Here is a 144,179-nt window from a genome sequence, read left to right as displayed (position 1 = left end):
GAGAAATTTTATGTTTACTTTGTAAAAATGCCACCTAGTGGAACTCACTGGCATGTACCTTGTATGGAGTATTGAGTGGCATGATCAAAGTAAGTTTAGTCAGGACACAATGGATTTTTCTGTTTTTGTGAAACTTATATTAGCCAATATTAAAAACTAATTAAATCCATTGTTCAAGAATAAGTAAATTAGTTACAAACACAAGTTCCATGCGTTGTGAAGATCATGTCTGTTCAGAGACATATTACATTTATTTTGTAAGAATGCCACGGTGTAGAACTCACAGGCTAGTACCTAGTACTGTGATTTTAGGGGCAAATTAGTCAAAGTACATTTATACAAGTACGCTGAATTTTTCTCATTTCATGAAATGTTTATTAGCCAATATGAAAAACATGTGAAATCTATTGTTCCCTAAGTAAAGTAAATCAGTAGCAAGCACAAAAACTTTCAGGTGTTCTGAAAATCACATTCAAAGAAATGTTACATTTATTTTTAACAATGCTGCAGAGGGGAACTCATTGGTGTGCACCTTGTACTGTGTTTCCAGTGGCAAATTAGTCAAAGTACATTTAGTCTGGATACAAAGAATTTTTCTGTTTTCATAAAATGTATATTAGCCAATATGAAAAACTAATGAAATCTATTTTTTTCCAAGTAAAGAAAATCTGTGAAAAAGAACTAGTTTTATGGGTTGTGAAGATCAGGACTGTTCAGAGAAATGTTACTTTTACTTTGTAACAAGCCACAAAGTTGAGTTAACTGGCATGTATCTTGTACTGTGTTCTGAGTGACAAATTAGTCAAAGTATGTTTACCTCGGATACCAGGAATCTGTTTTATGAAATATATATTAGCCAATATAAAAAATTATTGAAATCCATTGTTCTCCAAGTAAAGTAAATCAGTACCAAAAAAAAAAAAAAACCCAAGTTTCATGTTTTGTGAAGATCATGTCTGTTCAGAGAAATGTTACGTTTACATTGTAACAATGCTACAGAGTAGAAATCATTGGCATGTACCTTGTACTGTGTTTTGAGTGGCAAATTTGTCAAAGTACTTTTACTGGATACAATGAATTTTTCTGTTTTTATGATTTGTACATTAGCCAATATGAAAAACTAATGAAATCAATTGTTCACCTACTAAAAAATCAGTTTCAAACACAACATGTTTCATTAGTTGTGAAGATCACATATGTTCAGAGAAATGTTATGTTTACTTTGAAACCATGCCACTAATTGGAAATCACTAGCATGTACCTTGAACTGCATTTTGAGTGACATATTAGTCAAAGTATGTTTAGTCTAGATAAAACAAATTGTTCAGTTTTTATGAAATGTTTATTAGCCAAAATAAAAAAATAAAATCCCGTGTTCCCCAAGTAAAATAAATCACTTGCAAATACAAGTTTCATATGTAGTGAAAATTATGTCTGTTCAAATATATATTATACTTTGAAACACTGCCACAGAGAGGAACTCACAGGATTGTACCTTGTACTGTATTTTGAGTGGCAAATTAATCAAAGTATGTTTAGTTCCTATACAACAAATTTTTCTATTTTTGTGAAATGTATATTAACCAACAGGAAAAACTAATGAAACCCATTGTTCTCAAAATAAATCAGTTGCAAACACACCTAGTTTCATGAGTTGTGAAGATCACGTTTGTTCCGAGAAATGTTATGTTAACTTTGTAACAATGGCACAGAGTGGATCTCACAGCATAGTACCTAGTACTGTGTTTTCAGGGGCAAATTAGTCAAAGAACGTTTAGTTCATGTACAACTAATTTTTCTGTTTTTGTGAAATGTATATTAGCCAATATAGAAAACTAATGAAAATCATTGTTTCTCAAGTAAATTAAATCAGTTGCAAAGACAAACAGTTTCATCCATTGTGAATATCACAACTGTTCAGATAAATGTTACGTTTATTTTGTAAAATGCCGCTGAGTGGAACTCACTAGCATGTACCTTGTACTGAGTTTTGAGTGGCAAATTATTCAAAATATGTTTAGTCCAGATAGAACAATTTTTTCTGTTTTTTGTGACATGTATATTAGCCAATATAAAAAACGAATTAAATCCACTGTCCCACAAGTAAAGTAAATCTATTTCAAACACAACTAGTTTCATGTGTTGTGAAGTTCACATCTGTTTAGAGAAATGTTATGTTTAATTTCTTACGATGCCACAGAGTGAAACTCACTTGCATGTACCTTGTAGAGTGTTTCGAGTGGCATATTAGTCAAAGTACATGTAGTTCGGATACAATAATCTTTCTGTTTTCATGAATGTTTCTTAGCCAATATAAAAAATATTGAAATCTATTGTTCCCCGAGTAAAGCAAACCAGTTGCAAACACAAGTAGTTTCCTGTGTTGTGAACATCAAGTCTGCTCAGATTAATGTTACATTTACTTTGACACGACGCCAACTAGTGGAGCTGACTGACATGAACCTTGTACTGTGTTTTGAGTGGCATATTAGTCAAAAAATGTTAAGTCTGGATACAACAACTTTTTCTGTTTTCGTGATATGCATATTAGCCAATATGGTAAAGTTATGAAATCTTTTGTTCCCCAAGTAAAGCAAATCAGTTGCAAAGACAAACATTTCATCCATTGTGAATATTACATCTGTTTAGAGAAATGTTATGTTTATTTTGTAAAATGCAACAGAGGGGAACTCATTGGTATGTACCTTGTACTGTGTTTTGAGTAGCAAATTAGTCAAAGTACATTTTGTCCAGATAAATTAAATTTTCTGTTTTCCTGAAACATATATTAGTCAACATGAAAAACTAATAAAATCCATTTTTTCCAAGTAAAGTTGCAAACACAACTAGTTTCATGCATTTTGAAGATAATGTCATTTCAGAGAACTATTAGGTTTACTTTGAAACAATGACACAAAGTGGAACTCACTAGCCTTGCCTTGTACTGTGTTTTGAGTGGAAAATTAGTTAAAGTACATTTAGTCTGGATACATCAATTTTTGTTTTCATGAAATATATATTAGCCAATATGAGAAACTAATGAAATTCATTGTTCCCTATATAAAGTAAATCAGTTGGCTACATAACTAGTTTCATGCATTGTGAAGATCATGTCTGGTCAGAGAAATGTTACATTTTCTTTGTAACACCACCACCTAGTGGAATTCACTGGTTTAAACCTTGTACTCTGACTGGCAATTTAGTCAAAGTGCGTTTAACCTGATACAACAAATTTTTCTATTTTTATGACTTGTACATTAGCCAATATGAAAACTAATGAAATCCATTGTTCCCCAAGGAAAGTAAATCAGTTGCAAACACAGCTAGTTTCAGGCGTTGTGACAATCACATCTGTTCAGATAAATGTTTACTTTATAAAACTGCCTTAAAGTGGAACTCACAGACATGTACCTTGTACTGAATATTGAGTGGCAAATTAGTCAAAGCACATTTAGTCCACATACAACAAATATTTCTATTTTTCTTTTTTGTGAAATGTATATTAGGCAATGTGAAAAACTATTGAAACCCATTGTTACCCAAATAAAGTAAATCAGTTGCAAACACAAGTAGTTTCATGTGTTGGGAAGATAACGTGTTTTCAGATATATGTTACATTACTTTGAAATAATGCCAACTAGTGGAACTGACTGGTATGTACCTTGTACTATGTTTTGAGTGACATATTAGTCAAAGTATGTTTAGATGGAATACAACAAATTTTTGTGTTTTTGTGAAAGGTTTAGTATTCAATATGAAAAACTAAAAAAAATCCAAAGTAAAGTAAATTATTTGCATACACAGTAGTTTCATGAGTTGTAAAGATCACATCTGTTCAGGAAAAAGTTCTGTATAATTTTTAACAATGCCACAGAGGGGATCTCACTGCCATGTGCCTTGTACTATATTTGAGTGGCAAATGAATCAAAGTATATTTAATCTGGATAAAACATTTTTGTGTTTTTACTAAATGTATATTAGCCAATATAAAAAAACTTATGAAATCCTTTGTTCCCCAAATAAAGTAAATCAGTTTTAAAAAAAGTATGTTTAGTTCAGCCACAAAAAAAGTTCTGTTTCCATGAACTGTATGTTAAGACAATATGAAAAACTAATGACACCCATTGATCTCAAGTAAAGTAATACAGTGGCGAACAAACTCGTCCAATGCGTGGTGAAGATAACGTTCATGAGCCAAATGTTCTGTTCCCTTCATAACAAAATGCGTACTTACAGGCTGAGATTTAAAGGATAATTATACAAATTGGAAACCAAAGAAAGACGCTGCTGCTTGGGAGCACGGAGTACAACGCATGGCCGTGCCTATTGCACTGTTACTGCTGGAAACTGAATAAAATGTTTCCTTTGGCTACAATGAATGGTTCTGTTTCCATGAATTTTATATTAAGTAGTAAGAAAAACTTATGATATCCATAGATTCCCCAAGTAAAGTACCCCTAATCCTAACCCTAACCACTATTCCTAATCCTAAACCTAACGCTATCCCCATACCACTAATCCCTAACTCTAACCCTAATCATAACTGTAAACCCTAACCCTAGCACTAACCCCTAACCTTAACTCTAAACCTAACCTCCATAACTCTAACTCCTAACAATAACCCTAATGAAGAAGACACCCTAAACCCTAACCCAAAATATAACCATAACCTAACCCTAACCCAAACCTACCCAAACCCTAAACCTGACCCTAACCCAAATGCCAACCAAACCCTAATCCTAACCTAACCCTAATCATAATCCAAAACCTAATTTTTACCCTTACCCCAAACCTAACCCTAACATGAACCCTAACATAACCCTAACCCTAATTTTAACCCTAAAACTAACATAACCCTTACCTTAACCTAATTCCTAATCCTAACATAAAGATGATCCTAACCCTAACACTAAGCCTAACTCTAACCATAACCTTAACCCGAACCCTAATGTAACCCTAACCCTAATCTTAGCCCTTACCCAAACCTAACCATATCCCTATCCCTAACCCTAATCCTAACCTTAACCCTAATTCCTAAACAAACCCTAACCCTAACCTTAAATTCTAATCCTAATGTAACCCTAATCCTAACCCTAACCTTCACCCTTAGTATAATCCTAACACTAACCCTAACATAACACCAACTCAAACATAATCCTAAGCCTAACCCTAAACTTAAGCTTAACCCAAATCCTTAACCATAACTTTCTTTTAACCCTAACCCTAACCCCAACCCTAACCTAACCCTATCCCTAACCCTAATCCTAACCTTAACATTTCTCTTAAATGACTTGATCTTCACAATGCATTTAACCAGGTTTTTGTTTTGTTTTGTTTTGTTTTTGAACCTGATTGGCTTTACTAGGGAAACTACTAATTTCATAAGTTTTTCATGTTGACTCATATATATTTCTCAAAAACAGAACAATTCATTATTTCCAAATAATATGTACTTTAACTAAGACAGTAAACAAAACACAGTGCAATGTGTAAACCAGTGTGCTTCACTCTGTGCAAATCAAGAGCAGAAAGTTGCTTTTGTTTCCAATGTGTAGAATTAGTTTTAAACAACTGAGCCGGTAAATATGTGTTATTATGAAGTAAGCAGTACATTTCTCCCAAAAGACACGATCTTCACAATGCATTAAACTAATTTTCTTTGCAACTAATTTACTTTACTTGGAGGAACAATGGATTTCATTAATTTTTCTTATTGGATAATATACATTTCATGAATAAAAAAACCAATATGTTGTATCATAACGAAATGTATTTAACTAAGACACAACACACAACACAGTATAATGTGCATGCCCATGTTTTCCACTCTGTATAAATAAGCAGCAAAATGTTTCTTTCATTTCACATGTGTTGAATTAGCTTTAAACAACTCAGCAGGTAAACGTGCTTTATTACAAAGTAAATGAAACATTTCTTTCCACAGATATGATCTTCACAACCCATTCAACTAGTTTTTTTTGCAACTGATTTACTTTACTAGGGGAACAATGGGTTTTATTAGGTTTTTATATTGGCTAAAATACACGATTTTCTTTACTTTGGGAACAATGGGTGTTATTAGTTTTTTATATTTGCTCATACACATTTCACAAAAACAACACAATGTGTTGTAGCTGATAGAAAGGTACTTTTACTAAGATGGTACACAAAACACAGTACAATGTGAGTGCCTGTGTGTTCCATTCTGTGCCAGTAACCAGCAGAATGTTTCTTTGGTTTCACATATTAAAGTTAGCTTTAAACAACTTATTCCTTAAAGTTGCATTATTATGAATTAAACAAGAATATTTTCCTCAACAGACATGATCTTCACAATGCATTACACATACTTTGTTTGCAACTAATTTATTTTAATTCAGGAACAATGGATATCTGTAGTTTTTCATATTGGCTCAGACACATTTCACGAAAACAGAACAATTCAGTGTAGCTGAGTGAAATGTACTTTAACACAGCACATGTTCAAGCCTGTGTATTCCTCCGTGTCAATAATGAGCAGAATGCTTCTTCCATTGCCAATATGTATAATACGCTTTAAACAACTCTAACTGGTAAAGATACCTTATTAAGAACATTTCTCTTAGTAGATGTGATTTTCAAAACACATTAAACTAATTTCCTGTGCAGCTGATTTAGTTTACTTTGGGAACAGTAGATGTTATTAGGTTTTATATTGGCTCATACACATTTTACAGAAAACAGAACAATTCTTTGTAGGTGAGCAAAACACACTTCAGCTAAGATGCTACAGAAAGCACAGTACAGTGTGCATGCCGATGTGTTCCTCTCTCTTCCGCTAAGCAGAAGAAGGTTTTTTTCATTACCAATGTGTAGATTTAGCTTTAAAAAACTAAGCCAGTAAAGATGAGTTTTGAGAAGTAAACAAGAATATTTATCTCAGTAGATGTGATCTTCAAAACACATTAAACTAATTTTGTTTGCAACTGATTTATTTTACTTTGGGAATAATTGATGTCATTAATTTTTTAATAGCTCATACATGTTTCACAGAAAACAGAACAATTCATTGTAGCTGAACAAAACGCACTTCAGCTAAGATGCTACAGAAAACACAGTATAGTGTGCATGCTGATGTGTTCCACTCTGTGCCAATAACCAGCAGAATGTTTCTTTTGTTACCAATGTGTAAAGTTAGCTTTAAGCAACTCAAAAGATGCTTATTAAAGATGTAATGGTGAATGGTACAAAAGATGGGCTAAAATCACAAGTCACACTGCCTCCTGTCTTCTTTTTGTAAATTTATTCCATATTCACCTTAGACTGCATTGGGTTAATCCTATGCACACAAGTGACTCTTTTTTTTTTTTTTTTTTTTTTTTTTTTTTTTTTTTTTTTTTTTTTTTTTTTGTATCCCCTACCTTCTACCACTCTTGGTGTGCCTGGGGAAAGCAAGGTGCTTTTCCTTTTATTCTAGTAGTAGATTCTTATATTGTTGAGTGTAGATTGACTTCAAGATAAAGTAGCCTTTTTCAATATGCTCAGTATTAAATAGTAGAATGTTTCCAATACTGTAATATGATAGTGACTTCACTGACTTACTTGAGAAAAAATTATAAATCTAAGTCACACGGGAAGTATAAGTTGCTGATGCCATCACTCAGACAGAATATTGTAATTCTCCAGGTGCCTGGAAAATACTCTGGAAAGCTGAGATGTGTAAGCTTGACTGTGACTCACTTTCACATTATACAGAGGGTGTCTCAACAGCCAGAGCGTACAGACTGAAAGGTAGACCATGCCTAAGATAACGGAGAAGATAGGACAACTTGGAGTGGACAGGCACTTGTAGCTGTTAAGGTCAGTAGGCAACTCCCTGGCAATAAAACATCTGCCTGGGAGCTGGAGCAGATACAGGTGCTTCTTGAAAGAGGTGGCTGGCTGTTTACCACCCATGTTCACTACCCAGTCATACCACTTGTTCCCGTGGTTTCTGAAGTCACTGCACGAGCCCTACTCTCAGAGTATGCTCTGCAGCAGAGAAGCTCATGGCAAGCCTGTGCACTCCCTCTCGTCTCCTTCTGTCGACACAGGACAGGTTTATGGAGGAAACTCTTCTATCTATTCACTGGGGCTGGTGAACTCCGGAGCTCTAGAGTTCATTGGGGACCATGTTTTAAATTTATACCTTCATTTTAATGTATATTTTTAAAAAACATAAGCCCATGGGTCAACTTAGGCACCAAGTCCTGTTGTGAAATCTCTGTCACTGCACACAAGGTTGGTGATGTTTACAGTCAACCACTCTTTCCTCAACTGGGGTCTTCCTTGGATGTACGTGGAAACTTCTCAGACCCCAAGGCACCTCACATACAACTGTGCACATCTACCTTTCTGAAATTTCAGTAGTAGCTTGCCTTTTGTTCGGGAGAAACACGTGAGAAAAAAACCCCATAGGAACTACGTGCTGCTTTGTCCAGCAGGCCTTTTGCCTCTACAAATAAGAACTGTGTGTCTGGTCTACATCCTTTCACATTTTAATGACAGGAAGTTGAGGGGGCATGGCATGATGTTTAAGTCTGGCAACTACAAAAAAGTACCTCATCCTGCAAACGTGTGTATACTCGGATTAATTTTCACATGCAACTTTTGCTGATGATGCTATGACTATGAGTTTGTTATGGAAGTATTAGGAATAGACTACCACCACACACAGGGAAGCATTATCCCCAGTGATGTTTCTCTGACTAAGAGCAAATGACACAGGACAGTGTACAGTGCAGCCAGGAGGACTAAATGAAGACAGTGCATTCCTTACCACTGCAATGTCATGAGGGGGGGTTGTGCATTTGAGCAAAAACCATAGCCATGAACTAAACCTGCAAGTCCTACACAGGCAGAGTACAGAAGTGTGCTTTTGGCTTCATGGAGTAGCTATAGAAAAAATTGTGGACTTTGGCAGCTTAGACACTTCTAATGTGTCGTCAGCCACTTGACTTGGCCTCCCTGGGTCTGTCTCATCATCTACAGGGTACAGATGAAAATGTAATCTCTCTGTCACTGAGAAGCACATTGGCAAGTTGGAATGTGTATCTGCAGACATTACTTTCAGGAGGCTTTCAATTATGAGAATTTTATTCATGTTTCTCTAGCATGAGCATAACATCTGAATCCTTAATAAGAAATATTACCCATCAGTGTTTGCATTGTGAGGCTCTATTGCTGTTCTCTCTGAGTTAGTTATACCTCAGTTTATATCTCTCCTTCATAGCTGTATATAAGTAATATGTGTATAGTCCTACTTAGAGTCAACTGGGACTTGTGTTAGATTGTGTTTACTTGCAGTTCCCTCTATCTGGAACATTCTTGGTTACTATGTGTATTTATATACCTACTATGTGTATTTATATGTTCTGCTCAGCTCTCACCATGCATTCCTTAACTGTCCTAGGACTCACTCTGTAGACCAGGCTGTCCTAGAACTCACTGTGTAGACCGGGCTGTCTTAGAACTCACTGTGTAGACCAGGCTGTCCTAGAACTCACTGTGTAGACTAGGCTGTCCTAGAACTTGCTGCGTAGACCAAGCTGGCCTCAGAGTTGTGATATCCTGACTCTGTTGGTCTCCTGGGTGCTGGAATCAACTATGTGCCAACACGCCCTGCTTTCTCTTCCTTTGCTACCTTGAAGAACTCTGCTGGATAAGGCAGTGCCCTAGTATTGATTATACTTCAAAGCCCCTAAGGACACCTGGCACTATGCTGAAAAGCCATTTGTCTGGGTGACTCTCTCTTCTCCAGCTATAAATCCAACAAAGCAAGGACTTTGCTCCTTCTCTGTTCAAGTCATTCAGTTAATGTTTCTCAACTGAGTGAAAGACAGACACAGAGGACTTTCTAGACTAGTCTGCTATCACAGGATCTATTAATGGCTGAGGGCTCCTATGACAGCCAAGATCCACATCACAGACTGTTCCCAATCTGCGGAGTGTAAGATACAACACAGTAAGCCCTTGGCCTCTTGACTTTATACTATGCTCATATTGAATTATGTAGTATCAAAAGATTACAAATCAGGGGTCCCCTGAATTATCCTAGAAGTAATTGGAAGTCCTAAAGATGTGTCAGAGTGATGTGTTTAATACCCACAGGCAGAAGGACTCAGGGTCAGCATTGGAGGAGGGCCCCAGCAACATTGACTCTGCAGGAGACCCTTTATTTTGCTAATCTGCATTATGTTGTCTGCTTTGTAGTAACTAGTGTGTAGCATTCTGCTGCTATTTGAAGTTACCATGTCAAGGGACTGTGAGGTAGAAAAAAGCCTTTACTATCAGGTGGAGCTGGACAAAATGCCCGAGGATAAAAAGAATCTGGCCGTTTGACTTTACCTCTCTCTTCTAAACTTCCATTTTCCCCTCTTAATATCTAGTAGCTGTTTATTTGCCTTTTACTTAAAACCTGGGTTCATGCAGAAAACTCTGAAATGCATTTGCCCACCTTGAGTTTGGGTTTTACTTTCTAAACCTATATTCTGTCCTGGCAAAGTCCTAGATATATCCGTTGTCTCGTCATAGAGGTTTTAGGTTTGAATAAAACTTTGCATAATTATATCAGTTTATACTAGATGACCATGTCAGTTCTCTAAGGAAGATTTCTAATACGGTGAAACTAATTTACCTTTCTTTAATTACTTTTGTTTCAGGCCATATTGTCACTTTAGTGTTTCTTTATCTGGGGCAGTTTTTTTTATAAGATACTAGCATGTCAACCAGACAAAAAAGCTTGGTGATTTGTGTGTGTGTGTGTGTGTGTGTGTGTATTTGTAAATTTTTTGGGGGAAAGAGTATAGAAGGATGTCTTTTCAAATAGATAAAACTAAAACTTCAAAAGTAACCCCTTTCTCATTCATGAGCACTTGGTGGCTCAGGTACAGTTTTTGTTTTTTGTTTTTAATGACAAATGAACAGGAGAGGTTGGGAGGAGTAAATAAAGATTTCCCAGAGAACTTATGCACTTGAAGCAGACTCAGGGAGAAGGGGTAAGAACAACAGTTGCTGATGCCATGGTAACACTGAGTGAAGTGTGTGCTGGATGCTGAGCACACAAAGATACTTAGATAATGTGTGGAAAGAGGGACAATAAAGCATCTATTAACAGTGATAAGAGGAGGAAATACCTGTAGGTTTTACAAATCTCAATTCTTTGAAAGCATCATTTTACACTTCACCAACTCAGTATAAGACTTGAGACTTGTCCCTTCCAGTCATTTTATTAACATCATGGCTTTGAAGAGATGGAGTAAACAGTGGAGCTCCAGAGAGAGCTTGCAGAAAACAGACCAGAGGTATGAGACACCAATGATGTAAATTCTGTATTCAATAGAGTGCTTGTTACTTTCTAACACGCATTACCCACAAGACTATATCCGTACACACATCTGTGCAAAGAAAAATTTCCGTAAAGCCTCAAGACGTTAACAAAAACAAAACATTGTACAGCATGCATTACTAGTGACAAATCAGTAAATTCAAACAATAGGAGAGCTCCCTTCCCCCAGATTAACACCACAGAAATTTTGCAACACTTACCTGAAAAACATCAAAGAGGAAATAAATGTTGAATTACAGATTATCTCAAAACAGGCCAGATTGAGAAGCATGTGAAGAAGTTCTAAGACACCAAAGTAGTATTTGGCTATGATATTAAAGTCATATTTTTATGTGTGTGTAAGGAAACAAGAGAGAAATAGGAGCTTAGTATTTGATCTTTAAATTCTTCCAGAAAACTGACAAGAATCTGAAAAGGATTCTGAAACGCATAGAAACAGTCAGCACATAGAGCAAAGCTGTGTCAGAAAAGCAGGATGGGAATTTGGGGTCTAAATGAAGTCTCTGTCTTCTGCTAAAACACAGCTTAGTAAAGATGATCTTAAAGATCCAGGACACCTGAACAATACCTAAGAAATCTGCCCACTTTCCCTTTAAGGTAGTTTCTTGGCAGAGTTACAAGTAAACATTAAAAAATAGTTAACTTGAACTTATAAAAATGTTTTTGCAGCGGTTGGGCATGTTGGCACTCACCTTGAATTTCAGAATTTAAAAGGCAGAGGCAAGCGATTCTCTGAGTTCAAGGCCAGCCTTGTCTATGTAGTGAGTTCCAGACCAGACAGCACTACATAGTGAGGCCCTGTATCTAAACACAAATAAAACATCTTTTGCAGCAGCAGAAGAGCGAGGGTGCAGCATCTTCATGGAAAAAGCCCATGGAACTGTAGCCAGGACTTACTGGGCCAGAGCTTGCAAGAGAAGCAGCTGGTCGAGGAAGATTGGATACAGGGGTATTGGAGTAGCAACTACTACATTCAAGCTTTTAAGTTTAAAAGTCTTAAGGTACAGTTAGCAGAACTATTTAAAACAATGTTATGTAAGAACAGTGTTCTCTGGATGTTTTATCATCTACTAATTGTGTTAGTTAAGGGGAAAACAGTGTGATCCTCTTGAGAAACTTTGAAAGACAGTTTGGAAAGACTAAAACTTCATTCTCAACATTCTTGGACACTTCCAAGTTTCACAATCCTGATTCAATTGTGTTTACTTATTCTTTGCACGATCTAGGTAGCCAGCCCTGTCCTGTGTGTGTAGCAAAAAGTATGGCACTGCTACAGGAGACCTTTGAGGGGGGCAGGAGGGAGTAAGAAACAACCAGGCTTGGTTTGGGAAGACTGTACATCTGTGCTATCCAGCGGTGCGGGCAGCGTTAGGTGGGGTGTCTGTGTTCTTGATATGTTGCTGATTAGGAGGTTGTCTCCTTCAGTTTTGTTGTTAATTTTGTTTATTTTTTTGTTTTGTGTTTTATAATGTTAAGGGACATCTTGTCTCCAATCCTAATGTGTGATTCTCTCTCTGGGTCTTAGTCCATCAAAGTCAATTAGAGGTACTGGAAGTGTGTGCTCCAGTATCATTCACAGTCTGAAGTAGTGTGGTTTTAGATCATTTCAGTCTTTTTCTCTAGGCCTTATGCTAGTATAGGTTTCCTAAAAGTTGAAATGAAGAAAATGGTCCAAGGACTGAGACTTGGTTATCTAGGGCTCTGTTGCCCAACCCTAACCTTATTGGATTTCCCGTCTCTGAAACTAAGGTGCCCACAGAGGTCAGCAGGTAACACTGAAAGGGAAATTAGGTGAGTCCAGTGAGCCTCCCCTGAGACACTCATGTAGGAAAAGTACAGGGGAGTTGGGCTCCCTGTCTGTCTTGTTCAGCAGGCACATCATTGAATTACACATCTGAATCATGGAGATGGCGTTCTTCCTGCTCATCCGTGTTTCTTTTCCTTCAGTCCGTGGGCTAGTCACGTGTTATTTATGCCTCTGTTTAGGTTTTTAACATATATCACTATCCACCCCTCCGAAAATGAAACCTTAGGACTCTTGGCTTCACAGTTAGTCCAGACCTGAGTCTGAGCCACATGAGGTCTTCCCGTTGCCTCCCCTTGGGCTTTGTAGTAGACACTGGCTTTTCCCCATGAGTGAGTGAGGGAACTTCAGGCCTGTATTTTGGTCTAATAGGCAGATCTTGGGAGAGATTCCCACAGTTGGCTATGCTTAGCCTGAAGATTTTCATCAGACTTCTTTTGCTGCCCTGCTCACTGGGTAGTAACTGGGCTTGGGACAATCTGTTCTTCCCACCGAGGTGCCCCACACTGCCCTGGGCATGAGCTAAATTCTTTCTCTCCCAGTAATAGTACTGCCATTCCTCCCCTTCTCTTATCATAAAAAGGAGAAAGAGGGGGAGGGGAGACCGATGGTGAAAGGGGAAGAGGGGCTTCGAGAGTCTCATTGGCTACTTCTTGCTGTCTTGAGGCGTCATTGGGGGTGTAGCTGGCTTTCATGATCGAGATTCACCTGGCAGATGTTCACATCAGGCTCCTCTATAGACAGTGGCTGGTAGTCCTGTAACAGGAACTAATTAATAGTTTGGTTAGAATTTTTTTGTGTGTATCATTGAAGGAATGTAGAAAGAAGATTGATAAGGTTTAGAGCTGATTTTTACAGGATACATCCTGGATGTCTTAAAACAGTTTGTCATGCCATGAAGAGGGGTAGAGGAAAGGTGTGGAGTCATGGCAATGTCAGAGTCAGGGCAACTGATAAAGGGTGAGGTAAGGCAACATCACTGGGGAGGCTGTAAGTGGCAAATGTGAGATTGTTCTGGGGGCACACATAGCCAGCAGTCTTTAAAATGGGTGGGTTGGGTGACATCAATTGAGACATTTTTTTTTTTTTTTTTTTTTTGAATGTTGTTAGCACTTACTGGAGACCCAGGTTGGTTTTTATAGTAGAGCATAACAACAACTTCTGTCTCCCACCTGGGATCCCATGGATCTTGGTAGGCATGGGAGTACCTGTGCTGCCTCCATGGCAGGGGACCACATGTGTGATCTGCTAAGCCCCCTGCTTCTAGGAAGCCCACCTACTGGCAGGCTCTATTAGCTCTGAGCAGTTAGCTCTGAATTCCTGCCCTGTGCCCAAACCAAGGCTGTGCCTCCTGAGGGACCAGATGCCTGCCCACCGGCTCCCAATAGACAGAGAGAGTCTGGAACCAAGACTGGGACAGAGAAAGCATGTGTGGGATGGGAATAGCTAGGTCTAGCAAACAGAGTCCCAAGTGGAGGCTAGGGGCAGAGCCAGACCTGCTCTTCACACAGAACAGGTACCTAGCAAGGGAGTACAGTTTATTGGTTTCTGTTTACTGTAAATTAAACCAAAGCATCCCAGGAAATAGGGAAAAGGGCAATGAAGAGAATCCCGTGGGTGCGGTTAGGGAAAACTGCCATGGGGGCGCTAAACTCTGAGGTGCTCTAGAATGAGAGTCAGCATTGGGGCTAAATCGATGGTGCTCCTCAGAGGCAGTGCTCCTCAGAGGCAGTGCTCCTCAGAGGCAATGCTCCAGAATGAGACCAGGCCTGGCCTGCATCTAGTAAAAGGAGGGGGCCTCCCAAGGGCAAAAGTCCTAGAATGAGGGTCAGTAAAAGCTTCTGTCCTCAGGGGTAGCTCAGGAACACTTCCCTGGGACTGTGTGGATGCTTACTCTGACCAATGTGGGGAGGGAGCTTACCAGGTGTTGGGCTAGTGAGCATCCGGGTGTGAACCTGCATTTTCTTGAGTCGTGGCACGGATACAATGTTAAAAGTCACAGAATGAAAGGAAAAAGAGATATCTGGTCATAAGGAAATCTGATTTCCTCACACGGGGCAACACTGAAAGAAAAAGTTACTGAAAGGAAAAGGCACCAAAGTAATGAAAAGATGACATCCCATGTTTTGGCACCAATGTTAGGGAAAGAATAAAGAGAGTGAGGGCATATGGCCCATGGAGGTGCGGTGAGGCCTCGGGGCAAGGGAGATGCCTCTGGGAGCCCCATGTTGGGAATCCCTTACCCCTGAGGGACCAGCCACACAATGGTATAGTACAGAATAGAGTTTATTCAGGTCATGGGAGAGTTAAGAGGGTGGTAGAGGCAGAGGGAGGGGAGAGAGTGAGAGAGAGAGGAATAGAGAAGAGGCAGGTCATGAGCACTTGAAGGAGAGGGGGAAAGGGAAGGGGAAGAGAAGGGATGGGGGAGAAGGCCACAAGAAAGCAAGAGCAAGAGAGAGAGGAGGGGGCAAGCAGCCCCTTTTATAGTGTCAGGTCATTGGGTTGGAGCATACCTGGCTATTGCCAGGTAATTGAGAGGTGGGGTTTACAGAATCCCAATAGACTGCAGCACCGTGGGGTGCCTCTCTGTCCAGCAGGCAGTGTGACCCCTGGACTGCTACGAAATGCAAGTGAGGCTCACAGTGGATGGCTGCTGTACCCTGCCAGCAAGGTTGGTTCGGCACCTGTTCAAGTCTCCTCTCTGTCTTCCTTTGCTAGCACCATCCCAGGTTCAGTTTCCCAAGCCTGCCTGCAGCTTGTTTTCCCTTGGGAAACTCAATCCTTGCTCTCTTCTCTAGAGAAACCACTGGACTGTCACTATACTTTTTTTTTTTTTTTTACTTACATAAGTCTCTGCACATCAAAGCCAGGTGTCATAAGGTTAAGCCATTAATCTTAAGGACTAAGGCTGTTCAGCATTCTGAGGGATAGGAAGTAGGAAGGTAAGCAGTCCCCTCTTGTATGCAGATGAGGAGGTAGAGTGAGGAGATCCATGATAATGAGTTATGCCATTTGATCCTTTGCAGAGGATCTTGTGGGTATTTATGCCAAGTGCTCAATCTGATGAAACAGTGCTGGCTTCAAAGAGCTCATCCAAAGGGGACTCTGGTCATCGGGAGCCATGAATCTTCTGGGGCCTGCTTCTAACTGAGGCAACGAAGTGTCTGAATTCTTAGAGGTAACAGTGAAGTATCAGACACATTCTCTTTGGCCTCATGAGAAATAAGCGGCTATCATTTTAATCTTAGTAATAGGAAATCCAGTGAGTTCTATAGAATGAGTTTTTTTGAGAGCACGAAGGTCCTGGGTTCCTCTGCTGATCCTCAGAATATTAAAACAATGGCAGCCAACAGTACATTGCTTTCAGGGAAACTGGGTCTTCAGTCGGCTTCCCCTTCCCCAGGATGGTCACTCTTCTTTGTCATGGCTGCCCCCACCGCTACCCCTTTAAATTGGCCTTGTGCCAATTCAATATCACCATCCACATATAAGGCAAGGCTAGCCCCACTTAATCGTCTCCAGAACACATCCAGAAATTCCTTATCTAATCACTTAAATCAATATTTCTTAACCTGTGGGTTTCAACTACTTTGGAGAAATCACACACCAGCCATCCTGTATATCAGATATTTACATTATGGTTCATATCAATAGTAAAATTGCAGTTATGATGTAGTAATTAAAATATTTAATGGTTAGGGCTCACCACACATGAGGAACAGTATTACAGTGGCTTAGCATTTGGAAGGTTGAGAACCACTAGACTAGACACTGACTAGTCCCATGAGGGGGACGAGGTGAACAGTAGTTAAGTTTCCTGTTGCAGTTATCAGACTAGATACCTAGAGTTTCTTCCTATAGTTGTGTTTTCTTCTTGCCTCTGATAAAATACATTGGGTCCTTAGTGTCCTAGCCTTTCTCTCCAGAGTCCTAGGATTCTCTCAGATGTGCCCTTTACACCGTGTCATGAGTGAGACAACAAAGAGTTTTGTGAAGACGGTGTTTTGGCACATTAGCAACCTCCCTGTGACATCAGGATACCACATTATTGCAGAGCTGCTACGTGCAAAGGGATGAACACCTCTGAACACATAAATACAGCTGGTCACCAGCAAAAACAGTAGGGCAATACTAGTAGTGACACATGTCCCTGCAAGGTCTCCATGAAAAGGAAGGTGGTATACTGCATCAGAGAACACAGATAATCAAAGCCAAGCCTGTCCTTGAGTGAAAGCAAGGAACAACTTTGAGCTTTCTTTTACACTTGTGATTCGGCACCTCCTGTGTGTTGGAGGTACACAGGACTTTTTCCCCAGTCCCTCTTACTGGATGGACTGTATTGCAACTTCAGGAAGACAGGGAATCTCATCTTAAGAAAACCTCACAACTAATTCCTGCTGTTTTTGAGACCAACTTGAGTTCCTGGCTCTGGTTGGATTTCTCCCCATCTGAATAGCTTCCCTCTAACTGTGCTTAGAAGAAATGTTACATTAAAGCAGAGGCTGCACTAGGTGCCTCCTGTTTGAGCCCCAAGCTTTCCTGAGTCTGGCAAGCTGAATCCTTAGGGTGGCTAATACTGCATTAATGTACTTTTGACTTGGGCATTCAGCTGAAGAGCGGTCCAGGGTGAATGTGCCCCCAATGATAGAAATGAAGAAGCTCGAAGAGGGAAGTCATTCAGAGCCCCTGCTGTAAATTATTTACAGAGGGGACACGTTCTCAGAACTCTTACTTTCCTGTGTGTCAGATAGGCAGTGACCCATGCCTGTCCCCTTCACAGCTGCACACTCAGCCTTTGTTCCTGCCCAGTCAGTGCTCTCCTCATGTTTTCTCATGCTCAGGAACTCTGCATCTGCAGCTGCCCCTTCCCAAGTACTGTTTCCCTTCCCCAGTTACCTGGACTCACCTGCCCTCTCTGAGGATTCCACTTCCTTCCTTTTATAGTGTTTTTCATCATCAGCCCCGGCAGATGTCTCAGGAACCCTTCTGGTGTAATTTCTCATTTATCTGATTTTCATAACACTGCTTATAATACAGTGACATCATTAGATTTTTTTTTAATTTTGTCCCATTGTTCCCTGGACTTCACAAAAGGTGGGTACTTGTAACCTCTAATATACAAATGGAATGTGGCCAACCTGTATTTAACACTGGATGAAAGAATGAATGAATGAGTGCATGAATGAGTGAATGAGTGATTTAATGAATGAGCCCATGTCTAGCAGAGGTCACTCACATGTTGAGGAAGAAAGAACACCTGTAGTTTCTTTTCCTCTTCTCAAAAGTCATAATGCTACTGCTGCTGAGTCTCATTTTAAATCTCCTAGCAGGTGCTCCCAGACCTGTTCCTAATTCTCTGCTCTGCCTCAGTACTGTAGAAACCTGGCCCCTCCCAGTCCTGCACTCCTCCAGCCAAGCAGGAGTCCCCTTTATCTCTCCACCCCACCCTTTCTGGAATCATCACCCCTGCCGGGTTCCAATTAAGTTCCACTTTGTTTGTAAAGTCTTCATCTTTGAACTAATACTTCTCCCACCCACCCCCTGGGAATTCAAATGTATCCTGTCCCTTGTTATCAATTAATCACACATTTTCCTTACACTATTATTTAATTGTTTCATACACATAACTTCACTGGCTGAAGGATATGTTTCTAGAGCTCAGCAATTATGTCAGCCCGCCACCCCGACCTCCACCCTGAGTATGCATTAATATTGTTAACTGCAGAACATATATGATAAGGCTGGGTCTTGACCCTGTTCAGTTTAGCTTAGCATATGTAGTGGAGTCTCTCTTATTAAAGCATACAGGTCATACTATGTCAAGACAATGAAAGCCCAAGCAAATATATAAAAAGATAAACAAAAAGAAAACTGCCTAACCAACATAAAACATGTAAAGTCCTGTATAGAATTTTAATATATAAGTCATTTGACTCGCTTCTCTGGCTTGTAAAGACCATTGCTAAGAACTTTGCCAAAATCTAATTCAGGAGGGAGAGCCCTCTAAGTCAGGAGGGTAAATATCTGAAAGTCCTGCTGTAAAACCTTACTGTCTTCATCAGGGTTTGTATTCCTGCACAAAATATCATGACCAAGAAGCAAGTTGGGGAGGAAAGGGTTTATTCAGATTACACTTCCACATTGCTGTTCATCACCAGAGGAAGTCAGGACTGGAACTCAAGCAGGTCAGGAAGCAGGAGCTAATGTAGAGGCCATGGAGGGATGCCACTTACTGGCTTCTTTCCCTGGCTTGCTCAGCTTGCTTTCTTATAGAACCCAGGTCTACCAGCCCAGGGATGGCACCACCCAAAATGGGCTGGGTCCTCTCCCCCCATCACTAATTGAGAAGATGCATTACAGCTGGTTCTCGTGGAGGCATTTCCTCAGCTGAGGCTCTTTTCTCTGTGATAACTCCAGCTTGTGTCAAGTTGACACAAAACCAGCCAGTACACTTACTTTTCACTGAGAGTATTTTTTTCCTGGATTTGCCATACTTTCATACTTTCAAAAAGGGGTCCAGGACTCTCCATGTTGAAGGATAAATTCTTTGTATTCCTAGCAATATTGTTTGAGCTACCTACGTTCCTAACTACCTATTTCCACGTGAGCTCTTGCTCAGCTTTGTTTTTCTCTTAAGTGTGTGCTTACACACCACCCATTCAGAGCTGTTCATTCGTCCAACATGAGCGAGTTGTTACAGGCCCCAGATTCCACTCTGTGTCATGCCTGCATGTTGCTTTCTGCTTCCACCTCTGATGAGTTCTGGATTTACTTTCTACCCTGGCCTCTGTAAACTTGGGTTATCCATTTTTTTCTTGTGGCATCTCTGCTTTTTCTTTATGGCCCATGGTCTATTTGGGGATCTTTGTCTGTTCTGAAGTAAATCATGAGGGTCATAAGTATCTATCACTCTTCCCTGGAAAGAATTTTTCACCACCATCACTACTTAACAAGCCAGTGCAGAGTTGTTGGCATACTAATGTTATTCTGTCCTTTCCTGTTGGTACCAGTATGTGATGTCGGCTAAGACAACTCATCATACTTCCCAAAAGAAGATACAAAAAGATAAGTAGTACCAACATGGCACTTTAATTGGGGTCTTAACACCACTGTGACCTTTGTGCTTATAATGTCTGCAAGCAGGTTCATGATGTGTGTGCATGTGCACAGGCTGTCGTGAATAGGGGATTTGTGTGTGCATTGATGTGAATGCTGTCTTTGTGGACATGGGAAAGCTGTCCTTAAACAGCATAGGGACAGCAGTGTCAGACACATCTTAACTATGTCACACTCCTTGCTAATTACAAACCCTCCTTCTTCTGCCATCCCTCCAGCACCATGAGGGATTCACAGCTGTGAAAATGGAAGCCTAGAGGATGTGGCTAAGTTAAATCAGAGTCATTCCTTGGCTTGAGGGGTAGAACAGGGCTGCCTTTAGCTTGGGATCTTGGACATCCTTGGGATTTCTCCTGTGAAAGGAGCCATCTCTGAGAGCAGGACAAAAGCAAGGGGACTCTTACCTGTTTTATTGGTTTGGGTGCTGGGTCCACAGTTCTCTGAGGCCATTTGAGCCAGATGCCATTTGTGTCTTGGAACCTCTGGGATGGCTTAAAGGTGAGATTTGTGTATGGTCTTTCACCCCAACTCCCCCAATGTGCCAGAAGGAAGAAGTGTTATAGTAAGCATCTCTAGACCCTCCCACTGCCATATTGTATTTGTTGAAGCAAGTCACAGAATAAACCCTTATCCAAAAAAAGACTAGGTGCTACCTTTTGAATAAAGAAGCTTCAGGGAATTTCTGACCATTTTTAATCCACCACAGTACACATTGAAGAAAAATAGGTGACCTTTAGAGATGATGTCCTGGTCCAAGACAGTTGCCGAAACCCCGCAGATGAGTGACCCTGAGCCAAAACCTTAATGTTCTTCTGGCCCTGGGAATCTGGGTCTTTTGGAATCAGGAAGCTTTATAGTTTGAGCTCTCTTGATATCCAGCCCTTTCCCTTCCCTCCTGAAAGTCTCAGTGTAGGCACCTGTTAAGAGTGTCTGGCTACCACCTCAGCTTTAACCATCATTTAGGTGACTATAATTTGTACCTTCTCTCCTTAAGAAATACTAGATTTTTCTCTGCTTACACAACAGAAATGTCATTGGGCGTAGTTGGGAAGGGGCTGACAGAACATCTTATTCATGAGACAGAGTCAGTGTTCAAATCCAAAAGCCACCTTTAAAGTAAGGAACATAGAAATTCAGTCGTTGGTAACAGTGTCTAGGAGAAACAGGTCTATCAGCTGCATCAGGAGGGTAGGAGGCACCTGAGATGCCCAGCTGTGAGTTCATGTCCTCCTGTCACCAAACCTAAATGGTAGCCCAGCTGTGCTGTCTGTTACAATAGTGGCCACGCCACTATTTAGTCTTGTTTGCTGCTCACTTCTTTCTCTACTCCAAAGCCGCCTTGAGTGTGTAGACCTCAATTTGTAGTGTTTTCTCTTTCACCCTATCATTATTCACCAGCTTTAAAGATAAAAACTTGAAATTGTTAAAATTTGGGGCAGTGTTACTACTACATCTCACTGGAAGTCAACTGAATTATGTGCAACATTCCATGCCTTTTGGTATTTTTGAATGTTTATTGGGAGGGTGAATGCATCTAATATAGCATGGAGAATCATTCATTCTAAATTTAATGAGAATTGTCTTAAACTCTTAAGTTCTGAAACATTATGTTAACAATTTCTGCCTTTAAATATGTTTTCCTTAGAAGTTACTGAGGAAAAATACAAGCCAGTTGTTTTGAGTTCAAAATAAATTAAGTCATTGTTCATGATATCCAGAAGCTTAAAATAGACTTCATTCTGGGTTGTGTATGCTGTGAAAGCCAGGTTCCCAAGCTTCCTCTTGGCTCCTGCCTTTCTCTTGACTAAAGGGCCTGACTCCCTTCCAAAACCAAAATCCAGACCATTTATACCTCTTATTCTTGAGACACTATATCAAAAACCTTGGTTACATTTATAACTCAAAATTTGTAATTTCAATTTTTAGCTCTGAAGATGATAAAAAAAAACTTTAGATTACCTGGGGAAAATGTTCACGTCACCTAGAAAAAATTCTTAGGATATGTTTAGTACATAAAGTGTCTAAGTACAGTTCAGTGAGGCTGAATTTTGTAGCTCAGTCCAGTTGTCAAGTACTACACCATGCTTGCTTTTCACAGGCACAGTGGGTGGACCGCCAAGCTCCCTGCCTAGAGCAGCAACAGAGCCTGTGTGTGTGAACCACCAGGGTGGGTTGTCCCCTGTGGACCAAGTCACTGTCAACCACCATAGTGTCTCCAGTTGAGTCACTCAGGAGACCAGGCCTTCCCTTCCTGATTGTTGTCTATGCGCAGAAGTGTGTCTGAGCACTTTTGATAGCTGCAGTGTACTCAAGATGTCATATGAAGTGGGGACTGGAATCAAGGCCTACCTCTGCCTGAACTGAGCAAGCTCTTTGCCTTATCTTGCTATTTCTTCTTGGGGAGGGGGCACAGGAAAGGGTTTCATGATCCTAAAAGTGGGTTTCACCTCTGGACTCTTTGACTTCTCCAAATCTTCTCAATTGGATGAAACCCAAAATGTTAGTGTTAGGAAATTCTTAAGAGAAAAAACAGAAGGGAAACCTAGAAATTCCAGGGTTCGTGGAATGATAAAAGGAGCCACCAGCTGATCAGAAAGGGAGAAGGTCCAAGGGAAATCATAGAAGAAAGGTGGCTACAGTTTTAATCATTGAATTTTCTTAGAAGGGACAAAATGAGACACACAACCTGCTGAAGTAACCAAGCCTTAACCACTTGGATTATGAAAACCATGCGGGAAGCTGGCAGGATAGACGATTTTGTGTTTGGTAGATGGCTGGATGATTATTACTAACTACGTTTTCTTTTTGTCATCAATGATTAATGATTCCTAAGGAGAAGGGGTAGACTGTCTGGCCAAAGCAACTTCTACAAATAAGGACTTACTCTATTCAATTGCTATCAGACAATACAATGTGGATTTCTCTGCCTGTCAGCTACCTTGGTCTGTGTGCTGTGGGAAGGACTAAATGTATGTGGGACAGGGAGGGGCAGGAGGCTCCCCAGTGCCTTACACACTCCCCTCTGTGGATCACATTGGCCCATACATGGCTGTGCATGGATGCTTACTGCCCCCTGAACCCAAGTGCTCACTGTTTCCCTTCTGTAAAGATCAAGTTTTCCCAACTTTCTTACTGCTTGCCAACAATTTCTCTGTCACCCTTCATTCAGCTCTGTATTCTTAATGCCTCTGTATGTCACACTTACTTGCATGCACACACAAAATTTTTGGAGAGGTTTGTATTCTGTTACCAATTTTGTAATTAGACCATATAAAAATTTCTAGATAAAGGGTTATTTTCCCCCCGAGAGTCTCAGTTTTACTTTTCTCCTGTAAAACACTGACTCTGAAATCCATGATTGTTTCTTAATCACATTCTGTTCTGTTAGATCAGTTCCAACCTTCAAGAAGGTAAACCACATGAAGGCAAAGACCATAATCTACATACACAGCCCTCAGCTGCTTCCATTCAGAAATGTAAGGTATCCCCACTTTGCAATCCCAATTTCTTTTCTCTTGTGTGACAGTAATAGGATTTTGCCAGATTGCTAGCATGCTGTGATTGGGCATTTGGGAGAGGAATTTTCTGGAGTTCCAGAATTCACAGCCTTCAGTGGACGCATCCCAGATGAGGGTTGCAGAATGGAATCCTTGGCAGGGTTCTCTTTCCCCTCATAAGTATAGAAGTTAATAAAAAATAATCTGACCACATAGCTGCAGTGAGTGAGAACAAGGTGTACCAATTCGGAGGGGAAAAAGCTCAAATCAGTTAAAACAGTTTAACAAAGTCTCATGGAGAAAAGACAGAGAAGGCTGGGCTCATTGTGGGGTATGGCACTTCCTAAAATAAAAGACCTCCACACTTTCCAAGTATCACCAGCAATGGCTGCAAGAAAGTTCTGGACCTCTAGATGGTCTGATAGAGGCACACGCCATCAGTAACCCTTCTTCAAGAGCAGCGCCCTATTACAGACTTGATTTCCACCAAGTGGAAATAGATTACAGAAAAATAAAATAAAAAACAACAAAAAAAAAAAAAACCTGTCCAGGTGCTGCTGTTACAGTGAGATCAAGAAACCGGAGGACTCAAAAAGAAACACACACTGAAAATGATGGAGGGTGCCTACTATGACTTCTCCTGCTGACGCTGGCTTCCAGTTTTAACATCACGCTTCACTTCCTACTGAAAACAAAGGAGATTTGCTCACTCCTCTGCTCAGCTACATCTGAAAAATGGGCTCTGAGAAAATGTTGCAGTGGCTTAACATTCTGTCTGCTAAGGTGTTTTCAAGATGCCCCAGCCCCACTCCCATCTTTTGAGGCATACCTATTCAGTCTTAGAAGTGTTCAGCAGAGCCCCAGCCTGGATGTGCAGTATCAGAGACTATCAACAGGGCACACCCACTCTTCCCATATAGACACTTTAAAGCTGACCTTCCAGAGGGCAATTAGGGGCCCCCTTTTAATGCTCGGATTTCAGAGATCTCTTCGTTCTTTGAAACAGGGTTATGTACCCCTGCTTATCCGGTCATATTTGTTGGGTACAATATGGCTGTTCGTGTTGTCCTGGGTAATTAAGTTGCTTTTCTCATGCCAACTCAAGCTAAGCAGTAAAAATTTTCCCTGAATATGCAGTTCCAAGAAGTCTTTATCAAATTAAGTGCCTTGTAATGAATTATCATGTCCGTCTGTTCTATTCTCCCATCTCAACAAACATGGCTCTATTTTTATTCTAAGGATCAGTCTGTTAGTAGACATTTTTAAAATTCAGATCTTCTTTGGGGTATGGAGTGTTGTTTCCTTTTAATTTAAACAATTTCTCCACGTACTTTGTGAGGATAAATTATACAATATGTAAAAATGTGCATTAATGTGTGCACTTAAATCATTTCTGATGCCTGACATGCTATGGCAGTAGCATTCCCTTTGTTTTTAAACTCATGCCAAAAGAAAAACCCAAAAAACAAAACACAAAACAAAACGACAACAAAAAACATGTTTGCAAGCATATTTGAAGCACTTCTTTCTCAACTCAGAAAAGAATATTTATTCTATTGCCCTCTGTCATAGTAATTTTTGGCCCAAACAAATCAACTCATGGCTGAAAAGCGAGAGTCTATATTAAACTCTGATCTTTTCTGAAACAGAAGAATTGTAAGAATTCCATTTATTATTGGGCTTATCCCCAGACTGAAGAAAATATGCTTTCCTAGAAGTTAAGTTTCTTGCCCACTACAAATGTGCTCTCTCCAGTCATGTACTTTAGACGTGTGAGCCCTCAGCCTTTCTGTACCAGGGCTCTGGGCCTTGTGTGGTCTTCCATGAATTGGACTCTGTATCTAGTCTTTATTTTGTATTGATTTTAGTCCTGAAAGCAAACAAGGCAAAATCAGCCATTGGTGTATATTTGTTCTGAGTGGTCCAGACATCAGAACTGAGGAAAAGGAAGGGAATCCTTGTCAGCCTCTGTTGAATCTCAAGTGCAGACTCCACAGCACAGATAATATTAAACTTGAGGACTTTCTCCATCCGTCCTTATTGCCATCATCATCATCATCCTCATCTAAATTCAGAACTGCTCTGGACCATCTGCTCAACAGAAAACTTCATGAACGTATTTAGGCAAGTGAAAGATGCTACTACCTCTTACTAAAAGACACCTGTCATCTCAGCACTTGGAGAGGGAAACAAAAGAGTTACCATGAACTTGAGGGCAGTTTGGGTGTATAGAGTGTGAGTCTCTCTGAGACTCTCAGACATGTGTACATACACAATGTTGTTCATTTCTAGAACTTTGCATTTGGAAGGGGGCAACTAAAAGCATAAATGGAGCAGGATGGATTACCATAACCTGTGTTCCCTTTGAGGGACAGGACCTACCTTGTGTATGTTTCTCTCTTACTACTGTCTAACACGGCTAAATAATAAGTCCAACTACGTTCTGTGGATAATCTGGGGCAAGTCCCAGCATCCAAACCCTACAGTTTTGACTTGTTCAGGAAACAAATATATAGAATGTTTGTCATGTCCCTGGAAGAGATAAATTGTCCATGATGTCACGGAGCCTTTACTTCAGGCAAAGGCAGACATAAATTAAATCATCTTAATTTTAAGTGTTGCATGCTTTTGAGTCTGAAATGTACACAGTAACAAAAAGCTTCTGGGACAAAGAGATGCAAATTCCAGTTTGGAAAGCAGTCAGATTTGACTTTTGAGCTGAGTCTTTGAGAAGGAGTCAGAGTTCATCAGACGAAAGGGCATTCTAGACTATTAGAGTCATTGATTTTTTTTCCTTTAATTTTTAAATGTGTCTTGCAGCTGAATGTATTTGTATTAATCTCATCTATCTTTACGACTCAAGAGAAATGGAATGGACCCCTCCCCTCCAGATAACCACCCCATAGCAAGACTACATCTTTTTTTAAAGATTTCTTTTACTTTGCTCTTAAAAGGAACAATGCTTATTAGAATAGCTCCATTACCCAGCCTTAGCCTGTCTCTCCACCATATCAACTACCAGTTCTTTAATAATATTCCCATCCTTGTCTTAACACGCTATGCCAGTGTTACCTGAACCCTTTGCTCCCAACTTGGAATAGTAGATGGCCTTTGTTTTCATGGGTTCCTTTACATCTAGAGTGTCTTTTTTTTTTTTGTGCCCACACTACTCAATCTGTGATTTCTTACAACCTTCCCTCTCCCACCTGCCAACCATCATCAGCCATTTGCCACCGGTTCTCCTGCATATTGTAAAGTAGGTAGATCCTTGGAGATACACGGAGGTCTGTTTCACACAAGGAGTTCACATAAGGACTGGCTTTTTAAAGGAATGTGCCCTTCCCAGCAGACTTTGTCACAAAGGAAGTCACTAGGTAGCATTGTGGTTTGCAGCTGGCATCCTTGATACTCAGTTCACCCCTATGTCATGTCTCTTTGACATTGCTTTCTTTGACGTGTTTATAGTAACTGCGAGCATCACTAAGCTGGCCCTTCATGTCAACAGGTGGCTGTCTCTGCACAGGCTGAGAGTGCTGCCTCTTGGGACAAGCCTTCCTGAGCTGCCTGTGCGTCTGCTCTGTTCATAGGACTTACTGACTTCTGGGCTTGCTGCCCATGGTTAATATGACTGTGAATTAAGGTTGTGAGGCCAGATGGTTGTGAGAGCAGATGCAGATGAGGGTAAAGGATTAGGAAATGTAAAGATATTAGAAAGATCAGCCTTGGATGAATTCCTCTCAAACCCCACAGGAAGGAGGCTTATTTAAAGAGAACCCACTTCCAGGATAGGACCCAGATTTGGGAGAATCCAGTAAGATGTTGGAGTAGACAATATCACAATGTGAGTACGAAGAGCTGAGAAGATGGCCTGTTGTCATCGGCTAGTGGGTTCTGAGAGTTCACAGCCTTTGCTGATAGAGTGGGGGGACTGGGGCAGAAGACGACCTTGGATCTTGAAAGAACACGTCAAGGCAAAGTGTTGAAATCGCGTCATCTACTCATCCTGAAACCTCCTAATTTGTATAAATGTGATGACAGGTGCTGAGGGCTTACATGTTCCCACCACTGTGCTAGACATTTCTCAAGAATCAGTTCATTTAATCCACACAGCAGTCACAGGACATATGGAAATTTTAGCCACCTCTATTTCCATGTGATTCATTTGAGACTCAGATTATCTCACTTGCTCAAGCTCCCAAGGTCACATCGTTCCTACGAAGCCAGAGCTCAGAAACAACATTATCTTGTGTTAATGTCTGTTCTAGAAGCTATAGAAAGTCATGGGAGTGACCAGTGGTTAGAGACTGCTGACTCCCCGCCCAAGTGAGTGTGGACAGTCCTAGTCGCACTGGAGACAGAATGTTGTCTTTAAAAGAGAGCCAGGTTGGGGTTAAAAGATTTGCATGAGTTGTTTTTGTTTCTGTTGTTCTTGTTGATGATGATGATGATGATGATGTCTAGATTGGCTCCTGGGGTTCAGTTGGAAGGAAGGTTAGTATAGGAGATGAGACCCTGACAGCAGATCATACTTTGGCAGATGTATGTGCCCCAGAGGACGAAAGCCTATACTGTCTGCCACTTAGTGCTAATGACAGCAATAAGAGGCCTGCAGTTGACTGTCCAGGGGCATCCAATTGGATAACTAAAGTCATCTGCTTTAGCCAGCCTGAGCTGGATGACTCTGGATGCCCTGAGTGGCTCTAGCAGTGGAGGCCGAGCTTAAGTCTTCAGGAGGAAGACTTGTCCAATGTCCTCAGTGTTTGTTCTCGTGTAGAGGGCAGGTGTCCGACAGCCTGCACCCTTTATGCTTTCCCATCTAGGGCTTCCCTAACCTGAGGCTCCCTGAGCCTCCCCAGTGTCTGACCACTCTGGTGCCTGCTGCATATATATTCTCAGTAAATAGACAAACTGATTACACATTTGTAAACAAACCTATTCTGTGCTCCAGGGCACCATTTCTAATGCAGTTGGGGATTGCAGGCTCTGAAATGAGAATACTTACATTTCTGTATCAAACCCTATTCTCCCAGCCAGAGAAATAGCTTAGCTGTTGAGAGTGCTTGCTGCTTTTGCACAGGATCTAGATGGGGGCACCTAGCGTCCTAGCACCCACGTGGTAGTGCACAATCATCTGTAACTCCACTTCCAGAAGATCCAAGGCCTCTGCTGACATCAGTGAGCTCCTGCTTGCATGTGGTGGGTGCACAGACATACACTAAGGCCCCACATGTACTTTTAAGGCATAAACACATAAAAGATAATGTTTGATAAAAGTCTTATTATCATGTCTTTCCCTCCTTTCATTCAGTGATGTGCTACTTTCTCTTCTGTCTTCCTCATCTTGAATGGTCCTCTGGGCATCCCTCCTCCCTTCCTGTCAGCTCATGAGAAATGATACAGGTGACTTCTCTTTAATTAAAATCTACTGTACTACAAAAGCCAGTGTGTACAGAAAGTATTTGTGTTTGCTGAGAAAACAGCTTAGACTAGTTCTGATGGCTGAGCGTACTTTGATAATGAAGTTCAAAGCAACTTCTTGGTTTCAGTTCTATTTACAATATTTGTGTGATTTAAAGGTGGTATGTTTTTTTATTATCAATCAAATAAGCCAGGCAAGACACACTAAGGAGATTAAAAGGGATAGTTAGCTGTCACAAATCTGTGTTCTGTTCAGACTTCAGGATTAAACAACGTGTGAACTATGTCATTTATGCCCCAAAGCCTGTTAGTCCAATTCAGATCGGAGATTAGTGCCACTCTCCAACTTACTGTATCTTGTTTCTCTGAGTATCATCCTAAATGAGACAGCTCAGTGAAATTAAGACACTGCCGATCTCATTTCAAAATTAATGTTCTTTCCAGGAACCACAGGAACCTCTTGCTTTATATAATAAGCAATATATTTTCAAGGGCAAGCATCTGAAGAGTAGGTGCATTCACAGACAACAGATTCCACAGGAAGCATGCTTTCACATGGAGGCACCAGGGAAACACGCTGCCATCAACTGAAGGGATGGCATTGCTTTGTAGGAACATTCTCAGTGCATGGGCTTTAGAATTTAGGTTGTTGCTATGAGGATGACGCATATGAATGCTAGGGCGAGAAAAAAAATCTGGCTAGACTCCCAGACCCCACCTCCATCCACATAGCTTAAAAAATACAGTGTGTAAATAAGAGATTATCTCTATGTGAGGATCGAGCCCGGGAAGTGACATAGGCCAGGTGAGTACTTTATAGTGACCAAAACCCCTTCTGTACTAGATGACTTTATTACTGTGAGTTCTTGCATGGGTTTGTGGAGACAACTTTGTAGAACTGATTCTTTCCAGCTTCACATGGGTTTCAGAGATTTAACTTAAATCATCAAGTTTGCATGGTGCAGTGGCAAGGGCCTTTGCCCACTGAGCTCCCTCAATGGCTCTGTGATGTTATTCTTGATAGTGTGAGATTAGAAATAACCCAAATGCTTACTGATGAATGTGGCTGAGATGTTACCACACATTTGGACAAGGGACTATGATGTCATCACCAATGAACCAATACACCTCCACTATTACCCTTTTTGAGATAGGATATTGCTATCTAGCCCAGGTTGACTCCAAACTTGTGATCCTCCTGCCTCCATGACACCCAGCTACAAACATACTTTCTAAATGCTAGGAGTGCTTACCAGAGTAGCATGGGGAGCTTTTGGCATCATTACCCACACTAGACTGTGACAAGCAGCACTCTAAAGGGGTAAGATGATAATGCAGCCATCACTATCTGTAATGGCTCCAGAACCCTCCTCTCCCCCAGCTGCTTGCGAGCTCTTGGCCTGTTCCAGCAGCTGCTGCTGTCTTGTGTCTGTGTCCAGTGCAGTCAGGTCCTTGAGACTGGCTCTCAAGTGGGTGAACTTGCCACCACTGGCTCCCCTGGGGCCCACCTTTCCTGCAGCCAGGGAAGCATTGGAGAGCTTCAGGATGACCACAAACCGGGGCAGGATGAGCACACTCTTCTCCTCCTTGGGTTTGTTGTTTCTTAGCATGTTCCTGGCCTTCTTTGGGAGTAACTTCTGAGATTCCAGATGATGCACCAAAATTTCATTCAAGTTCTTCTTGTCCAGAATGAAGAGATTGGTGAAGCTGTGGGCTACCACGTTGGCAGTGCACTGGTAGCCACCCCCAATAGCCAGCAAGCAGGAGGAGAAAAGAGGAAAATAAGGCCCTTAGGAGGCTATGGCTTTAGAGAAATTGTTCTTGGGCTTTGCTGCTGTTGTTTTGTTTTGAGGCAGGTCCAAAGTTCCTTCTTTGAGATGTTTTATTTGCAGCCCCGTTTATTTTTTCTCATTTTTAAAATTGGATATTCTCTGCATTTACATTTCAGATGTTATCCCCGTCCCCCAATCCCATCCACCCTACCCCTCCCATTGCCTCCATGAAGGTGCTCCTTCTCCCAACCACCCTCTCAAACCTCAGCACATTGGCATTCCCCTACTCTGGGAAAATGAACCAAAAGTAATGAGACCTTTTGCTGGATCAAAGGCCTCTCCTTCCGTTGATGCCAGAGAGTGCTATCTGCCACTGCATATACACCTGGGGCCATGGGGCCATCCATATGAACTCATTGGTTGGTGTTTTAGTACCTGGGAGCTGTGGTGGATTTGGTTAGTTCATAATTTTGTTCTTCCTATGGGGTTGCAGACCCGTTCAGCTCCTTCAGTCCTTTCTCTAACTCCTTCATTGGGGTCCTCTTATTCAGTTTGATGTTTATCTGCAAGCATCCTCCTCTGTATCAGTATGGTTCTAGCAGAGCCTTTGAGGAGGCATCCATATTGTTTTCCTACCAGTAAACACTACTTGGCATCAGCAATAGTGCTTGGGTTTAGTGGCTGCATATGGGGTGGATACCCTGGTGAGGCAGTCTCTGGTTGATCTTTTCTCCAGTCCCTGCTCCTCTATTTATCCTTTTATTTCCTCCCTTGAGCATTTTGTTCTCCCTTCTAAGAAGGACTGAGTTATCCATATTCTGGCCTTTCTTCTCTTTGAGCTTCATAAGTTGTGTAACTTTTTTCTTGGGTATTCAAGCTTTTTGGGTTAGCATCCACTTATAAGTGAGTATATACCAAGAGTTTTCTTTTCTGACTGGGTTACCTCACTTAGGATGGTAGCTTCAAGTTCTATCCATTTGCCTAGGGATTTCTTGAACTCATTGTTTTTAACAACTGAGTAGTACTCCATTGTGTATATATACCACAATTTCTGTATCCATTCCTTTCTTCAAGAACATGAGGGTTCTTTTCAGCTTCTGGCTATTAAAAATAAGGCTGCTATGAACATGGTGGAACATGTGTCCTTGTTATATGTTGAAGCTTCTTTTGGGTATATGCCCAAGAGTGGTGTAGTTGGGTGCTCAGGTATTACTATGTCCTATTTTCCGAGGAACTGCTGGCCTAGTTTCCAGAGTGATTGTATCAGAGTGTTACTCTTTCTCCATATCCTCACCAGCAAATGCTGCCACCTGAGTTTTTTATCCTAGCCATTCTGACTGGTGTGAGGTGGAATCTCAGGGTTGTTTTGATTTGCATTTCCCTGATGACTAGGGCTGTTGAGCATTTCTTCAGGTGCTTCTCAGCCATTCAATATTCTCCAGTTGAGAATTCTTTTTCTTAGCGCTGTACCCCATTTTTTAATAGGATTATTTGATTCTATGGAGTTTAACTTCTTGACTTCTTTGTATATATTGGATACTAGACCTCCTGCATTGAGGTTTAAGGCATTGTCTTCAGATGTGGAAGGAAGCCAATCTCTGACAAACTCTTTTCTAGGTGCTGGTGCTTGGAGAAGGTGTGGGAGGCAGTTCCTCCTTTGACTGGTTCTCAGCTGCAGTATCCCAGAACCTGTGTTATAGGAAAACTCATTGTCTTTCTTTCACATTGTGATCTAAAATGTCCTGCACCTTTGAGTTCCCCATTCCCAGTAAATAAAAACTAAGATGGCGCAATAGATAAAGGTGCTTGTCACTAATCTAACGACATACATTCAAATCCCCAGAACCCACATGAAGAACAAGGAGAACTTACTCCCAAAAGTTGTTTTCTAATTTACATGTACTCATGCACACACACACACACAAATGTAAAAATATTAAAATAAACAAATAACAAAAACAGAAAACAATTCATGCCCCAAAGGTCTAACTTAACAGCCATGAGTAGGAAAGGGTGGGTTCCAGATTTTTGTTGGATGTATTTGATGTTCATTTTCTTCTTCTGAAAGACATCCCCTCCTTCACTGGAGTAACTGACAAGAGAATCAGTATAATTTGATTCACTGTACAGGCACCATCCAAGAGTCCGGTGCCCTGTCTGTGTATTGTTAAAAGTCAGAGGAGGAAAGTTAATCCTGAAGAATTCCTTTTGGGAATGTGCTCCTATGGGCTTTGTGTCCCCAGTAGGGACAAAAGGAGAGGCAGAAATGAGTGGGCATCTGAACTGTGGGATGGGGCTGGCCAGTGCTTTCAGTGAATGGCAGATCGCCATTGGTGCTGGAGTTGGAACAAGCAAAACATCCAATAGTGTGTGGAAACCACAAGAGACTAAAGGCCAAGCTTAGGAACACACAGTAAGCTGTGTCTGGAAGCTTCTATGCTGCCTGGGATGTGAGGCTCCTAAGGAAGTGAGTGCCCTCTAGGGGTTTATATGATTCCTAAGGGCTCCTCATCAGGCCCTCAAGGTGCCCACTAAGCTGAATTCCTTACTCTGTGGGGGGAGGCGGTATGCAGCCTCTTTTAACCAAGCCCCACCTGGCTGCAGCTGCGATTACATTGTGCAGCAACTTATTAGCATGGTATTTTAATTGATCAGTATCTTAATATCAAGGATAGTATTAGCAGGCCCTCCCCTGCCGCTTGACACTGACAAATTACCTATGCAGATGACCACTACTTTGAAATTACAAAAGAAAAAACTTAACCCATTCATTTTATAATCTCATTTATATGACCTCCAAAAAATAGCATGCAGAGGTATATCTTAGGTTTGTAGTTGCCAGGGCTGGAGACAGGTTAAAAAGGGGAATGGCTGCAGTGTTTTTGCTTGGTGTTGAAGAAATAGGTACCAGGAGTGACTGCACAACTTTGCAAATAGAAAAACCAGCATGCAGGGTTCTATCCTCCAGGACGGTGGGTGCTGTGTGAGTGACTTTCATCCCACAGGGACGAGGCATATGCTCAGAGGATCCTTGAGTTGCTCCGTCCAGAGGAGACTTGTTGACTTGAACATTTAGGGTCTTTGCCTGTTTTTCCCTTGCTCTTTTATCTGATCTGTTAAACTAATATCACCCATCCTTTCTTTGTTTCTAATTGTGTCTCATTTTGCACACTAACTATATACACAAAAGAGCATGTGACCAAAGCAAAGGGTGAGCAGGGTTCCAAACAAGTGTGCCCAAGTGTTCAGAGTTGCTGATGTCTGAAAAACAGCTGGACCCATGGGCTAGTCAGAGAACACTCAGGAGGCAGTAAGGGGTGAGCAGCAGGAACAGTAAAGCTAGAGTTGGCCTGGGGCAGAGAGGGAGCTTAGCATAGAAAAGGAAGGGAAGTGTTGGGAGAGAGAATTGGAAGGAAGGGGTCTGTGAACTTCAGGGTGATGAGTGCTGCTCTGAGACACTGGTAAATGGAAGGAGGTGGGGGTGAGTGCAAGAACAAAGCTATAGGATGGGTGTGGCCTGGGTGAAGCAAAGGGAAGCAGCTCAGGAAACTGGGGAGGGGTGAGTGATGACATCAGCTGCTCTAAGCATCTGTCTCAAGTTAGTTTCTTAATCCATATGTTTACTCTTTTGCCTCCCTTGCTCTTACCCAACGATGGGGTAGGAGGGAGGGAAGTTTGCAGGAAAACAGTAAATAATGAAAGCAATGGAGGTAGTGAGGACAAAGTATAGTTGGCATGCTTCAGCACTTCCTCCAAGAGACTCAGAAAGTCTCCCTTCACTTGGGAAGCACAGAGAGTGGTGATAAGTACATCTGTGTGGTGTGGGCAAACCGGGCGTGGGGTTGTATTGATGGCTACCTGGATGAAGGAGAAAGACCTGTGAGCAGCTGATTCACATGCATGGTGTTCAACTGTATGAAATTGCTTTTGGTTCATTTTCTATCGGAAAAAAAGAGCATTTTTGTAGATCAAAGCCTAACAGGTGTGCAAGCTGCTTGAGGTCTGAGTCCAGATGTTTGCCTTTTCTGAGTCCTCCCTCAATTCATTCATTTTTAAAGTGCTAATTTAAGTTCAGGAAACTGTCAGAAGTCAAAGAAGGGCACCAGGTAGTAAGTGTGTGCTGTGGCCTGGGGTAGGTAAGAGGACAGGAGCTGAGAACACACCAACTTTGAAACAATCAACCATTGTATATTTATACAATATACATTGTGGTATATTTACACAATGGAGTACTACTCAGCTATCTTAAGAAAATTGATGCATCTAGAGAATATCATCCTGAGTGAGGTAACTCAGTCACAAAAGAACAGACATAATATACAGTCACTGATAATTACATACTAACCCCAGAAAGATCTGAACACTCCAGAAACAACTCACCGACTATATAAAGTTCAAGAAAAAACAAAGGCCAAAAAAAAAAAAAAAAAAAAAAAAAAAGAAGAAAAAGAAAAAGAAAAGAAAAACCATTATGCTTAATCTTTACACACCAAGAAAACTTTGACTATTTCCAGGTTACATCTTGTTTTACATGTACTTTATGCTCATTATAACCAGTAAGATTTTAATACACACTATCAAACCTTTAAAAAAATCAAGTACTGACAAAAATGTATTTGTGTACTTTGATGCAAAAATGCTTAAAATCTGTACATTTATCTTTGTTTTTTAAAATAAAGGTGTTCAATTTAAAAAAAAGAAATTTTCAGAGAAAAAGGAGGATTCTTTTTCAAGTGAGTTACTAAGCATTTTGATTAGTTTCAGTTTATTTACATGGTGTTTTTATGGGTCTCTAAGGTAAATGATAGGGGTGACTGCACATTGGAAAATGTGGTAGGTCCACTGCAAGGTTGGTTTTTATATTCTGTGTGCTCACATTCTGCCCACACTCACAGAACAGGACTCTGGGTTGTCAGTGGTGGAGGATGGAGACAGTAAGGCTGAGTAAGCACCCCAATACACTGATTTTATAAATAGAAGCCTGTGAAGGAGGGTGTGGGGAAAGTTCCCTGTTCTCTTTGAAGTGCCTCCCATCAGTCCTGTTACCACCCAGTAGGTAGTTCTGCCTGGTGAATAGCAGCCAGTGGACAAGCAGACCTTTCCTTCCTGGCAGTGCTGCTGCTGTGATTTATTGCAGATGATATTCCTCAAATGCTTAGCTTTCGCCGTTTTTGGTGAATACTTAACTCATGCCATAATTCTTGTACCACTTGAGGCAGAAATCATGGCTCCTCAGCCCAGGGTTCGTAGCATCTCACGTTCTTCTTTGCATGTCTGCTGTGTGTTTCTCATTGTGTAAGAACTGCCAGAAGAGGGTCGTCTGCCTCTCTCATCAGTGCCTGTGGACACTGGCTTGTTATGTGTCTCAGAGGGTCCCAGGTTTTTCTGACTTAGCAAGTGAATGGTCTGATTGACAACCATCTTTTTGGCCTTGAGAAGTGACTGTTAGCATGTCAGCACAGAGGGGTCTCTCCATGGGAGCACCCACTGTTTCACTGTCCCACACTTGGATCTGATGTCATTTTGTCTTATGGAAAGTAAAAATATTTGCATCCATTCTCTGAATAAGGAAGATATCCCCTTTGTTCTTTGCTTCTAGAAAGCCAAACTGATTCTAGAAAGGCAAACACCATGCCTTCCTGTCAGTCAGAACATAGATTGTACCTTCTGTTCCATGAACTTGGCCCTTACTTTTGGATTCTTTTTCAAAACCCCAACCTTAAGAATAGAATTGATCATCTGACAATGAAACAGAGGTCATGAGTAAAAGGAAAAGATGACAGGGCACCAATGAAAGGGAAAAGTCACTGAAAGGAAAAGTCACGGGGCACCAACGTTGTGAAAAGATGACGTCCTGGGTTTTTGGCACCAGTGTTAGGGGAAGGAAGAAGAGAATGGGGGCATATGGCTCATGGAGGTGCAGTGAGGCCTGGGGGCAAGGGAGATGCCTCTGGGGGGGCCCATGTTGAGAATTTCTTCAACCAGAGGGACCAGGCACACAAAGGTATAGTACAGAATAGATTTTATTCAGGTCATGGGGGAGTTAAGAGGGTAGTAGAGGCAGAGAGGGAGGAATAGAGGAGTAGAGGCCGGCCATTAGCATGTGGAGAGAGAGGGGGGAAAGGAAAGGGAAAGGAAAAAGGTGGGGTAGAGGTGGGAGAACAAGGCTGCAAGAGGCCAAGAGAGGCAAGAGGTGGGGGCAAGCAGCCCCCTTTATAGTGTCAGGTCATTGGGGCAGAGCATACCTCACTACTTCCAGGTAATTGAGGGGTGGGGTTTACAGAGTCTCAACATTCCCCCATTTTGGTTTAATTAAAAAAGAAAAATTAGAGGTGATGGTGGACCAGGAATAGGGTCATTGTGATCTCTTGACTGCTTCACGCTTGTTTGAAATGTTGTTTCTAGAGTGTCCAGCAAAGTGGGGTTAGGGATGTTTGTTCAGTCTTAGACTTGGCTGTTCCCTTATTCTCCAGGGTCTGTGGAACCATCTCAGGATAGGTCAGAAGGAACAGGTCCAGTAGAAGCGGCTGTGTCTGTGAGAGAAGGCTGAAGCATCTGTAGGTTGCTTCCTTGGAGCTGTTTTAGATGTAATGAGCACCTGAACTTGACAAGATGCTGGAACACATATGTATACATTATAGGTAGAGATTAAGTACATTTGGTTTGGAAGAAAGAAATATTTTTTCAGAATCAGTAATAGTACTGCCATTCCTCCCCTTCTCTTATCATAAAAAGGAGAAAGAGGGGAGGGGAGACCTATGGTGAAAGGAGAAGAGGGGCTTCGAGAGTCTCATTGGCTACTTCCTGCTGTCTTGAGGCATCATTGGGGGTCTAGCTGGCTTTCATGATCGAGATTCACCTGGCAGATGTTCACATCAAGCTCCTCTATGAACAGTGGCTGGTAGTCCTGTAACAGGAACTAATTAATAGTTTGGTTAGAAATTTTTTGTGTGTATCATTGAAGGAATGTAAAAAGAAGATTAATAAGGTTTAGAGCAAATTTTTACAGGATACGTCCAGGATGTCTTAGAACAGTTTGTCATGCCATGAAGAGGGGTAGAGGAAAGGTGTGGACTCATGGCAATGTCAGAGTCAGGGCAACTGATAAAGGGTGAGGTAAGGCAACATCACTGGGGAGGCTGTAAGTGGTAAATGTGAGGTTGTTCTGGGGGCACACATAGCCAGCAGTCTTTAAAATGGGCAGGTTGGGTGACATCAATTGATACATTTTTTTTTTTGAATGTTGTTAGCACTTACTGGAGACCCAGGTTGGTTTTTATAGTAGAGCATAACAACAACTTCTGTCTCCCACCTGGGTCCCATGGATCTTGTATGTGGAAAAAGAGCTGTAGGCATCTTGAGAATCACCTTAAAAGAATCCTGATAGGGTCTAGTAATTGGATGACAAGAAGAAAGTTTATCAACAGACTCGGGGGTCTACCTGAGGAGCTGGTAAAGGAAACATGCTTTGCTTGTGTTAGTAGGTTGACTGGCTAGAAGGAGCAGAGGGGTTGCTGACGAGCTTGGGTTCAGGCAAATGGCGGGAACAAAGGAAATAGAGGCTCCCAACTTATCTAGAAGATCTCTTTCTCAATAAGGGGACAGGACATGTTGGTACTACCAAAGAAGAATGACTGAGAGGTACACCCCTAAAAATGTAAGTAAGTGGTGGGGTCTGGTGAGGAAGGTAATGTTGTCCTCCTATCTGACAATAGGAAAATGGGAGAGAGATGTGGGTCCCCAAAACTCTGTCAGGACCGAGTAAGTGGCCCCAGTATCCAAGAGGAAGGAAATGGGCCACTCACGTACCATGCTAGCTACCCGTGGCTCCCTGTTCGTGATGGCAGTGGTCAGGTCAAGGGAGCCTGGGCCTCTTTAGTTGTTCATAGCCAAGCCTAGAAAGTTGGAGGGTTATTTGGGCATGATGTCCCTCTGTCTTGCGTGACACAGGGCAATAGACAGCCCAGTGTTCCTCTGGATCGTACTTAGGACATGGCCCCTTTGGCTTGTGAGTTGCTGGAGCAAGCTTTTGCCCAATGACCTATTGACCACATCTGTAGCAGGGGCCTGATGGTGTAGCAGTGGCTGGGACTGGTCGGGAAGCCTTTGTCAGCATATGGTATTTGTTTGTGAGCCTTTTTACCTTTCCCCAGGTACACTTTAAAGGCTAGCACCAAGACTTTTGCCTGTGGAGTTAGGAATCCCCTCTCCAGCTTTTTAAGCTAGTCTCTCATGTCGGGGTAGTTCTGGGAAAAGAAATAGGTCATTAGAAGTTGTTCACCTTCTGGGTTTTCAGGGTCTAATTTAGTGTCTATCTGTTTGATGGATCTCGTCTGATGCAATTTTTTCTGCTCTCAAACTCTCTGGCTTTCCTCAGGAAGTAAGTTATTAGTGAGAATCAAATATAAAGCATGGAACATCAGACTATAAGACTGCAGCACAGAAGAGGATGAGAGAGGAAGGGAAGGGGCATCAGCAGCGGCGGTTGAGGACGGGTGGTGTGTCCACGTCCACACGTGAGTCTGGCCATGAAGGGGAGGGTTTTTAAAAGCTTAGAGTAGCATGAGTAGAAGCTGAGGCAGACAGAGGATGGCTCATTGGCTGCATCGAGAGTTGCAGTGTCATCTGCTGTTTGCCTCATTGCTAAAAGGAGTTGGGTGGGGCTATAAGAGGAACACAGAGAAGGGTTAGAGCTGAGGAAACCTCTTTCCATTTATCAGATCGTTGGCAGTATAAGTTAAGGTCTGGTAAAATTAAGGAGTCTAGGGTGCCATTTTGTGGCCATTATCTAGTGGATACTAAGTCTAAACATTGTTGTAGAGGTGTATCAATTTAGATGTCTTTAGCTGAGGTGTTAGTTTTAGAGATTTGAAATTTCTAGGAGACATCCCAGTGGGGAGCCTGGTGACATGTTTTGAGACATTGAGTTGCCCATTGAAAAGAAGGGACAGGGAGGAGCTATCCAGTTATCTAGCTGGAGTCCTAGTGGATAAAACATGGTAGAAAGTTTTGCCTATGCTCAGGGGTCTCGAGTCTTCACTTGGACTCCTGGTGGCTTCGCCAGATCCTGGACCTGGCAGAGAGTTCCCTTGCCAGGCCTGGTCTCCTGCTGAGTGAGACTTCTAGAGCCCTGGGGAAGGGATAAAGTTAAGGGCACTCCCGAAGGGACCTTCTCAATGGTCAATGTCTGTCTCAAAACTGTGGCTATAGAGAATTGACCCTCTTTGCCTGCAAAGGCAGGCCAGGCTTTGTTTGGGAAATCAGGGACTTTCTCTGCAAACTGGAGTGATAATCTATGCCCATTTGCTGATGTTTGTGCGGGATCCTTAGCCATGATCTGGTATCAGAAAAAGTAAAACTCTGTGGCATGTGGCTTATTTATCTCAGTGGCCCATACGGCGGGAGCTATAGTCATGAAAAGAAAGAAAAATACTTAGATGTACATTTGAAACCCACATTTGAAGTTTAGAGGAATCCCACCCTGAAAAATAGGTAGTGAGCCTTAGGCAGATGTACTTATCTGGGTGGAGTCTTATTTGGTCCATTGGAGGTAGATCTGATTGGGTTTCCTGTAGCTTATAAGTTTATAAAGAGATAACAACATGAGTTAACAACATAAACATTTTTAAGATGAGCCTTTATGGAGAAGAAGGAGCAAGAATTATATGTAGTGGCAAAGGAAGTTTATCAAGAGGAAACATGAAGCATTAATGGGACCTGAGCTTACATAAAAAAGTAACCATATATCCGAGCTACTTGTTAGAAAATAGAAATCTGTTTTTAGTTGTTGAGCTGCAGTTGCCTTAGCTGTCAGTGCAGTCAGAAATCTGGCTTAGAATAAATAAAACTTTAATCTAGCAGGCAGAATAAGATTGAAAATAATAAAGGGAAACAAAACATGCATGAGACAGGCACTACTGCACACAGGTGAGAAAGTTCAGTTGGGGCACTGGAGGCACTCACATACAGGGAGGGGGTGTGGTTCTGTGGCAGCAGGGCAAAGCTAGAGGTTCCGGCCAGGGGGCACGCCACTCTGCCCCTAGGTGGGCAGAGGAGTAGCTATGCTGCTGCCATGGCAGGGGACAACATGTGTGATCTGCTAGGCAGGTGGCTGCTTACTAGGAGGCCTGTTTTCAAGGTTTCCCTAGGGACTGCCAGCAGGGCCAGGGTCCCTGCAGAAACCCAATCGCCACCATTCCTTAGACCCTGGGGCACTTGGCCTGCTCTCAGCTCCTGCAGGCGCAGTGTCCTGGACCAGACGCCTGCCCATCGGCTCCCAGGGGACAGAAAGAGTCTGGGACAGAGATGAGGATGGAAAAAGCACAGGTGAGATGGGAACAGCTGGGTCTAGCAAACAGAATCCCAAGTGGAGGCTAGGGGTGGGGTCAGGCCTGCTCTTCACACAGAACAGTTAGGTAGCGAGGGAGTGCAGTTTATTGGTTTCTGTTTACTGTCAATTAAACCAAAGCATCCCAGGAAATAGGACAAAGGCTTCAAAGACAAGCCTATGGGTGAGGGTAGGGAAAACTGCCATGGGGGTGCTAAACTCAGAGGCTGTGCTCCACAGATGTGGCCCATGGGTGAGAGTCAGCAATGCAGCTAAATTGGAGGCGGTGCTTCTCAGAGGCAGTGCTCCTCAGAGGCAGTGCTCCTCAGAGGCAGTGCTCCAGAATGAGATCCAGGCTCGACCTGGCTCTAGTAAAAGGAGGGGGGCTCCCAAGGGCAAAAGTCCTAGAATGAGGGTCAGTAAAAGTATTTGTCCTCAGGGGTAGCTCAGGAACACTTCCCTGGGACCTCTTGGATGCTTACTCTGACCGATGTGGGGAGGGAGCTTACCAGGTCTTGGGCTAGTGAGCATCTGGATGTGAACCTGCATTTTCTTGAGTTGTGTGGCACCAATCCAATGTTGTTAAAAGTCACGGAATAAAGGAAAGAGAAGTATCTGGTCGTGAGAAAATCTAATGTCCTCAAACGGGGCACCAATGAAAGGAAAAGATGACGGGGCACCACTGAAAGGAAAAGTCACTGAAAGGAAAAGTCACGGGGCACCAGTGTTGTGAAAAGATGATGTCCCGGGTTTTGGCACCAATGTTAGGAGAAGGATGAAGAGTGTGGGGGGCATATGGCCCATGGAGGTGCAGTGAGGCCTGGGGGCAAGGGAGATGCCTCTGGGGGGGGGGTCCATGTTGGGAATCCCTTCCCCCCTGAGGGACCAGCCACACAATGGTATAGTACAGAATAGAGCTTATTTAGGTCATGAGGGAGTTAAGAGGGTGGTTGAGGTAGAGAGAGAGAGAGAGAGAGAGAGAGAGAGAGAGAGAGAGAGAGAGAGAGAGAGGATTAGAGGCCAGCCATGAGTACGTGGAGGGAGAGGGGGGAAGGGAAAGAGAAGAGGAGGGGTAGGGATGGGAGAACAAGGTTGCAAGAGGAAAAGAGAGGCAAGAGCAAGAGAGAGAGGAGGGGACAAGCAGCCCCTTTAATAGTGTCAGGTCACTGGGGCAGAGCATACCTGGCTACTGCCAGGTAACTGAGGGGTGGGGTTTATAGAATCCTAACACTGAGTTTCCAGTGGTTGCTTCTTTCTTCTCAGCATCACATGGCTGTGTCATTGCTAGGTGTTTCTTATCCTGTACATTGTCTTTGCTATATTGGCCATTCAGGTGTAGAAGACTGGAGAGTAACTATAATTCTATTCCAGCTACAATTCAGTTCTATATGCTATTATTAAGGACAATCCCTCTTACCCACATCTTGCTTAATTTGGCAGGTACGTAAATACATAAATCCACACGTATTTGTATGTGAATATATGTGCTTTTCACCAGGTGTTAGGAAAATATTGCCTGTGTCACAGTCTCAATATAGATACTATAATTAAAAGTTTATTATTATTCATTAGAAAAGCTATGCTTGCTCTCCCCTCTTCCCCCTCACCCGTGTGTGTGTGTGTGTGTGTGTGTGTGTGTGTGTGTGTATGAGAGAGAAAATCACAAAAGGATAAACATGTGGAGGGAAGAAAACAGAAGAGAGTAATTTGCCTATATCCACTTAGGACTTGGCATAGGTATACCCTGAGAACAGGCTTAATATCATATTAGCTAAATATTCATTAGACAAGAAAAGAATAGTACATGTGCCAAGCCTGTGTTGTTTAGTTCAGAAGCTGACTCCTTTAAAAGCTACACTAGTGAATTCTTTTCCTTCACATTCCATGATTTTATCAGAACCTTTTTTGGCAGGCTTTGCTGTAAAAACTTGTTCTACACAATTATAACTCCAAGGGGGGAAAATTAGGCTTTTGTTGACACAGTCCCAGAAATACGTCATATTTCAGCTCCTTCAGAAACACCCACTGTACTTTCCCAACTCTTTCTTTTACTCTATGGTTAACTTTTAACATCAGCAAAAGCTAGGGAGGGGCCACTTATTAAAGATGCCATATAAAAGTATTTTCAATTGCCTAATAAGAGTCCCTGGCTTCACAGTACAAAGTAACTCAGCCCGAATGCAAAGCAGAAGGTAGTAAGGTATGTACACAACTAATCTGTAATATTTTAATTCAGTGGTTCTAAATCCTGGCTGCACATGGAAATCACTTACAAAGCTTTTAAAAACACCGCTGTCTGGAAAGCACTGCACACCAATTAGAGCTGAATGCTGGGAAGAAGACAGGCATGTGTATTTATTTCAACAGCTCCCAGACAATGGCTGTGTTGTTCAGGTTAAGAAACACTCCCCTACTTCTTCAGCAAACAAAATCCTTACAAGTGCATTCACTATGGATACAGAGTTTAATCAAGAGAGTCTTCAAACACTCAAGGCAAACCACAGTGCTAAAGGACCAACTGGCCCTTTGAAACTGGCCAGCTCAGAGCTCTGATCGGCATATTACATGTCAATACACGTCCAGGTTCCCTTGGACCACACAGCTTTCCTAACCCACGATGTTGCTGACCTGCTAGACCAAGTGTGGTCCCTGGGTCAGCAGCCGCAGCATTGCTATGAAGTGGGGGAGGCAGGTCTTGCTTGAAACATTAACTGAGAGTGTGTCATGTCCCAAAGTTTACCTCTGTGCATCAACCTCAGGACATAGGAAAGTTTAAGATGGGCTACCTGGGGTGGCACTTTTCACTGAATTCGGGGCTAATACGAACAGCCATTTCTGACACTTGCCAGAAATAAAACTCTGAGATTCACATCTGATGTAAAGAATCAGAAACTCTGGGAATAAGGCCAAGGAATCTGGGTCTGACAAACTCTACAAGGGATTCAATAGGATAGTCACTTGCCCCATTGGCTCCTCTCAGAATTGCCTGGGAACCAAAATCCAAAGGCTCAGTGCACAAGTGTCCTACTCCAGTAATTCAATTTTTCAAAAGACACCCGAGGCAAGAAAATGTGTGGACTTGGTTGCTGTAAGCACACCTGTGCCCACCCATCTTCAAATTTCAGGAAATTCAAAGTGGTCTTAGTTTGTAGAAAATAGGACCCACCATCCTTGTCTGGAGTCTTCTTTGAAGAGATCAGAGTTACCAGAGAAGAGGTAAAACCTGAGATCAGATTTTGATTGTGGGCGTTAGGCTTGTGGTAATGGTGAAGAACCAGACCTCAAATATGAATTTTGTGCACCCTACTCAATTTTAGGCTCTACTGACAGGTGGCAGTAGAATTCTGAGACCAGAACTTGATTGCATCATCTGTGAATTCATACTAAGAAAATATATTCAGTTTACTGCCAGAAAAATTTGCCATTCAAACAATTATAGTTATAGATTCATGCACCATAATGAATTCCAAAAATGTTACAATCTGTCTTTAGAAAAACTAGGCAATAAGATAAGGCCTAAAGATAGATTAGAATAAAGGTGCAGAGAACCAAAGGTTGGTTTAAAAATGGACAGTTTTACCTAATAAAGTCAACTTCTATAAATACCTTATCCATGTCTGTCTTATCCCAGCAACACCCTCCCCCACAAAGAAAAGGCAATTATTAATTAGTAGGGCAGAAGATTACAAAAGAAAATCTAAATGAACTAAACTCATAGTTGAGCAGCATCTTAAGAGCACTCTTCTTAACAGCTGGAAGATTTCAAGGAGGTGCAAACATGAGAGAAAAGAGCTCTCAGGATGGCTTCTACCAGGAGGCTACATCCATTACAGAACACAAATAAAAATCTTGATTTTTATGGCAACATTCCGTGTTGCCTGCCTTCCATGCTTCTAGACTTCCAGGACTGGATGCTGTAACTTAGCTTTTTCTTACAATGATGACACTGATTTGAAAAGAGAACAGTCAGATGACAGATCTTAAATATGTGAGAAGGAAGGGTCTGGAGTTCCTCTAGTGTAAAATGTAGGGCTGGGACTTGTGTGTACTTCCCATGAGCAGACTCTATCCAGCCAGCCGGAAGGAGCATCTCCTATTCAATCAAGTTCCAAAGTGCTTGGCCTCTGCTCATTCAAGACCACTACATGCTTGCTGGAAGAAAGGTGCAGCCAATCACAGTGCTTCAGAATGATAGAATGTATCAACACTCTGAAGTTTTAAAACATAAAATGTGAAAACACACACAAACACACACACACACAGCTTACATAAAAACCACTCTGCTATCATATACAAAATTTCACCACTGTAGAGCCTCAGAACACTCATATGTTGAGAATACTTACTCTGTAAGACTGATGTGAAGAGTACAAGAATATGTATCATCTCATACTATTTAGAACACAGTATCTCCATACATGCCCTACAGCAAGGGTTCTCAACATATGGGTCATGACCCCTTTGGGAATTGAATGACCTGTTCCCAGGGATTGCCTAAGACCTTTGGAAAACAGACATTTACATCATGATTCATAACATTAGAAAAGTTAGTTATAAAATAGAAACAAAACTACCTCTATAGCTGGGAGTCACCATAGCCCGAGTGGCTGTATTAAATGGTCACAGCATTAATAAGGCCAAGTACAACTGCTGTGAAGGTATTTTGCCTTCCCTGAGATGTTTTAAACATATTGCCTAACAGGATATTTCAGAACACAGACATGGTCATTAACATTACTACTATTGATAATGTTAAGGTTGATTATGAAACATAGACCTAACTGTCCCTACATAGCACAGAATGTTTTGGTCATCTTAGCTAGCCAAATAGTTCTTCTGTTTTATCCATTCCTTTAAAATGGGTTGATTTGTAAATAACTCCATCTATGGAGAAGGAAGTGCCTCATTGGGTAGTCCACTGAACATTCTAGGTATGTTGATGGTCCCTGCTCACAAAGCCATAAAATTATGGGCGGGCATTAGGAAGGAAGTGCCTCATTGGGTAGTCCACTGAACATTCTAGGTATGTTGATGGTCCCTGTTCACAAAGACCATAAACTTATGGGCGGGCATTAGAAGACAACAAGTGTTCCTACTAAGAAAAGCTGACAGCATTCATGTACTGACACAGGGTGATCCTGGCCTCTTGACACAGCCTATCTTCTGCTTCATGACTCCTTCCCTGAGGCTTTTCCACCCTCTGGGCTGTTTCTTCAGTTCTAGCACTTCTGAATCAGACTGGCACTTGGGGCAAGCCCCTGAGCTGGCCCCACATTTCTATGGCGTCTTTGTGTTCTTTGTGTACCTACAGCAAACATGCTGGTCCACAGTGACCGCCAAGAGGGCACTGGGGACTACAAGTATGTGGGCTGCAGCTGAGCAAAGGGATGTGTTGACTTTCCACCCTGAACTACAACTTGACCTGTAGCAAAAACAAAAATACAGAGATGTGCACTTTTTTCCCAGAAATGATTATTATAGTACTCCAAACTTCAACTACCAAATGGAAAAGGCACTTCAAAAATAATTTATTAAATAGGCACTTAGATTCAATGCAGCCCTTACATGGAAGTTATACTTTTTTTTCTATGTCTTTATAGCCATTAAAGGGCTGGGGTCCCTTGCTCAAACTGTCTTTAAGTAGGGGGAAGGGCTGAGTTTGAGGATAGCCCTTGAATTAATCACAGTTAATATGCTTTTTAAACATCCTTTTCTATTTAAAACATACCAATGATTAGAGAATCACATCTTGTAAATCGATCTTTTCCAACATGTCTGAGGAATGTGAAGTCTGAAATACTCCTGGTACTAAACAGAGAAGGTGTGGTACCCAGAGTCTATCAGGAAAAGCCCAAGCATCCTGGTCTACTTTATGTCTTCCTTGCTTGGTCCTTTCATTCTAGCTAATCTCCTTCTGAATTAAGGGCTCTCATCACAGTAAGTGGGATAGAATTCTCACTGTGCTGGTTTCTTGCACTTACTGGTTCTCACACTGATTCCAGAAGTATCAGGAGTGGTTCCGCACATGTCAATATGTCAGAAGGTGTTCTGAAGCAGAGACTGTGGAATCTCAGCCCAGAGTAACTGATGGGATTGGTCTGCAAAGGGGCTGGAGGAGCACTGTGCCTAGCAAATTTGCAGGTTTCCTTGAGTCTATAAAGGTTCTGTGCTTGGGTACATCTGCCAGAAGACTAGCCTCATAGACACTACATTCCTTCCACTTAGAGAAAATGCTCCCTTTGTCTTGCCTGCCTGCCTGCCTCTTCACAGCTGTAGAGAGGAGCTGGTTCCAGGTATTAAAGGACATGCTTGACATCCCATTCCAACTCATACTTAAAGCACAGACATCCCATTCCATCTCATACTCTTCGAAATTGAACAGCTCCCCATGTTCTTCCTGATGTTATCAATCCTAGAGAAAAATACACCATGACAAACAGGATTTCTATCTCAAGGCTGCTGCTACAGTGAATGCTGTACTCATTTCCACTGACACTCAAATGTGTCAAAAGACATCCCCCACACACAAACACACAAACACACACACAAATCTAGACAGAATGAACTTAAAACATAAGGTAATTTAAAATGAACTAAGGATTGCAAATTCGCACTTCAATTGGCAGAGATTTGTTATTAAATTGCCAGGACTTTGACACTGAAAATTAACCTCACAAATGTTATGAGGAACTAGTTCCATGAATTGCTAGGAACATAAATCCCTTTTAAGTTTTTCTTTCTGAATCGCTACTGTGTAGCCGTTGTCTATATAGTATTCCAAAATGTAGCAAAGGTAAAAGGGAAACACAGAGTCTTAGGCTTCAAGATTTGAAATCTTGTCACATAAATACTTTTAATAAATAATTGCTGCCTTTATAGATACACTTTGGCACATGTCCTCACCCACATGCAAGAGAGTTTGGGAAAGGTATTCTTTATTCTTGGTGGCCAAACCTCTAGTTTTGATTTTTCATCTCTGTAAGAAAATGAGAATAAACCTACCATCCCAGTAGGATCAAGCAGATCTTCAGGCAACAAACCCAACAGAAACTTATCATTTGGACAGCATCTGTATGTTATCCTGTCCTTGTGTTGTTTGGGACATGGTTTCTCTGTGTAATGCTCCCTGGCTGTCCTGAAACTCAATACGGAGACAAGGCTGGCCTCTTACAGAGATCTGCTTGCCTCTGCCTCACACTATACCAGGCTTATCTTTACTTTTAAGACCAAAAGTAATCAAAGCATTTTGAAGAATTACTCAAGAAACACTCAAACTGAACATAAGTGCTACATCTATTTGTCAAAGGTACTTGGAAGTTCTATTTCCTCTGAATGACTTAAAAAATTTAAATAACCAACTACCATGGATGATGCCACCTTAATCTTTGGTATCTTCACAATTTTGGGTGTCTTCACAAAAATGATGGTGAACAGAGAAATCTTATCATCAGTGGGTCTAGATTTCTTTTGCAATTCTCTACAAATCAAGATTTAGCAAATCAATGTAATCCCATGATTACAGTATGAAAAAGAGATACATGGGGATATAAAGATTTAGTTACAGGAAAGTGGATGAATTAATATGTTTGTTTGTAAATAAAGTCTGTCCTTGGGACTTTATTGTCAGTATTAAATTATTCTTCCTCAGATATTGATATTTATGAAGAAAACAGTGGCTTATAAAAGTCAGTGAGGTACTAAATGTCACTCAGCTGATGGCCTGGAATCAAGTCCCACAGGGAATTCTGCCCTGATTCCTACTACAATGCAGTCATTCACCATTATCCTAAGCTCCATGACTCTCATACAATACTTAAGACCACTTAGAATCTAGTCTAAACATGATAGTTGAAGCTCCTTTGTCATCAACCCAGATAAATATACCAACTGAGCCACAACAACAATGGCACTTTAAAGGGGGTGTGACAGAAGAAAGGTCTAGACATGTCCGGTTGTTGTATAATTCACCGGCCAGCTGTCAGGCTGCCCACTCAGCAGAGCTTCATCCTATGAGGCTAGTGATCAGAGGAATGCAAAGACAGGCAGGCCTGATAAGATGGGACCCTGGGATGATCTTTCTTGAGACTCAAGCACAAAGATGAAAGCTCCCATGAAGAATTTCTGAAGGCTCCACTGAACTTTCTCAGCAGCTACCCAATTCCCAGAGCATACAGAGCTCTGGTCCTCCCCTTAGCCCTTCAGAATAGAAAGCCTGAGCAGAGTCAAGTTTAAGAGTAGAGAAGCTCACAGCTGGGGGTCTTTAGAATTCAGGATTCAGTAGAAAGACTCCTGGGGTCTTGGGTTGGTGTGGTTCCCACCTCTGAAGACATTCCCAAGTGCAGGGCCCTGACCTGCTGTGCTTGCTCTCTAGTTAGGCAGCACTGCACTCATCTCCTGGGGAGGCTAACACCAAGCAAATGCTTATGATATCATACCATATAACATGCCATATCACAAGCAAATCACGTATGTCCTGCACAGATCTGTGCCCTAGTAAATGAAAGAGACAATGCCAGACTTCCTCTTCTATATCCTACGTGCTGATCTTTTAGGTCTGTCCTTTATTTTCCTAGTACGATAATTTCCTATTACTACTGTCCCCTTCATTTACTGCTGCTCTCATTCTCGGGGATATTAAATTATAAAGTTTAGGTTTGATGTCCCATCTGTTTATCCTCTGTCCCCATAGTAACTGTGAACATAAAAAAATCTGCCTTGCAAAGGGAAAGTACTATAGAAAGATGCTTTAGATAAAAGGGAAATGGATGAGGAGAAAGGTGGGGGTAGGAAATGATGAGAAGTGGTGGGTGGGGTAGAGGAGGAGAAGCAGGAAGGAGAAAGGCAGAGGAGGTATCAGGAGGCATCCAGACCAGGGAGGAGATAGTCCCAGAGGGTTTCTTTGGGAATGATCAGAGCACAGTAGCAGTGACATGTGAATTTCTACCCTAAGTGGTTTTTAATAACAGACTTCGAAGCTACCTTTTCTCCCTGACTCACCACCAAGTGTCAAGAGCTCCAGGATTTACACTATCCTTTCTCTGACTCCTGGTGCGGCTTGGAGAGAGTGATTTTTCAGGGTTATCTGTACAAGAAGCTTCCTACTTTGGTGGCTAACAGAATCCCATTGGCAAGACACTCCTTTTGGAAAACATGCACAATGTTTGATACACGTTATTCTCAGCATATACTGGGGATGGGATTTTATCTAACCTCAAAAGCCTATGAGAGATTTGAGATCTGTCAAATGTCCCTCAAGACTAACAGTTGAGTTCAAAGATAGTTCATGTGATTGCTGGGCCCCCTTGCATAGGCAACGACATTGTGAGAGACTCAAGATTTCCAAACGGGGAGTCCCATTGTTACTTATGAGCAGACTAATCGCTACACCACACCACAGGCTACAACTGCCCCAGAGAGCAGGGATTCAATTGTGGCCAGTGTGCTCTGCAGGCATTTCCAGAACTATTCTTCTCGGTTTGTTATACATGCATTTCAGTGACTCCAGCTACTGCCAAACACAAGCAGAGCAGTATTTTAATTAGTCCCAGATTTCAGTGCTCAAAATAAAGAAAAACCCCAAACCGGATCACCTTCTAGAATCTCGTTACTCCTCTTCACCCTCCGCATCAGTTCTCAGTGCTATTTCAGCAGGAAAACCTCTGACCACTTCTTGACTTCCTATGTGTGTGATAATGAGCTAAAAACAACTGGGCTGTTTTGGCTTGTCACTGGATAAATGCTCCACTCCTGCACAGCTGCTTTGGAGCACATCTGATTCAAATTACAAATTATTACACTCCTGGATCTCCTGGGTCACTGTGTCATGAATAACTGAATTTGTGAGTGCTAAATCAATGAATGGCGAGGGTCCACTGTGCTGTATTCTGTGCAAAAAAATTTTTTTTGAATAAATCAGGGTTCTTCATCTCCTGCCATAACCACCAAATCCACTAGGCAATTAGAAATGCAACCAGAAGACTCCACGTCATCAGGGGACAATGTTGGCTCTAAGGCTATATCACTAGTAAGCCTCCTCTAAAAATTATCACATTCAATTATATAGGTACGTCGGTACATTCCAGGGGTTTGTCAGGGTTATAGGACAACTTGAGGGAGTTGGTTCTCTCCTTCCACCCTGTCTGATCCAGAGATTGATGGCAAGCTTCTTTACCATCTCACTGCCATAGTCTCTTTTTAAATTAGAGATGGATTATCAGTTAGTAATGCCAAAGGCACTGAATCTTAATTATCACATTGTAAAGAAATAAAATTATTAAGAAAATGATTGTGTATATCAAAAATAACTTAGATTAACCCGTAGTTGTGATTATTACAAATAAGTAATCTAACTGACCTGCCAGAAATCCAGAAATTACATGTAAAGCTGATTGAATTGTTTAAGTAAATTTTAAGTAAATGTATAAATCAAACATTTGTATTTCTAAACGTTTCTAATTCAATCACTTATGAAAAATAAGCTATACTCCTGGCACCTACTGAATGAATTTCTCTAACAGTTATTGTCTCTCAGTTTCATCCACTTCCTAGCTAATACTTTTTGAGGCCAGAGGCCATGGTTACATACAGGCTTAGGTACCTTAGGTACAAGCATCGCTGACCTTCCTCAGCCACACTCACCCTGCTGGCCAGACGATCAACCCACCTAACAGTTAGGGAGCATTAAAGACATTTATCTAGGTGCTCCGAGAGATCTGGAGCTACAAAGAGGAATATAAATGGTTCCTAACCTTAAGAGCATGCTGGCCTTCACCAAGCAAAAGCCATTTTCCCTGCAAAATCTCTCTTATTTTTCTTATTTCAATATTTCTAATCCCTTAACCTGAACTCTGCAATACATCTATTTTAAAATGCACACAATCACATCATTATTTATTGTTACATCATGGAAACCCATGACTAAAGTGGTGAGTTTCCATGAAGCTGGGAGCTGTGTCTTCTAAGATCTGTGTTTCTGTGATATTTAACCTCTAGACTCCAGGCCCTAGAGCACAGCAGGTGGCTAATCAGCTGCTACAGCCCTTAGAACCCTCCCTCTCTCCTCCTTCCCAGCTCCATTAGTCTACCCTCTGGCTTGGCTCTTCTGTCTGTCTGTCTCTCTCTCTCTCCTCCTCCTTCCGGCCTTCGATCCATCCCCCTCTCTCTTCTTACCTCCCTCCCTCTCTCATTTGTACACAGTGTTTGGGGAACCAAGTGTGCCATTTCATGTATGTGGGGGTCAAAGGACAACATAGGTGTTTGTCCCCGCCTTCCACCTTGTGTAAGTAAGGGTCTCCTGTAACTGCTGTGGATGCCAGGAGAGCTGCTATGGTAGCTCCTTGGGATTCTCTGGTCTCCATCTCACATCTCACTGTAGGAGGTCTGGGATTACAGGTGCATGCCACCACCCCTAGTTTTATGTGGTTCTGGGGAATCTGAATTTAGGCCTACTTAAACCACTGAGCAACTACATCAACTACATCAACAATATAAACTCTAAAGAATCAAATGCGGGTTTTTCAAAATTTAAGGGAGGGATTCACACCATTTTCTTCAATAATTAGACAAAATCATTCCAAAGCACTAAAAGATGTGTACTAAATTCACAAGGTCTCCTGTCCTGGCTACAGTCTTTCTAAGTCTGAGTTTGTAAACAGCTACATACATGCTAGCACTACAGCTGTGTACTTGTTAGCACTACAGCTGGGTACTTGTTAGTACTACAGCTGGGTCCTTCCTAGCACTACAGCTGGGTACTTGCTAGCACTATAGCTGGGTACTTGCTAGCACTATAGCTGGGTACGTGTTAGCACTATAGCTGGGTACTTGTTAGCACTATAGCTGGGTACTTGTTTGCACTACATCTGGGTACTTGTTAGCACTATAGCTGGGTACTTGTTAGCACTATAGCTGGGTACTTGTTTGCACTACAGCTGGGTACTTGTTAGCATTACAGTTGGGTACTTGTTAGCACTACAGCTGGGTACTTGTTAGCACTATAGCTGGGTACTTGTTAGCACTACAGCTGGGTACTTGTTAGCCACAATATTCATTGTCTCTCCCTTCTAGGGATAAGTTCTTTCTCTAAAGTTCTGGTGCAATGCCTAGATGGCAGGCTGAGTTTTAAGTTTGGAAAGTCTTGCTTCTGCAGGAGTTGCTAGGTACACTCCTATGTGGAGGTTGTCTTTCTCTCTAATTAGCCAGACACTGCCATTGTCCTTTGATCTGTGCCACGGAAAATTCCTTGTTACAAGACTTTGTTACAACTTACTCTGTGGTTGTTGCCTTCCCTGATCTGATAAAGAAACCAAGCTCCTTTGTGTGATGTAATGGGCTCAGAGATTGCCCAATTGGAGAATAATCCTACAAGGTCTGTTTTCACTTTTGTCAATTTTGATGGATGGAGGAAATATAGGTTTGGAGCCTGAGATGCCTAATGGAGGTCAGAAAACCTGCCAGCTTGAAAGAGCCAGGGTATATGGAGACCTTTCTCTTTACAAGGGGTGGGTGTTGGGGGATTCCTCCTTAGGATAATCCCATCAAATTCAATCTTTCTGGGAAGTCAGAGAAAATAGGAGACTGGGGTCTTGGGCAACGGAAGGGTCAGGTGAGCATAGGACATTATCTTGTGCTACAAATCAATGTGACACAATGTACAGCTTCTCTTTAGGCATGTGTCCATTCTTCTTAAAGCCTTTCTTGGCCAAGACTCTACACAGAGTAGTGCTGAGCCCTCTAGTTCTTATGTAAATCTGTGACGTGAGGCTCAGGGCTAAAAGTCAGGGACACAGAGGAGCTCTGATCTTTACTGTGCAAGCAGCTAGAAATTATATTAACGTTTTCTTTTTCTTTCCTTCCTTCCTTCCTTTCTTTGTTCCTTTCTTCATTTCCCCCTTCCTCCCTGCTTCCCTCTCTCCTTTCCTTCTTTTCTTGCTTTTTTCTCTTTTCTTTTCTTCCTTCCTACCTTTCTTCCCTCCCTCCCTCCCTCCCTTCCTTCTCTTTCTTTCCCTCTCTCCCTTCTTAATCCCTTCTTCTTTTTCTTTTCCTCTCTCCCTCTGTCCCTTCCTTCTCTTTCTTTCCCTCCCCTCTTCTCTCCCTCCCTCCCTTCCTTTCAAGGACTCATATTTTATTAGCCTTCCCTGTCCCCTTCGCACGGACTAGCCAATCATGCTAGATTCCTTTTCTGACAAATGGAAACACTAGCAGTAGTGTTGAAATGAAGGGTTAAAACAAAGCTTGGAGGAAAACAATCAGAGTGTCAAAAGGTTACTTGCTGTCATTTGAATAGCATCGGTTGCAAGGTCAAATTCACTCTTGTGGTCTGTTCCACTTATGAAAAACAACAAATGCGCTCCTGTAGTACAGTTCACCTTATGCCCCGCCCCATCACTGTGGATAAAGGAGAGGCGTGTCTCATACAGTCTACTGGTAATTCTTAAACTACATCTTATGCACAATGTTTCCTTGTTGTCTTTGTTTTCTGTCTGCTTCCTCCAAATCTCAGCTACCTTTAAAGGGGGTTTTATACCATCTCCTCTCATTCAACAAAACAGCCAACTAACTTTATGCAAAGAAAAGGAAAAAGATACAAGAAGCTGGAATAATTCAGACTTTATCTAGCATACAACCAGTATCCAAGGTTGTGAGAGCAGTAGTCTGAGCAATCATATGTAGCTAGATCTGGGTTACAATACCTCACTCTGAGAATGCTTGATAATATAGCTTTTGAAAAGCTTTTCAGACCATATTCATCTGCTGTCTTACTCTGTGTGTGTTTGTTTTTGAAGAGAGGGTCTCATGTAGCTCAGGCTGGCCTTGGAGTCTATGCAATAAAAGATGGCCTAGCAATCCAGATCCTCCCGTCTTCCAAATGCTGGATTACATGTTTTCACAACCTCAGCTGACCAGATCTTTATCTTGAAGATGTGTCTAATAGCAATATATACTTCAAAGTGGAATTGTTATGCTGAGCAAGTACGGTATTGGTGCCATACACACGTTAACTTGATCACAAAAACTATTAAACAAGTACACATTTCCATATGTTTGGCTCTCAGCCGGAGGAAGAGAAGTCTGAAGATCCTGTGAAGGTGACTTTGTCATTTTTCACTTGAGCTGTAGCATGCCATGGCTCTTGTAGTCCCCCTCCAATCCCAAAGTGGCAGCTGGACGAGCCGTACCACCTTCCACCTCATTCTGTCTCTGGCCCATCACCAGTCCCCCTCCAAACTCCTGGTTGTTCCTAACATTTTCTTACAGCACGTAGAAAAAGACAAGTGTTATAAAGGGATCAAGAACTTAATTTCTTTGCCATGATCATGAAGGAATACAGTTCCTCCTTCCTCACCAAGGGGCAGGGGAAGAACACTTAGCTTTATGTTCATTTCCATGACACATTTATTATCTTCATTCAATTCTTTCTCAAATTCTAATATTTAGCCTTTGTTGTTCTCTTTTCTACATGTTATGCTGGACCCACATGTCCAGATATTATTGGCTAGATTCAGAATGTGAAGTTTCATTTGTGGTGGGGGATATGTGGTGTAGTCAATAGTGAAAGCACAGAATTCGGCATGAAGCTTCCCAGCTTCCACTTCAAATTGCTGTTCTCATGGTACTGATGCTTACACAACTGGAACATTTCAGAAGCTGGTTAATTCTGGTATGTAATTTTTCTCTTTTATTTGAAATTTTTAAAAAATAATAAATTTTAAGATAAAAAAGGTAGAGGTATAAGTCAGTCAGACATTGTAAGAGTCTAGGAAGGGAGACAAGGGGTCATGAATAACTTCTTGGGACAAATTTGCAAATGGAATGCAGAAGGCTCAGCTAGGCTTGTACATTTTTGTTTGCTAATTACTGCAACACTTACAGAAGTCCCCAAAAGTGCTTTAATCACTGGGCGCTGGATAGGTCATAGCCACCCACCTGTGAACCATAGCACCACACATGATGGAGTAAGACTTGTAGACACCAGTGCCATAAACATGGCATTTGGCAACCATCTGGACATTTCACCATAAACTCAGGACTGATGATCTTTCCAGCTTTGACATCACAGCTGGTCTGAGGTACAGCTGGGGATACAGAATGAGGTCAAAATTACCCCTGCTGTGTCAGTTTACACATAAGGTAACAACCACGTTGTAAGTATAGTATTATTCATTTACTTAATCTGTAAAAGTCATTTACTGAATCAGAACTGCCCTGTGTCCCTTCCATAAAATGAGGGTAAAGATGTAGCAATGGCATTTCTCAGGCCAAATGAATGATGACATCCATTGCATTTAATATGCTAAAAGGGAATATATATATGTGTATATATATATATATATATATATATATATATATATATATACATATGCTAACTCCTGTTCTTGTTTGGAAAATTAATTGAAAATAATTCTGAGAAAAGGTGATCGAGTGATCAAGATGGGATCTGGAATCGATGGAAGGAGGGGATTACAGATGCTCTATGATTACAGATGCTCTGTGATTATGACAGGGAGAGAAAGCTCACAACAAAAGCAGGGAAGGCAAATAAGCTGAGACAAGCTGAGCCCCAGATAGCTGAGATTCAGTGGCCTTGTAGGCAGAGAGAAGAGGCTAGGCTGGGCCAGGCTCAGGGAGAGTGAACACTTGTGTTCCGTGCAGGATGTGGGGAGACATGGAAGGTCTTGGACAGAGGAAGTTATATTTACAGCCACCTTTTTGTTTTCGTCCCAGAGGATTTCTTCAGCCTAGATGTCGAGTCACCACTGTGCCCATCTTTTTGCCTCTACGCTTGAAAAGGTTGACATTCCTATTGAGCATCTAGGAGAGTGCGTCTGTTCTTGTCTCCTGCCTCTTTCTCTTTCTCACAACTACAGAGAGGCTGTTTGGAGAAAAAAAAAAAAAAAAAAAACTTTGCCTGAGGATAAGATGAAAAACAATTTGCTTTGCTGACAATGTCTGAAAAGGAGTTGGATCCTTTCTCTCTGCCATGATTTTCCTCCCTCAAAAAAGAAAGCCACTCTCCCAAGTGAAAGTTCCCTAAACTGTGGGCTGCACAGTTCTGTGAGTTCAAGGTTAATCTGATTTACACAGTGAAATACTCTCTCAGGAAATCAAAAGAGAGAAAGAATACAAAGCTGGGTGATAGGGAGGAAAAATAGATTAAAAAATTTGTTTTACTTATATGTGCATGCACGAAATCACATGTCTATGTATGTGTATATACACACATGTTTTCAAATGTCTGAGAAGGTCAGAAGAGAGTATTAGAGGGGACTGTGAGATACTCAGTGTACGTGCTGGGAATCAAACTCAGTTCTTCATGGCCAAGCAGCTGCGGCCCTCAATTGCCAAATCATCTATCCAAGACACTGTACTGAATGCTCCATGAAACAGAGCTCTCAGAATGGATGATTTAAAATTCAGTGTTGATCAACTTTACAAAATATTGAAGGTTCTCTACAGTATCAAATATTTAGATATGATTTAATTCTTTAAGTATAAAAACATAAATGAGCATATCCCTCTCGATAGCATGTAAATTTGCTTCCCTATTTTATAAATGATAGTTATGTGAATACCAAAGAATGGACCTAAGATCATTTATATGAATATTAGTAAGTATATTATTTATGTATCTATTTTATGCACCTGTATACTCAAGTGGCATAAAAATTTCTTACCCAAATGGTTTGTGAGTGGGAGTTTAAGAAGCTCTCCTCAAAGGTATGTTGTGTTGGCTCACTTAGACAGGAGGCAGAGGCAAGTGTGTCCTTATGACCACTTTTTTCTGCATAACAACTTCCAGGCCAGCCAAGGCTACCTAGTGAGTCTCTGTCACAAATAAGCAATATATAAGCCTGTCTCGGTGACTCTGTAGCTAGGAATGTGTTCAGTTCTGGGACCAACTCTTTAGAAAGATTCCAAACAAGATTCTAAAACACACAGTTCAGCAGGGGCACGTTCACATATATGCTGGAAAACACTGAAAGAGAGTTAGGATTGTCAGGAAAGGGTCATTTAGCCACTAGAAGGAAAAACTCAGAGGCAAGGGGTCCTTTGTCTCCACAAGCAGCAGCGTTGTGAGACACCGGAGGGCTGAACTGGAAGGATAAACTTTCTATAGAGGTAAATTTGCCAAGAACTTTCTAGGAATTGATGCTTCCCTAGTAGGAATTGGCTGTTCACAGCAAACAATGAACAGGTCTTTGGTGGAAGTGTGCAAACAGAACAGTTGTAAAAGGTTTCTGTCCTGGGTGGGAGGTGGAAATTAAACCCCTCCCAGTGCTAGGAGCTGATGACTATACTCAGAAATCCAGGAGCTTTGCCAGGACACCCACCCTCTGAGTTGGGAGATGATCATGGAGTTGTTAATAGTTTCCAGCTGTATCTGAAAGTCCGAGCTCCCCCAGCCCTCCCTTAACCCTAAAGTGACCAAATGAACAGTTACATTTTATTCATGTTAGAGAGAGAACGGAAATTGATCCCCTGCCTTTTCCCCACACATCCCGGTCAAAAGAAGCATTGCCACTCAGGGCTGGGCCAGCATGGCTGGGAGCCAGGGTTGAGCTTGATCACAGGTTCGAGCAATTTGTGGTCTACGTTAAGAATGGGGAGCTCAGTGCTTAAAACTTTTAGTTTCATCCTCCCCACTGAAGCTACTTCTTTTTAACCTTTTGTTCTTTACATTCTGATATCCAAGGCTACTGCTTACTATTTTGAATCTTACAATTTTTAAAAGGCAATTTGGGGACAGAAGATGCCAACTTAGTCTTTTCTCAGATTAGCAGTTGCTGGGTCCCTGGGTATAAATGAGGTGTTCAACTTCTATTCCCTCCACAGGTCACTCCCAAATACATCTCCTCATTTAGATGTAAAGAAAAGAGCAGACTTCTTGCCCTTAGATATTTGAAATAAGAAAAAGCAGACTTTGTGGATTGGGATTACATTTTGATGACACTTCGACACTCTGGATCTTCTGGAAGGGAATTAGGGAAGCCAAAGCTAGAACGTTGTTGGGTGAGCATTCAAGGTACATACAGTACATACTGCAGAAACTTTCAAGAATTCTGTAGTTCAAAACACAAGTTGAAATACCTCATGGGGATATGTTGTATTCTGCTAATCAATTTTTTCTTTGAGGGACATTTGGTGACCCCCCCACCCTAGGAAGTATTTCAAACACATTGTCTTATTTGTACAGATCCTGATTAGCAAAGTCGGTGGCTGAAGTCATTTTGTCCCAGAAGAAGAAACAAATGAGGTGCAGATGCTCACATGCTGCTCAGAAACAAGGAGCAATGGCAAAGTGTGGCTAAAGGTCAAATAGATGTTAAATTTGTACAGAAAATTAAGCCATAGAAAGCGAGCTAATTAAATTTTGCCAGAAGTAATTGCAAAGATCATTGGAAACTGTAGTCATTGTCCAGCCAGGAAAAAGCAAGACATTTTGTATTTTTCTGACAGCAATTCTTTGAGTATCTGAACTTTTTTTTTTTTCATTTCTTCATAGTATTCCTCTGGTTGCTTGTGCAGAGATCTGTTTTCATGTAACTATCAGTGAATCCTCCCTTTCTGTACTTGGGGACCATCTTTCTCTCAACTCTGGAGTTTATCCACAAAACACAAAAAAATTCTATGAGGCAAACCCAGCAACTTCCTGTTTATGTATGAGGAAGCATCAGCCATTGAGGGCAAGGCTGCTCTGCAGTTAACCTCATGCATTTACTTATAAGTTCTAGAAAGGCTTCTTCCCAAGAACATTTATAAAAAAAAGCAAGACAAAAGCCGTTGTCTTCCTGCTGGTGGGGGAAGTCAGGGAGACACAGGGTGGAAGCCACTGAGGTGCAGGCGAAGCCTCTGATGTCTGGAGATGCATCCAGACACCGTGGTCTTGAAGCAGCCTGGCCATACACTGCTTCTGTGGTCGTTTTCTCCCCAGCTCCTCCTGATGGGTCCTTCCGGCTACCTATAGCCACTATCACTTCCACACCACAGTATCTCAGTGCCGGCTGAGAACCCTTCTCAAAGGCCTTAAGAACCAGCCTTAGGGGAAAGAGGATGAGGTGCAAACCGGGTGGGTATTGAAGTCTGGTTTCTTTCTGTCGGTGGTTCTCAACTTACCTACTGCTTAAATCCTTTAATGCAATTCCTAATGTTGTGATGACCCCAACCATAAAATTGTTTTGTTGCTATTTTATAACTGTAATTTTTCTATTGTTATAAATTATAATATAAAAATCTGGTATGCATGATATCTGGTTTGAACGCCCAAGGAGTTGTAACCCACAGGTTGAGATCCATTGCTTTACACAGTCTATGAGGCCTGTATGTCACCAGTATTATCATAGATGTCCCATTTCAGAGCAGAAAACTGATAGCTTAATGTGAGATTTCTTCCTTAATGGAGGTGCACACTGGAACCCCAGCACTCAGGAGGCAGAGATAAGAAGATCACACATGAGAGGCCAGACAAAAGTACACAAGGATACCCTGTCTCAAAAGCAAAACAAAACAAAAATCTCTAAACAGAGAGCTGAAAATGTTCATGCTGTGTATGGGCAGCCTGCGCTGAAATAGTAAGTTTGACAAGTGAGGTGCCCAGTGAGCCAGGAGTGTGGCAGGCCAAACCAGAGCGCTCATAAGCTTCTAATTTGACATTCAGTTTTTCCATAATCGTGGAAAAAAATGCTGCTGCCTGGATAAAATTCCTTATTAATTAGCGAAAACCTCTGTAAGCTTGCTCTGTGGCTACTAATGAGGAAGATTATTACAACATAAGAGAACTTATGCTTCAAAGATTTTAATGTCGGGTTCAGTACAGAATTTTATCAAATATTTATTGACGACCTAACACCAATACTCTCCAAACTATTCCACGAAACAGAATCAGATAGAACACTACCTAAAAAGTAGAGGTAAAAACATCACTATTTGCAGATGACATGGTAGTGTACTTACGTGACCCCACAAATTCCATCAGAGAACTCCTACAGCTGATAAACAAGCTCAGCAAAGTGACTGGATATAAAATTAGCTCAAACAAATCAGTAGCCTTCCTCTACTCAAAGGACAAACATGTAGAGAAAGATATTAGGGAAAAAATACCCTTCACAATAGTCACAAAAACTATGAAATACCTTGGTGTGACTCTAACTAAGCAAGTGGAGGACCTTTATGACAAGAACTCAAAACCTCTGAAGAAGGAAATCGAAGAAGATCTCAGAAAATGGAAAGATCTCCCAGGCTCATGGATTGGAAGGATCAACATTTTAAAAATGGCCATCTTACCAAAAGCAATCTACAGATTCAATGCAATCCCCATCAAAATACCAACCCAATTCTTGATTGAGTTGGAAAGATCAATGTGCAATTTCATCTGGAATAACAAAAGACCTAGAATAGTGAAATCCATCCTCACAAACAAGAAAACATCTGAGGAAATCACTATCCCTGACCTCAAGCTATATTACAAGGTAATTGTGCTAAAAGCTGCATGGTACTGGTACAGAAATAGGCACGTGGATCAATGGAATACAAGAGAAGATCCAGAAATGAGCCCTCACATATATGGTCACCTGATTTTTGACAAAGGAGCTGTAAACATTCAATGGAAAAAGAACAGCCTATTCAACAAATGGTGCTGGTCCAACTGGCACTCAGCATGCAGAAGAATGAAAATAGACCCTTTCTTATCTCCTTGTACAAAGCTCAAGTGCAAGTGGATCAAAGATCTCCATATTAAACCAGGTACACTGAAACTATTAGATGAGAAAGAGGGGAAAACCTTAGAACACATATGCATAGGAGAAAAGTTCCTGAACAGAACAGGTCAAAGATTGACAAATGTGATTTAATGAGATTGCAAAGTTTCTGTAAGGCTAAGGACACTGTCAAAAAACCAAAATGGCAGCTAACAGAATGGGGAAAGATCTTTACCATCCCCACATGAGATAGAGGCCTAATATCCAAGGTATACAAAGAATTCAAAAAGCTAGACACCAGAGAATCAATCAACCCTATTTAAAAATGGGGTACAGAGCTAAACAAAAAGTTCTCAATTGAGGAATATCAAATGGCTGAGAAGCATCTAAGGAAGTGCTCCACATCTTTAGCCATCAGGGAAATGCAAATTAAAACAACCCTGAGATTCCACTTCACACCATTCAGATTGGCCAAGATCCAAAACTCAGATGACAGCAGATGCTGGAGAGGATGTGGAGAAAGAGGAACACTTCTCCACTGTTGGTGGCGTTGTAAACTGATACAACCACTCTGGAAATCAGTCTGGCGATTCCTCAGAAAATTGAACATAGTGCTACCTGAAGACCCAGTTATTCCACTTCTGGGCATTTACCCCAGAGACGCTCCAACATACAACAAAGATACATGCACCACAATGTTCATTGCAGCTCTATTTATAATAGCCAGAAGCTGGAAAGAACCCAGATGACCTTAAGTAGATGAATGGATACAAAAATTTTGGTACATTTACACAATGGAGTACTACTCAGCTATCAGAAACAATGACTTAACGAAATTCTTAAGAAAATGAATGCATCTAGAGAATATCATCCTGAGTGAGATAACCCAGCCACAAAAGAACAGACATAATATGCAGTCACTGATAATGGGATACTAACCTTAGAAAGCTCTGAACACTCCAGAAACAACTCACAGACTGTGTGAAGTTCAAGAAGAAAAAAAAAAAAGAAAGAAAACAAAGAAAAGAAAAAAATCATTATGCTCAATCCTTGCACACCAAGAAAACGTTGACTAATTCCGGGTTACATCCTGTTTTACATGTACTTTATGCTCATTGTAACTAGTAAGACCTTAATGCATACTATCAAACCTTTGAAAAAAAAAAGCCAAACATTGACAGAAATGTATTCATATACTTTTATGCAAAGATGCTTAAAATTTGTACATTTATCTTTGTTTTTTAAAATAAAGTTGTTCAAAAATATATTAAAAAAGAAAAACTTTAATATCAGCCTTCACTTTATTGGACTGTGGTATTAAACTAGCTTACAACTATACTTTAAAGATAATTACACAAAATTTATTAGTTTAATGAAATGAAAAGGACATCAAGTTGAAGACAAGCCTGTTCTTGGTTCTGAACCCCAGTAATAGGTCACGCACATTATTTTTCTTTGGGGAAGAATTCTTTTGAACATTATCCTTTTAGTGTTCTTAAACAGTTTTTGATTATGTAGAATCTGCCCAAAATCATCAGTAATTTCTTTTTGTTACCTTTAAGCAGAGGTTGAAGATCACTGAGGCCTTTTTATAATCTCTTCTTACAATTGGCCTGGGCTTGCCAATGCTGTTCTTTTCTAATGTGAGCCATCTTGAAACACAGCGCAGATCACTTCCCACACCTGAACTCCACTAATCTGTATAACCACTACCAGTTTTCAAGGTTTTAGTTCCATGGTTTGGAGGACATGAAAACATCTGGGGGCCTGGAGCAAGATGAGGGTGAGATGCTAGAGAGGACCAAACCACAAGTGCACAGCCTCGTCACGGTCAATGCATCACCTGTGTTTCAACCAGAGGTCTTTCTAGGGCTGCATAGTACTCTTTTTAGAGGATCAAAGGTCATGACAAGCCTACTGAATCATGAAGAGAATGTGGGAGGGGGATGTATTGTTCTGACAGGGAAGAAGAAGAGAATACTGTGGAGTGGCATGCACTATGGGTATCCGAGAATAGAACATGAGAGAGACAGAAGGGCAGGAGGTGTGAGGTTCTGGAACATCCTTCTCCATAAGGAGGAACCCACGGTTATTCTTTACAAATCTATAGTAATGGTTCAGGAGAGTTAATTTTTGTAAGCAATAGCAGAACTGAGTTTAATTGGGGAACAGAGCAGGAGGGCCACAAGAACTCAAGAAGAGCTAGAGACAATATGAAGACATAAGTCTCAGATTCTGCAGAAGCCAGGGGAAGAGTTCCAGACTGTTTAAAAAATATATGGGTACAACATTGCTTTAGCCTAGTGTCTGAGGAGTAAGAGAACCAGCTAATGCCTGAAGATATTCTAAATTTAGAAATCACAGCTGGCCAGTGGTAGGGCTGAATCTGAACCCCATAAGTCCGAATACAATTCCATCCTACACTCAGAGGAGCTGAGCTTTTACTGAGAGTATGCAGCTTTCGAGACCTTTGGTCTTAAGAGATTTGTTAAGAAGAATCTACATAAGAGGCAGTTGGAGGAGAGACAGATATGTAACGACAATCATTTTAAAAACAATCTAAAAGCTTGTCTTGTTTCTTTGTTTCTTAATAGAGGGTCTAACTGTGTATCTTTGGCTGACTTCAACTCAGTATGTAAACTAGGCTGGCCTATGATTTATAGAGATCTTCCTGCCTCCCAAGTCCTGGGATTAGAGGTATGTGCCACCATGCTTAGCAAAAGATACTTACCTTGGTACATAAAGATATTCTCGAGCTTTAACCCTTTATAGGGTGGATAAGTTGTTCTCATCATTGCTTCCTTCCAGGTTGTGAAAATGACTCCATTCTCATGGAAGGATGAATGGAATGACAATGGCCAAGGCATGACAGGGTATCCATAATTTACCCATGGCAATATAGCTTTGGGGTGGCTGTCACCATTTATGACTATACATAACCTAATTGAGTTGACAAGGGGCATGTCATCTTCATTTTTCCAAAAAGCAAGCTGACTGTACAGGCTTACAAGCAGGGCCAGAGTCAAGACCCAGCCCTTCCAACTATAAAGCCAAGGTACTCCTGGTTTTGCCTGCTTGCCTCTTCTATAACTGAAGTTAAATAAGCCACTGCTTCTCTAGTGTAACCTTCCTTTCTGAATTCAAACTTCATTAACAGCTACTACTAGGTGAATACAGAATATAGACAGCAAGTATGTTGTATGTATCAGTGTGTGTGCATGCATGGACGCACATCTGTGTTGCAGTAAATATTAAAAAACAAAAAATCGGTTTATCTCTTTACCGGCCCTGAGGTCTCACTCCTCAGGCCCAACCCTGATTCGGAGCAACATGCCCTTCTGGTGCCCGGTCTGAGCCGCCCTCACGGCCCAACTTGTTCGCGCAACTCCCTTCTCTGGCGGTTTTCTACCGCCTGTTCTCTGTCTCTGTCCCAGGGTGTTTCTCTACCCCAAAATCCCACATAAATACAACTCTACAGCCGATAGCTTTTTATTCAAGTTTATATATTCAATTCATAATCCATAAATTCTCTACACAACAAGATTACATCAAATAGACAAAGATACAAACTGCTTTTCTATATGAGATATTAGACCTATAAAATCCTTAATGTTCCTAGTTTTTTAACACCAATCAATATCACCTGGGTCTAGCTGGTCCTTGGGAAAATCCACGTTGCCACGACCTTCACCCTTCATCCTCTGACCTCCTCAGACCTCTCAGCCCTCTCTACCTCCCTCACCCCACCCAGTCACTGGCTTTCCTTTATTTTACTAATTAAAATGAGAAGGTTCAGTTGGAGTCACTTAACTAGGCCGCCCTCCTTGAGGAAGTGGAATTAACATTAAAATACAAAGAGCTTCAGGACAATCTACACACCTGCTTCTGTATGTTCACCCCATACACGTGCAAGGCAACTCACTAGTGCAATTTTTCTATTGTTGTTTTTATGTTATTTCTAAGAACCAGCCATGGTGGAGTTTACTTCACTAAAAGTCTGCAACAAAGTGTTAGCTTTCTTTCTTATCCACCCATCAAAAAGAAGTGTAAAAATGTAATTTGTCTTTCTCTGGATTTTAAGAAAAGGTACACTTGGCAATCTGTGGTGTAGAGAATGACCAGATGCACTAGGCTATGTCCAAGGCACTTAACAACCAAGTCCCAGAACAATGAATTCTTCATGCTCAAAGCAGAGTGTCTGGAAAGCATCCGTCCTCAAAAGGTGGATTGCTAAAGTTTCCCCAAACTTCATTTACAAGGTGTTAGGATTAACTGATTGGAGTGGATACAAAAATTAGAGGTTGTACATTTCAGCCCAAGTTAAGCCTATTTCAACAGAGTCCAGCCTAATGGAACTATTTCAGAGTGAGGTTTCTGCACGCTGGTAGAGAGGATCTTTTTCCCTTTGCTGACTATTGTCTCCATTGGGTAAATTCCTGCTCAGAAACCTCTCCAGAGTATCTGTTCTTTAGCCACGATGAAGAAAAGACAACTTCTTGAAACAGTACCTGCTCCATGGGCGCTGACCCACTTTCCTCTTAACCCTCCAGAACCCCCACTACTCCCAGGGCCTGTAGTGCCTTCCCATTGTCTCCTGACCTCACTTCACATTTACTCTCCATGAAATCAGCTCAGTGGAACTAGACAGCTCCCTGACCTACCTCTCCCTATAAAGTTCTTGTTTTTTTGTTTTGGTTTTGTTTTTTTTTTTTTTTTTTTTTTTGTGTGTGTGTGTGTGTCTTGTTTTGGATCATATTTTGTGAAACCATTATGATTCCTATTGCAGACTCCTGGTTTGTTATTCTCAGTGTAGCCTTCACAACATTTTATTTTATGATGGTTTCTGTTGTTTGTTCATCTGACAATTACCTAATGAGGTCCTAATTATATTTTCTTGGTACTTTTGGCCACTTTGGGATAACAGACTTTATTAAAATGCTTAAAATGATATGTGGTAAGACTCAGAGGGTATATGACACATGCCGCAGGCATCCAACCTAGTTTTAAGTATATGCTGGAGCAAGGCATTGGAGCCAGGGAAGATTTTTCTTATACTCTTTTTGGGGAGGTAGTGTTAAGGGCATATTTTCATTTTGCCTAGATGCTCGCTGATGAGCATTCTAAACAGACAGCCAGTGACATGCTGTGCTTTGTCACCTGGAGTGGCCACCACATGTAAAATGCTGTCTGTCTTGACACTGCTCTCCCTAAGCTCAGCATTTCTGAAGATCTACTGGGATTCCTTTATATCAGAAGACAAATCTTCTGATGAGATTTTTACAGCTTAAAATGCCATCCTGCCCCCAGCACAGACACTCTGCCAGGCACAGAGTATTCTAGAGCCTTCTGTGGCCATAATTTATGTGGAAACATAAGACAGGTTTATTGTAGTAGGGCAGAAATGCATATGTGTTGAAAAGCAGGCTTATTTTGCATACATATCCTACACATAAATGAAGTTAGTCTCACAATCCACAAACACTCTGTCATTATTTGTAACCTACAAAAATAGAGAGAAGTGGAGCTGCATTTGGGCGATTTGCTAGAGAATGCTTCAGCAGACTCATGTGGACTGAACCTACCATGAAGGTGCCTCTGGCTAGGGTTAGATTTATAGCTTCAAAATGTACCAGGAAAATGAGAGCCTTGAAAAAAGTCACCTCTAAGAATAGAGTAAAACTCCCATTAGTACAACAAGGCAAACTTTACATTGGACTACATTACAGAAAGTTAATTTATTAAGTCCACAACATGCTAATTCTCTGTATGTATAACTTTTCCTTTCTAGTATTATAAGACAGTGGCCAGACTTTTGTATGCTCTTACCTCTCAAGTTTAAGGTGGTGGCACAGGACTCAGAGTGGTCCAAACACAATACTCCATCTGTGTGTTAGGAATTATTATCTCCAAATCCTTCTCATTTAAAGGATTTGGCTTCTTTCTGCATAAAGGTGATGGAGGAAAAACAAAACAAGAACCAAAACCAGTGCTCCAAGACTGGATGCACACAAGTCTGTAGGTTCCCCTGGAGGAAATGCTCTTATTCCCTAGTAGTTTTTAGGGGAGCACTGTCTAAGAGCAGTAGCTTGTATGGTGTCTCTTAGAGAGAAGCCTTACATATAAAACTTCCCCAATTCTGCCAAGATCTCATGTTCCGAAAACAGCAAAGCTGCCCACCTTCCTCCAAAGACAAACCTGGACTCTAAGCCACCTGTACAGTCTCCCTAATGTTATAAGGGCTGCAGCAGTGGGGTGGGAAAGCCACTGTAAATATGGAATTTGAATTCCAAACCCTGTCTCAATCTCCATGACTACCAGATTGGAGTCTGACTTGATTTGAAAACCAAGATAAAAGCCAAACTCCTTGGGATAAAAATTCTATCAAATGTAGCTATTTATGTGAAAGCTAAGTACTAAGTACTGGCTTGGAATAATGCTTACTTATGTGATTGATAAAGGTCTGTGAGACTTTATTGCTTATTCCATCTCTGTTTCCTTTCTGAGGACCCTTCCTATCAGATTGTCTTCAGTGTGTACTCAGTACTGGACTCTAGATCCAAAGTGTCCCCACTGAGGCTCAGGAAGATCCTTGAGGACAACTGGAAACCATAGGTCAACCAAAGAGGTGGAAAAGAGATAAGAAGAAAAAGAAATGAAAAAAAAAAGTAAAGGTTGATAGGGAAGAGAGAGGAGAGCCCAAACCAAAGAAGCTACACAGGCCCTGTTTCTCTACATCTCTTCTTCTTATTCTACTTCATACTTGGTCAGCTCTTGCTCGTCTATCCCCCTACCTGTTGCCAAGTAACATCTACCCCCTCTCCCCCTGCTTCCTGCCATTTGTCAGTCCAACTAGCAAGAGTTTAAGATCCGGCTTTGACAACTAGTAGAGGTCCTGAGCACTTGAGCCTCGGAAGCTTAGGATAACATTTAGTGTTTTGGGAGTGAAAGACCTCCGAAGGGAGACCCTCACTCAAATCTCAGGAGAGGCGCGCACCCAGCAAGGCACCGAGACCAGACTTGCTGCAATCGCATGAGGAAGTTTATTGAAAGTGAAAGAGTGAGATCTCAGACCAGCATGCTGGGGTCGAGACTCATACACCACGCAGGGGTAGAGGAGTTCGACCCCGGCCTGAACTTGTAACAGGCTTATAAAGGCAAAAATTACAAAGGAGGGGGAGGACAGGCGGAATGAGGAAATTCAAAGGGGAAGAATCATACATTTTTTTTATCAGTACACCCCCAGGCACACCTAGGGCGTTGGGACATTCCACAGAGGTCATCCGGACCTTCTGTGGTATTTTGGGAACTCAAATCTCAAGAAAGTGGGATTTCCTGGGTGGGATTTCCTGGGAGCGGCAGAGGAAATCCCTAGGGCAAGGAATCAGTGTCCTTTGACAACCTTTTACTCTTCATTCCCCCGTTTTTCTTTTTGTAAAAAGCTCTAATCTTAGAGCTATCCCTCAGCTTCTTGTAATATCTGGTATTGTTGTCTTAGGACCATTACCTGTACAGCATTCACCCTTTCTTTTATAAAAGTCACCAGTCTATTGAGGATGCATGGCCCAAAGGTTAGGATTAGCATTAAAATGAGTAAAGGCCCGACTAAAGCAGAGACTAGGGTAGAGAACCAGGGTGACCGGTTAAACCAATTTTCATACCATCCTTGGTATGTTTCTCTTTTTTTCTGTTTTCTAGTCTTTCTCTAAGCTTTGCCATAGAATCTCTTATGACACCAGAATGATCTACGTAAAAGCAACATTCTTCTTTTAGGGCAGCACAGAGCCCTCCTTCCTTTAGAAAAAGCAGATCTAATCCCCTCCTGTTCTGTAGCACTACCTCTGATAATGAAGTCAATGACTCTTCTAGTTTGGTTATGGACTGTTCTAATGCTCCCAGGTCCGCGTCCATAGCTACTCTGAGTTTATTATAGTAGTAAGGTTGTTGGATGAGGGCAGCTGCCCCTGTTCCAATTCCTGCTGCCACTCCAAGTCCTAACAAGACAGCTAAGGTCAAAGTAGCGGCGGTTTAAAACAACAAATGCACTATCAAGCAGATTGAACAGGCGGTCCTCAGTTCTCATAGGGAGATAGGAGGGTGTGGTCAAAAGGGGATACGAGTCCTCCTTTGGTGACAGAGTGAGACAAGGAGGACTCTCAGGCCTGGGTGCAGGGTTATCAAGCACCGAATTGGGGCCTACGGGTCATGTGGGTGGACTCTCTATCTTTATCTTAATAACAAAAAATGAATCTAGGGTCCCCTCTGCCAGTATAGACTCTCCATTCCCAACGGTTTCCTCTTACCCACTGACGATCTTGTTTTCCCTATGGGGTGAAGCTGATATTTAGAGGGTTACAATAACTGTCTTTGCACGGTCCCTGAGGGCTACCGGAGCTTTCAGAGGCACACCCAGTCCTATAAGCCAGGTATTTGGATGGATCTCTTTCCCCTTTCTCTGGCTCCCCTGGCCTATGACCCTTTTTAACTATAATTAGATCCCAAGTGGAGGAAGGGTTCCAGTAGGCTTCTCCCATGGTCTCACATCCCCATTTACTACAAAAATAGTCTGAGGCCCCTCTCTTCATTTCCCTGGTGTGTCCCTGTCCGGGGCAGACATAGAAGTCTGCTGCCTGAAGGTTGGCTCGGTAAAACTGTCCTGAACACCCCAATGTGATCCCTATGCCATGAGGGACACACTGTTCTTCTGGGGGTGGCTTTTCTAAATTGGTATAACTGGAAAGATCCCAGGCCATAGAGCCGGCTGCTAACTTACAGACATCGGGTGCAAGATCAGGCCACCAAGTCCAAGGGGGGTGCACTGCGGTAGTTGACCACACGACGTCGCCCACTTCATTAAGCACTTCCCAGGTTAATTTTTGAAGGGAATGAGGGTTATTACCCAAGGTTGGGGCTACGACGAAGGCACAGCTTAAGAGAATTGTCACCAGCAGCCACTGTACCCAAGCAGCAATCCTGTTGACCTTGACTGCCAAGGGGGTAGTCAACAGCACCAGGTAGTGTCCCTTCCACCGGGGCTCAAGCATGCCAGCGCGATGTCGTCTGACCAGGACTGAGTCTCCGACCTGGAACCTGTGGGGCACCGCGGTGGTTCCTGGAGTGTAGGCTTCTTTTATTTGACTCCAGATCTGTGTTTTAATAACTTCTAAGGCCTTTAAGTGGGCAAATAGAGCAGAGGAGGAGGGGGAGTTAGTGCCAGGATCCAATATCCCGCATGACTCCGTTAAGGGGGGCAGTCCCCCATGTAGGATTTCATAAGGGGTAAGGCCGAAACGCCCCGGCGAGTTTCAGACTCTAAGAAGCGCAAAGGGGAGGAGGGTCACCCAGTCTTTACCGCCGGTCTCAATAGCTAATTTAGTAAGGGTCTCTTTTAGAGTTCTATTCATTTTTTCTACCTATCCTGAGCTCTGGGGTCTGTAAGCACAATGTAATTTCCAATTAGTCCCCAATAAACAAGCTAATATCTAACTTACCTGGGCAACACAGATGGCCCATTGTCTGATCCAATTACCTTAGGGGTGCCAAACCTAGGGAAGATCTCTTCTGGAATCTTCTTAGCTATGACCGCTGCTGCCATTTCTCTCTTTGTGGGGAGGCTTTTACCCGCCCAGTCTATAAAGACTAATAGATACTTATATCTATATCTTCCTGGCTCAGTTCTGTAAAATCCACTTCTCAGTAAACCTCAGGTCTATCTTCTCTCTTCCCGGCCTTCTACATACATTTGCTTTCTAACATGGCACACAGTTATCTAGTCAAATCTGGCACAAAAGAATTTGACCTCAAGACAGTCTTTACAAGTTTGTCTACCTCTAGATGAGTCCATTGATGCATTTTCTTCAAGTCCAGTGCTGTACACCAGGTCCTGGATAGGGCAATGAGCTCAACAGGTTATAGGGGTTAAGTACTGTGAGGTGGAGTTCTGCCACCAATTTGTTTACCTCTCAGAGATCTTGAACTGTCCAGCAGTCGCTGGTTCCATGTTTCCGCACCAGTAGGAGAGGCATACCTCAGGATGATGGACACATACGAAGTTGTTGGAGTAACCGAATGATGAGTGTCTTGATCCCGTCTCATGCCTCCTTTGATATGGGGTACTAACGCACCACTAGCCTGGACTTTCAGCTCCATATGGGCAGGGGCTGGTTCTTAGCCTCTCTCATTCCTGCAGTCTCCGCCCAGGCCTGTGGATATGCCTGCAGCCACCAGTCCGTCTGATCTGAGGCAGGCTGTTTAGAGTTGGTACTTGTCCTCCAACTGGATTATTAGAACCTGCACAGGCTCCCCTTCTGGACCTCTAACCTGTGGTCCATCAGAGTGGAAGTGAATCTGTGCCCCATCTTAGTCAGGAAGTCTCTCCCCAACAGGGTGCAGTGACAGTCTGGCATTACAATGAATAAGTGGGATACCCGGCCCACTCCGAGATCCACAGATCTTCGGGTAGTCCATAAATATTTAAAACTTTGGAGCCACATGTCCGGGGCTTCTGTTGCTGGTGTCCCCTTTTTTTCTTGTTGGGGCAATTTTTGTCTCAGTGGCTTTCTTCTTTATAGTAAGCACATTGACCTTTGTCAAGAGGCTCCCTCCTAGTGCCAGACTTGATTCCTAACTCCCTGGCCCTTCACTACTGTGGCCAAAATCCTACAAATTCCTTTTTTGTCTACTACCCTCTGGTCCTCTCTTTCCTCTGCCTTCTGCTTCTCTCTTTCTCGCTTCTCTTCCTCAGTCTCCTCCTTATGAAACACTTTCTCTGATTCCTTCACCAAATCCTGCAAGGTATAGTTTTGGAACCCTTCTAGCCATTGTAACTTTCTCTTAATATCTGATGCTGACTGCTGTATAAAGGCCATAGCCACCTCTGCCTGCTGACCCTCAGAGGTTGGGTCAAGGTATAACCCCTGTCAAAAAACACAGACGGCAGTTCAACAGGTCCCTGAAGAACCTCTCTTACCTTAGCCAAATTCGTGGGTGGCCTTGCGGCTCCCTCTTGAGGCCTGCCACTAGAGCCCGGCGGTGGACCGTGAGACGCTCCTTACCTTCTGCAGAGTTGTAATCCTAGTCAGGGCGGATCAAGGGAAAAGCTGCATCTATAAGATTAGGGAGATTGGTGGGGGTCCCATCTGGTCCTGGAACATTTTTTCTAGCTTCCAGGAGGATCCTCTCCCTCTCTTCCGTAGTAAAGAGGACCTGCAAAAGCTGCTGGCAGTTGTCCCAAGTGGGCTGATGAGAAAACATCAGGGACTCAAGGAGTCCCGTCAGGCCCGAGGGGTCCTCTGAAAAAGAGGGGTGGTTATTTTTCCAGTTATACATATCGGCTGATGAAAACGGCCAATATTGTAGCGGGACTAGTTCTCCCGGAGCTGGGGCGGGTCCATAAGCCTGTAATGGTAGGGCAATAGCAGAGCCAAGCCCCGCGCCATTTCCCCCTGGGCTTCGAACCCGGGGGCTTCGGGTCCCGGCCGCTTGTCCTGTTTCAGAGGCCGTCTGGGAGTCAGTGGGAGTCGGCGCCTGTGGGGGACTTGCATGAGAAGCCGGTTGAGGGTATGGGGGTGGAGGGTTGTCGAGGAGAAGAAAACCATCATCAATTTCAGGATAGATCTGCGTGGGGGCCGATGGAGCAGGTGCCAGCTTGTTCGAGGCCACGGCCACCGTTGCCGTTTCTGCCCCCGCTGTCCAGGGTCTCACCCAGGATGTCGGGTTTTGGACCAGGTCCTCCCACACGATGATGTATGGAACCTGATTGGAGTGTCCCCCTGAAGCCTGAAAAACAATTCGCTTAACAGCGGAGATAAGAGATAGATTAAAAGTTCCCTCCGAAGGCCATCCTACGCCAAAACTCGGCCATTCGGAGGAGCAGAAAGTTTGCCACGGTCCTTTCCTGACTTCAACAGAAAGATTATGGGCCCTTGTCTTAACGTCCGTCCAACGGTTCAAAGTCAGTGTTAGTGGGGTTGTCACAGTCTGGCCCATTTCTAGTTCTGACACACACACACAAAACACTCACAGATACTACAAAACAGAGAGACAAAGTCAGTCGCCGACCTCGAGTCGACCTGAAATCCCGAAAAGAGCCAGATGGCCCACAATTGGCCCTCTGACACAGATCGTCAAGGAGAAAAACTGATCTCCCGACTTTTCCCGTGGGGGTCCACCAGGCGTCCCTGGTCCTCCCCCTGTCCTCCTGGGACGTCTCCCAGGGCGAGCAAACAGTGGACCCTGGACACGTCTATCCCCGTCCACTCCACTCCTCCCTTGGAAGAGCAGACTCGGTTAGAGCGTTTGCGAATACCGAACTGCGATCGCACCAGACCTCTGAACAAATCACAAACACAGAATCACAATCTGGACAATCCACAAACACAGAATCACAATCTGGACAATCCACAAACACAGAGTCACATCAGGACAACAAAGAAAGAAAGGAAAGAAAATCCTTACCTCCAAGTAGGTCTAGGGCCCCTGGGTGGTCGCGCAAATCCAGGACGAGCCCCCAAATGAAAGACCTCCGAAGGGAGACCCTCACTCAAATCTCAGGAGAGGCGCGCACCCAGCAAGGCACCGAGACCAGACTTGCTGCAATCGCATGAGGAAGTTTATTGAAAGTGAAAGAGTGAGATCTCAGACCAGCATGCTGGGGTCGAGACTCATACACCACGCAGGGGTAGAGGAGTTCGACCCCGGCCTGAACTTGTAACAGGCTTATAAAGGCAAAAATTACAAAGGAGGGGGAGGACAGGCGGAATGAGGAAATTCAAAGGGGAAGAATCATACATTTTTTTTATCAGTACACCCCCAGGCACACCTAGGGCGTTGGGACATTCCACAGAGGTCATCCGGACCTTCTGTGGTATTTTGGGAACTCAAATCTCAAGAAAGTGGGATTTCCTGGGAGCGGCAGAGGAAATCCCTAGGGCAAGGAATCAGTGTCCTTTGACAACCTTTTACTCTTCAGGAGGACCAGGAGATGGCCAGATGACCAACACTAGCATATGGCCTCCTCACTGAAACGCCATGGGTTGTGAAGATTTTTGGTCTTAAACAAATCACTGGTGAAACACAAAAGCTTCCAGAAGAGAGGAGGACAGAGGGAGCTATAGAGGACCTATCTAGATGGCCTCCCATTCATATCTTCAAGCAGCACTGGCCTTGTTCCAGCCTCTCACCTACTTACTCTCAATAGTATGAATCCTGCCAGAATCCCCTTGCTCATCAGACCAGGGATGATCAGAGTTCTGCTGTAGTTTCTGATTCAGCAGGACTTTGGTAGGAAAAAAGGGCTCAGTTGATGCTGATATTGCTGGTATTGTAATTTTGAGAACTTCATCTGCTCTCCCACTGTGCCCTTTTCCTATTATTTTACATTTAAAATCCAAGCACCTCCTGTAAGATAGGCTCTGAGTTCTCAACAATAAGTGTAAGATGTTCAGGATTTCTTTGTCTAGTGACAAGGAAAATGGCCTCTACCTCTGTTCTCTCTGAGAGTATGCCTTCTTGAATTTATTATAAATCAATAAAGTAGATCATTGTAGGTCAACTCTTGGTCTATATTTCAGCCAAGGAGAATGGTTACCATTCTGACTTCATGTTTCAGTGCCTTCTTAAGCATTAGGATCCTTTGATACCTATACAATGAGCTCCACGTAGAAGCGCACAGAAGACAAGCACGGGTGTTTCTAATAATCTCTCCATTAGATATGAAAACATGAATACACAACAAAGATATATGCACCACAATGTTCATAGCGGCTCTATTTATAATAGCCAGAAGCTGGAAGGAACCCAGATGTCCTTCAGAAGACGAATGGATACAAAAATTGTGGTACATATACACAATGGAATACTACTCAGCCACCAGAAACAATGACTTAACCAAATTCTTAAGAAAATGGCTGCATCTAGAGAAGATCATCCTGAGTGAGATAACCCAGTCACAAAAGAACAGACATAATATGCAGTCACTGATAGTGGGATGCTAACCCCAGAGGCTTGCACTCCCCCAGAAACAACTCACAGACTGTATGAAGTCCAAGAAATAAAGAAAACAAAAAAATATACATATATTTACAAAACAAGAAGACTTTGACTATTTCCATGTTGCATTTTGTTTTGCATGTACTTTACACTTATTGTAACTATTAGGTTTTCAATGCATACTGTCAAGCCCTTGAAAAAAATCAAGTACTGACTAAAAAATATATTCACATGGTTTTATGTAAAAATTATTTTAATGTCTGAAAAAACAGTACTGATAAAAATGTATAATTTTAAGCAAAAAATGTTTAAAATCTTTACATTTATCTTTGTTTTGTAAAATAAAGTCGTTTATAATAAAAAAAAGATATGAAAACATGGTTCTGTCTTCCACTTGACCATTTGCTGTCCAGATATGTGTAAACATGTCCACATTGTCTACCCATGTACATGTGGACATGTCATGTCTACTCACTACCTAGCTGTGTTCTGTCTTCTCCCTTCATATTCTGGTATTCAACATTATAGTGGCTGGCAGGGCTATTTCATCTTCCTAGTGCAAACTTGCCCACTCTTGTCTCCTTTGAGAATGACACTGACCAGATGGGGTCAGATCCCAGCCAGCTTAGATGGATATACTTCAGTGCTCTCCCTCAGAATGGGGCCAGGAGAGAGATTAAGGGAGGTGTGGTGGGGGAAGAGGTAGGAGGGAGATGCAGATGTAGAGAGACAGGCAGAGGTGTTGGATCTTTGATTTGGTTCTTGTGGCCTTTCCATCTTGTGGCCAACCAGTCCCAGCTGTGCTTCCTGCCTTGATTTCTGTGAATTACTTCAGGTCCTGTTTAAATCCTCTTTTCTACTTAAACAAATTGGGCTTGGATTTCTGCTAATTGCAAACAAAGCAACCTGTGCCGAGATACTCCCCATTGCCTCATGATGAAGTCCAGACTTCCACACAGCAGTGAAAGCCTTTGCCATTCACTACAACTAATTCTCCACCATCCACCTGAACACCTTCAATTCACTCTAAATCTGTAGCCAAACTGAACGTTTTCTTTAAAAAATTTGGAAGTACTGGAACAGAGTCTTGTTATATAGCCCTGATTAGCCTTGAACTCATGATCTTTCTACCTCAGTTTCCAAAGGGCTGGGGATATAAGCATGCACTGCTACATTTGGACAACTTTTAAAGCTCGTTTCAATCTTCCAGCCTTGAGTATGTCCCCCCGCCCTGCCCTGACACTTACCCAGTTGTTTGTAATACCACACCCTCTTGGACTTTTTCAGACTAAGCCAACATTCCTCCATAGTCTGATAGTACTATTACGTGAGATAGACTTGCCTATCACTTATCTTCCTGCTTAGTTTGTGAACTCTTCAAAGGTAAAGAGTGTATGGATATCTAACACCAGGCTTGGTGCTTAGCTGGCCCCTTGTAATTCCTTGCTGAATGTTTGAATGCTGGGCCTTTCCTGGCTTAAGTTACCTAGTCCAGTTGCAGACAACAATTAGAAAAATGAAAATTACTCTGCCTCAAGCTATAGACTATAATTTGCAAATACTCCCGAGGTTAAAAATCAGATATGTCCCTGTATTGGGAATATTCTATTACATTAATTGCATCTTTTCCCTCCCTTATTTAATGATTGTGCTAGAGTTTCTAATTAGAGAAAATACTTCAGGCATTTATTGATTCACATGTGTTGCATCACAAGGGAGATTTTGAGAACAAAACTAGAATTTAGCATATCAGAAATTCAATCCCTCTGAAAATCTCTCCAGGGGGTTTGCCCTTGGGTCAACTAGCTCAGACTTCCATAGTCACTGAGAACTGTTGTCATGGCAATCATGGAACCTTTCATGATTTTTGTATCAGAGTTAATGAAGACACTGGAAATAACCCCAAGTAATCCACACTTGGGTGTGCATTTGTCTCCATATTAACCCAATCATTGTTTTGAACTTGCTTCTGCCCCAGTGCTATTCCTCTTGGCTCTTGGTCCTGACAGGAATAAATAAATCACTGATTCCCTTTTAGTATTTTGACCTAAGAATCTGTGGATAGATGCTCTTTTGGTCTCATTTCAGCTGAAAATCCCACAATGTAAAGAGGGGTGGTTGTGTGAAGCAATTTTTTTCTTTCATTTCAAATTATAAATGTTGATTTCAATGTGCTTATTTAATGCCTGTAAAGAAAAACTTTGCTGTGTAAAGCATAGAATATTGACTCTGTCTAAAGCCTTTATTTTATGGTCTCTGATAAACGTCCATCATTTCTTTACTTCTGGATCCAGAAATCCCAGAGCCTCGCTGTGCACCAGTTCCCATCTGTGTCCTGTTCTGCAAGCTAATTCCCAACATCCACTCTGTTCTTCCTTCCCAGGAAAAGAATCCTTTTCAGTAAAGTGTGTATGCTGCCAATTAAGACATTTCTTCTGTCCCTTACTGACTCCATTGGTACATAAGTAGAGGTTTTACATTTGACTTTCTGGATAAAGTGTGTGCATGTGTGTGTGTGTGTGTGTGTGTGTGTGTGTGTGTGTGTGTGTGTGTGATAGAGAGGGAGAGAGGGAGGAAAACAGTATGTGCCTTCTTCATTCATTGTTGATTGGAATTCAATAAAGGCAAAGTGGCCATTTTGGATGATTAGGAGCCACATCAAAAATGGCAGATTCAAAAGTCTGAAACCTCCATCAAATTACAGCTTGATTTTACTAAAGAGAGAAAGAGATTCAATCTCATGTAAATGATAATTGTTTTGGAGTTTTTCAGCTGATCCTAATTGATATACTCAAAATAAAATTTATTTTTTCTTTTTATTGTGAGTGTGATATCTTCCAGGCATTTCTATGATTTATCTCCTGAACCCAGAGCTTCAGTGGGGATGGGGAATGCCCCAGTGTTGACTGTCAGCCTGCTGAGTTCCTTCTAGGGACTTCCACTCCAATACAAATAAATCTTGATTTTTACCATAGAAAAGAGCTTCAAAAGGAGCCTGTATGAAATGAACTTAGGGTTTATTAAGAAGACAGTGCATACTCAAGGGGTTTCACTTAAGGCAGAGTCCCATTTAAGTGCCTTAACAGTAGTTTGTATGCTATCTGTAGTTACAATCTTACTTCTTTTGAAGTTAGATTGTTTAAAATATGTAATTTATAAACAACTTCAAAGATTAAGCAAAGCCTAAAAATTAACCAAAAACATGAATTTGTTTAATGACTTCTCATACCTTCAAAAATGACCTTTTATAAATGAAACTCTTGGCTACATGGACTAGCAAAGATCCAGGACAAAGGCCTGGTGAGATTGGGCTGTGAGTAGCCAAAGCACAGAGATGGCTAGGCAGAAAACTCGGAACACGTGCCCCTGCAGTCAATAGTAGGGCCAGACCTCTGACAGAAAGACTGGGGATCTGCCCGGAAAACCCATGTGCTCAGACCAAACGCTCAAGCCCTTTGCCACATGGAACAGCAGATCCGGGGACACAGGCCAGGTGAGATGGCGCTGTGAGTAACCAAAGCACAGAGAGGGCTAGGCAGAGCACCAGGGAAAACGGGCTCCTGCAGCCCACAGTAGGGCCAGACTTCTGACAGATGGACTCGGGATCTGCCTGGAAATTGCAGACTAAACAGACAGGCCCACAATAAGGCATAGGCCCTTGACAGTGGGAAACTGAGTCTGCCCAGGAATGGAGGTGCTTGAAGTTCAACTCTACAGGTCCTCTTACACCTGGACCAGAGAGGAGCCTGGAACATAGACCCAAGGAGAGCACACCGGGAATTCTCAGAGAGCAGAAAAAGGAACACTGCTTCTATGTACACAATTTATCTCCCACCCCACCCCTAGTCCCACCAACAGTGAAGAGCAATTATTTTGGCTTACCTACAGTTCAGTATAGTTGGGAAAGAAGGAGTGTGAGGTAGCTGGTTACATTGTGTCTGTAGACAGGAAGCTGAGATCAGAGAGGCTGTGGTACCCCCCCCCCCCCACAGAAACCTCAAAACTCTCAAGGCTTCATGAAAGTATCCTACTTCTCCTGAGAGGTCCAATCTCCTGAAGATTCCAGAACCTTCCAGAATTGCACCAACATTGAATATGAAGAATTTCAACATGCTAGCCTATGGGAGATATTTTATGTTCAACCCAAACATTTGTCCCCTTGGTCCCCTACATTCACGGCCATCTCATAACACAAATAAATAACCTATATTTATTCCTAGTGTTAAAGTCCTTATAACCTTTAATATTTCCAACACTACCCAACTGTCTAGTTTCTTATGAGATCCATGGTAATCTCTTAACTGTGAGCCATTGTAAAATTGAAATCAAGGCCCATGCTTTTAAAATATAATGGCTCAGAATAAGATTTTCCATTCCAGGAGAGAAGAATGGAGAAGGCATAACAAGGAATACCAGGACCACATCTGGCAGCTCTACATTGGGTCTCTGGGACTAGTGATGGAAGCATCTGGCCTCCACAGGGCTTAGGTAGTCTTTCTCCTCCAGCTCTGCTGCTTGCAGTAAATGTACCATATGCCAACCCTACTGCATGCCTTTAGCTTTTCTTGGTAGATGTCCCATGATCTTAGGATCTCCAACATCCTGGGGTCTTTACTGCAATGTGAGCATCACATTCCCAATCTCATGTAATTGATTCTTAGGGATTCCCTGTAGGGACTCCAACCCTGCCACATTGCCTGGGCCCGGGGAACTTCCTTTGTACAGCCTTCATGATGCCATCACACTTCTATTTTACTTACTTGCAAAACCAGCAGCATATGAGCAATGTTGCCAATGTCTACTGCCACTAGAGATGCTATTCCACCATCTCTCTCACAGCTGCAGTGGTCTCTCTATGCCTTGCTTTCTCAATAAGGAAAATAGAAGAAGGACAAAAGCAAGCAAGCAAACAAAACCCTACTTCCTAGGCACTGAAGCAGGGAGGACCTGCAGAGACATTCTCAATTTAGGTGCAGTCTCTTCAGATGAATTTTTGTTTAAATAGACTGAAGACTTTTCTAAGTGAGACCCTTGGGACACCTTTCCTATGGGCCCATTGCAGAGCAGAAGGTTTCTGTTCCACAGAACAGCAGGTTTCCTAATTATAGCTGCATATCGGCAAACTTCTGTTCACTTGGGCTGCTCTTTCTGGCAAATTAAAGTTTCAGAGGTCTTCCTGTTTTATTTGTTGCTCTCTTAGTGTAAACTATGTAAGAGCATTGAGCAGTAATCCTGATACCACCTGAATACTGTCTTGTCCTGAAATTTCTTCTGCCCAAACAAATGGGTTCATCACATTCAAATTTGGCCCTTACTCAAGTTCTTAGAATGAGTGAATGGCCTCCATCTCTGTTCTTCATTGAGTATCTTATTCCCCCGTGGAGAGCTAGAATTCCATTGTGCATATTTTTCTCAGCATTCTGATCTTACACACTCCCACACGAATGGCCTGTTAAGTTATGCTTATAGCACAATAGTGCTCCTCTGGTTCACGCCTTCAAATCCTTCAGCATTCCTTCTATAAACCGTCTTAACCCCTTCTTTGGCTCTTGGCACTAGCTGAGGTGAGGACAGTTGCCTGCTTGGCCATGAAAGAACAGAAACATGGAGAACTTGGTGAGAGCAGAAAATGTAACCAAGGAATGTGAAAGCTGACATTTTTAGGTGTTGTTTACTTCTGGGATTTGGGTCTGGGGGGGTGTGTCCTGGAGGTGTGTTTTTAAATAGTAGTCTCTGTGCCATTTAATAAATTTTACAAAATTTAATAAAAACTACACTTTTGTCTTTTATGTAGAAATAAATAGCCAGAATCTAGGAATATTTTGTAAAAGATGTACTAAGAGCATTCCAAATAAATAAATGAACAAACAAACAAACACAAGGTAACTTTGAAAGCATAAAGTAAAACAAATTCTAGTGTCAGTTTCTGGGAAGGATAAATATTTCCCCTGTGGGCTTGAAGGTTACTGGGAAGTCTTTATAAGTCTTGTCATTAGAACCATAAATGTTTCAGTAAAACCACCTCAACACTTGTTTAGTCACCAGGCCGTCCAGGATGAGTGAGCTCATGCACGCTGTCCCAGCTTACTAACCCAGGGTAGCAAGGTGATTACTGTACACACACGCACAAGTCCTCCCGCCCACCCCTCCACTCCCCACCCCCCTACTTTCCTCACATTATATGGTCTTGCTAATTAAAGCACCCTCTAATTCTGTCCTCCAGAGGACTGCCATTTAGCACAGCGTGCACATGTGGTGGTACCCGGGGCAAGTTTTCCTTTCCCATTTGCAAGGCATCCCTTGCTACACTGAGTGCCATATACACGATGAGGCCAGCGAGCTGGCTCTGGGCTAACGGGCCAGCTGCACAAAGCATGGCGACCTGAGTTTGGATCTCCAGCGTCCAAGTAAAAGCTTAGTACAGGGGTTTGTATCTCTAACACCAGCATCTGGGCTGGAGGCAGGGACCGAAAGATCTCTGAAGCTCATTGGCCAACCAGCCTAGCCAATCACTGAGCTCCGGGTTCAGTGAAAGAGCATCTCAAAATTAAAGTGTTGGCCGCAGGCACATCGGCGCACCCACCTGCATAAGCACAATCGCAAACAAGCATCCTTCCTTGCACTCATGAACAAAAAGAAAGTAGATGTTGAACTTGGAAAGGAGGAACAATTTTCCTGGCAGCTTGGCAGAGCACTAAGAGGCAGACCCCAAGACTCTGTAAGGCAGCAGACCCCTCTGCAAGGCAAGTCTTTTCAAATGGTAATTTTAATTACCTACCCACAGAGGCCATTGGTGTCTACAAACCTGGAGAAAATTGTGGCAGGAACACAAAGCTCCAAGGCAAGCAGGAAGGAATGCCCCCTTGGTGTTCTGCTTCGAACATCCTAAACCTTTTTATCTTTCTTTTAGTAGCTCTTGAAATTCCAAGAAAATTAAATATTAAATTTATGTTTTCTAATTTTAAAAGTTCTGCTACTTCCTAAACTTGCCTCCTCTCTGGTGCATAGCAAACTAACCATGGTTAAGGTACCTGAGCTGCAATGGCTTTTGAGTTCAATTTAAAAATAAGACCATACAGCTACTTCATAAATAAAACGCAAAAGGATAAGCTTGAAACAATATTGAATTGAATTAATGATTCAAAGTATAGACTAAAAGATGAGAGATTGTTTTTCTGTGTTATGTTCTTGTGTATAGAATAGAAGATTATACTTAATCCTGGTGGGGAACTGGGGCTAGTAAATTTCTCTGCTCTGTTGGCTCAGGCAGAGACATATAGGAAAGCAATTTGATAGTATGTTTTAAGAGCCTTGAAAATGGTCTTCTCCGACACAGAAACTACCCTCTTAGAAATGCATCCCAAGTTAGAATCTTTGATATAGACAGAGATTTATGTAGAGATTCTCATTAGAGCATTTCTAATGGCAACCTGGAAAAAAAGAAAGTCTTGGAAATGTCCCAACAGTTGGGGAAGCATAAACATTTATTTAAAATAATGTGTAGAAGGTGACTAAATTAGCTGTGAAGTGCTCTAACCTTAGCAATGATCTTGACAGTTAAAATAGTGACAGAGAAAAAGAATCCCCTGGAACAACATACCGAAATGTTATTAATGAGGTGATCATGATTTATATATTCTATGTTCTGTATTTATCCCTACTGTATCATATCATGTATATAAAACCATATATTTCCTAGAACATACTTTTACAACTGAAAACGGGCTTTATCATTAAATTATTTTAATTTGGTCTTATTAAAGTTATATGGATTTATGAAGAGTACATTCTAAAGTTATTGAGATGATTAATCTGTGCTCATGTTTTGTAGTAATGAATTATTATTAAATTTCAAGATAAGGCATGAAATGTCCAGAGAGCTCATAAATAATCAAGTCAGTAAGCATTTAGGTGCCAGCACTCAGACCACCCACCACCAGGATCAGCAGTGAGCCTGTGGTGAGCCAGCAGTGAGCCAGAGACACAAGACTGGAACAGCAGTGAACCAGCAGTGAGCCAGCGGTTAGCTAGCGGTGATCCAGCAGTGATCCAGGGACACAAGATTGACAACAAGATGGCAAGAGGAAAGGGAAAGAATGTACCCCAGGGAAACCAAGACAACCTGGCAACACCAAACCCCAGCTCTCCCATCACAGCAAACAGCAGAATGCCCAACACTGCAGAAAAAGAAGACTCAGACCTGAAATCATACCTCAAGATGATGATAGAGATCCTTAAACAAGAATAGGAAGAAAAGCATAAATAATTAGAAGCCTTTAAAGAGGAAACAAGAAAAACACTCAAAGAACTCAAAGAACTAGAGGAAAACAGAACCAAAGAGATGAACGAATGGAAGAAGAAATTTAAAATGGAAATGGACACAATAAAGAAAACACTAAAAGAGATAACCCTAGAGGTAGAACACCTAAAAAAGAAATCAGGAGTCACAGATGCAAGCATCTCCAATAGACTACAAGAGCTTGAAGAGAGAATCTCGGGGTCCAAAGACAACATTGAAAACATAGACAAAACAGTCAGAGAAGATGAAAAACCAAAAAGCTTCTAACCCAAAATGTCCAGGAGATCCAGGACACAATGAGAAGACCAAACCTAAGAATAATAGGTGTAGAAGAGGGCAAAGGATAGCATTTAGGTGCCTGGAACGTTCAGAAATTCCTCCTTGCCCAGATATTCCTTGGTATGTCTTTTAGACATCCAATCCACTAGCATAGTAGTGCTCACAACACCTTGAAAGATGATTCTACAAAGCTCCGTAATGCTTTAGCTTGTGATGAATGTGCTAATTGGGTTTGTGTGCATCAAGCAGATCAGTTTCACAGCAAACACAGGACTTTATTGTCTACAATCCCATGGAATATCAGTGTAGGCTTCAAATCATAGAATATTAAACCTAGGGGGAGCTTTGGAATTTATCATTTGCTCTTTGTTTTAGGAAAAGGAAACCCAGGTCAAAGCTTGGCCAAATCTGAAGCTGGAACTAGAAAGCAGGTTTGATAGTAAGAGTCTTAGCCTCTTTTATTTCACTTCTTCCTCTGGGTAGAAATGTTGACTACACTTGGGTTCCCTAAGACAACGAGAAGTATAACATTCTGCAGTATGCTTGGGGGATAGCTCAAAGGTACATGTTGGTCTGGAGAGATGGCTCAGTGATTAGAGCACATTCTGCTCTTCCTGAGACCCTGAGTGCATCCCCAGCAGTCACTTCAGGCAACTTACAATATCCTGGCTCCAGGGGATTCGATACCTCAGTGGGCACTTGCATTTGTATGCATATGTCCCCACATAGACTAGTTCCTCTCCTGGTTCTATTAAACTATGACCAATAAAACATTTCAAATCTACTTTTCTGAAAAGTTCCAAGCAAACAACACAGTGCCGTGAACTAGTTAGTCAAATGCTGTGCATTAAAATCCCAGAAGTTACTGACCTCACAATGAAGGACACCTCCTCATTGTTGTTCCCCTAGACTGTCCTCTACTCTCTGTGTCTTTGACCTTTTTTCTATGTAAGTTCATACAGTACCATTTTCTGTCTCTCTGTCTCTGTCCCTGCTCTGTCTGTCTGACTTTCTCTCTCTCTCTCTCTCTCTCTCTCTCTCTCTCTCTCTCTCTCTCTCTCACTGTGTGTGCATGCGTGTTTATGTATATTGTGTAAGCCCGTTTTAGTGAATAAAGATACATACATACATACATACATATATATATATATATATATATATATATGTGCATAAGCAGGTGTGTGTACATGTGTATGGAGACAAGAAGCTGATGTTAGGTGTTTCCCTTGATTATTTTCAACTTAAAAAATTAAAGTCTTATACACACACACACACACACACAGAGAGAGAGAGAGAGAGAGAGAGAGAGAGAGACAGACAGACAGACAGACAGACAGACACATACATTTGAGTTTGTGGAGTCTCCTTCTAGCATATGGTTCCTGAGGATTGAGTATTGTCCATTGCAAAAAGAAACTTCTCTGACAAAGCTTGAGAGAAGCTCAGGTCTATGATTCTAAACATAAACAGTTGGCAAGCAGTTTGACAACATAAATCATTTAACAAACTAACAATTCTAAGTTCTATTATAGGGCTTATGAGCTTTTCATGGATTTCTGACCAGGTTTACAGTATCACACATGAATAGGGCACAAGTCCAATCAGAAAGAAGTTGATTACCTCATAACAGTTGTAAATATCTTGCCTTGCAGGTTGGTGTTGAGTTTGCAGCAGACAATGCTGGGTAAGGCCACTGACATCTTTTCTACCCCAGAAGTTTGCAGAATACCTTCTGGCACTATAAAAGCTGGTTAGCACAGGGTAAGTTTTCTGGTTGGTTAGAGACTAATTTTTCTATGTCTGCAACCAAATTATAGTGTGTGGAGACATTACCTAACTGAAATTAGCCAGATATAGAAAAACAACTGGGCTGGGAAGATGTCTTAGTGCCAAAACTCTTGCCACATAAGTACTAGAACTGCAGTTCAGATCTTCAGAACCCACTAAAAGCTGGGCAGATATGGCACTACATGTCACCCCTCTCACTAAGGAGAGAGCAACAGAGGATCATCTGGCCACCTAGACTAGCTGAATCAGAGAACTCTGTGCTCAGCAAGAGATTCTACATGAATGAGAAAATAAAAAGTAGAGAGGGTTGGAGAGATGACTCAGTGAATATAGAAGAACCCCCTGCCAAACCTGTGATGAAATTTGGCTGGTTTGACCTTGTTTAGGTCCTGTGCAGGTAAGCAGAGCTGCTGTGAGTATCTGAGTCTAACAACCATGTCATGTTCAGAAAACAGCATCCCATAGCCCTCCTTCCCATCACCTGGCTCTTACTTTCTTCCTGCCTGTTCTTCTTTAACATTCCTATTCTCCATCAACGGAGACATGGATTAGAAGTGCAAATATGTTTGAATGCATGAATTGTATATCTTTGGGATACATATCTGGACGGAAGACTGTAAGATGACAGGCTAGTTTTATTTGTACATTTTTGAGAAAACCGCCACACAACTTTTCAGAACAAGTACCATCATGTGTGTGCCATTTCATTATACACAAGTGAGTGGCATCATACCCATCGATGGCAGGCAAGGAGATGATGGCCTCTTCCAGATCCTTATCAACTCTAGATACCTGTCCATTCGACAAGAAAAAAATAGACATTCTAATAGACATAAAGTAGCATTTTATGGTGATTTTGATTTGCATTTCCCTGATGACAAGCAATGTTGAACTTTTATGAAGTATATATATTTGCTAACTACTTTCATATATAACTTTCTAGGAAATATCTATTCTAGCTTATTTTTAAAATTAATTATTTTTACACTAGTTAGATTTTTAAAACCCCGTATTATATTGGTATTAACCTGTCACCAGATATATGGGTTTGCAAATATTCTTTCACCTCATAGGTTGCCTCTGTCCCCTGTTGATTTTCCCTGTGCTGTACATGATTTGTTTTAGGTGAGCTCATTTGTAATTCTCCTTCTGTTGTCTGGGATTTTAGGGTCACGTTCAATAAGTCTTTACCTAGACCAATCTCAATGTGAATTTCCCAGGCGTCCCCCCCCCCCCCAGTATCTCTTCAGTTTCAAGTCATGTTTAGGACTTTTCTATTTTTGGTTGATTTTAAGATTTTGGTCAGAGCTAAGCATCTAATTCCATTCTTCTGCATATGAATATCATACTTCTTCAGTGCTGTGTATTTAGGAGATTATCTTTTTCCTGTTGTCTTCTTAAAGGATCATCTGACTACAAATTTATTTCTGGGATGTCTTTTCTTCCCCATCATTTTTATTCTAGTACCAGGCTGTTTTGATTACTATATCTGCTGTGGTTTGAATGTAGGCTGATGTTTTCACTTGGCTTCTAGCTGGCAGTTCTGTATCAGAAGGTTTAGAACCTTTAGGTGAGGGAGGTTCACTGGAAGAAGTGCATAACTAGGATTTTTTTAGTCCAGGCCCACTTCCTGTCTAGCCTCTACTTTCTGACTGAGATCACCCTATAATCAGCACCCTCAATTGTGATGGTTTGTATATGCTCGGCCCAGGGAGTGGCATTATTAGAAGGTGTGGCCTTGTTGGAATAGGTATGTCAATGTGTGTGGGCGCTTTAGTACCCTCATCCTGGCTGCCAGGAAGTCAGTATTCTAATAGTAGTCTTCAGATAATGTTGTAGTACTCTCAGCTCCTCTTGCACCATGCCTGCCCAGACTCTGCCATGTTCCTGCCTTGATGATAATGGATTGATCATCTGAACCTGTAAGCCAGACCCAATTAAATGTTGTCCTTATTAGAGTTGCCTTGGTCATGGTGTCTGTTCACAGCAATAAAACCCTAACTAAGACATCATTGAATTTAAAACTGTTGCATATGAGAAAGATTTGTTCTAAATAAATTAAGCACAGATGACCTTCTCCAAACATTGGGCCACTTTGTTGATTTTGAGCAACATTTGTGATGTTCTTAGTTTCCCAGTGTAAGTAGTAGAACAGTGCCTAAGAGTAAAGCAATGGCCTTGAGCTTCAGAGTAGAGATGTACAACCCAACTCAGTGCTTAAGTAGCTGTAATATATTTTAGAACAACTGTAATAAAGAATTTTTACTAATTTGAGGCACTGCTGAACAACAGACATGAGTTCAAACCTAAAACGATTCGAGGACAGATGCAGGATGCTACGCATCCCTATTGGATGCCTATGGTCAGTGCTACTGTTAGTGCTGCAGACTCATCCTCCCTATCCAACACTCCAGTTAGCAGAGACATTCCAAGATTTTTGGCTCCACACACATACTACATCGAGAATCAGTCAGTTCTCACCCACAACATTGGACCTGGTAGGGGCCACATCCTAGTCACCATAGATTAGCCTTATAGGGAGGTTAACTGGCATGAGCCTGATTGGAGCAAAGTTCTTCCTGGCATCCCTGTGCTTAGAACTGTACAGTCTTCACCATACAAAAAGGAAACTCAAAGTCGACACGTGACCCAAGGTTCTACTGAATTTATCCACCTTTCATCCCCCTGATCTAATTTTACATTATTCTCTGCCTCATTTACTAAATCTAGGGCACTATGGGCCCATGGCTGTTTCTAGAACATACCTTTCATCTCAGGGTCTCACTTCTGCATTTACTGTCTCAATAATTGCTTGCTCTGCCTTAACATACTTCACAGGAGCACATGACTGTTGGCATGCTTTTTGGTTTTTGTATTGTTTAGATCTTCACTTGAATGTTGCCTCTTGTGGAACATTCTGCAATCAGCCTGAGGTCACAATACCCTTTCTGCCCACCACCATGGCTATGTCCTATTCTTAACTTGCTATATTTTTTCCTTGTTACTTATTACTTTTGACGTACTCTACAATTTACTTATTTTAGTTTTATTTGTCCCTGTTGGGTCCCCCAAAGGAATACTAACTCTACAATGGTATAAATTCATAATTGAGTTTATGGATGCTCAGCAAATGCATGTTAGGTGAGTATGTGAGTACCAAGAGCTGTCTCCTTTCTCTAGAAAAAAAAAAGCAAGGAAACAAAACAAAAGAAAGACAATCTGGAGATACACCAAAACCAATTAAATCACACATTTAATATTAACAATATGTAATAAAGTTACATAGAAATTAGTTAACAAGGCATTATTGATAGTCTACCCACAAATCTAAGGGGTTTGAAACTCAGGGGGCAGAGAGAAACACTCTTGGATCTCAGGAGTCATCAATAACACACATAACCTTCATGTATTGTGCTGCATGGATAGTCACCAACCAGTTCTAAAAAACAATTGTTCTAATCCTGGTGAAGATATTACTCACATATGACTCATCAGCAACCAAACCAACCAAAAACTCTTTGTGCTTTTGGAAGCAGAGCATACAGAAGGTTCTTCCTTACCCCTGTGCTTTCCTACTTTTCTTGGTCTGGTTTTTTTCATACTCTTAAATGTTAATGTGATTTTTGAAATGAGAAGAAAAACACTGAAACCCTCTCTCTCTGACACCCCAGAGGTCAGGGCTGAAGACTGCTGAAGTTCCACTAAGCAGTTTCTGCAGTGGGGAAGGTGGTCAATATCATGAAGTCACTGGGTGTTCAGCAGCTAGGGAGCCCTATTTCCTCTTGTGCTCCCAGAAGTGCTGACAAAAAATGAACAAGAGCTTCCAAAAGAATGTTACTTGTGCAAGAATTATGGATTGTGCTGTGAGCTATAATTTAAAAAATTCCCAGCCCGGAGTTCTGGTGAGGCAGATAAAGCCCAGTTGTGAGAGAAAAATACACTTTAGTGTAAGGAGATCAGCATAGCCAATTCAATTAGATATCACTGCCTGAAGTTAGAAGAGGACAAATATGTAATAAGTAACAATAATAGCATCTTGTTCTAACTTCATCTCTCTTGCTGTGATAAGGCATTTGACCAAAAACAACTTAGAGGAACAAAGTGTTGATTTCTGTTTACAGGTTATACCTGATCATCATGGAAAATCAGGGCAGGACCTGAACTAAAAACCAAAGAGGAATATTTCTTTTGGGATTAAATACAACTCAGGACACTACCCCTCACTCAGGGAACTGTGTTGCACACAGTGGGCTGATATCCCTTACATCAATTAACAATGAAGGTTATGTCCCACAGATATGCCCAAGGCCAATAAAAACTGAGCAATCATTCTGAGAATCTCAAAGCTATGTCAAGTTGACCGTCAAAGCTAATTAGGATATATGTTCTTCACTGTCTTTAAAAATAAATAGTTAATTAATTATTTACATCTCAAATGCTGCCTCCCACTCCCAGACTTCCCTCAAAGAGTTCATCTCTCCATTGCCCCTCCCCTTTGCTTCTGAAAGGGCAGCAGTCCCCTGTATCCCCCACCCTGCTGCATCAAGTCTTTGCAGGATTAGGCATATCCTCTCCCACTGAAAACAGATATGGCAACCCTCTGCTACACATGTGCAAAATTGTAACATGACTCCCACCAGTTCTAAGGATGAAGTGAAGCCTTCTGTATTCAGTCCTCCTTTTCAACCACTTTTATTACATGCAGAAAGATAACATCAGTTCTAAGTCAGGGAACAAGCAAGTTAATAATCAAAGATCTTGTAAATATCCTTCTATAGGCTAAGTGGGGTGATTAGGGGAAGAAGGGGTCCTAAAAGACAAATTGACAGCCATACCTACATCCACTGAGCCTGCCCTGAGCTTCAAATGTAGATTCTTCCCTGAGCTTCAAAGTAAGTGTATTGTCTTGAGCTTCAATAGTAAATGTTCTGCCCTGAGCTTTAAAGTAAATGCATTGCCTTGAGCTTCAAATGTAAATATTCTTAATCCAGGCCAGTTTCCTGAGTTAAGGGCCAGAGTCAGATTTCTGCCTGGACTAGCCTCTAATTGTCCTTGGTGAATGTAAAAATTGCCACTGCCAACTGTCCAGTGGTGTCAAAATGCTCTCCACAATCACCACAAAAGGTTTCTGCAATGCAGGGATGAAAACCAGGGTTCTGTGTGTGTTGAGAAAGCACATTACGAACTGAAGGGCTCTTCCTTCATCTTTGTTGATAACTTGGTTCCTAAACCCCAGCATGTTGCTTGGCAATAAGTTGAGAAAAGAAGTAAAGCTTGTTCTTACAGTGACCTTGTTCATAAAGTGGAGGTTTACATCTTAGTTTCCTTTTTTTCTTTTCTTTTTTTTTCTTTTTTGGTTCTTTGTTTGTTTGTTTTTTGGGTTTTTTGTTTGTTTGTTTGTTTGTTTTTTTTTGAGATACAGTTTTTCTCTGTGGCCTTGACTCTCCTGGAACTCACTTTGTAGATCAGGTTGTCCTCCAACTCAGAGATCTACCTGCCTCCTGAGTGCTGGAATTAAAGGTGTGAACCACCACTGCCCAGCTTTTGGTTTACATTTTAAAGAGAAGAAAACCAAGGTCTCCAGTGAGTGAATGACATCTCTGAGGTCACAAAATCAAGTTGGGCCCAGTTGTATGGTTCTTGCTTCAGGACAGTTTTTACTCCTTGACAGGTGTAAAAGTAAAACTGGGTTTTTCTGAGATCTATTTGTTAGCACGCTTAATGCTCACAGGCGAAGAAGGCAAGCTATGTAAGTTAAAGAAGGTCAGAGAGGAAAAATGTTGGATAAAGGTGGGAGGAGGCTGAGAGGGAAATAGACCTGTGTAGCCCATGAGGAATGCATTGTAGTCACCTGCTTAAAGCTTATCCTGTGCACAGAAGCTGACAAACCAGATATGTATAAGGCAGCTAAAGATAAAAAACAATGAACACAATAAAACAAGAAGTGGTCATCTGAAAATAGCTTTATCCATGCTCCAAAAACAGCAATGAAGTTCTGATAATAGGTTGGGTAAGAAAATATTTTTAAGAAGCAAGAAGCATGAGATTAAGCTATAACTTCAGAGTCTGCTGATCTGACTGATAAGATCATAAAAAGCACTTTGTTCATCTCCAAATCTAAGAATCTGTGCTGCAAGAACAGTGGCCTTTAAGTTGAGATGAGGAGAACACAAATGTAATAAATGGATGTATTCTCAGTAGACATGTCAATCAACTAGATACCATACAGCAATTCAACAATGTTCCTACTTGCAGAATAAAATATCATTTTATAAAAGACTATTCATTACAAAATAATTTCTGAAACAAAAAACATCTATTAAATTAATAGATCAAAATAATTGATTTGTACTCAATCTAACAAAAAAGTGACAAGTTTAATATGTAAGTAGGAAAAAGCAAGAATATTATTGGTTACATTGTATATTCATATTTTTTTTATCCAAAGAAATGTTATTAATGACTCAGTAGAGGGTCCATGTAAATTAAATGTTACTTTGTAACTTGTTTTAGAATCTCCAAGAAGTCTCATCAGTTTTTTACACATTAAAATTCACAATTACTTAGATTAACAGTTCTCAAATAGAGATAGAGGAAGAGGACATAATGGTCTAAGCAACACCTAAATTTAAAAGCTACAAACAGGTAGCTTACATGAACTCTTTAGATTCTTGACAAAATGAAACAAACATTAAAGGTTTAGAAAATAGAAACAGAGAACAGAATATGAAGCTATCAGTTTTAAATTAAATAAAAAAATGTGAGAATTTTATTAAAATTTTAGTTAATATGGGATGATTTATATTGAATCACAGTAACTTCTTGTTTTATAGTGTTCCTTGCAATTAGCAAGGAAAAGGAGGTTGAATCCATTAGTATTAAGCTTCTGAACAATTTTGGACTATATCTGAAAGCATTTCTATAATTCTTAATAACAGCTTGTTTTTTTAGTAGACTTGATACACCTGTTTTTACTTTATAATTTTCTATACTTTATCATTTATTTTAAAAATTAACCAGGAAAAAAGGTTTTCCATTTTTAACATTAATTCTCTATTCATTATTAGATTAGAGAATTTGTTTTTCATTGGTCATGGTTGAGTATGTGCATTCAGACACCTGTTTCCCAGAAGTGGTTTTTATAATGTGTACCAAGTTCACTTCTTTATCTGCTTGTTGCTTTCTTTCTTCCTTTTACTCGTCTTTTAAATTTTTATTTTAAATGAAGCAGTCTTGTTATGTAAGTCTAACCTATCTTTATCATTAAGTTTAAAGATAAGTTTAAGTACTATCACATAAAGCCATCATGCCTGTGTGCTTTTGAGTTACAGCTGAATAAAAGGTATAGTTTGTACACTTTGAAAAAATAAGATAAAAACGATCAAATTCTCTAAATGGGGAGGAATATTTAGGGACCATTTTATCACTACTTCCCCCTGTATCTCTCTCTCTCTCTCTCTCTCTCTCTCTCTCTCTCTCTCTCTCTCTCTCTGTGTGTGTGTATGTGTGTGTGTGTATGTGTGTGTGTGTGTGGAGGGGTGATGCTTGTACCTGTATCACTGACATGTTTACTGCCAGGTTTCATAGTTATACAACAAACAGAAACCGATCTGAAGGTGGTCATAAGATGTGACCCATGAAAAAGAGTCACCACTTCACACGATGATGATGACTCAGCATCAAATGAGGAGCAACCACAGCCTCTGACCTCTGACCTGTTTGCCTATTGCTCTCCTTGCCTTCCAATTTGAAAGGGTCAGTTTCCTAAAACATAGGACTGAATTCACCTGTTCACCTGTGAAAATCTTTTCAGCTCACTCATTCTCTAAATAACAAGGCCTAAATTCCTTGGGGAGTCATTGGAGACTCTGAAAGTGTGGCCCAGGTGACCCTTCAACACCATCAATTGAAACTCTCCTCCACAATTCTCTCCTCCGGCCTCAGCACTTCTGATCTTTATTTCCTCACATTAGTACCGTGGCTCACGCTCATGGTATTGACTCTCTGGAAAACCTCACCACCTTCACCTGCCTCTCACAAGCCTGTCTTTCAGGGTTCAGCCCAGTATCCACCTATTTTTATGCAATTCTTTCTGGTTTCTGAAAGCCAAGACCCATCTTCAATCATAAACAAGATGATTCAAAATGAGAAAAGAAGGAAAGGAAAAGGGAAAGCTTATGTGTGCCCTACATGCTAAACAGAGAAAAGCAGGATGCATATCCCAGTATCAAGTTGCTGTAGGTCTTCCAGAGGGAAATTGACATGTGTTTGGTCATAGCTAATGTTTAGGGAATGCATGCAAATGTAGATGACATATTAACTCACTAATCTTTACAACACTTTGGCAAAGTATTGACTATTTATTGACTTAATTTAGAGGTGAGGCCTTGGGAACACACAGAAGTCAGAGACTTTGAAAAGTGACATGGTAGGAAGAGGCTCAGAACTGCATAGGCTAGAGACCCCACCCTCCTCACTGCCATAGTCACCAAGACACCTCCGGACAAGACAGCAATACCCATGGGTCAGTAAAGAGCACTATAGCTGGACTTTTGGTTTCTATTTCTACCACCCATCTCCATCCTTATCTCTTTCAACCCCCAAACACTAGATAAAAGCGAAAGAAGGCTAGAGGGTAAAGGGGGCATTAATGTCATTAGACTACTTCCTAAGTAGAGATGTCAATTTCATTGGAGGCAATTTTGGTTTTTGTCATCAGGATATCTCCAACCAGCGAGCGGTACCCAGCAACCAGCAGGATCAGCAGCAGGAAGAACAGCAGCTGCTGCATCCCTCTTAGGACAGTTGATTTTATGTGCCCTCTCAAGAGTCACCCAGAATTCCAAACATCATACACTTGCAAAAACTATCTACAGCTGGGGAAACCAGGCCTCTACCAGAGTGCAGGGCAAATCACACTCTGCTGCTGTGGATAATCTAAAGCAGCCTCATATACCACACCTAAATTTAAAACAAAAACATTTTCCCATAACATTTCTATGGTTTTAAAGAAATAAAAAATCATTACTACAGGTCACAGAGATAAACCACTCCAGAGCTGGTTTCAGGAAACAGTATCTGCTTTATTGCACATGAGACACCACTTATAGAGTGGGAAACTTTTGATTATTTTTGATTAGCATATCACCTCGTATTGAATAGTGAGCGCTCATACAGCAGGGTGTCTGTGGGGAAGTTACGTAAAGAGTGCAGAATCATCCAGAATGTCAGCTGCAGGCAGTGTGGACTTCAGAACTCAGTGTATCCGAAGCAGAGTCTGTTAAGTAGGCTAGCCATGAGCTCACGCCTGTATGTTCTCCTACAATCCACCGGTCATGGCTGGCTCATGGCAAGCAGGTGCCTTTAGCAACCTGACTCAGTTGGTCTAAGCTGCTCTCATACTGTTTGAATGATCTCATATGGATTCCACTCACTCGGCAGCCAGGATTAAACCCACCTGTTATTTATTTATTTACATAGATCCCAAATGCTGATCCTATCCTGGTCCCCCTCACAAAGTCCCTCCTCCATGTCCCCTTTGCTATTTGTCTGAAAGAGTAGAGTTCCCCGGGGCATCTCCCCACCCTGGTGCCTCAAGTCTCTACAAGCTTAGGTGCACCCTCCACCCACCACCTCAGGCTAGGCAAGGCAGCCCTGGGGGAATGGATAGCACAGATTCCAGCTATGAGGAAAGCCTCCACTACAGGGAGACATAGAAGGCTTAAGAATGATTTTTTTTTTTTTTTGCATTCATCATTTTAATAAGCCCCTAGGAGGTCTATTTTAGCCACCTACTTGGGAAAAAAAAAAGTGTGCCCAGTTGGACATGTAGAGGTGATATAATGTTGGTGTTTGCCTGATGTAGGTGTGGCGTGGGAGAGCACCCAGCCATAGTCCATCCATGAGGTGAAGATAGCCAGCTTCCATCTGGAAACAGTTAACAGTTATGAAGTATTTGGACTGTTACTTCCAGCATGCTGAAATCCCTGGGGACAGATGTCTCCATGTGACTGGAGTCCACATTACAGCTTTGTTTTCTCTATTCTTGCTTGTCTGTCAGTCCTCAGCCACTTGGTGTTGGATGTGGGGTGATCAGAGTAGAGAAGAAAAGGAGGTTAGTATTTGGGGGGTGTCCTTTGCAAGGTGTGTGTGGTCTTGACATAAACAGTGACCTTTATATAGATTATAGCCCTGGGGGCTAGGTCTCAATGACTTTATTCACTAGTGCCTTTATTGCAACAGGCATCAGGAGGTATCAAGGATTTGAAGGGGTCCGGGCACATAATAGTTAACTTTCCAGATCTTCAGAAGACAGAAGCTATTTTACTTATTCTTAGTATATATTGTACTAGATGTGTACAAGGCACCCACAGATGTGATGTCAGGTTACAGGGACAAGACTGAGAGCCACCTTCCAAGCTTCGCTCCCCTTTCTCACAGACCTTCTGAAAGACAGAGTGGTTCCAAGTAAGCAATAGAAACAGCTGCAGCTGGAGATATTTAGAGAAGTATCTTGGGCAAGTCAGCAAAGAGCCTTATTCAGGTATTGTCCCAAACTGAGCATCGACATGATCCAATACCTGCACCATTTTGTGAGTTAAAACCGCACCGTGGCTAGACAATTCCACATCATGAAATTTAATCTCACGCACCTTGTTTTTTTCCGTCATGGCCTCTTACTTGGCCTGGGCCTCATTGTGTAGGTACGGTTGGGTCCCATTACCCTCCTGGATCCTCCTGCTTCTGCCTCCCCAGTGCTGGGATTAGCAGAGTTTGCAGGCTCTGGGGCTGGGTGTGAGGCATTTGTGCCTACATATCCAGCACTTCACAGATAACACCAATTCTCCCGTTTAGTGCACGTCATATTAATCGTGTCAAACTTCCCTCTCAGCCACTGCTGCACACCTCAAACAATGCTGCAACCCATCAGCCAATCATTATGAAGTGAAATCCCCATACTTATCTGTGAGGCACTGCTCACTTTCAAAGCCAACCTACACCCCTAACTTCAGTCTTACAAGATGCGGGACCATCAGCAGCTCAAACACAGTCATTGAGAACGTTCACTTGAGTTAAGGTGACTCAGCTGCTCAAAGCCTGTAATCTAGCAAGAAATAATAATAAGAGTAGCAGGGATTTCCCCTGGCCTTGAGAGTTGAAGCTTTTTGAATCTTGGAGTGTGTGACTGCTGAGCTGCAGGCTTTGTAAGGACCCTGCATGGGGGGGGGGGGTGACACATGTCCTTTATTTCTGGCTACATCCCAGGTCCCACTTCCAGTCTGAGGAACTGGAGCTGACTCTTGCGCATGGCGAGCATATTTCTGGGTGTGTTTACTCCAGCCAGTTTGAATTCGTTTCCATTCCTGGCAGCTCAGATTAAAATCCCTTTCCATGTGTATTGTTTTAGTTAGGTCTCATTTTTCCTGAAAAGATAGTTGATGGAATGAAAATTTTTCAGAGACGAATACACGCAGTTCTCGTCTGATAGCATCCGAGCAGAGGCTTTGTAGAGAGGCTGTACGGAGCCTGGAAGCCAAGCTCTGGAAGGAAGTATAGCAGACGGACACAATGGGCACTGAAGATGGGAGACCTCAGAGTGAAGCTGCGAGAACAGTGCCGGGGGGGGGGTTGGGGTTCAGCGCGGACATGTGACAGCTCTGAAGACACTTTGGTTGCTACAATTTGGTGAAGTGGGGAGAGTACTGCTTGGCAGCTTGTGGGTAGAGGACAGTAGCTAAGACAGTCTACAACGAACAAGCCAGCATTTCAAATAAGGAGTCAACGAAGTCTAATTTGTATGAATGATTATTTTTCAAGTTGTTTACAGAAATGTGGCATCATCTGATATTAGCACCCAGGAATTTCCCTTAAATCTCACATATACATAGGTGAATTAGGTGTGAAGGATTTATGGATACATTCCTTTCTTGGGGACTATGTTTCAAAAGCAATTATGTATGTGTGGAGGGGGCTGCCCTTAAATGGGGTGTCCTCTGATGCCTCCTGGATCTGCAGTTACAGGGGGTTGTGAGGTGTCTGGCCAGGGACCTGGGATCTGAACTCGAGTCCTCTGGAAGCGTAGCATGAGCTTTTAACCACAGAGCCATGTCCCCAGCCTGGGGAATGCTTTTGATCACTGAGAAAATCCCACAGCAGAGGTATTCATCCGTGGCCACCAGTTGGATAACACTAAGCAGCTCATGTATGTGTCATGACACACACATGTACATGCATATGTCACTCATCCATACGGTATCTTTCGCATTTCAGAAACCCTGCATGGGAAAGCCCTTTTTGGTATGTGTTAGAAACCATCATTTTGTACCTCATATGCCATATGGTAATGCTTACCACATCCACAATCACTTCCACCAAGAGTGACTTCCAGGGACACTGCAGATAGCAATTACATTTCTGAAGTAGTAGTTTAGACATTAGACCGCCAGTGGTGGGGGTGGAGTGAGGAATGCACTGGTTTGCAGGCATGTATGAATGAGCTGTACAGAACTCCTCCCAAGAGCCATGCTTCCTGAGTATCGGGAGTGGAACAACTGGGGAAGCAGACAAGACCCTCTGAGATGGGGTGGGGTACCAGGGCACCTCCCAGTTACCCTGGAAACCAAGAAAGGCTTAAAAAGAATCTCATGCCACTGTTAAACACGGGTTGCTCTCATCAAAGATACCTTTGACTAATGCATTTGACATTGCTTTAGCTCTGCCTCCTCTTTGTGAGCTCTCCCCTTGGGATTTTGTGGTTAGTGACTGCCGAGGGCTATCTACAGTGAGTGTGGAGCTGCGTGTCTGTTTCAGTTCAACTGGAAATCCCCAGAGCCTTCACTGGTGTGAACATTCCGTGCTTTGTTGCTCAGTCTTCACTTCTGTGGGACAGAAAATCATGTCCAGCTGTGGGCCAGCCTTCCAACTGAGGCAGGACTAGGAGGGCTTGTTTGTGCGACCTGGGCTTTCCTGACTGCCTCTTGATAAAGATGAGCTAATGTCATATGGCAGGCCTTCAGCTTTCCCAGAGCAGAGTCAAGGCATATTCTTGAGTTTGGTCGAGTGAGTAGAGAGGCTAGTGGAAATTGGAGGGTGTGAAGAGTGTGGAGGAGTGGTTCTCTGTGGCTAGAGAATTATGGGTTGTGGAGGATTAAACTCTGAAAAGTATCAGGGGACAGACAGAAAGAGTCATTTAGATGAAAAATGCTAAACTCTAAAGGAAGCCTCCTAGCCTCATACTCCAGAGCTCCTGAGAGCATTCATAGCCCCAAAAGAGCCTTTAGCTCCTCTCACCTACCTCTCCTGATAATTTTTGGTATGCCAGGACAAATTTGTTCTTTTATTCCTCTTCACAGATTTATTTGCTTATTTTTGCTGAGACACTGTCTTACTATGTTATCCAGGAGAGCCTCAACCTCCGAGCTGAAGTGCTTCTCCTGCCTTAGCCTCCTTGACCATCTAGAACTGTAGGCACAGGACAGTGGGCCTGGTTTCTTTTGAAGAAGGTTCTAGAAGTTTTAAGTGTACCCAATAAGAGCTGTCATTTCAGAATGCTCACTAAGTGCTACAAACCACACTCACTAGGACTTATGGAATTCTCATAGTCATCGTCTCAGGATAGTACTACGATGTCCATCTGCTTTCCAGAGCAGAGAAAGAAGACATAGCCAAGTTAGTAAATTACTGAAGGTCGTAGAAGATATTCAGCTATCCTAGAACTCAAATGTCAGACTTGGAATCCCTCACGACTTCTACATCTCATGTACACATTACTCACAGCACGGGTCCATCTTCCCTTCCCCCTGACTCATGGATCACAGGCATTTAAAATTGTCTCCTGACAGGAGTTAAATTTCAGGCTATAAAGCATACACATTGGACAATAAAAGTTGTCGTGATTATAAAGAATCATTCCAGAATCTGAAGTCACAGTGTTTCTTCCTCACAAATGTTAAAATGATGTACAGGCATCATTTTTAAGCTTAATAAGGCATGTCACCCCAATATAAAAGCATACTTGAGAATATTACAGTTGACTGGTGGGGTATGAAAATGACAGACTGTCGGATGACTTAGGACTTGGTGATGGCATCTTACTGTTCTCATGGCCCAAGTTGGCCTATTCAAAGTTCCTCTCACTGTTTCCCAACATGGGGTGGAGAGAGGAGCTGTCAGCAAGCAAGCAACATGCCAATACACTTTCCCAAAGAAATTCTAATCTTCAGTCTGTGAGCATTTCTCTTGGCTTCCATGGTTTGGCTTGCACAGTCTAGAAGAGAGAGAAGACAGGGGTTCCAGTGTTTGCACCTCTTTTCAAACCCATCTTGGGTTCTCTGGGATGTCACTGGAAGCTACTGAGTAGTAGTACTTCAGAACTGAGACACAAGGAACCCAATTTTGACTTATGACTTACTTATACCAATTCAGGGAAGAATATGCACCCAATAAGACTCCCTGTGTAGCTGGGCATCTTAGCATATGCCTACAATCTCAGCATTCAAAAGGCAGAGGCAGGAAGCTCATTGCCAGTTTAAGGCCAGCTTGGGCTACACAACAAGTTCCAGGCCAGTTAGGTCTGCATCATAAGACACTGTGTTAAAATCCAACCAAACAAAACCACAAATAAAACCAAGCCAACAGACTCCTTGTGTGAGACAGTCTTCTTGGGGTGAGTGGAGGTTGGATCCTGCAGAATCTGGAGCGTGGAAGGCAGCAGGGACTGCACAGAAAGCAAGTGAGCACCAATCAGAGGCAGAGGGAGAATCTGTAAACTCCAAGCCAGAGCACCTACAACCAGGTGGAATCCCCAGTAAAGAATCCCCAGTAAAGTGAGGGCATCTCCAAAGTACACACAGCTGTGTCTTTTGGGACCTGAGACAGTTGTAACCCTTTTCTTCATAGCTTAGGGAGTCTGATGCTAGCCCATAACAATGGCAACCTTACCAGGCTTTTCTGCCACATTGACTACACCTCTCTTCCTGAGCTCCCATTCTAGACACAAAACAGTCATTATTATTGGCCAAAGGGGCATAAGACAGAGGAAGAGATAATTCATTCATCACCCACATAGAGGTGGGGTGTGAGGATATAAATTTGAATGCCATCTTTCAGTCTTGCCTAGTATCATATACATGATGATAAGACCTATACAACTGAGTTAAAATGTGATAAAGGTCATTGAAAACCCTGAGGGCTTGAAATACTAATAGACCTAATTAGATTTTATCCAGGGCATAGCCAAAAACTATTCCAAATGTGAGGTCACAGTGCAGGTATCTGGGGAATATGGAAGGGTAAAAGGAGGTCACCTTCTGAGTCCTTGAATCACAACACATCAGTGACTTTTCTTGTCCTCACTCTGTTCCAAACACTACTCTGTCCTCCTAAACAAAAACCCACTAACCCACTTAGGGCATTGTTATAACTGCTATGCTAGTCTGCTGTCATGAGATGCTCTTCCCAGGGACTTCACAGCACTTCCCAGATCCAATCATGCAATGAAAATCATTCCCCCGTCTCAGTACTCCTATGCATCTGTCATGCTTCTTGCTTGTGTTTTCTACAGCTACCCCACCACCAACTAAACACAAACACACACACATTTCCCCAGTTCAGAGAACCATGAATGCATGTGGAGGTGGATCAGTAAATAGTGGCAGATATTGTCATTGGACGCTTCTATCTCAGTTTTCCAGAGAGGCTTATTTCTATTTAAGTGCACATTTCCTCCCAGTATTGCGCAAGCAGAGGCAGTCTGGGCAAGCCAGCTTGCTGCACCTTTATGTCTAAAGCATGTTTTTGGTGCTGGAACACAAAGAACCCCAGAGGGAATTCACTTGGTATTAAGATGCCAGTGACCTGATCCTCTGGAAACTGCACATACTTCTCTCCTTAAGGAATAGAATCCCCACCTCTCTGAAAAACTGAGAAAAGAAAAAAACTAAAACAGGATTTCTTCTTCTGACAGCTAAAGGGTGATTTCAGACCAAGTTCTGCTGTATGTTCACACAAAACTTTAGCTTTATTCCAACTGAGAAAAATAATCAAAGAAATCTTTCCTAAAGTTTTGACAATGTTAAAAGTGGGTTATTGTGTCTGTTTGTTTTTTTTGTTGTTGTTGTTGTTCTTGTTGTTGCTGTTGTTTTTGTCTTTAGTCTCTGCCGAAGGAATGTGGATTCCTTCTATTACAAGCTGCCAACCTCACCCCAGTGAAAATAAAGAAAATCTTTGGAGACACCACAGGCTGAGCATAAGGTTTCCATCCCACCAGCCACCACCCTTCTCCTTGAAACTTTGAAAGGGATCCCCCCCCCTTTTTTTTTCTTTTTGAGACAGGTTTTCTGTGTATCCTTGGTTATCCTGGAATTTTCTCTGTATACCAGGCTGGCCTCAGACTCAGAGATCCACCTGCCTTTGCCCCCTGAATGCTGAGATTAAAGGCAGGCACCACTACCACAAGGCTGGAAATCAGGAGATTGGTCAAGGATCCCCACCCCAACAATCCCTTTCTAAGAGTCTCTTTCTTCTCCTATTTTTTTATGGAGAGGGTTCTAGTCAAGATAGATAACCTTTCTCAGAAGTTCAGCTCCAAAACTATGTGTTCAGAATAGCAAAGATTGATTGGTAGTAATAAAACAAAGAAACAAACAGACAAAAAACCAAAACAGGGCCCTGCTGTGTTTAGAATGAAAGCCTTTCTTTCATTCCACTTCTTAGATTTGAACCTTAGACCTTCTTATCTAGGACTTTAGACTTCAAGGACTTCTCAGTGTCTTTCCTGTAAGAAGATAACAACAGCTCTGGTCTGTTTGGTGTGGGTGTTTAATGAGCTATCGTAAGAACAGGTATTAATGCTATTGGCATCACCGGGTGATAATTAATTGTTCTGTCCACGCTGTCATTATCATTATACCACATCTTCTAGTTTGTAAGATATGGACCACCTAGACAGCAGGTGAGAATCTAACAGAGCAAGCAGTTGAATCCCTCAGTAGGACAATGCTTCCTAGGGTAAGCCATAGCTTGATTCTTACACATCCTGGTGAAGGAAACTGGCATAGTCTGAACGTTAATATCTCCCATGGCTCACATAAGTCCTTGCCTGAGTTATGGAATTGGGGACATTGGGAATGACCAAGTCAGGGACCTCATGAGGAGGAGGAACAACCTCACCAAAAGAGACAGAAAGGTTTGGGGAGATGACTCCATAATAGTTCTGGCTGAATAAACATGAGGACCCAAGTTCAAATCCCTAATGTCCGTGTAAAATGTGGAGCACGGTCATGCTCATGCTTATTACTCTGTTGCTATGGAAGGTAGAGATGAGAGGATCCCTGGGCTGCCTGCCAGCCTATTTTCAGATTCATGGAGAGACCCTATCTAGAGAGAATAAAGGGAAGAGTAATAGAACATGTCTACCACCTTCTCCTTTCACCCCACCTCACCCCCAACCCATGTGCAGATACAGTGAGAAGATGCTCTGTATAAAACAGAAAGTTGACTCTCATCAGACATAGAATTTGTGGGTACCTCAATCTTGGACTCCTCAGCCTGCAGAACTCAAAATAAAAGTTCCTATCTGTAGGTTACTCAGTCTCTGGTATTTCTTACAGAAGGCCAAGTAGACTGAGATGCAAACAGGACGTGTGACTGCTGTGTGGTTAAGTACACGGTTGGCAATCCTAGCACCCACTGTGTTAGGATTTGAAAGTGAGACCTTGGGTAGTAAGTAGGCCTTGGAGGGAGCCTGAATGAGATCAGTGCATTATCATATAGACTCAGTCTCTTGCTCTCTGACATTGGGTGACTTGATGAGAATATGGTTGTCTACAAATCAAAAATTATGCCTGTATCATATGCCAGTCTTTGAGAAGTTTGTTCCTGTGTTGTCACTCTTCAGAACTGCAGGGAATTAATGTTTGTGTTTAGGACAGCTAGGCTACAGTGTCTAATAGCACTGACTGACCCGAATACCCAGAAAGGGAGCAATTCTGTGTTTTGTTCCTTCTTCCTCTGTTTGGAAGTTTGAAAGTGTCCCCTGACAATTCTTCTAAAAATCCTCGAGAAGGTTGTATTATTTGGCCAGTCAAGTGGCTAGGAAATAACACCTGTCATTTAATTCTCAAAAAAGAATTGAAAAAAAAATAATGAAAAAATATGAACTAGAAATGGAGCTAAATGTTTTATATAAATTCTAAGATCAGGAAAAAAATACTTCAAAAAAGATTCTCTTTGTCAATTAGGAAGCTCAGTAGTGTTTCCATGTTTCAAGATTCTGGCGGCAGCTTTGACTCGGGACAGGATGTGGGTAACCCTAACAGCACTTCACCGCTTTCCCACTTTCATACAGTTTCTGTAAGCCTATTTTGACACTGCATTGTTTTAATGTATGGAGATCTGCACAATAAAATGGAGCGTCTTGTCCCCTTATTCACATTATATGTCACATGAGGAAATAGAGAGACAAGTATTAGCTTCCTGGGGTCACTTTATCTTTTACTGACAGGTCACTGTCTTCTGCTCTGCATCTACCACTGTATGCCGTGGCTCACCTGGGGAGAGCTTCGGGAGAAGTGCACATGTGGGCACATGCTAACAGGACCTCCTGGAGGATAGCAAGCATTTATCATATGACCCGCTCTTCCCAGTAGAATTTTTTTCTGATGTATAAAATACATTCCTATAGAAAACATGTCACATTCCAAATCCCCGTTTGGGCTGCCAATCAATATTAAGCGTCATGGCTGCCCTGGTAAGGAGAAGATGCAGACATTGTTGTCTCTGGTGTCTCTGTTTTCAAAAGGGGGGACAAAAGTCAAGAATTGCCCCATGTCTTTTTTCAAAATATCACATGGAGGTGGTAGCAGGGATGCTCTTGTTAGTCAAGACTCCTGGCTCAGCAAGTGGGTCAGACCACACAGCTTTCCTGTGTTCCGTGTGTCTTTCGTGAGTCAGAGTTGAGAATAGGAAGAGCATGTGTGCTTTCATGTCCAACTATCTGCTGTACTTTCTCTGAAAGGAGCTATTCTTTATGCGATAGGCAACTAGCGGGAGAGATAATTAGATCTGCTGAAGGGCAGCCACAAAGACGATTTAAGCCGTGATATGGAGCATTCCCAGCATTCCTAAGGCATTTCCTTCAGCCTTTCCAGTGGTGAGGTATAAGGCACATCTAAATGGAGTCTAGCCGACACCTTGCATATCTCCCCACATTCCACGGAGAACTGCTGTAGCAGAGAGACGTGGAGATCAACTCCGAATCGTCTCTCTTTTAGCACCACTGTACCCATTTCTCATATGGCTTTTCATACATTAGGCAGTTGCTATGCTGTTTCTGTTTTCCTTAGAAAACAAATTGAACTTAAAAAGAAAGATGTAAATTACTTAAAGGTGCCATACAAATGCCACGTTTTCCAACTTAAACCATAATGAAGTTGCTTTAGTAGCACAGCAAAAAGTTTGTTCTAATACTAATACCTTAGCATTATAACACACACCTATGGTTATTTACAACCATGCCAGTCTGTACCCCCTTCTATTGAAATTCTCTGTAAATTGAAATGCATTGGCTGGCTTAGGCATTTATTCTTGATTTTCAATGAAAAGAACTTTAAAATATTTTATAAGATTGAACAGAAAACAACTATATATGTATTCTTTTAGTAATTTGTCATACATACCTTGTTTGAAGAAAGCAGTGGTTTTTCTCCCCCTAAATTTTCCACCACAAATGGTTATCCTTGTTTCTTTAAGCTTTTCTGCATCACAAATTCCATCCAAATTATTCTAAAGAAGAAGCAAGAAGAGGTTGAGGAATCTTTTCTTTTCTCAGGCCAGCTAAGCAAACATTCCCATCCACCTCTCAGCCCTTTGGAAAGCACATTTTGTAACACACACACACACACACACACACACACACACACACACACACACACACACACACACACCTCATACTGGGCTTAGTGCTGAATTAAGCAGCCCTCTTCCAAATTTCCACTCCCACTTGCTTTTTGGGGGAAAGGATTTCGAAAAACTCTTTTCTAACCAAAAGCACACATTCAGTAAGCAAGTTCTACAATAAGATTTTCTGAGACACAGAGTGGAGTTGTTAAACAGGAATTTTTTTTTTTAACTTTGCTTTAAAATCTATCTAAGAAGGGGCAGTTGGGTTTTTTTCTTTTTTTTTGAGCACAAATGGACAGAGCTGTACAAAGACACACACACACACACACACACACACACACACACACACACTGCCAAGCTTATGTTACCGGACTCTTACCCTTTGCACCGAGAACACATTTTTCCTGGTTGTGGATGCTGCTGCTTTGTTTTGCTTTGTTTCCATCCTTGCTGCTTGGACAAACTCCAGGAAATAATTGAGGTGTAGGCTGTGGTTAACAGGACACACGATAATAATAGTGGGAAGCAGACTCTGACTCATGGTTCACAGAAAACTCCCCTCTTTCATACCTCCCACCATCGGGGGAAAATGCCCATTTTAGTTACTTAGACGTCAACTAAGCCGAAGAGATTTGGGCCCAAAACATACAAAGGAGTATGTCAGCATGAAAAAAAAAATGACCACAAAGTAAAATAAAATAAAAGCCCATCTCACAGTACTCCAGGCTGCATTGATTGTCCATGTGGCAGGGCATCCTTTTCTCCAGATGGGCAAAGAGTAGCAAAGAGCCATTCCCCCTCCTGCTGGGGAATGTGCATTCATGCAGTGGGCGAGGAGAGCTTTCTTCTGCTTTGACTTTTCCGTTTCCTCATGGGCTGGCACTGAGATGGCTCTTTACCTAAGACTCCTGTTGTCCTGCTATTTAGCCCTTCCTCTTCGTTTCTAGATGTGCACTGAAATTACTTTTGAATCTTGTTTCTTCTCTCAACAAGTCCTGGGGCCAGTTCCACAGTACACAGACAGGACGATGCCCCTGCTCAGAAGATCTGCTGTCCTGCTGCGCATGTTCGGGCAATTTTGTCTGAACAGAATGAAGCTAATGAGAAGACTGGAACTGCAGCTTTTGGGCACTTTTTCTTGGGAGCAATGATTTCTATTTATATGTCACATGTTACTTAATACTTGGAAGACTCTACAAGGGTGGATTCTGTTGTCTTTATTTTATAATAAGGGAACCAAGCCTAGGAGAGTGTTAACCATTTCCCAAGACCCTTCAAGAATAGGAACAGGACCTCAGGTCCCTATTTAAGGCTCCCGACTGCAAACCAAAGAGACTGCTTTAGTACTGACTATTGCTTCTTTTGCTACTTTAATTTAAATTTAATTCTTGGCCACCAGAAACAGTAGAGATCCAGGGACACAGGACTGGTGTGAATGCTTTACGACAAGCCAGGGATCAGGAGATCCAAGGACAGAGGCAAGAAACAAGGGAGGGGGAAGAACCAATCACAGACAACAAGATGGCAAGAGGAAAGTGAAAGAACATACCCCAGGGAAACAAAGACAACCTGGCAACACCAGACCCCAGCTCTCCCATCACAGCAAACAGCAGAATGCCCAACACTGCATGAAAAGAAGACTCAGACCTGAAATCATACCTCAAGATGATGATAGAGATACTTAAACAAGAATGTGAAGAAAAGCATAAATAATTAGAAGCCTTTAAAGAGGAAACAAGAAAAACACTCAAAGAACTCAAAGAACTAGAGGAAAACAGAACCAAAGAGATGAAGGAATGGAAGAAGGAATTTAAAAGAGAAATGGGCACAATAAAGAAAACACTAAAAGAGACAAACCTAGAAGTAGAAAACCTAAAAAAGAAATCAGGAGTCACAGATGCAAGCATCTCCAATAGACTACAAGAGCTGGAAGAGAGAATCTCGGGGTCCAAAGACAACACTGAAAACATAGACAAAACAGTCAGAGAAGATGCAAAAACCAAAAAGCTCCTAACCCCAAATGTCCAGGAGATCCAGGACACAATGAGAAGACCAAACCTAAGGATAATAGGAATAGAAGGGGGTGAAGAATAACAACTAAGAGGCACAGTAAATATCTTCAACAAAATCATAGAAGAAAACTTCCATACTCTTAAGAATGAGATGACCATGAGCATAAAAAAAGCCTACAGAACTCCAAATAGGTTGGACCAGAAAAGAAATTCCACCGGACACATAATAGTCAAAACGCCAAGTGCCCAAAGCAAAGAAAAAATATTAAAAGCAGCAAGGCAAAAAGGCCATGTAACATATAAAGGCAGACCAATCAGAATCATACCCAACTTCTCAACAGAGAATATGAAAGCTAGAAGAGCCTGGACAGACATCATGCAGACCCTAAGAGAGCACAGGTGCCAGCCAAAGCTGCTATACCCAGCAAAACTCTCAATCACCATAGATGGAGAGACTAAGATATTCCAAGACAAAACTAAATTTACACAATATCTGACAACAAACCCAGGACTACAACGAATTGTAAGGGGAAAACTCAATATAACAAAGGGAACTACATCCTAAAAAAAAAAAAAAAAAAAAAACAAGAAAACTCCTAAGCAAGAAAACTAAAAGAAGAAAGACACACAGGCACAATTCAACCTCCAAAAGCAACAATAGCAGGAAACAGCAACCACTATTCCTTGATATCTGTTAACATAAATGGACTCAATTCCCCAATAAAAAGATATCGGGTATCAGACTGGATACATAAACAAAACCCAGCAATTTGCTGCATACAGGAAATTCATCTCAGAGACAAAGACAGACACTATCTCAGAGTAAAAACCTTCCAAGCAAATGGCCCCAAGAAGCAAGCTGGAGTGGCCACTCTAATATCAAATAAAGTACATATTCAACAAAAAGTTATCAAAAAAGATAAGGAAGAACACTTTTTACTGATCACAGGGGAAATTTGTCAGAAGGAACTCTCAATCCTTAACATATATGCTCCAAATACAAAAGCACCCATATTCATAAAAGAAACCCTACTAAAGTTCAAAAAATACATTGCACCCCACACAATAATTTTGGGAGACCTCAATACCCCACTCTCACCAATGGACAGATCATGGAAACAAAAACAGAACAAGAACACTGTAAAACTACCAGAGACTATGAACCAACTGGAATTCATAGATATCTACAGAACATACCATCCTAAAACAAAATACACCTTCTTCTCAGAACCTCACTGCACCTTCTCAAAAAATGACCACTTAATGGGTCAAAAAACGATCCTCTATAGGTATAAGAAGATTGAAATAATCCCATGCATCCTTTCAGATCACCATTGTCTAAAGGCTAGTCTTTAATAACAACAACGATAAAAAAAAAAAAAAAGCCCATATACACATGAAAACTAAACAATGCTCTATTAAATGATAGCAAGGTCAAAGAAGAAATAAAGAAAGAAATTATGGATTTTCTAGAATTCAATAAAAACAAAAACACAACATACCCAAACCTATGGGATGAAATGAAAGCAGTACTGAGAGGAAAACTCATACCTCTGAGTGCTTCCAAAAAGGAACTGGAGAGAGCATACACCAGCAATTTGACAGCACAGCTGAAAGCTCTAGAACAAAAAGAGGCAGATACACCCAAGAAGAGTAGATAGCAAGAAATAATCAAACTTATGGCAAAAGTAGACCAAATCGAAACAAAAAGAACCACTCATAGAATCAACAAATCCAAGAGCTGGTTTTTTGAGAAAATTAACAAGATTGATTAACCCTTAGCCAGACTAACTAGAGGGCAAAAAGAGAGTATCCAAATTAACAAAATCAGAAAGTGTAAAAATAACAACTGAAACTCACGAAATTTAAGAAATAATCAGATCCTACTATCAAAGCCTATATTCAACAAAGCTGGAAAATCTGGAGGAAACGGATGAATTCCTAGACAGATACCAGATAATAAAGTTAAACAGGACCAGCTAAACCATCTAAATAATCCCATAACATGTAAAGAAATAGAAGCAGTCATCAAAAGCTTCACAACAAACAAAAGCCCAGGTCCAAATGGGTTTAGTGCAGAATTTTATCAGACATTTATTTACAACCTAATACCAATACTCTCCAAACTATTCCACAAAATAGATTCAGATGGAACACTACCTAACTCATTTTTTGAGGCTACAATAACCCTCATTCCTAAACCACACAAAGACCCTACAAGGAAAGGGAATGTCAGACCAATCTCACTTATGAACATTGATGCAAAAATACTCAACAAAATCCTTGCAAACCGAATCCAAGAACATATCAAAATGATCATTCACCATGATCAATTAGGCTTCATCCCTGAGATGCAGGGATGGTTTAATATAAGGAAATCCACCAATATAATCCACCATATAAACAAACTCAAAAAAAAAAAAAAAAAAAAAAAAAACACATGGTCATCTCACTAGATGCTGAGAAAGGATTTGACCATATTCAACACCCCTTCGTGTTAAAAATCTTGGAAAGAACAGGAATCCAAGGCCCATACCTAAACATAATAAAAGCAATATACAGCAAACCAACAGCCAACATCAAACTTAACTGTGGGAAACTTGAAGCAGTGCCATTAAAATCGGGGACTCGACAAGGCTGTCTACTCTCCCTCTACCTATTCAATATAGTTCTGGAAGTCCTGGCTGTAGCAATTAGAAATCAAATAGATACGAATTAGAAAGGAAGAAGTAAAAACATCAGTATTTGCAGATGACATGATAGTGTACTTAAGCAACCACACAAATTTTACAAGAGAACACATACAGCTAATAAACAACTTCAACAAATTGACTGGATATAAAATTAACTCACACAAACCAGTAGCCTTCCTCTACTCAAAGGACAAACATGTGGAGAAAGAAATTAAGGAAAAGATATCGTTCAAAATAGTCACAAAAATATGAAATACTTTGGTGTGACTCTAAGCAAGTGAAGGACCTGTATGACAAGAACTTCAAACCTCTAAAGAAGGAAATTGAGAAAGATCTCATAAAATGGAAAGATCTCCCAGGCTCATGGATTGGAAGGATCAACATTGTAAAAATGTCCATCTTACCAAAAGCAATCTATAGATTCAATGCAATCCCCATCAAAATTCCAACCCAATTCTTCATTTAGTTGGAAAAAGCAATGTGCAATTTCATCTGAAATAACAAAAGACCTAGAATGGTGAAATCCATGCTCAACAACAAGAAAACATCTATGGGAATCACTATCCCTGACCTCAAGCTATATTACAAGGCAATTGTTCTAAAATCTGCATGGTACTGGTGCATAAATAGGCATGTGGATCAATGGAATAGAATAGAAGATCCAGAAATGAGCCCTAACATATATGGTCACTTGATTTTTGACAAAGGAGTTGTAAACGTTCAATGGAAAAAGGACAGCCCATTAAACAAATGGTGTTGGTCCAACTGGCACTCAACATGCAGAAGAATGAAGACAGACCCTTTCTTATCTCCTGTACAAAGCTCAAGTGCATGTGGATCAAAGATCTTCACATTAGACCAGGTACACTGTAACTATTAGATGAGAAAGTAGAGACAACCTTAGAACACATAGGTACAGGAGAAAATTTCCTGAACAGAACACCAATGGCTCATGCTCTAAGGTCAAAGATTGACAAATGGGACTTAATGAGATTGCAAAGTTTCTGTAAAGCTAAAGACACTGTCAAGAAAACAAAAAGGCAGCCAACAGAGTGGGAGAAGATCTTTACCAACCCCATATCTGATAGAGGCCTAATATCCAAGATACACAAAGAACTCAAGAAGCTAGACACCAGAGAATCAAACAGCCCTATTAAAATATGGGATACAGAGCTAAACAAAAAGTTCTCAATTGAGGAACATCGAATGGCTGAGAAGCATTTAAGGAAGTGCTTGACATCCTTAGCCATCAGAGAAATGCAAATCAAAACAACCCTGAGATTCAACCTCACACCAGTCAGATTGGCCAAATTAATAATTCAGATGACAGCAGATGCTGGCGAGGTTGCGGAGAAAGAGGAACACTTCTCCACTGTTGGTGGGGTTGTAAACTGGAACAACCACTCTGGAAATCAGTCTGGCGATTTCTCAAAAATTGGACATAGTACTACCTGAAGACCTAGTTATTCCACTTCTGGGCATATACCCCAGAGACACTCCAATATACAACAAAGATACATGCACCACAATGTTCATAGCAGCTCTATTTATAATAGTCAGAAGCTGGAAAGAACCCAGATGTCCTTCAGTAGATGAATGGATACATTAATTGTGGTACATTTACACAATGGAGTACTATTCAGCTATCAGAAAAAATGACTTAACCAAATTCTTAAGAAAATGAATGCATCTAGAGAATATCATCCGGAGTAAGATAACCCAGTCACAAAAGAACAGAAATAATATGCAGTCACTGATAATTGGATACTAACCCCAGAAAGCTCTGAACACCCCAGAAACAACTCACAGACTATGTGAAGTCCAAGAAAAAGAAAAAGGAAAAGAAAAAAGAAAACATTATGTTTACTCCTTACACACCAAGAAAACCTTGACTAATTCCGGGTTACATCCTGTTTTATATGTACTTTATGCTCATTCTAACTAGTAAGACCTTAATGCACTCTATCAAACCTTATAAAAAAAGCCAAGGAATGTCAAAAATGTATTCATATACTTTTATGCAAAAATATTTAAAATTTGTACATTTATCTTTGTTTTTGTAAAATAAAGTTCTTCAATTAAAAAAAAAAAATAGGACTGCGGCAGCCATCTTCCAGTTAACTCGCCACCATGACGAACACAAAAGGAAGAGGAGAGTCACTGCTATATCTTCTCTAGGCCTTTTAGGAAACATGGAGTTGTTCCTTTGGCTACATACATGCGAATCTACAAGAAAAGTGATGTTGTAGACATCAAGGGAATGAGCACTGTTCAAAAAGGAATGCCCCATAAGTGTTACCACGGAAAAACCGGAAGAGTCTACAGTGTCACCCAGCACGCCCTGGGCGTCATTGTAAACAACCAAGTTAAGGGCAAGATTCTGGCCAAGAGGATCAGTGTGTGGATTGAGCACATCAAGCACTCGAAGAGCAGAGACGGCTTCCTGAAGCGGGTGAAGGAGAACGATCAGAAGAAAAAGGAAGCCAAGGAGAAGAGCACCTGGGTTCAGCTGAAGTGCCAGCCTGCGCCACCCAGAGACGCCCACTTTGTGAGGACTAACGGAAAAGAGCCTGAGCTACTGGAGCCCATTCCCTGTGAATTCATGGCCTAATGTACAAAGAGAAATAAAGGACCCAGGCTACAAAGTGAAATAAATAAATACATAAATACATAAATAAATAAATAAATAAATAAATAAAAATTAAATTCTTATGGTGAATAAAGGACAAATAAAATATCGGAAAAGCATACAAAGAACCATTTAAAGGAAATGCAAAGCTGTGATGTTTGGGGTAAGGAGATTTAGTAACTGGAAGTGATGCTGCCCAGTATTGTGGATGTGACCTGAAGATGATGAAAGTTTTGTAATAGCAAAATGTGTCTCATATAGTTTTACTGGATAAAAATCACTCAGCAAAAGAACGTAATGCCTTTAAAGAGCAATGAAACTTTTTTTAGCTTTAATAATATTGGTGGAAAAATAGGAATCTAGAGTCCATGGCAGACATGCTGTGGCCCTGTTGGGCTGCTAGTGTGTAAATATATACTCTGGGCTGGGATGCAGAAGCTCGTGGTTGAATACACGTGCATCTTAGCACCCACGAAGCTCCTCTAGTGCACAGTCCAGTGAACTGTCCTCACAGAGAACTCGGAGCCAAAGGTGAGACACATACAGGGTGAAAATGCAGCAGCCGAAGCAAAGACGTAGAGCTCAACCTGCACCAAGGGTCCCACAGTTGGGATCCTTCTCTGTCACTCAAACCCACTTTCTTCCTAACTTTCCTCAAATGCCAGCTGAGTGAGGCTCGTCCTATCTGCCCTACTAAAAACATCACCCTGCCCTGAACACTTCCTTTTCCTCTCCTCTGCTTTGTTTTTTAAATATAGCATCTATTAGCCTTTAACAACAATTCCTCTTGATTTTATTTCTATTGAATATGTACAAAGGCACTGAAGACCTAAGATAAACATAGGCTCTGGAATAAAGGTTTTATCTGTTTTATTCACCTACATGTTCACAACCAGGATGGAGGATGGACTTCATTCCCAGCACTGTATGACCTTTTGAGTATCCAGGACTGATTGACAAGTAGCATAGAACCCTGGGGAAACTTTATGACACAATTTTGCTTTCAGCCCCCACTTCTCTGAACAGAAAAGCTAGGGTTCCATCCCCAGCAGGCAGAAGCTGGGCGTGGTGACACATGTCTGCAGTGCCAGCATTTCAGATGAGGAGGCAAGAGGACTAGAAATTCAAGGTCATTTCCAGCTACATAGTGAGTTCAATTCCAGCCTGGGCTGCAGCAGACAAAGTAAAGGTAGACAGGAAAACTGCAACGCACCTTCCCGAGGCTCTGTACTGCTTGTCAACCACCCCTGGTTGCTTAAAAGCACTTGTTCTTTCCTGAATCGTGTGTCACTACACACAGCTTGGTGCCCTACTCTTACACTGTATCTAGCATGCGCGCACACACGCACACACACACTCACACATGCACAACCTTCCAATCTCTTTTAGAACATTCTCTATTCAAACTTTTTATTATTGTCATAAGCAGTGAACTTGATGGTTCTTTAAAACACTGCCTCATTTTTTCCTGTTTTCGCTCCATAGCGTGTGAGACGATCAGTGCAATTGTCACATTACACATCCATTTTTATGTGACTTTGAAAAATGCAGGCTGGCAATTTAAGAGTCTATGTAATGAGGCAGCCTTTTCTGACACACCAGATACTTTTACTGTGTGCAGCTATAAAACACGAGAGTTATACCTTCATAACCAAATGCACTGTAATATCTCAGGCTTTAGTGTGTTTTGATGCTACATCAATTTTTCATAGAAATGTGATTTGCCTTGAGCTCTTGTGTAACAGCTTCAAGACTCTCCCTTTGGCAACTGGAACTCACTTTGGGGATCTGATACTAGTTCAGCAACACAGAGGCTGTTGAACAGTGCTGAGCACACACCTTTGTAGCATCAATGCAAATGGAAAATCCACCAACCCAATTAGCCTTTGTGTGATATATATCACCACTGTTGTCACAAGCAAAGGGTTATTATGAGAAAAATAGACCTTTCTAAGAGCAGAAGGAGCCAAATGAGGAGCAGGGGCAACTTACAGGCAGGGAGAAAACAGATGAGCAGAGGAGAATTTTTGCCAAGCAATGTGAAATATAAGAAAGGACACGTGTGCGCTGAAAGAAAAATTGATGAAATACTGAATTTGAGCCACTAATTAGCAAAAGGCAAGCCCAGGGAAGGCAAGAAGATAATTAGGCACTTGAATTCATCATCTTTGTAGGGATATTAATTCCAGCCACAAAAAGGAACATTGAAAAGGTTACTACTCTCAAATACTGCCTAGAAGCCAATGAGTTGTAGCAACTGTAAATACTGGTCAATGCTCAAAATAATCTAGGATAAACTGAAAAAAAAAATCCAGATAAATCACTGTGATTGCCCTGGCATGAACAAGCTTGAAAGGCCTACTAGCTTATCCCAGGAAGCAGAGAGTAGCCTGTGCATCCTAACCATGTGCGACACTGCTGACCAGGCAGATTTGCAAAGCATAAAATATCATCTCATGCAAAACCAGAGCTCACAATGGCGAGCAGAAGATTATAGGCCTTGTGGCTCCCCAGTATGTCTAGTGAGCACATTGAGTGTAAAATAAAAGACTGGTTCAAAGAACACGGCCAGCTGGAGCTCTGCTGACATAAGCTGTGTTCTACTCTGCTATGCATTGTGTCTCTGTAGGCCTTGGGTCATAGGTACAGAGTGAAGTTTCCTAGAACTGATGGGCCTGGCCCATTCTTTCAGCTAAATGAAATTCCACCATGAGAACAAATGACAAAGGCTAGGGTGTGCTGCTCAGTGTTGGGGCACTTAACTAGTTTCTTCAAAAACCTGGGTTCTCTCCCAGCACTGGTAGTGGGGGAGGGGGCCTTGACAAAACTGCGAACAAGTGTTGGAGAGAGGGAAGAATCAGGATGAGTGATCTCACTGTCCAAACCACTCACTTCTAGCATCTCCTCTTCTTCCTGACGCTCACCAGATACCTTGTCAGCAGTGTTCAGTAAGATGTTTTTATATCTAGGTTATCTTGGCACTAAAAATTAATCTATATTTATTGTGTTATTTATGTACCTTCCCTGTATTTTCTATTTACTTTCTGTCTTTGTTGGTTCATTTCTGTCTTCTGTTAGATTAATCACATTTCTCTGTTTCTCAATTCCCCCCTGTTGTTTTGGAGTTGCATGTTATGTCTCCAAAAAGCTACAGTTTCTCTCTAAATTTCATATTATATCTGTAACTATATTAGATTTTTGTTCAACTTACTCCCTATTTTATTCCTCTTTACCTTGATAAGACTCTCAAACTCCTTTATGTCCTCTATGTCCTATCATTTCTTTGATAATTTTAGTGTTGCTCCTCTTAAATACTGAACTAGGTTACCACAAAGGATCATGGCCATCTTTATTTTTATTTTTATTTTTATTTTTTTGTATTGAACAACTTTATTTTAAAAAAAGAGAAATGTACAGATTTTAAGCATTTTTGCATAAAACTATACAAATACATTTTTGTCAGTACTTGATTTTTTTAAAGGTTTGATAGTGTGCATTAAGATCTTACTAGTTACAATGAGCATAAAGTACATGTAAAACAACATGTAACCTGGAATTAGTAAAAGTTCTCTTGGTGTATAAAGATTAAGCATAATGGTTTTTCATTTTCTTTTTTTCTTTCTTGAACTTCATATAGTCTGTGAGTTGTTTCTGGGGTGTTCAGAGCTTTCTGGAGTTAGTATCCCACTATCAGTGACTGGATATTATGTCTGTTTTTTTGTGACTGGGTTACCTCACTCAGGATGATATTCTCTAGATGCATCCATTTTCTTAAGAATTTCAGAAAGTCATTGTTTCTGATAGCTGAGTAGTACTCCATTGTTTAAATATACAATTTTTGTATCCATTCATCCACTGAAGGACATCTGGGTTCTTTCCAGCTTCTGGCTACTATAAATAGGGCTGCTATGAACAGTTTAGTGCATGTGTCTCTGTTGTATGTTGGAGCTTCTCTAGGTATATGCTCAGAAGTGGAATAACTGGGTCTTCAGGTAGTAATATGTCTAATTTTCTGAGGAATTGCCAGACTGATTTCCAGAGTGGTTGTACCAGTTTACAACCTCACCAACAGTGGAGAAGTGTTCCTCTTTCTTCACATCCTCACCAGCATCTGCTGTCATTTGAATTTTTGATCTTAGCCATTCTGACTGGTGTGAGGTGGAATCTCAGGGCTGTTTTGATTTGCATTTCCCTGATGGCTAAAGATGTGGAGCACTTCCTTAGATGCTTCTCAGCCATTCGATATTCCTCAATTGAGAATTTCTTGTTTAGCTCTGTACCCCATTTTTAAATAAGGTTGTTTGATTCTCTAGTGTCTAGCTTCTTGAGTTCTTTGTATATCTTGGATATTAGGCTTCTATCTGATGTGGGGTTGGGAAAATATTTTCCCATTCTGTTGGTTGCCGTTTTGTTTTCTTGACAATGTCCTTAGCCTTACAGAAACTTTGCAATCTCATTAAGTTCCATTTGTCAATCTTTGACCTGAGAGCATGAGCCATTGGTGTTCTGTTCAGGAAATTTTCTCCTGTGCCTGTGTGTTCTAAGGTTTTCCCTAATTTCTCATCTAATAGTTTCAGTGTATCTGGTTTAATGTGGAGATCTTTGATCCACTTGCACTTGAGCTTTGTACAAGGAGATAAGAAAGGGTCTGTCTCCATTCTTCTGCATGCTGAGTGCCAGTTGGACCAACACCATTTGTTGAATAGGTTGTCCTTTTTCCATTGAATGTTTACAGCTCCTTTGTCAAAAATCAGGTGACCATATATGTTAGGGCTCATTTCTGGATCTTCTATTCTATTCCATTTATCCACATGCCTATTTCTGCACCAGTACCATGCAGATTTTAGCACAACTGCCTTGTAATATAGCTTGAGGTCAGGGATAGTGATTCCCGCAGATATTTTCTTGCTGTTGTGGATGGATATCGCTATTCTACGTCTTTTGTGATTCCAGATGAAACTGCACATTGCTCTTTCCATCTCTATGAAGAATTGAGTTGGAATTTAATGGGGATTGCATTGAATCTGTAGATTGCTTTTGGTAAGATGGACATTTTTACAATGTTGATCCTTCCAATCCATGAGCCTGGGAAATCTTTCCATTTTTCTGAGATCTTCCTCAATTTCCTTCTTTAGAGGTTTGAAGTTCTTCAATGTTGTCTTGGGCCCTGAGATTCTCTCTTCCATCTCTTGTAGTTTGTTGGAGATGCTTGCATCTGTGACTCCTGATTTCTTTTTTAGGTTTTATACCTCTAGGGTTGTCTCTTTTAGTGTTTTCTTTATTGGTTCCATTTCCATTTTAAATTCCTTCTTCCATTCCTTCATCTCTTTGGTTTTTTTTTTCCCTCTAGTTCTTTGAGTTCTTTGAGTGTTTTTCTTGTTTCCTCTTTAAAAGCTTCTATTTCTTTATGCTTTTTCTCCAGTTCTTATTTAAGTATCCCTATCATCATCTTGAGGTATGATTTCCGGTCTGAGTCTTTTTTTCTGGAGTGTTTGGCATTCTGCTGTTTGCTGTGATGGGAGAGCTCGGTTCTGATGTTGCCAGGTTGTCTTGGTTTCCTTGGGGTAGGTTCTTTCGCTTTCCTCTTGCCATCTTGTTGTCTGTGATTGGTTCTCGTCTCCCCCTGTACCTGGCCTGTGTCCCTGGATCTCTGCTGTTCCTGATGGCAGATGTTTGAGCACCTGTTCTGCATGCACAGGCCTCCGGCTGGAAACAGACACCCTAAGGCAGGGTTCCTGCTCCCCTGAACCAATCGGGGAGAAGCACACTTTCAGAGCGCTTGGCACAGACCTTTCTGTTCCCCGGCTACTGGGAGCTCTGTCTCACCAGGCCTGTGTCCCTGGATCTCTGCTCACATCTTTAATTTTAACACTGAGAAGGATGCAGATTTTTGTGAGTTTGAGGCCAGCCTGTCAACAAAGAATTAATTAATTAGCTAATTAGTTTATTGAAAAGGTGACTACATTGTAAAATGTCTATAGTTACTATTTTGTCTTTCTTACTTTTGAATTTAGAATTTTTTCTTGCTGACAAAGACATCTGAGAAGATAAAAGTTAACAGGTAATAATTCACTCAAAAATTTGTCCTTCCTACAAGCTGTGCAGGAACAAAGATGAAACAGAGACTGAGGGAATGGCTAACTGAGGGAATGGTCAGGGATTGCTCCGACTTGAGACCCATTCCATGTGAGAGAGTCAACCCCTGATGCTACAAATGATACTCCTGCTATGACTGCAGACAGGATCCTAGTGTAACTGTCTTCCAAGTGGTTTCATCCAACATTGGATGGAAACAGCCAGAGACCCACAGCCAGCTATCTGGTAGAGTTTGGGGAATTCTGTGGAAGAGTGGGGGAATGATTGGACAATCTGGAGGGGTAGAGGACACCATAAGAAGACCCACAGTATCAACAAGGAGACTCACAGAGACTGAACCACCATCCAAAGAGCATGCAGTGACTAGACCTAGGCCCTCTGCACGTGTGGAACAGATGTACATCTCTGCCTTCATGTGGGTCCCCTAACATTGGAGGGAGGGCTGTCTTAGACTCTGCCACCTGCCACTGAATCCTCTTCTCCTACCTGGACTGCCTGAGTAGGCTTCAGGTGGAGAGGATATGCCTATTCCTGCTAGAACTCCATGTCCTGGGGTGGGGTGGCACACAAGGGGAACTTCCCCTTCTTTTAGGAGAAGGGAAGGGAGTAATGGATAGAGGGATTTGTAAGGGTGAGACTGAGAGGAGAGGAGGGAGGGCGAACTTTGATCAGGAAGTAAAGTTAATTAAAAAATAATTATTGAAAAAATCAAACCATAAATTAAGAAGTGACAGGTAATTTTAACATAGAACAGTATACCTTGGTTGGAAATTCTATCATCTTAATGAGAAAATGCTACCCTAGAGACTTCCCCACTGAGATCAGAAACCCAGCAAAGATGCTTCACTGTGTCTACTTCCATTCACTACTTACTGAAAATATGAGCCAATGCAACCCAACAAGAGGAATCATTCAGTAAAACAGTTAAACACTATCCTTATTTCTAGACACAGTACTAGCCACAGACACACACACACACACACACACACATATATATATATATATATATATATATATATATATATATATATATATACACAAATCTCTGCTCTGTTTGTATCAAAAACCTACCAGCCACAAAACCCCACTACAGTGAGCATGTGTGGAACCAAGTGCTTACCTTCTAGATGTTCAGTAAACAAATTAGAGAATTAGAGCTCCTTGGAAAATGGACAAACCTAGAAATTGGGTTGGAGAACATGAGATGTAAGATGTATCTGAAACATGTATTTGAAAATAGGAAAAATGTCAAAAATAGTAGAGATGTTGATGTGCTGAAAGAACATAGAACCCATCTTAAAGGACCATTCACAGACAAATATAGGAAAAATGATACATGGTATTAATGAACTAAACACACCATTTGTCTTAGTCAGGGTTTCTATCCCTAAACAAAACATCATGATCAAGAAGCAAGTTGGGGAGGAAAGGGTTTATTCAGATTACACTTCCACATTGTTGTTCATCACCAGAGGAAGTCAGGACTGGAACTCAAGCAGGTCAGGAAGCAGGAGCTGATGCAGAGGCCATGGAGGGATGTCACTTACTGGCTTGCTTCCCCTGCCTTTCTCAGCCTGCTTTCTTATAGAACCCAGGTCTACCAGCCCAGGGATGGCACCACCCACAATGGTCTGAGCCCTTCCCCTTTGATCACTAGTTGAGAAAATGCTTTACAGCTGGATCTCATGGAGGCATTTTCTCAACTGAGACTCCTCTCTCTGTGATACTCCAGCTTGTGTCCAGTTCACACAAAACCAGCCAGTACACCATTCAATATCAACTTATGGGTATATTCTGGTGTAAATATCAAGTAGATATTTAAATGAATGAAAAAATGTCCTTTTTATACTTGAATCCATAGTAGTGAATGAAGAAAAATAGCCATAATAGAAAGTAATTGGCTTTTTGTTTGTTTGTCTGTTTTTGTTTGTTTGTTTGTTTTTGAGACAGGTTATCTCTGTGTAGCCCTGGCTGTTCTGGAAATCATGCTGTAGACCAGGCTGGCTTTAAACTCAGAGACCTAACTGCCTCTGCCTCCCAAGTTCTGGGATTAAAGCTGTGTGCCACCAATATCTGGCTTGAAAGCTATTGTTTAGCAATGTAGGAATGAATTAAAAGATGAGGAACTGGAAATCTATTATATTTATTACATATGTAGAGAAAATAGTATCACTGTAGAAGAACCCCGTTCACCTGGTGATCACAGTTGGCAACTCGAGCAACTGGAGAAATTGGCAGTGTGTACATAAGGGAAGCGTAGAGAACAGACCAAAGGGGCTTCATTTTGGAGGAAATAGAGAAATCCAAACAAAGAAGCCATGTTCAGACTCTCAAACTGTGAAGACTCATAAAAAATTAGGACCGGTTAGAAAACTGAGTGCACCTGAACCCAACACAATATCATATTCAACCTCGGAGCAGGAAATAAATAACAACAGCAAAGAGAAGCTAGTGAAATGCAAACGAAACCTATAGATTTTGGAAGGCCATACATCCAGGGTAATTTTCCATTTTGATAGTATTACAGCCATGTGACATATTTGAGGGAGCCAGATGAATAGCATAAAAATTCTCTGAGCTGTGCTTACAAGATTTTTTTTCATAAATCTAAAATGATTTTAATATAAAAACATACACTAAAAAGATGACATTATGAATAGAAACCTGGATGCAAAAGAGAAAACAACTAAGAAATAACACTAGGTTTCATTTAGGAGATCAGTGTTCATGACTTTTTTTTCTTTTTTAAATAAAGAAGCCAACTTGAACACTCGGCTTCTTTATTTATAAAAGAAAAAAAATAATTTGCCCTTCTGAATATGGGATATGAAGATGGGATAAAATTGGCCAACACCCCTACTATAATCATGAAATGCTGTGCAAATGATTATTACTAATTAGAATTTTATATGCCATTTTTGAAGAAGGTCAGATGTTACAGAGATTTTTTCTTTTTCTAAATATTTCCTAGTACAGTGGAGGTAGAGTTCATGGTGACCCCTGAAGTTACCTACCTAGTTAGGCTCCTAAGTCTATGTTGGGAAGCAATGGGACCTGGGCTGGGTAAAATGGTGGAATAAGTCTGTCTGAGGCAAACAAATTCCCTCCACAAACACAGATTAAAGGCTCCAAGGACACAAAAGAGAGCCCAAGTCTATTAGTAGAAGGGATTCAACGAAACCTGCATGGAGCCCAGTCACACACATCCACATATTTCTCATGATGTTTTAATGTTAATGTTTTTTAAAAAAGGAACCCTTTGGGAAGAAGTATACAATAGGGGACATCAGTGTTTTAGTGAAAGTGGCCGGGATGGCAGCTACACTGTGGAGACTGGCCTCAGAATTCCCAATGGAGTACAGTGAATGGGAGTTCTGTTTGGAAGGTCAGAGCCTGAGAGGGACTAAAATTGCACACAAGCTGGAAAGCAACCACTAAAGAAGATGCAATGAGCTTAACAACATTAGCATCAAAGCCACAGTGTGCTCCAAAAACAGGAAATCTGCATCTATACTATGAAGAAATAAAAAGGCCAAATGACAGAAAGTGTTTGCAATAAATATAATAAAAGACAAAATCACACACAACAAACATTGGGGAAAAACATTACATCTTTTGAGAACATTATAGAAATACAAATTAAAAATGATATCGAAGCCCCATTTTTAGCCGGCCTCTTCAGCACTCTCATTTTTACAGAACATATTCATTCAATACCAGGAAAAAAGGAGTCAGTGTCCCTGCTCTATATATTCTTACAGCTGGTAATAAAATTACTGATCCCTTTCACAAAGTCATTGGGCAAGCAGAATCATGAACCCACAACCAAAACCACCACCAAAATAACCCCAAACCCAAAAGACCAAAACCAGTTTTAATCTTTGGCCCTTCTAGAAATCACGACGGCTTTGTGTTGTAAACAGAATACCACAAACTTCGTAACTTACAATGTAATGGGATTTCACACAGGTCCTGAGATTGGGGAGTAGAATAGCAAGCCTCTAGCCAATGTCTTCATTGTATGTCTTCCTACAATGGAAGATGGAAGGCTGAGGGAGGGCAAGAGAAAGCAAAAGATCAAAATGATCCTCAACTCTCTGTCATTTTACTTTTTTCCATTTGATTTTTCATGAGATAAGGTCTTACTAATGTTGCACAGACTACCCTGAAACTTTTATGCTCAAGAGATCCTCCTGCCTCCACTTCTGAAATAGCTGAGAGGACCCATGTATGCCAGTGCATCCTTCTCAAGCCCGTTTCAGCGAATACTAATCTTTTCTAATAAACCCCTGAGGTCTACTCACTTCTCAAGCATCTCTCCTCTGAGCACTGTTGTATTGGGTGTTAAGTTTCCAACACACGGTTTTTATAAGACATATTCTTATCTTCCTGGCCCTAGCATAAATAGACAGCAAAGTGTATGTAAGCAGAGTCCCTGGGCTGGAAGTCAGCTGACCAGGAGAACTGTAACCCTGAAAACTTCAAGGTTATGGCAAAGGAGGCTTTTCCATCACTTATGTAATGGGGTGACTTGCTGTTCTCCTAAGCGCCTTCACAAAGGTGCAGTGCTGAGTGCCACAGCCCTGGTTGTGTTTGGCATAACCACAGAGCAGAGATCATTTATTTCAGCAGTCCAAGTGCTACACCAGCTTCCTTGAGCAGCTTTGGCTTGCTCTGTCTCTCATTTTGGTAGTATTGTGATTTCAATTTACACTCATCTGCCAACTACAGTTCTAGGCACACTTCCTCTATAAATTAATTTAATCCTTAAGCAACTCCCAAATGTGCCAACAATATTACAAATGAGAAAACACAAAATGATATACTAATAAAACAACCAGAGAGACAAAGTTAGACTTTGTATTCCAGTAGTATCTTCTAAGCTGCTGAGGGCACACTAGGGGACAGACAGGGTCACAGCCAGTAAAATATAGCAACATTTGTTTGAGATTCCTGAAGCAGGATGTCTGTCTTAGAATTTTCCTCAATGGGTAGAAGGCTGGCCTTGAATGCATGAAGCTGGGTTCAAGTCTCTTGACAGAAAACAAAAGGAAAGTACAATAAAAAGAAAAAGTCACACAAGGCCTCTGTTGATTGAATGCAAAATAATTCATAGTGTCAAACACAGAATCTACCTTGACAATGTTTGAAGTTGCAGCATAAATCCTCATTCAAGAAATGATAACTAAGTACAAAACCAAAACATTCTTCTCTCTCCACTGTTGGTGGGGTTGCAAACTAATACAACCACTCTGGAAATCAGTCTGGCTATACCTCAGAAAATTGGATATAGTACTACCTGAAGACCCAGCTATTCCACTTCTGGGCATATACCCCAGAGACACTTTAATACACAACAAAGATATATGCACCACAATGTTCATAGCGGCTCTATTTATAATAGTCAGAAGCTGGAAAGAACCCAGATGTCCTTCAGAAGATGAATGGATACAAAAATTGTGGTACATTTATACAATAGAATACTACTCAGCCACCAGAAACAATGACTTAACCAAATTCTTAAGAAAATGGCTGCATCTAGAGAATATCATCCTGAGTGAGATAACCCAGTCACAAAAGAACAGACATAATATGCAGTCACTGATAGTGGGATGCTAACCCCAGAGGCTTGCACTCCCCCAGAAACAACTCACAGACTGTATGAAGTCCAAGAAATAAAGAAAACAAAAAAAAAATATATTTACAAAACAAGAAGACTTTGACTATTTCCATGTTGCGTTTTGTTTTGCATGTACTTTACGCTCATTGTAACTATTAGGTTTTCAATGCATACTGTCAAGCCCATGAAAAAAATCAAGTACTGACTAAAAAATATATTCACATAGTTTTATGTAAAAATTATTTTAATAACTGAAAAAACAGTACTGACAAAAATGTATAATTTTAAGCAAAAAATGTTTAAAATCTGTACATTTATCTTTGTTTTGTAAAATAAAGTCATTTAAAAAAAAAAAACATTCTTCTCATATAAGCATTCATCAAAAGTCTCCAAAACAGAAAAAGCCAAGGACCAGATGGGTTTAGTGCAGAATTCTATTAGAACTTCATAGAAGACCTAATACTAATACTCTCCAAACTACTCGACAAAATAAAAACAGAAAAAAAACTGCCCAATTCATTCTTCAAAGCCACAATTACACTCATACCTAAACCACATAAAGACCCTACAAAGAAAGACAACTTCAGACCAATTTCCCTCATGAATATTGATGGAAAAATACTCAATAAAATTCTCACAAAATGAATCCAAGACCACATCAAAATGAACATTCATCATGATCAAGTAGGCTTCATCCAAGAAATGCAGGAATGGTTCACTACATAGAAGTCCATCAACATAATCCACTATAAAAACAAACTGAAAGGAAAAAAAAAAAAAACACATGGTCATCTCACTAGATGCTTAGAAACCATTTGACAAAATTCAGCACCACTTAATGTTAAAAGTCTTGGAAAGATCAGGAATTCAAGCCCATACCCAAACATAATAAAAGTGATACACAGAAAACCAGTAACCAACATCAAACTAAATAGTGAGAAACTTGAAGCAATTCCACTAAAATCAGGGAGGAGACAAGTCTGCCCACTCTCTCCATACCTATTCAATATAGTACTGGAAGTCCTAGCCAGAGCAATTAAACAACAAAAGAATGTTGAAAAGATACAAATTGTAAAGGAAGAAGTCAAAATACCACTATTTGGAGATGATATGATAGTATGCGTAAGTGACCCCAAATTTTCCACCAGAGAACTATACAGCTGATAAGCAACTTCAGCAAAGTGGCTGGTTTTAAAATTAACTCAAACAAATCAGTAGCCTCTCTTTAATCAAAGGACAAACAGACTGAGAAATAAATAGTCACATATAATACAAAATACCTTAGTGTGACCCTAACCAAGCACGTGAAACATCTGTATGACAAGAACTTAAAATCTCTGAAGAAAGAAATTGAGAAAGATCTCAGAAGATGGAAAGATCTCCCATGCTCATGGATTGGCAGGATCAATATAATAAAAATGGTCATCTTGCCAAAAGCAATCTACAGATTCAATACAATCCCCATCAAAATTCCAACTCAATTCTTCATAGAGTTGGAAAGAGCAAATTGCAAATTAATTTGGAATAACAAATACCCAAGTATAGCAAAAACTATTCTCAAAAATAAAAGAAATTCTAGGTAAATCACTATCCCTGACCTCAAGCTCTTTTACAGATCAATTTGATAAAACAAAACAAAACAAAACAAAACAAAACAAAACAAAACTGTATGGTATCAGTAGAGAGACAGGCAGGTAGATCAGTGGAATAGAACTGAAGACCCAGAAATGAACCCACATACCTATGGTCACTTGATCTTTGACAAAGGAGCTAAAACCATCCAGTGAAAAAAAGGACAGCCTTTTTAAAAAAAAAAAATGGTGCTGGTTCAACTGGCAGTCAGCACGTATAAGAATGCAAATCAATCCATACTTATCTCCCTGTACAAAGCTCAAGTCCAAGTGGATCAAAGACTTCTACATAAAACCAGATAAGTCAAACCTAATAGAAGAGAAAGTGAGGAAGAGCTTAGAAACATAGGCACAGGGGAAATTTTTCTGAACAGAACATCAATGGCTAATGCTCTAAGATCAAGGATTGAGAAATGGGACCTCATGAAATTGCAAAGCTTCTGTAAGGCCAAGGACACTGTTAAAAGGACAAACAGCAACCAACAGATTGGGAAAAGATCTTTACCAATCCTACACCTGCTAGAGGACTAGTATCCAATAGCTACAAAGAACTCAAGAAGTTAGACTCTAGAGAATCAAAGAACCTTATTTAAAAATGGGGTATGGAGCTACCCAGAGACTTCTCAATGGAGGGATATCAAATGGCTAAGAAGCACCTAAAGAAATGTTCAACATCCTTAGTCATCAGGGAAATTCAGATCAAAACAACTCTAAGACTCCACCTCACACCAGTCAGAATGGCTAAGATCAAAATCTCAGATGACAGCAGATGCTGGTGAGTATGTGGAGAAAGAGGAACACTCCTCCATTGTTGGTGGGATTGCAAGCTGGTACAACTGCTCTGGAAATCAGTCTGGCAGTTTCTCAGAAAATTGAACATAGTACTACCTGAGGACCCAGCTATATCACTCCTGGACATATACTCAAAAGATGCTCCAACATATAACAAGAACACATGCTCCACCATGTAAATAGCAGCCTTATTTATAATAGCCAGACACTGGAAACAACTCAGATGTCCTTCACAGAGGAATAGATACAAAAATATGGTACATTTACAAAATAGAATACTACTCGGGTTTAAGAACAATGACTCATGAAATTCTTAGGCAAATGGATGAAACTAGCAACAGTCATCCTTAGTGTGGTAACCTAATCACAAAAGATCAGCCATGGTAGGTACTCACTGATAAGTGGAAACTAGTCCAAAAATCTTGAAATACCCAACAAACAATTCACAGACCTTATGAAGCTCAAAATAAGGGAGGCAGAATGTGAATGCCTCAGTCCTTCTTAGAAGGAAGAACAAAATACTCATGGTAGGAAATGCAGGGGTAAATAGAGAAGCAGGAACTGCAGAAAAGATCATCCAAAGACTGCCTCACCTGGGGATCCATCCCATATGCAACCACAAAACCCATTCACTATTGCTGATGCCAAGAAGTGTTTACTGGAAGGAGCTTGATATGGATGCCTTTTCAGAGACTCTGACAAAGCCATACTGATACAGATGAGGATGTTTGCAGCTAACCATCAGACTGAACACAGAGACACCAGTGAAGGAGCTAGAGAAAAGCCTGAAAGAGCTGAATGGGTTTACAACCCAATAGGAAGAAAAACAGTATCAACCAGACAAACCCCTCAGAGCTTCCAGGTACTAGCCAATGAGCACACATGGAGAGACCTATGGCTCTAGTTGAATATGTAGCAAAGTATAGCATTGTCTAGCATCAATGGGAGGCAAGGCCTTTAGTCCAACAAAGGCTTGTTTTCCCAGTGTAAAGAATGCTGTGGTGGGAGTGGGTGTTTGAGAGTGGGAGCATCTTTATGGAATCAAGGGAAGGGGAAGAAAGGATATTAGAGGGTGGAAAGTGGGTAACATTGGAAATGTTATTAACATTTTAAATAAAATGTAAATATAGAGAATATCTAATAAAAATGATAATAAATAAAAACCACAAACAGTCAAGGAACAAACAGGGCAATATAGAAAGTCCCATGGTGTGGGTCAGAAGGGTAAAAGTTGGAAATACAAGAGGTAGATGTCAGTTGAAGCCCCGAAGATCATTATGCAAATATTCATCAACCAGTAGGTGCTTTCTGAACTCACATTTGTAAATTCACTTTTCTTGGACACACCACAGTGGGGCAGATGTGCAAGGCTCTAGGCATGCCCCAAACCCTGCCTCTACAGGAGAGAGTGACTTAGACTCTAGCCAGATCCCTCCCCTGCACACAGGTAGCATTAGAAAAAAAACTATGGCCAATCTCAGAGGTAGCATTAGAAAAAAAAAAAACTATGGCCAATCTCAGAGGCAAATGAATGGGAAGAAGGTGGTTGGATCCTGGACTGTTTAAAAAGGACAGAACAAAGAAGAGAGGAGCATGAAAATAAACCTCCGAAGTCCTGGCTCCTTTGTGGTCCTGGTTCCTTTGTCCTCTGTGAATGCTCTATTCCAAGGCCCTATATGGCTACCTGACAATGAGGCTGGGGTTTATGGCCCCCCACTGGTTGGGCTTTAATCTCAGCACCCCACTGAGCACTGTCCCAGAGTTCACAGGCCTGGCAGCACCCCTCTGAGATTTGTTCCCACACCTACCAGCCTGAACTCCAACAAACCAGGCAGAGTGCTCCAGAAGCCACCTTCCCTCAAACCAGCAGTGTGAAGCTACCTTCCCCAGGAGGAGCAGAGTGCAGGACCCTCACCATGGAAGAAATATTGTTTTCCCTCTCTCCCTCCCTCCCTCCCTCCCTCCCTCCCTCCCTCCCTCCCTTCCTTCCACTCTTTCCCTCCTTCCCCTTCCCATTACTCTCTATCCCAGTCATTGATTTCTGTTTACTTTTTTTTTTTTTTTTTTTTTTGAGACAGGGTCTTACTTTGTAGACTACGCTGGCCTGGAACCTGGAATTCACCATACAGCTCAGGTTGGCTTAGATTGATCAGACCCTTACCCTTCTCTCTTTAAGAACTACAGTTTAATTAAGAAAGAATACTTTGCTAGCTGAGAAATACAGGCAGAGGTATGTTTGGGAATCAGCTTCCATTTCCTGTTTTCTAAGGTCAATATTTTATTGTGTGTATGTGTGTGTGTGTGTATCTTTTCTGCCCACATATAGATCTGTGCTATTACCCGAGAAGACTCAAAGAAGAGGTTGGTTCCCTGGGAACTAGAGTTTCAGACAGTTGTGAGCCAGCCATGTGGGTTGTGGGACTTGAACCTTCAAGAGCAGCCAGTGCTTGTAACTGCTGAGCCATCTCTCCAGCCCCTCAAAGTACAAATATTAATGTCAACCTAATAGCAGTTTCCAGCAGAGAAAGTTATCAATTTTCCCCTCTCATCCTGTTCTTAAACCAAAGAATCTTCATTTAATTTGCTGGTAAGAATACTGTTTTGCTTTCACATATCTTTTGATGCATTAGTGTTTAAAATTAATTAGCATAAGAGATTAATCACAAAGCCCTTGAACTAAAAGAACCCTAATTATGATGTGAGCTGAATGTAGTAAGCACTTCATTAGAAGATGAACAAGAAACATGGTACAGAAAGCAGAGCAGAGGAAGATGTTTGTGGCCACAGAGCAGGCAGCGGAGATGAAACACAGGTCTCAAAACCACCAAAACCAGTGGCCAGTGTCTAGCTGGAGGGCATGCCCATCATGCCACAACAATCGCATGGAGCCCAGGAACCTGCATAGCATAACTTTGAAAGGTTTCTTAAAATTCCCAGACATCACAGGGCCTGGTGGGTTTCAGTGCATTTGTTTAACCCTTTTCTTGGTGATGAACTTCAATCTTCAAAGGTGCTTCAGTCTGTTCCTTAAGCAGGAATCTTCCCTAAAGGTCTAGCCCAAGCTATAGTCTTTCCTCACATGAACAAGCTTAAGGATGCATAAGGGAAGAAGAAGACAAGAGCTAGAACATCAGGGAAAATCTGCCCTGCCTTTGGGCATGTTGCAGTTTACTTACTCATCACCATCTCAATTATTCCTGTATGGATGGGTTTTTTTGTTTTTGTTTTTGTTTTTTCTACTACTCTCAGGTGTCAAAATATATTGGGACCCAATCCTTTATGTGATGTCATTTGAAGGAGTCATAAGGGTGAAGTTCCTGTCACAGGATTGGTGTCTTCACAAGGAAAGGGAGAGGGTCAGAAAGATCAGCTCTCTCTCTCTCTCTCTCTCTCTCTCTCTCTCTCTCTCTCTCTCTCTCTCTCTCTCTCTCTCTCTAAGAACACAGAAGTTTTCTGCTATTAGGAAGAGGACCTTCAACCAGGTCTGTAGGCACCTTGACTTTGAACTTCCCTGCCTTCAGAAACATGGGGAATAAATTTGATCCTTAGCTTATGGATATACACTACACTCTAGCTTTAACTCTGGTCTCCATCACATAGCCTAGCAGTATGGAATCAGTGTCAGAACCTCTCTTGCTCCCATGTCATCAGTTGCTTTTTTGATTAAAAATACACACCAGGGGCAGCATGTACCCCCCCTCTCTCTTTATCTCTGTAATTTTGTGAGTATGGGATCAATGTCAGGGACTCACAGTAAGGCGTTCTGACGCTGAGCAGCTACCATCAAATCCATCCCTCTGCTTCCTGCAGCTCAGTGACATTGAGATTCAGAGCCATACATCTATCACCACAATCTAATTTAGAACATTTCCTCACCCCAGAAAGGGTCCCACACTCCTTATCCATCCTTCACTTCCTTCTACCTACCAACACATAACAATCCACAATCAATTTTGTCTCTATAAATTAGTCAATTCTACCATTTCATAAAAATACAATCAGACACTATATGATCTTCATGGTCATCTTCCTTTGGTCAGCATGCTGCCTTTATGGTTCGACTGCATTGCAGTATGGGCTGGGATTTTTTTGTTGTTGTTGTTGTTGTTTTTTGTTTTTTTAGCTAAGTAATATTCCATTGTCATAATTTTTCATTTGAACAGGCATAAACATTTCTAATTTGTTCTTTTGTTTTCAGTCTTAGCCCTTCCAGTTTGTTCTTCTCAATGAATCCAATCAGTCCTTGGATGCCTCATTCCACCTGCAAAGCCTCCCATCCTGTTATGCTTTTGGCAGAGGTAGGAGACTGCCGTTTCAGCTTGCTTATTCTGGATTGGCTCAGTAGCTTCTTTCCTATCTGACTCGGATGCTCTTGCCTCTGACTCAACAAAGTATCTATCTTCATGTCTCATTCTGCGCACATCACTTACTCTTTTGTGTTGAGTGTCCCAGCAACAGTTTTGCTAAGGCACAAGTCACTTGCTGTAATGACTGCCTTTGTGGACTCCTTGAATCCCAAAGCTAAATTTTATCTATGTCTAACTTCAGGGTTTAGCATGGAGCTTGGAATAAAAGTCAAATAAATAGTCAGATATAGAAAAAGTCTAATATTTGAAATATTCCTGGTAGACTATGAAGTAATAAATAATTTGAAGTATTTTATTTAAGCACATATGTGAACATGTGTTACTAACTACCTTGCATGTATAAGATATAGGTTTAATTTACCTACACAAACCTCTGACCATACTATTTACTTTCACATTAGTAACCCATATATATATCTCAGTAAATAACTGGTTTAAAGTAAAAAAAAAAAATCCTTCTAATTTTTACCAGGCAAAACCCCTTTCACTAATACTCAGTGAGTTCTGATCATATAATCATTGAAACCAAGGCACAGCAAATAGAATCTGTTGCCAAAGGAATATGTCGGTACATATTAAACCCAAGAAGTCAAAACAGAGTTTGTTCTTGGAAGCTGGAGCAAATTATCATCCCACTGACCAGTGTTTTTAACTCATTCAGATACTAAAGCTCATTCATTTCAGGAATTAAAAAGAAACCTTACCTCTGCAGGGCTCCTCCTCTCTGAATACACAGCAGCAGTATAAGAATGCCCTTTTGGAATTCTGAACTGACAATTGGATTGTAAAAGTTTATGGCTTGTACCAGTTATCTCACAGGATATCAAAAAGATATCATATTCTAGATGTGGAAGGACATAATAAGCCTGAGTCAAACCCCGAGCATCAGGATTTAGTATCTTTCCACTGTGCCTACCCTCTTTGAGACAATATTCTATATGTAGTTTTGTTTGGCCTCAAATACATGACCATCCTCCTAGCTCAGCCTTCTGAGCTCTGGGATTAAAAGCATGAGCTCCCACACTAGATCTTTGTCCACAAGTGTGTGCTACCATACTAGGTCCTTGTCCTCTTTCCTTTTTCTGGAAAATGACTTGGATTAGCTAGTTAGATCTTAGAGTTCAAGTTATAATTAACAAAACACTATATATTTTCATTTTCCATTAATTTCAGAGTGGAATGTAGCTTTTGATCTGATTTCAGATTTGGGGTGTACCCCTCTGAGGGGTCCATGGAAAAGTGGAGATGATTACCAGGTGTACTTAACTAGGCATGCCATGAGCTTCAATGTCAGACTCTCCAACAGTGCAGGGATGCAGAACTGTCTGGCCAGCCTCCTTAGCATTATTGGGGGTTTTATTTCCTGGAATTTTCTAAATCTCATACCATATTTGATAAGTCACATCTGAACACCTGAGAAAAATTGAAAGAACCCACAGTTCACTCAAATGCTTCCTTTGAGTGAACCTGTGGAGAGTGAAGGCTTACAGGTAGTAAAAAGAGAATGAAAAGTACTTTGTCTTCAGAGTCTTAATCAAGAGGGAAACTTTCTTGTTTTCGAATTGATTTCTCCCTGATTGTAAACCATTAGGCCACTGCAAAATTCTAGACTCTAGTCTGGCAGTTCCTCAGAAAATTGGACATAGTACTACCTGAAGACCCAGCTATTCCACTTCTGGGCATATACCCCAAAAATGTTCCAACATATAATAAGGACACATGATCCACCATGTTTATAGCAGCCAGAAGCTGGAAAGAACCCAGATGTCCTTCAGTAGAGGAATGGATACAGAAATTGTGGTACATTTACACAATGGAGTAGTACTCAACTACTAGAAAGTCATTACTTTACGAAATTCCTAAGCAAATGGATGGAACTAGAGAATATCATCCTGAGTGAGGTAACTCAGTCACAAAAAAAAAAAAAAAAAAAAAAAAAAAAAAAAACCACAAAACCACACATGATATGCAGTCACTGATAATTGGATACTAGCCCCACAAAGCTCTGAATACCCAAGAAACAACTCTCAGACCTTATGAAGCTCAAAAAGAAGGAAGGTCAAAATGTGGAAACCTCAGTCCCTCTTAGGAAAAAAAAAAAGAAAAAGGAAAAAATTTTGTATTCATTATATATTATTGTGTAACAAATTTTTGAGATATAATAATATTTTATAGAACATATAAACTAATAAGAAACCTTAGAGCAAAAATAAAAGAACCTTATTCTCATATATAAAATCATATTATATAAAGAAACCCATAGTTAGGGAACTGAAACAGCTATAAAGTTTCTTAAGATGTGTGCCCAATGAGCCCCTTTAAATGGGACTGCTTAGGTTAAGTCTTTGAAAGGGTAGGGAGGAAAATGAGCATAGGAACCCGGGGGACTGTTAATGCCAACCAGAGAGCGCTCCATCCGAGCTTACAGCTCACACCCTGCCTACTTAGATGAGATTTGTAATCATTTCCACTTCTCCACCGAGGCCACAGAAGGGCCATGACCTAGGTAGGAGCAGAAGCCACTTTCCAAAATTAAAAAAAAAAACACCATTAGAATAATAACAGTGCTCACACAGATGACTCCAGTGCTCACACAGATGACTCCAGTGCTCACACAGATGACTCCAGTGCTCACACAGATGACTCCAGTGCTCACACAGATGACTCCAGTGCTCACACAGATGACTCCAGTGCTCACACAGATGACTCCAGTGCTCACACAGATGACTCCAGTGCTCACACAGATGACTCCAGTGCTCACACAGATGACTCCAGTGCTCACACAGATGACTCCAGTGCTCACACAGATGACTCCAGTGCTCACACAGATGACTCCAGTGCTCACACAGATGACTCCAGTGCTCACACAGATGACTCCAGTGCTCACACAGATGACTCCAGTGCTCACACAGATGACTCCAGTGCTCACACAGATGACTCCAGTGCTCACACAGATGACTCCAGTGCTCACACAGATGACTCCAGTGCTCACACAGATGACTCCAGTGCTCACACAGATGACTCCAGTGCTCACACAGATGACTCCAGTGCTCACACAGATGACTCCAGTGCTCACACAGATGACTCCAGTGCTCACACAGATGACTCCAGTGCTCACACAGATGACTCCAGTGCTCACACAGATGACTCCAGTGCTCACACAGATGACTCCAGTGCTCACACAGATGACTCCAGTGCTCACACAGATGACTCCAGTGCTCACACAGATGACTCCAGTGCTCACACAGATGACTCCTTTAAAGGCTGATCAACATTTCAAGAGATAAGTGACACATCTCTAATTTTTGCTTGAACAAAATACTCTTCGGAAGGAAATAACCAAATCCTGAATCCTCAAATGGAACGTCCCATCCTTGGCATTTATGTCATTCTAAAAATGTAGACATGGCGAACACAAGAAAATGCCAATGCTCTCGAAAGATAAGAACAGGGCAGAATGTTTAATAGCATCAGAGTAGGTCACAGACAAAACAATTTTGAAATTAGAAGACAAGGACCACAGAATTACTTGCTAAAATGTCTACAGAGCATGTATCTAGATAACAGCAATGTGAAAACTACAAGTCTAAGAAGAGAACCAATGGAGATTCTAGAGATGGAAGAATAGTATTTGGCAAAGCAGGTGCATTGAACAGGATTGGTACACAATGAATGTTTATCAGTGTGGGGAAGGGGTAAGTAAGTCAACAGTAATTGTTGAAAATGAAGTGTCTGCATTTTTCTTCCCCTGAGGCACTGAGCTCACAAAACCTCATGTGCTCTAGGGTCTCCATTACATTTTCCTATTCTGATCCAACAGTTTCACCTGAAAGGCTGTCACCCTCCACAAAAATCTTTAGGAAGTCAGTATTCATGCAGTCCTACTTCCTCATTTTTCTCTTCTCTTTCTTCTGTGGTTTCAGTTCTCTATAGCCATGCCCCTGCAGAGGTCCCCAAGAACATCCACAAGGTAGGGTCTGGCTCCTATTATTGCCCATCTGTGACTTGGTCTTTTAGTTTGGTGTCTCTCCACAGCTTCTGTGTAACCAAGTCTGTTCACTGTGCCATCTCTGGTTTCATTCCAGCTGCCTGGTCATTCTTTTTCCATTTCCTTTGTTGGCATTTCCTCCTCCACTTCCCTCTATGCACCCAGGACTTGCTTTGTGTGTCCTTTTCATCTCTTCTTTGCATTCTTTTTTAGTCACAACATTAATTCCTGAGGCTTCTTTCACCTGGTCATTAATTACTGTGTGAGAGGACACCCAACCCAGAGTAGGCAAGCTTCTGGTTCCAGCCTGGGGGTGTTGGGCTATAACAACTCTTCCTCCCTTCCACAAGGGTTGAGCATCTTATTAACAGCTTGGTTCAGGGAACCAGTAACCCAGCATCGGGCTATTCCCAGCCGTAGCACTTTGAGTGCAGAACAGAAGCTCAGACCATCCTCCACCAAGAACAGCGAAGAGCCAGGGACACAGGCCTGGTGACAAGGCGATCCGACTAGCCGGGGTGTAGAGAGATCTCAGAAGAGAGATCTCTGGCAAGCACTTGGAAAGTGTGCCCCCCCAGCTTGGTTCAGGGACACAGGCCTGGTGAGAAAGTGTTCCATGTAGCTGGGGATCAGGAGATCCAGGGACACAGGCCAGGTAGAAGAGGCAAGAACCAATCACAGACAACAAGACCACATATAATCACAGACAACAAATGACAAGAGGAAAGCAAAAAAAATGTACCCAAGAAAACCAAGACAAACTGACAACACCAGAATCCAGCTCTCTCATCATAGCAAACAGCAGAATGCCCAACACTCCAGAAAAAAAAAAAAGACTCAGACCTGAAATCATACCTCAAGATAATGATAGAGATCTTAAACAAAAACGGGAGGAAAAGCATAAAGAATTAGAAGCTTTTAAAAAGGAAACAAGAAAAACACTCAAATCAAAGAACTACAGGAAAACAGAACCAAAGAGATAAAGGAATGGAAGAAAAAGTTTAAAATGGAAATGAAAACAATAAAGAAAACACTAAAAGAGACAACCCCAGAGGTAGAAATCCTAAAAAAGAAATCAGGAGTCACAGATGCAAGCATTTCCAACAGACTAAAAGAGATGGAAGAGAGAATCTCGGGGGCCCAAGACAACATTGAAAACATAGAAAAAACAGTCAGAGAAGATGCAAAAACCAAAAAGCTCCTAACACAAAATGTCCAGGAGATCCAGGACACAATGAAAAGACCAAACCTAAGGATAATAGGAATAGAAGAGAGCGAAGAATATCAACTAAGAGGCACAGTAAATATCTTCAACAAAATTGTAGAAGAAACTTCCCTATCGTTAAGAATGAGATGACCACGAGCATAAAAAGAAGCCTACAGAACACCAAATAGGTTGGACCAGAAAAGAAATTCCTTCCGACACATAATAGTCAAAACGCCAAGTGCCCAAAGCAAAGAAAAATATTAAAAGCAGTAAGGCAAAAAGGCCATGTAACATATAAAGGCAGACCAATCAGAATCACACCCGACTTCTCAACAGAGATTATGAAAGCTAGAAGAGCCTGGACAGACATCATGCAGACCCTAAGAGAGCACAAGTGCCAGCCCAAGCTGCTATACCCAGCAAAACTCTCAATCACCATAGATGGAGAGACTAAGATATTCCAAGACAAAACTAAATTTACACAATATCTGAAAACAAACCCAGGACTACAACGAATTATAGGGGGAAAACCCAATACAAGGGGAACTACATCCTAATAAAAACAAGAAAACTCCTAAGCAAGAAAAATAAAAGAAGAAAGACACACAGGCACAATTCAACCTCCAAAAGCAAAAATAGCAGGAAACAGCAACCAGTATTCCTTGATGTCTGTTAACATAAATGGACTCAATTCCCCAGTAAAAAGATACAGGGTATCAGACTGGATACATAAACAAAACCCAGCATTTTGCTGCATACAGGAAATTCATCTCAGAGACAAAGACAGACACTATCTCAGAGTAAAAGGTTGAGAAAAAACCTTCCAAGCAAATGGCCCCAAGAAGCAAGCAGGAGTGGCAGTTCTAATAGAAAATAAAGTAGATTTTCAAACAAAAGTTATAAAAAAAGGCAAGGAAGAACACTTTTTACTGATTACAGGGGAAATTTGTCAGGAGGAACTCTCAATCCTTAACATATAGGCTCCAAATACAAAAACACCCATATTCATAAAAGAAACCCTAATAAAGCTGAAAAAATACATTGTGCACCACACAGTTATTGAGGGAGACCTCAATACCCCACTCTCACCAATGGACAGATCATGGAAACAAAAACTGAACAAGGACACTGTAAAACTAGCAGACGTTAAGAACCAAATGGAATTAATAGATATCTACAGAACATATCATCCTAAAACAAAAGAATACACCTTCTTCTCAGCACCTCATGGCACCTTCTCGAAAATTGCCCACATAATTGGTCACAAAATGAGCCTCAATAAGTATAAAGATACTGAAATACTCCCATGCATCCTTTCAGATCACCATGGTGTAAGGTTGGTCTTTAATAACAACAATGATAACAAAAAGCCCATAAACACATGGAAACTAAACAATGCTCTATTAAATGATAGCAGGGTCAGAGAAGAAATAAAAAAAGAAATTATGGATTTTCTAGAATTCAATAAAAACAAAAACACAACAAACCCAAACCTATGGGATTCAATAAAAGCAGTACTGAGAGGAAAACTCATACCTCTGAGTGCTTTAAAAAAGGAACTGGAGAGAGTATACACCAGCAACTTAACAGCACAGCTGAAAGCTCTAAAACAAAAGGAGGCAGATACACCCAAGAGGAGTAGAAGGCAAGATATAATCAAACTTATGGCAGAAATAGACCAAATCAAAACAAAAAGAACCACTCAAAGAATCAACAAAAACAAGAGCTGGTTTTTTTGAGAAAATTAACAAGATTGATAAACCATTAGCCAGACTAACTGGAGGGCAAAAAGAGAGTATCCAAATTAACAAAATCAGAAAGTGTAAAAATAACAACTGAAACTGAGGAAATTCTAGAAATCATCAGATCCTACTATAAAAGCCTATACTCAACAAATTGGAAAATCAGGAGGAAACTGATGAATTCCTAGACAGATAGAAGATACTAAAGTTAAACCAGAACCAGGTAAAACATGTAAATAATACCATAACACCTAACGAAATAGAAGCATTCATCAAAAGCCTCCCAACCAAAAAAAGCCCAGGTCCAGATGGGTTCAGTGCAGAATTTTATCAGATATTTATTGATGACATAATACCAATACTCTCCAAACTATTCCACAAAATAGAATCAGATGGAACAGTACCTAACTCATTTTTTGAGGCTACAATAACCCTCATTCCTAAACCACACAAAGACCCTACAAGGAAAGAGAAGCCAGACCAATCTCACTTCTGAACATTGATGCAAAAATACTCAACAAATTTATTGCAAACCGAATCCAAGAACACATCAAAAGGATCATTCACCATGATTAAGTATGCTTAATCCCTGGGATGCAGGAATGGTTTAATATAAAGAAATTCATCAATGTAATCCACCATATAAACAAACTCAAAGAAATAAACCACATGGTCATCTCAGTAGATGCTGATAAAGTATTTGAAAAATTAAACACCCCTTCATGTTAAAAGTCTTGGAAAGAACAGGAATCCAAGGCCCATACCTAAACATAATAAAAGCAAAATACAGCAAACCAACAGCCAACATCAAACTTAACTGTGGGAAATTTGAAGCAATCCCACTAAAATCAGGGACTCGACAAGGCTGTTCACTCTCCCTCTACCTATTCAACATAGTACTGGAAGTCCTGGCTGGACCAATTAGACAGTAAAAGAAAATCAAAGGGATACAAATTGGAAAGGAAGAAGTAAAAACATCAGTATTTGCAGATGACATGATAGTGTACTTAGCGACCCCACAAATTCCACCAGAGAACTCCTACAGCTGATAAACAAGTTCAGCAAACTGGCTGGATATAAAATTAACTCAAACAAATTAGTAGCCTTCCTCTACTCAAAGGACAAACATGTGGAGAAAGATATTAGGGAAAAGATACCCTTCACAAAAAATATGAAATACCTTGGTGTGACTCTAACTAAGCAATTGGAGGACGTGTATGGCAGGAACTCCAAACCTCTAAAGAAGGACATCGAAGAAGATCGCAGAAAATGGAAAGATCTCCCAGGCTCATGAATTGGAAAAATCAACATCTTAAAAATGGCCATCTTACCAAAAGCAATCTACAGATTCAACGCAATTCCCATCAAAATACAAACCTAATTCTTCATTGAGGTTGAAAGAGCAATGTGCAATTTTATCTGGTATAAGAAAAGACCTAGAATAGTGAAATCCATCCTCAAGAACAAGAAAACATCTGCGGGAATCACTATTCCTGACCTCAAGCTATATTACAAGGCAGTTGTGCTAAAAACTGCATGGTACTGGTACAGAAATAGGCATGTGGATCAATGGAATAGAATAGAAGATCCAGAAATGAGCCTTCACATATATGGTCACCTGATTTTTGACAAAGGAGCTGTAAACGTTCAATGGAAAAAAGACAGCCTATTCAACAAATGGTGTTGGTACAACTGGCACTCAGCATACAGAAGAATGAAGATAGACCTTTACTCATCTCCTTGTACAAAGCTCAAGTGTAAGAGGATCAAAGATCTCCACATTAAACCAGGTACACTGAAATTATTAGATGAGAAAGTAGGGAAAACCTTAGAACACCTAGGCACAGGAGAAAATTTTCTGAACAGAACACCAATGGCTCATACTCTAAGGTCACACAGATTGACAAATGGGACTTAATAAGATTTCAAAGTTTCTGTAAGGCTAAAGACACTGTCAAGAAAACAAAACAGCAGTCAACAGAATGGGAAAAGATCTTTACCAACACCACATCAGATAGAGGCCTAATATCCAAGTTATACAAAGTACTCAAGAAGCTAGACACCAGAGAATCAAGCAGCCCTATTAAAAAGTGGGGTACAGAGCTAAACAAAATGTTCTCAGTTGAGGAATATCGAATGGCTGAGAAACATCTAAGGAAGTGCTCGACCTCCTTAGCCATCAGGGAAATGCAAATCAAAACAACCCTGAGATTCTACCTCACACCAGTCAGATTGGCCAAGATCCAAAACTCAGATGACAGCAGATGCTGGTGAGGATGTGGAGAAAGAGGAACACTTCTCCACTCTTGGTGGGGTTGTAAACTGGTACAACCACTCTGAAAATCAGTCCTGCTATTACTGAAAAAATGGACATACCTGAAGACCCAGTTATTCCACTTCTGGTCATTTACCCCAGAGATACTCCAAAATACCACAAAGACACATGTGCCACAATGTTCATTGCAGCTCTTTTTATAATAGCCAGAAGCTGGAAAGAACCCAGATGTCCTTCAGTAGATGAATAAATACTGAAATTATGGTATATTTACATAATGGAGTACTATTCAGCTATCAGAAACAATGACTTTCTGAAATTCTTAACAAAATGGTTGCATCTAGAGAATATCATCCTGAGTGAGATAACCCAGTCACAAAAGAACAGACATAATATGCAGTCACTGATAATTGGATACTAACCCCAGAAAGCTCTAAACCCCCGAGAAACAACTCACAGACTATATAAAGTTCAAGAAAAAAAAAAGAAAATGAAAAATGATTATGCTTAATCTTTACACATCAAGAAGCTTTGGGGGCCATTATATACCCAAGTCCTAATGTTGAGGCAAACCGTAAAGAAAGTCTATCTTTGACTAGAAATGGAAAGTGTATTTGTGCCCATGCTGAGACAAGAAAGATATGGATGAAATCTTTTCTTTTAACTTGAAGAAGCAGGCACAGCTTTAGACGCAGATTCCAGATTTTCTTCCACTCTGGTGTTCAAAACACACATTCTGTAGTAGGAATAAAACTAGGTCTGGGAATTATTAAATACATAGACTCTTAAACTTTAATTTATTTAATAATTGGGTGAAGCTTGGGGGCCAAATGCCATTCTATTTTATGCCCATTTTTGTCTCTTTCCTTAGGGGGAAAATATTTTCTGTGATGTTTCTGGTATTTTTTTGTGATTTAAATGTCTCCATACTGGAGCATTTTGTGTGGGAAATACAAGGCCACATTTTGAATAGCTTCTGTTTTCTCATAATTCTTTGAAAGAGTCACTAAAGTACACATGCTAAGGAATACTGCTAGGAAATATAAACTAATTCCTGGTGCGCCGTTAGTTCATGCCTATATTTGACCAGCTCCTAAAAATACTTATTGTTTCCACACTAAAGGATGATCTTCTTACAGGGACCATTATAATAAAACACACAGCAGTTTAACTTGCAGAACCCTGAGTGACTGGCATCTGTTTTTCATTTCCACAAAGGGGCACTATTGAGTTTCGAAAGTTTCCCTTTCATGGGCAGAAAAAAAACTAACACAGATCACCCTGAAAAGTCAATGCTTTAGATGCTCATAAATGAGCATGCAGTATGCATTTCTTACATGGAAGAAGGGAAACAAGTTCTCACCATAGAGATGAATGTGTGTATTTGATAAAGTCACTTCCAGAACTGGAACCTGATGATTTCAAGTGTGTCTGAATATTTTGGAGGTAAAAATAAACTTTGAGAAAATTTTAAAATGCAACATGGTTCAATGTTACAAATGTTCTTTTAAGTTTTACATTTATCAATATAGAAGAGTTGTTTAGTTTATTAAATGATTTTCAGGTTATCTAAATTCTCTAATGTCCCATCAGTTTATGGCTCCTTCCAATATAATGCTTTGTACAGAGAGACTGAAGATCAGATGATATTGAGCAGACAGAGGATCAGTCTCTGGCAGAAGATAACAACCAGGGCTGTTCGGTTGTGCATGGAGCCAAATGACCAGCATGCTGGTTTTATTTTAAAATTATTCTTTTCTTACCATTGACGAGTTTACAGATGTATTTAGGTATACATTTTTAACCTATACTTTGAGGCTGTTTCATTACCTATAAAAGATAGCAATTTAGAGACTGGTGAGGAGGCTCAGCAGGTAAAGCTGCTTGTCACCAAGCCTTGTGACCTGAGCTGAATTTCCCAGAACTCACATGATAGAAGAAAACTGCCTTCCTCAGATTGTCTTTTGACCCACACACATACACACTCCCGCAAATAAATAAACCTATTAAAAATGTAAAGCAATTTTGATAAGAAATGGGGAAATCCTGTCTTATATAAATCATACTTTAATCTGTTTTTATTGCTTCAGAGTGGGTAGATATGTACTATGGCATTTTGCTCTATCTTTCATTGCCTGTTGGCAAAGTCACTGACCTGGCAATAGATCCATTGAAGCCACATGTCTGTATTTGCTAAGAAAAAGATAAGTCAAATCCTACTTCTTTGGGAAGTGGTATAAATGTCCCACAAGTTCTGAGTCTGTGATGCATAGAGCAGAATTATGAAGGAGAATCAGAATCCTCCATGACACAAATTTCCCTAAGGGAAGGTCAAAGCAGGACCCAACGAGTCAGTAAGATCTTCAGCGAAGTGAGTTGACAGCCAGTTATGATTAGCAGAAACAACAGAGTCCACTGTGGCTGGTTTAATCAAGACATGGATTCTGTTTAAAAAAAAAAAAAAAAAAAAAAAAATTCAGATGAGCAGGGGGTTACAATGTGGAGGGTTCCCAGGCCAGAGAAAAGATCATTAGAAGTAAATGAGTAACCATAAATACATCCAAAAGCCTTTGCTGTTGCCTGTTTGTGTGAAGGGGAAACTATTTAACTAACTTAAGTAAAAGTACCATCAAGGAATCCAGTTGTTAAGAATTGACAGAAGGAACACTGTTAAAATTTTAGAAATCATTTAGAGACATAATAGTAGTTACTATTTACCAAGCTGAGGTTTTTATGGACAATGCTCACTGGGGCCTGTTTTCCAACCTGAGGATGCATTTGTTCTTCTCATTCTCCATGTTCTGAAACTCTGGACAACCTTTGCCTAGGTCATATGGTTGACACAGGTTCAAAGTTAAATCACTTCTCTTCATAGTCCACAGCC

The sequence above is a fragment of the Micromys minutus genome, assembly GCF_963924665.1.
Source record: "Micromys minutus genome assembly, chromosome: 1".
Lineage (NCBI taxonomy): Eukaryota > Metazoa > Chordata > Mammalia > Rodentia > Muridae > Micromys > Micromys minutus.
Note: the sequence above shows the minus strand (reverse complement) of the source record.